A 144,179-nucleotide genomic window follows, 5' to 3' on the forward strand; every position below is an offset into this window, starting at 1 on the left:
AGAAAAAAAAAGTTCTGTATGCAAATGAAAATGGCTAAAACAGATGCAAAATGTGCGTAACTGATGCTTAAAATACAGGATTCTTTTTTTGTTCTAACGGATCAGAAGAATGGAAAAACTAAATGATAATGTGAACCCGGCCCAAGTATCATTTCCAACTCGGGTCCAGCCACACTGGAGTGGTGTTGGCAGAAAAGGTCCCCAGGTCACCTGTAATTGTGTACACTGGATGGCAAAGGTGTCAGCCTTAGGCCTCCTGCACACGAACGTGTGCTTCCCGTTGCCGTATTGCGGACTGCATTTGCGGATCCGCAATACATGGACGCCGTTCTGTGGCCATTCCGCATCACAGATGCCGACCCATTTACTTCAATGGGTCCGCAAATCCGGAGATGCAGAATGAAAGCGCAGAACGGAACCCTACAGAGTTCTTTCTGGGGTTTCATCCAGTACTTCCGTTCTGTAAAAAGACAGGACATGTTCTTTTTGCGGAACGGCCAGATCGCGGACCTATTCACTTTAATTCACTCCACGGACGGTGTTAGTGCATTGCAGGGCCGCAGCACGACCACAGGGCGCACATGTTCGTGTGCAGGAGGCCTTAGGGCTAATGCACACGACCGTATGCATTTTGCTATCCGCCAAGAAAAAAAATAAAAATAAAAATATCGGATCAGCAAAAAGATATGGATGGCATCCATGTGCATTCTGTATTTTGCAGAACGGAATAGCTGGCCACTAATAGAACAGTCCTATCCTTGTCCGTAATGCGGACAGTAATAGGACATGTTCTATTTTTTTGCGGAACTGGCATAAGGAAATAGGATGCACACAGAGTAACTTGAATTTTTTTTGCAGACCCATTTATAAAAGAATTTTTCCGCATACGGTCCACAAAAAAAATAAAAAAATAAATACACTAAAACGGGACGGACACGTAAAGAAAAGACAATTGTGTGCGTGAGCCCTTAGGGTGCCTTCAGACACTGCGGATTTTGTTGCAGAATTTTCCTCAACCCCCATTCAAGTGGATGGAGACGATTTTCAGTCGCAGAAAATTCTGCAACAAAATCTGCACTGTGTAACGGCACCCTTAAGGTGGATTTAAATAGGGCGATATTTGGGCAAATTGTCGGGAACAAACGTTAATGTGTACGCTCGTTCCCAACAATCTACCTGTCTAAAGCGGGTCACCCAACGAGTAAAACTGTCGTTAGTGTTTGCAAGTAAATGGTTTCTGGGCAGCAGATTGTGCCGTCTATACAATGATCTGCTGCCAAAAAACAATGCAGCTGTATCAGGACGAGCGATCACTATAGGGTTTACTCGTGTTTATACTGTGGAGGTGATCGCTGAATGTAAATACAGCGTTTCACCTCCACTTAACGAGCAGCCGGCTAATCGAGAAGTCCCCCTGTGTAAATCTACCTTTACTCTCTAAAATGTTGAGCAGTATATGAATTATTAGGGTGGAAGAAACACACAAGACAGACATGAGTGCACATTTCAGGTGTATATTTTATTTCAAAGGTTAATGCATATTTAAAATTATTTACAATCAATGACAATATTGTTTTATTAAACACTCATTTCAAAAAGGCAAAAAAATAAATCTGAATGTACTTTTTAAACACAATGCACACAGGAGGACAAGTTACCAATTTATGATGGAAACTCAACAGACCATAGAGATAGCACAAAAAAAATAACTTGTGATGACAGCACCAATAAATTCCAAATGCCGCCTACAACGATCCTGCCTATTCCTATCTGGGATCACCTTTAAGGTAACTTATGTGGTAGACATTGGTACAGATCATTGGATACGATACTAGTAAATGTGATTTCTACGTCTGTAAAAGTAGCATTCACTTCAACATTTCTCCTGGTTTGGGTATGATCTGTAAATCCCATCAGGGAGAAGTAAAAAAATAAAGCCACACCTTTGTCAATGATGGATATTCTTTTTGTAAAGATGTGCAAAATCTATGTAGACCACCAAACCATGTGAATGTAGGGAAAAAATAAAAAATAAATCCTAAATTTACTATCAGTTCTGCATATTACAGTGCTATATTCCGACTACACACTGCTCCAAACCATATTATGGCTACGCGATAACTAGATCCCTCTGTTGTACACACTGTGCCTGCGCTAGTTTTGGTGATGCAGTGTGTTAATACAGAGGAGGCAAAATGGTGTGGCTGGTCATGCTCCTCCATCAGATTATGGCCAGAAGATATGCCAGTCATAACAAGGGTGTAGGTACTCAACGAATGAAAAACGGTGCATTAGTTAACATTTTCCTAAAGTGACTAACCTCTAACCAACGATGTCCACCACACTGCAGACAAGCCACTTACGCACTATCGACATTACTGTTGTGACCTTAAAAGTCTCCTGAATAGAGTTAATCAATAGCAAACTGCCTCAAGAATATCCTATTGAAGAGTATTAACTCTTCATCCAAAAGTACTTAAAATACAAGGTTTCATGGAATAAATAAGGTGCAGAGGATGGGTATCTACAACTGCTGGTATTCTGGAATAATGGGTTACAAAGTCTGCTTTTGAGCATTTGATGAAGGACCCGACAATATATCTAAAGTTAAGGCATGGAATTATAAGGTCTGCGTATGGTAAAATCTATATGCAGCAAAGGTCAGCATAGAACCTAACCATTCCCCTGCAGCTCATCTACATCATCTCTGCCTGTTATACAAGATAGACCTACCTCGGCTTCACAGGGAAAACGCTCCAGAGGGGCGGTTATAACATTTGCAGAAGTAATGTACACTCTAACTACTGGCTTGTAATGTAACAAACTCATCTGATGGGCCCATATTCGTACTGAAGAAAAGCCTTGTACATTTAAGGCACAAAGAAAAGCAGCTTTTCTCGCACATTTTAATGAATTATCTGCGATTTATTTTGTAGGCTGGGGGCTAGAGCACAAATAGTTTCCAGTTCATCTAGATGAACTGGTATCCTCAAGGCTTTGTATTTAACCATTATCAAAGCTTCACATAAAGTAAGAATTGTATAACTATTAGTGAAATTTGCTTAACTAGCAAAAGTCAAAATACAACAGATGCTTCAATGTAGAATATATTGCAGCTCGTCCACTAATAACCGACAAATAATACAAGAAAGCAGCCACATGATATAAGAAGAGAGCAGTATATAAAACGGTCTTCGATGTTAACCATGATTATGCTCCTGCTTGTACCTCAAGAGAAAAGGCAAGCACAAAAAAAGAAAAAGATTTGATTTCCTGAACAGCATATCCTTTGACAATAAAGGCTACAAAGTCCATTTCACACTGACCATGGATAGCTTACTGGTTTGGACAGTTTATTGACTGGTACTGTTCAAAACATAATTGGAGAGAATTATATTTGGAATAGTACTACACCTTTGTCGCTGCATCTCTTAAAAACGAATCTAAAAGACTAACAGATTAATCTGAACGGGCTCATGCAGATCTCCAACAGTAGCTCTAGACAGTCTTCTTATCGCAGGCTTCGTGTGGTTTAACTCCAGACATCTTGGGAGTAACGGCCCTTGGTCATTAGCTTCTTGATGTAATCTACTGCCTGACTGTGATCCATCTTGCCATACTCTTCAACAATGTCATAGAAAGTGTTATGCACGTCACGAGCCATATTGCGGGCATCACTGTAAGGAGGAAATAAAACCAATGAATAAAAGGTGACCAATGACCTCACAGGACTGAAGGGTATTAATGACCGATTGCCGAGAATGTGCACAATGTCAGGGTGTAGATTGGGGCCTGAATGATACATACAGGCAGGGCCGTCTTTACCAAGGGGCAAAGGGGGCAGCTGCCCCGGGCCCAGTTGCTCCTGGGGGGCCCAAGGCAGCTGCCACTTGAGCCCTGCTAGCTACTGCCCCGGGTGTCAAGCTGTCTGTGTACTTTAACGTTGTGATCTAGGACCTTAATGACATCATCACCATGTGACCAGTAACCTAGCAATTACTGGTCACATGGCTAGGAGGTCATCACAGGTCCTACCAGGAGTGTTGCAGAAGTTAACCGTGGAGCTTTTTTGTGTGAAGATTACATCAGAAAAAGGTGACAGGGGCTGAATACTGTGTGGGGGGGCGCCTGTATAGTGTGGAGTGCTATACTGCTGTACTGTATACTGTGGGGGTCTGTATACTGTGGGTGCGGTATAGTGTGGAGTGCTGTACTGCTGTACTGTATAGTGTGGGGGGGCTGTATCGTGTATAGTTTGGGGTGCTGTATACAGTGAGGTGCTATACTGCTCTACTATATAGTGTGGGGTGCTATACTGCATACTGTGGGGTGCTGGGATGCACTGTAACACTAGGGTGAGCCGAGCCCTGGTCTCCTTCCTGCAGAGCGGTGCCCACTTCCAGCCTCAGCCCAGCTGCCCAGAACACTGATCCTGAGCCACTGGAGTCTTCAGAACTGGAAGTATTTACAGTCATTCACTGTACTCTACCAGGTGTGTGGATTTTTTTGTGTATGTTGTGGTGGAGGGCGTGATTGCCTGCTAAGGTGTGGGAAGGCGGGATCCAGGGGGCCCCAAGTAAATTTTTGCCCAGGGTCCAATCAATATTAAAGACGGCACTGCATACAGGAGTTGTAACCTCCCTTATTCTCATACAAATGTAAAGAGGAACGGAGGTTAAACAGATTGCACGGTTCAATGGTTTGGTTTAATTATAGGTTTAAAAACTGTGGAACATGGTTTCGCCCCAAATATGCCCCGTAAAAAAAATAAAACCTAATTATGTTTAGCCCAAAATTCTACTAATTCAGGAACAAAAAAGTTCTCTTGAAGCTACATCAACTCTAAAAAGAAGTTATGGCTCTAGGAATGTGGTGGTGAAAACATTTTTACTGTGAAAACGTAGTAAAATTACTACATACGGTACATTATATAGAACTATACATTTCTGGTACTGGTGTAAATGTAACAACCCGCAGAATAATGTTACAATGTTATTTATACTGCACGAATGGCATAAAAATTTTTTTATTCAATGGATGATTTATTATTTTATTGGTATTCCTTTCTTGCCTCCAAAAAATGAACAAAAGTGAATCAATTGTTTGGAATCACCAAAGATGGTACCATTGAAAAATCTAACTCTCTGTAGAAAAAAGTCCCCATGAACCGACCCAGACAACCATAATGAGATAAATGGGTTGTCCGCTTTATTTATATTGATGACACCTAAGCTGTCCCATTCCCTTCTACGGGACGGCTCCTTCCTATGAAGGAGCTATCCTTCAGAAGTGAATGGGACAGCTTCTTGTAGTTACACCTGCCCAGCACTGCGGTTGCAACGGTGACCAGGTAAAGAATGAGAAGAAGGCAGCGCTTGAATGGAGGACAGGCTCCTCTTCAAACAGCTGATCGATAGCCGAGGATAGGTCATCAATATAAATAAAGCGGACAACCCCCTGAAGGCTCTAGGAACAAAGTTTTTCCTATGAAAAAAGTTGTAACTGAGCAAAAGTAAAATGCTAACAAAACTACACATATCTGGTACTGCCATAGGCAACCTGTTAAAAATCCGTCCTTGGCTAAGCGTGCATGTGATCGCAGCAGGGAGAGAGCTGCTCCCAGAATCCTCTGCTTATACCTCCAAGAACAAAAGGATCAGACATGTGGAAACCCAACAGCCCAATTCTCAATTCCCTGACATCTCTGGCTAGGTAGGCTGTCTAGTGGCGCATTGAGCCCCAGGATGAACACCAATAGCCCTGCTTTGACTATGCAGACAACGTTCAATTACAATAATGTAATGATTAAATTATATAATATATATATATATATATATATATATATATATGAATCATCTCCTACCAAATGTAACCACACAGCACCAAAAAATGGACATGGAAGCAACAGTTCTTCTCTGACTTCCATACGGAATGAAGACGTAGGCATAAGAAACTTACCCGCACACATAGATGTGACCGTTTTCCTCATTTATCAGCTTCCAGATATTTTCCTTGTTTTTCTTCAGAAGATGCTGAACATAAACCTGTAAGAGGAGAAATGGATCTATCAAATCCTTTAATTATACAGGCTATACCTGGATTCACCAAATCATGACCTAATAATATAACAAAGTGAGATACAAATTTTTTAGATCAGCAATACTGAAAATTGATTGATGTCCAAATAAAGAGGCTCCCACATTCATTACTACTGATGTCATAGTCACTGAAATGACACCAAATGCGTTGTTCAGGATGGACAGATGGTGTGCTGGTTTTGGAAGAAAGCAGCCACGTTCTAATTCTGAGCAACTTCTTTATATGCGTCTTCCAAGAAGTCTCTGAAGTACCACCAGACTGGAAAATAATGACCTGTGTGAGCCCCTTCTCTCAGAAATTCTGCTATGGTCCCACCCTTCTCTACAGTTTTGTTTCCCACACTATGCGGCAGATTCATGATTGTTTTTATGCTACTTTATGGCATTAAAAAGTAGCAAATTATGGCGCACTCCTCTTTCCACACTTTTTTAAACTGGCAAGAGAAGTGAGTGGAGCTTAGCAGGAGGATGTTGCCGCCTCATGACCTGACTGATTTACTATACATTTAAGCCAAAACACTGTCATAAGTTATTGTTATATTCTATGGCCACTCATAGATGGCGTATATTTGATTTTCTGGTGCCAGAAAAAGGACATCTGTCTGCAAGTTTGTACCTATGACACTGGCTAACCTGTTACATGTGCACTTGGCAGCTGAAGGTATCTGTGTTGGTCCCATGTTCGTATGTGCCCGTATTGGTGAAAAAAAAAGGTGCTTTAATATATGCAAATGGACCTCTAGGAGCAATGGGGGGGGGCTATTACACCTAGAGGATCTGCTCTCTGCAACTGCGGCTCCCTTTGCACTTTGACTTGAGGAGGAGTCAATGCCAGGTGTGATGACTAGGGATGAGCGAATCGACTTCGAATGAAACATCCGAAGTCAATTCGCACAATACTGTACGGAGCAGGAGCTCCGTACAGTATTAGAATGTATTGGCTCCGATGAGCTGAAGTTATTGCTTTACAAAGTCTCGCGAGACTTTGGGTAATCACTTCATAAATTAATTTGTACTGTGAAAAAAACATTTCCCGAACTCAGGTTCCAAGTGGTACATTTCCACAAACTGAACAAAGTCCTTCAAGGGGACATTCGGTAAGATTACTTACCCTGGCATACTGCTCTAGGAATTGTCAATGTGTCTCCTATTGATAATAAATTATCTTCCAGGAATAGGAGGACAGTACATGATGTTCTGTGTCCAAATAAAGGTGCGACCACAACAGTTAATTATTACCTTTTCTTTCTGGTCCCGGGAGAAGGCAACATGCAGCTGGGTGAGGACGCCATCTTTATGAAATTTAGCAAGTTCTTCCTTGTACAGATAATCTTCATGTTCATGCCGGCAGCCGTAATACAGGACAGTTTCTCCAACCTCCTTACCTATAAAAGGTCACACAATCCCTTATGGTTCAAAAAATCGTAGGCCAACTACAGAGACCGTATAAAAGGTACATTTACGCTGAGCACTTTTCTACTGGAAATTTCTGCAAATGTTCAATTCATCTATATGGGGTTTGCAGAGGCCTGTGCACCTGCTGCAGAAATATCCTCATTCAGATGAAGGAAACAGATTTTTGGTTGCAGAAATGTCTAACAAATTAGCGGCATGCTTAACCCTTTCACTGCCAGGGCATTTACACTAGTCCTCGCATTAAGTTGCATCACAAACTGACAAATGTCCACGGGGTCAGTGAACGTGTAACTGCTTATTCTCTAAATTCTTTGGTAGAACTAAAAAGACTCCCCTTCCAAGTGTCACTGAGGGAACATATACTGCCAGACTGGTAAAGGGGATGAAAAGAAGCAGATAAGTTCCTGTATTCCACACCCCCGGGGTCACTGGAGGCTGCACAGAGGAAGTGTTTACAGGACCAGACGGTGATCTTTGTTCCTGATGTCATTAGAAGCTTCCGCCGAACACCCCTTACACACACACACAACCAGGGAGTAAAAGTTTTCATGCTGCTTCCTCACTTTAAATGAGTGCTACATCTTCAATATAGAATTCTAAGTTTCTGGGCTTTAATATAATACAAAAATCTAGTCCTAGAAGTCTTGCTGTGGGGAAATTTTAGAGTAATGCTCTTGGCAATGAAAGGGTTAAAAGGGTATTGTGTTAAATTAGTATTTAGGCTACTGGCTACTGTCAGTTTTACATGGACATTTTTCAACCATTTGTGCATCAATTTTCTGGCCTTCTGGCTCGGTTTTTCATACATAAAATAGAGGAATTTCATTGGCTTTTTTCTTATTTAAATCCCAACTCCTGCAGTACACATAATGTCCTCCAGCAGTAATAATGTCCCCCATAGTGGCCCCCAGCTGTAATAAGGTCATCTACAGTGGCCCCCAGCAGTGCTAATGTCCCCCACAATGATCCTCAGCTGCAATGTTTGATTCTAGCAGAAGACGCTCAGAGGCAGTCAATCCTCTCTAGATTCTTTTGAAGGACCTGCACTCGAGCGTGATGACATCACCATGCGCTCCCAGCATGATTGAGTGTTGACATCATCACACTAGAGCGCAGAATCAAGAGAGAAGAGACTACCTCTGTGTGTGCAAGTGCATGAGGTGAGGATAGCCATGTGAATAGCCCCATAGACTGTAATGGTTCTTAATAATGGGCATGTGTTGTCCGTCAAAAAAAAACGTCTGTCACAAGGCTGTCGTGTCAATGTAGCCTTAGGCCTCATTCACACATGTGGATTTTCGCAGACCACGGTCCGTGAAAACCCGTCCTGCCGAGTGCACGGCGTCATTGGTTGCTATGACGCCGCACAGTAATGCACTTGTATGATCTATACAAGTGTATTACTGTACAGCGGCGGCACGATGCGCACGGTATCATAGCAACCAATGACGCCGTGCGCTCAGCAGGATGGCAGGCCTAGTTTTCACGGACCGTGGTCTGTGAAAATCCAGGTATGTGTGAGTGAGGCCTTAATGGATGACAGAAAAGGAACTTTTGTTTCTGTACCAGTCAGACAACTGTCTTGTCATATTCATATAACCTATATACCTTAGATGAGGTCACAAATAAAAAAATTAATTAAATAAAAAAAAAAAAAAAAGTATAGCCGTGGCCCATGTTCTAAAAATAAAATACTATTGAACACTGCATCTAGATTGAGACCATCCCTCACCTTGCTGCTTCAGCCATTCTCGCTCTTGGATGAATCCCACAAATGGGGCAATACCAGTGCCAGGCCCAATCATGATAACTGGCGTGGTGGGTTTGAATGGAAGTCGGAACTGAGATTTGCGGACGTACATGGGCACAGATGATTTGTGCCCATTGTCAGTTGGCTGTTTGTTTCTGAGCCAGTTTGTGGTGACACCTTTGTTGAATCGTCCAGTCTTGGTTTCATATTCTACTACAACTGCGCAAATGTGTATGGAATTGGAATGGACCTATAACACAATGCAAAGGGGGAAAACATTGATCAATACAAAAAACAACAATACTACTAATACAATATTGATGCTCAACCAATAAGTCCTATAAATAAAGCCTCATATTTAAAACATTTATTAAAAACCTTTGATTAACATTTATGAACAAGTTCCATTTTTACCCACAGACGTTAAAGATTAAGTCTAATCTTACAACTGGCAGCCTAACCCCTTAACGCCGTATATATATGGCGTTATGCGCCCGCCCCCGTCATTTAACCCCTCAGGTGCTGCGGGGCTCCGATCCGTTGCCATGGCAGCCTAAACTCTTCTGAAGCGATCCAGGCCTGCCATTGCATTCTCCATGCTGAGCTATGCACAAGGCAGAGCTCAGAATAGAGGGAGTAGATCTCTATTAGGGTGAATAGGAGAGGGGAGCAAAAGATCCCATGTATGAGGCCCCTATGGGGGCTAATAGTGATAAAAATAAAAAAAGTGAAAAAAAAGGTTTTACAAAAAAGCAAAACTCCTCCAATATATTAAAAGTTTGAATGGCATAAAAAAAATGCATCTTGTCCCGCCAAAAATAAGCCCTCATATAGCTATGTGAACGGACAAATAAAGTTATGGCTTTTGGAACATGAGGAGGAAAAATCAAAAATGTAAAAAATGAAAATAGGCCCGGTCTTTAAGGTGTTTCCTGACATTAGCATATTGATGGCCTATCCTCAGGCTAGACCATCAATATCTAATATGTAAGGGTCTGGCTTCTGACACTGATCAGCTGTTTTCCGCAGCAGTTGTGCGAGCGGTGCAGCCTCTTCAAGGTTTACCTCAGTCCGTCTACCTGCACCAGTCTACTTAGCGGCGGTGCAGGGTATTGCACCTCGGTTTCACTCACAAAGTTGCAATACCCTGCACCGCCACTACTATATGAATGGTAGATGGACTTAGAAACCACGTTTAATTCACAGAGATGGACATGAATTGTATTCCTCTGTTTTCAACTCGGGTTTACTGATCTAGTGAGAGAACTGTAATATGCATAACAAATGTACTGAATACATGAAAAAAGGACTGAATACACCAAAATATTCCTAAACCTGGCCCGTATATGCCATAGGGCACCTTCTAACCAGCACTAGTCATTTCCATTGTTCTGCTCTGCTAGAGGAGCAAAACAATGAAAAAACAGAAGTACCAGATCCAACACGTAACTGACGTAAACAGACCCCACTGACTATATTAGGGTCCGTTCAGAAGGCTGCATACAGGACTTTTTCGTCTGCTCTTTTTAGCAGAATCCGAAACAGAGCCTCCGATCCAGATGTGAACAAGCCCTAATGAGAACCTAGAAAACTAGCTGCTAACAGCAGACATACTTTATGTTCATCCCTCTCTGGTGTTTACAGAAAAGGAATTATTTGGCGGATCCTTTGCCACTTCTAAATGTAAGACAGCTTCTTTTCTGTCTTACATTTAGACCATTTACTCCCCCCTAAAACACTTTATTAGACTTGTGTGAGGAGGGAGAAGTCGCAGGTTGCAGCGCAAAGGACCTTTGTGCCAAAATCTGTGCCAGAAATACGCCTAATTTAGGCGTATTTCTGTTTAATAAATGATGCCCACAGTGTTTTATGCTCTTCTCAGCTCTCTATCCACCAACCCTGGTGTGCTGCAGGGATGATAAAAGCAGGGACCAAGAAACCCAGGCCTTCATTTCAAAACGGCTAACACTTCTATTACTGTCCCTGAGCTGACAGCTTGTAATTGATTGCCCATCTAACTGCACTGACCCTACATGCTTCTAGGGTTGCACAGAGTACCGCATTATCGATACCGGGATTTGCCTTTTACCGATACCAAGCTGCATTACTGCGCAGCCTAGTATCACAGAACATGGCGCGTGCTGCTCTCAGCACGCGCCATGTTCTCCTCATCAGCACAGTGGAGGAGGAGAGTCTCCTCCTCCCATCTCTCTTCTCATTGGAGGCAGCAGTGGCACAGTGGGGAGGGAGAGGAGAGGGGCTGTGGCCACTGCAACACCAATGAAGATAACTAACCCATTAATTCAAATCTAGGCGGCAGAATCACATACCCGGCACCCACCCTCTTTGACAAGGCGCTGCGATCTGCGGCAATTAACCCCTCAGGTGCCGCATTGGCAGCTTCTGATCGGAGCCCCAGCAGTGAAATCACAGGACTCTGAGGGCGGGCTTAGGCACTAGCAGGAGGCGTGCCTGGGCTCCTTCCTGCAAGAATGACGCCCCTCTGGGCACCTTACTGGCTCATTTGCATACCAAATAAACACGATTTTCAGAAGATAGAAAACATCTATTGCTGGAACAAAGGCAAATCTGGAAATAAGGTACTAAGTGCTATTAGGCCATGGCTTTACTTAAAGGGTTTCTACCACTTGCTTTGCACCCATTTCGTTTTCAGACACTAGCGATCCGCTAGTGTCTGATGTACAATACAAGCTAAGTATTATCTTATTCTGTCCGGCCGTTTTGTTTAAAAAAGCACTTTTATATTTATGCAAATGAGCCTCTAGGTGCTATGTGGGCGTCTTTCCAGCACCTAGAGGCTCCGTCTACCTTCCTAAACTGCCGCCCAACTCATCGCTCCAGACCGCCCTTCTCCTAGCGAATTTGATCCTCCCCCTGCTCCTGGCGTCTGAAATCTCGCGCCTGCGCCGTCCGTCTCTGCATTCGGCTGCATTCGGCGCAGTGGAAATGTCTGAGCGCGCCCTGCTCAGACATTTCCACTGCGCCTGCGCCGAATGCAGAGACGGACGGCGCAGGCGCGAGATTTCAGACGCCAGGAGCAGGGGGAGGATCAAATTCGCTAGGAGAAGGGCGGTCTGGAGCGACGAGCTGGGCGGCAGTTTAGGAAGGTAGACGGAGCCTCTAGGTGCTGGAAAGACGCCCACATAGCACCTAGAGGCTCATTTGCATAAATATAAAAGTGCTTTTTTAAACAAAACGGCCGGACAGAATAAGATAATACTTAGCTTGTATTGTACATCAGACACTAGCGGATCGCTAGTGTCTGAAAACGAAATGGGTGCAAAGCAAGTGGTAGAAACCCTTTAAATAGTGATTATCCTGGTGACAGATTTCCTTTAAGTTTAAATCACCCCCAATTTTACATATAAAATATATAAACAATAAACATATTACATATCACCACGTCCGAAAAAGTCCAAACTATTAGAATATATCTCCTATGCGGTGAATGCCGTAACAGGAAAAAAAAAATATAATAATAAAAACTGCACGATTCGCCATTTTTTAGTCACCTTGTCCCCCCAAAAATTAGGATAGGACTGTTCTATTATGGGCAGGACGTTCCATAAAATGCAGAATGCACGCTGCTATTTTGCGGTTTTATTTTTTCACGTGGTATCGAGTATTGCAATACTTTTCTATGGTATCGAAATTGAATCAAAATTTTGGTATCGTGACAACCCTACATGCATCTACTGTCAATTTAATCAGAGGTCGATTAACCATTACTGAGTTGTATAGGTGCCGGTACTGATATTTCCTTCTATTGAATTACCACTCCCTCAGGCTCCTCTAGTCTACAGGTTACACATTATGATGATACGTCAGTGCGGTACTGGCTCAGATCCAGCGGATAGGCATGGACAGCCCACCATCATCATGCTGCTCGGACACACAGGGTGCTGCTTGCACGTCCATGACTTGTCTCCATTTCCACAAGTTAACCAATACAACTTCAGTGATCCCTACAAGGCTAGCCTGTATGGATCGTAGTAGAAGAAACTTCAGATGCCAGCTACTATCAATATTAGACCTGTGAGGCCAATGCTGATAGAGCTGGCAGTGCTGACAACAACAAACACTTAGTATGGTGCCCTTATCCTGATGCAGACTGAGTGATGTGCCGACTAGCGTTGACCCAAACGTCACCATCACAGATAATGACGTGGGTACATCCCACATACAGATGCGTTGCATCAATGCAGAGTATGTCGCTGTCAAAGGAAATTATATTGCGGCACTACAAGATTGAGCTCGCTGACTGGATATGATGAAACAGGACTCTGGCTCACAAGGAGCTGGGTACTATGACTCATTGTCCTGACAATCTTCTCCATTCAAGTGGAGTAACTGAAGTGATAAATAGAAGCTCTACATGATTGTCACATTCATTTAATGAAGCAATCATATAGGACTCAAAACAGGTCAATGTACTCGCAGATAAATAGGTTAGTGGATAATACATACGCCAGGTATAATCAGTATAGCAAAGGGCAAAAATGGACTAAAGGAAATTATAGGAAAGTAAAAAAAAAAAATTCACTACACGTGAATGCAGTGGGTAAACACCAACATGATGAAACAGTATGGGATCAGCAGGAAAGATCGGTGAGCACTCATAAGATCGTAACACCTTTGGGAAGTCAGTTTGTGAAGGCGTCTCTCTACTAAGCGGCAGCGGGGAGCAAGGATTATATTCTTGTGTCTGTCTTGAACACTTAAACAGTGCATACTATTCTAAATAGCATGATTCTGGATCAATAAAACTAAGACATCTGCAGTAATCATAGAGACAGGTGATCACGAAACTTACTTTTGAAGAGGAGGCAATTGAGTAGTAACGGGCCTGCAGACGTGGTAATAATTCACAAAGATGATCAAGTGGTGGACGCAATGAAGGCATATCTTCTAGAATTGCCAGAATATTTCTTCTTGCTTCCAAAACCCAATTCAGATACAAGGCCTGGAAAGAAGGACATACCATGTGTTGACATAGAATTGCATAGCCGTTTAAGCCAAAAATTCCACAACAGCAAATATTACTTCAATATACAAAGTTAACATTTATCTTATCTACAAAATGCCAGCAGAACGAGATATAGTTTACTTGGCAATTACAAATACTTTGTCAGCATTATGTCCTGGAGTATAACCGTGTACATTGCCCAGTCTGATCTCAATGCATTCGGAAAGTCTCACTTTTTTCAAGTTTTCCCACCATCAATCTGCACTCAATACCCCATAATGACAAAGTGAAGACAGAATCTTAAATGCTTTTGCTAATTTATTAAAAAGGAAAAATCAACATTTTGTATGGACATAAGTATTCAGACCTGGCCCTCCTATTTCTCTTGCTCATCTTTGAGATGTTTCTACACCTTGACACGAGTCCATCTGTGGTAAATTCAGCTGACTGGACAGGATTTGGAAAAACACACCTCTGTAAGGTCTTACAGCTGACAATGCACATCAGAGCAAAAATCACGCCATGAGGAGGAAATAACTTTCTTTAGAGCCCAGAGACAGGATTGTATGGAAGTACAGATCTGGAGTAGAGTATAAAATGTCTGCTGCACTAAGAGTTCCCAAGAGCAGTGGCCTCTATATTTCTTAAATGGAAGAAGTTTAGAACAACCAGGACCCTCCCTAGAGCTAGATGGCCCTCCAAATTAAGTAATTGGGGGAGAAGGGCCTTGGTAAGAGAACCGACCAAGAACCCAAATGTCACTTTGGCTGAGCTCCAAAGATCTTGTGGGCAGATGGGAGAAACTTCCAGAAGGTCAACCATCACTGGAGCACTCCACCAATATGGGCTTTATGGAAGAGTGACCAGAAAGAAGAATCTTCTCAGTAAAAAGGCACATAACAGTCCACCTGGAGTTTGCAAAAAGAACCTAAAAAGGACTCTCAGACTGTAAGAAACAAGATTCTTTAATCTGATGACACCAAGACTGATCTTGGCTTACATTCTAAAAGGTACTGCCCAATACCATCTCCACAATGAAGCGTGGTGGTGACAGCATCATGCTGTGGTAGTGTTTTTCAGCAACTGGGAGACAAACTAGTCAGGTTGAGGAAATGCTGAATGGAGCAAACGACAGATATTTTCTTAATGAAAATCCAGAGTGCTCTGGACCTCAAACTGGGCAGTTAACAGTGGACAGTCAACTTCCATCAAGACAACTCTGTGAATGGCCTTAAAGGGATTCTGTCATCAGATTTGTGCCCTATAAGCTAAACATATGGCCATGTCGGTGCTAATCACATGAATCCTAAACTGCCCTTATTAAACCTGCTTGTGGCTCTATTAGCCCAAAAAACTGTATAAGCTGTCACTCACCTACCTAAGGTGCCCAAGGGGTTTTGCGTTAATCCAGGATGCCCGCCTGCACCCCTCGCCGTCTGGTGCCCAGCGCCGCCTACCTCACCTCAGCGCCACCTCCTCAATCCACCCGTCCCTCTGCCAGATCCTGCGCTTGCGCACTAGGCTCAGCCTGATGCGCATGCGCACTTCGCTCAACGAAGCCACTGCCAGGAGTCCGCGGCGCATCAGGCTGAGCCTAGTGGGCAAGCGCAGGATCTGGCAGAGGGACGGGTGGATTGAGGAGGCGGCGCTGAGGTGAGGAAGGCGGCGCAGGGCACCAGACGGCAAGGGGTGCAGGCGGGCATCCTGGATTAACGCAAAACCCCTTGGGCACCTTAGGTAGGTGAGTGACAGCTTATAAAAACCTGTTTTTTGGGCTAATAGAGCCACAAGCAGGTTTAATAAGAGCAGTTTAGGATTCATGTGATTAGCACCGACATGGCCATATGTTTAGCTTATAGGGCACAAATCTGATGACAGAGTCCCTTTAAACGATTCAGCCGGAGCCCTGATTTGATCCCAATTAAACATCTCTGTAAAGACAGGAAAATGGTTGTCCACCAACGATCACCATCCCACCTGACAGAGCTTGAGAGGATCTGCAAAGGAGAATGGCAGGAAATCCCCAAATCCAGGTGTGCATCATACCCAAGAAGACTGGAGACTGTAATCACTGCCAAAGCTTCATCTAAGTACCAAGTAAAGACTCTGAATACTTATGTCAGTTAACTATTTTCCTTTTCAATAGATCATCAGATTTTGAACATTCTGTTTTCACTTTCTCATTATGGGGGACTGTGTGCAGAACGATTGGGAACAAAATAAAAAAATAGATTTTCGCACATAGCTGTAACAAAATGTGAAAAAAGTGAAAGGGTCTGAACACTTTTCCAAATGCCAACCATGGAGACACAAATCTATATAGATCCGCTTAGGAGCTGTAGATCCAAAATAGCAAAACATTTTTAATTAAGGGTACTTTCACACTTGCGTTGTTGGATTCCGGTGCCCGAACTGCATACCGGATCCGTCAATCGGATACCATTTGTAGACTGATCCGTCTCTCCAGTTGTCATCCTGAAAAACGGATCCGGTATTTATCTATTTCACAATTTTAAAAGGTCTGCGCATTCGCAGACCGCAAAACCAGATCCGTTTTTCCAGAACACTAATTAATGCATTTCAATAGAAAATAATGCTGGATCCGGCATTCTAGCAAGTGTTCCGGAATTTTGGACAGAGAAAATACCGCAGAATGCTGCGGTATTTTCTCCCTTCCAAAAACTGTACAGTGACCGAATTGCTTTCCATTCAGAATGCATTAGGATAAAACTGATTAGTTTTTTTCCGGTATCAGAAAAGTTTAACGCAAGTGTGAAAGTACCCCAAGACCTACCGTAAAGTTGCTTTATTTCTTATTGGAGACTGGGCAATAAAAGTACAGCATGACTGTAAACGTTTGCTGGGACCTGAATATAAGTGACAGATCAGAGATCTTTGTGTAACGTCTTACAGCCCAGAATCTTTTCAGCCACTTAAACAGTAGTAGTTATAGTAATATCTAATAAACTACATTGGATTTCTGAGATAAATTGATCCAGCTCTAAAACGGGAGGGAAAAATAAAACCTCAAAAAGAAGGTTTCTCCCCCAGGAACATTTATTAACTATTAGGGCTTCGAGTTTGGACACAGAGATAAAAAAAAGTGACCATAAGAGCAGAGGAGATGAATGAAGCTGGCACACATATGGAGTGCACTCTGGTCAAAACAGAAATGCTTGAGACTATAGTTGGGCATGTCCAACCTCTGCTCCATTCATCTTCCCTTTCCCTTGTGCCAAATGTAGAGTTTTCTTGTGACTAGTGGTTCCACCACATCCAAACTACTTTATATGTAAAAAATAAAAAATGTATGAATATGCCTTTAATTGATGGAAGGCATTTATGAACATTAAATATTTAGGGGGGGGGGGGCCTTTTATCACAGACAACCACTTTAATATGAGAGCCACAAGCAGCTCTGACTCCTGAAACTTCCAGAAGTCGGATTTTGCTAGAGGAGGATTCGGCCAGCTATACATTTCAGAAGTGTGAATGGAGTATAACATGGTGGTCAGTGGCCTTCCATGTCAATACATCAGGGATGCTCAACCTACGGCCCTCCAGCTGTTGTAAAACTACAACTCCCACCATGCCCTGCTGTAGGCTGATAGCTGTAGGCTGTCCAGGCATGCTGGGAGTTGCAGTTTTGCAATAGGTGGAGGGCCGCATGTTGAGCATCCCTGCAATACATGAATGCTCTAGCCTGCGCATACGGCAAGGTCCTCTTAATATCGATACATCCACCTATAAGTAAAATTATTTTAGGAACGCTGTGGCATATACATGCATAATACAAGCACACACAGTACAATACAACACTTCCAATTCTTTCCCAGGATCCTGGCTTACTTTGCCATCAGATGATGAAGAGGCCATTTTACGCAGATTCTCTTGCTCTTTAGGATCAGTGGCATACTGGGCAAGCTCATAAAGTACATTGGTACGAGGTGGATTGGTGATATCCAAGTAATAGGTAAGAGCTGTGCGATAAGAGGTAGGACAAGGGAATGGATGCTTCTTGTTCGATTCCTCTGCAAGAACAATAAAATGATGCCAGGATATTAGATCAATTTCAAAGCATTGACTGAAAATGAAGCTTGTTACCATGGTTTAGGAGATTCATCATCATTTCCAGGGAAAGCTGGGGCCATGCATTTGCGGAATGAACTCACACAACAGTGTCAGAATAAGGGCTCATTCACACGACTGTATGAATGAGTCCACATCAGTTTCACAATTTTGCAGAATGGGTGTGGACCAATTTATTTCATGGGGCTGCAAAAGATGCGGACATCACACCGTGTGCTGTCCGCATCCATAGTTCAGTTCTGTGGCCCCGCAAAAAAATATAAAGCATGTCCTATTCTTGTCCTATTGCATTTTCTATGATAGCACTGACCATGTGCGGTCTGCAAATTGCGGAACGCACACGGGCCGGTATCCGTGTTTTCCAGATCCACTACTTTTTTGCGGTGCGGACAGTCTGATTGCAGACCCCATTCAAGTTCTGCGATCCGCATGCGGCGGCCCCTCTGTCGGTGCCTGTGCATTGCAGACCGCAATTTGCGATCCGATACATAGGCCCGGCCAGCACACATTCATGCGTATGAGGCCTTACATGAACTTTTTTCCACTGCTCCACAAAGAGAGAGAAGCACAAAGTTACAAAGTACCAGCAGGTGGCACAAAGTCTGGGCAATCTATTCTTATCTCCGTTTCACAGAAAAGCATACACCATCCAGAACATCACGTGTAGCAATGTGTTCCCTGCCGGTGTGTTAAGCTATGAGGTCAGGGACAAAGTTTACCTTAAAACCGCATTGCTTAGAAAAACGTACCATCAAGATTGTTCAAAGATATCACAGTGTCAAGGTCTACTCCCAGAAGTTCTCCGAGTTTGTTAACTATTGAAGATTCATTAGCTGGATAAACAGCTACGTGATCTCCGGACTCGTACCTAAAAGGAAATGGACAGCCTTTAGGTAATCACATTTTGATTGCTTTTCAAATCAGAAATACGATAGCAAAAATACAATAGCAAAGCAAAGTTATAGAGGATTCATAATTCTTCAGGCTTCAGAGCTGCAATTCTTCAGCTAGATCAGTTGCTCAGGTTATTTACATTCTAAGTGTAGACGTTACATCATCAGATATAGGAAAAAACGAATTTATGGACTTAATACGGTTGAAAAAATACCTAACTATGTAACTATTCCACTATATTATACAGTCCAAGTCAATGGGACAAAGTTACAGTACCCAAGGTAGCCACTACTATATGTGTACAGCATTGCAGGCTATGGAGCAATGTAAACGACGACAGTCCACAGCACCACTGCCTCATCAAACGGATCATGCAATTTAAACATTAGAAGTAAAACATAACATTACCTGATTTTTGAGCCAGTGATATCAAGTTCCAGATGCATCAAATGCCTCTCTCCACCTTCGTTAAGTTTTCGGTTAGCAGTTACATTGGACAGGAATGGATTTTTTGCATCAAAAGGTCTGTTGGGAAAGGATAATATTCACTCAAAAAAAGTTAAAAGAAATACTGAATACTTAATAAAAATAAAAAAAGCCAATCATTCTCCTTTAAAAAGGAGTTTGTGCCAGATAACCACAGGATAGAAGTTAAATGATCTCTGGGGTCCTGCCTGCTAGAATCCCCACTGATCCCAAGAAACGGGGTCCCATGTCCCTGTCCTGATGCCCCATTCATTCTCACTGCTCAGATATTTACGGCTGTCACACAGACAATGAATGGAGCAGCAGAGCCAGGAAGGGGACATGGGACCCTGTTCTCAGGATGGGTGGTGGCACCAGTGGGCAGACCCCTGGGGGTAACAAAAATAAAAATAAAAATAAGAACACTGAAAAACACCTTGTTATAAATAATTAAAGGCATTTAGGAATTTACAATGGGTCCTTTTGCCTAGGAAGAATAAAAACTGCTGCTGTCAAATTCTTCAGGAATCCATCCTAATCTGTGCCAAAGTGCACAGCACAAAGGAGCCATATCTAAAGGCCCCTTCACACTGCCTTACATAAGCATTCCTTCCCAGCAATCGCCTGCTCGTCATCGCGCCTCCAGATACAGAATCATTGTTTGCTGGCAGTAGAGCGTGTTTAGACAGCACAATCTGCTGCCGGGAAACAATGATTTAGGTGTCCGCACCAACGATCCTATTACCCGATGAACGTTCATTGGGCAATCTGTGGTACCTTCACATCAGCCGATTATTGCCAACGAGTGTACGTACAAACCCTCGTTAGCGATAATCCCAAACGTCGGAAATCTGCAGGGACCTTGAGCCCTGCTCCCATCTCTGCCTGCGTCAGCACTGTGAAGGACTATATTATGTACAGATCACAGCTGAGATAAGAGCTCATCTATGGCCGTCTGCTTCGGAACAAGCTCACCCCGTACACACAAGCTGAAGGGACGAGACACACCGCTGTGGGCGAGGTGTGTCATTAGAAAACACTTCAGCTTGTGTGTAGGAGGTGAGCTCCAGGCACACAGACACAGAGGAGCACTCATCTCAGCTGTAATCTGTACACCGACAGGGAGAGAAAGGAGCAGGGCTCCAGCTCTGTGCTGTGCAATCTAACACAGGCTGTCCTGCTGTGTGATCAGGACAGATTCCATGTTAAGGAATCTGACAGCAGCTATTGTAATAGCTGCCCCCTAGACAAAACAAGCCATTATAGATGAAGGCATTTAGGAATTTATTTATAATAATTTTTTTCTGCAGTATTTTGCCTGGAGAACTCCTTTTAGGAATTGTAGCAGACATTTCTGCAACTGTCCCATCGATCTGAATGGGTCTTACAGGAATCTGACTCCATTCAGATAAATGGAACAGGTTTTCAGTTGCAGAGATTTCAATAACAAATCTGCCTACCCTTCTAAAACCTCTAAGCGCAGAAGTGATTTGTAGAGGACCAGAAAGCACAAAGAAAAGGCACCCCAATGTATATGCAGGGTACTGTTCCTCCAAGGATGCTGGCATGCGGCAGAGAGTGCAGGAGCAGATATAAACCCCATCAAAACGCATTTATAGACATCAGCTGAAATAGAGGGAAAAGAAACTTACGGTTTTTGTATCTCATAGCTCTTAAGACGGCCCATCTCTCCGGTGTACACCTTGTTCATATTCTCGTCTGTGAACACTACAAGTTCATACTGACGAATACTGGCAGAAAAAAAAGACAGAGATGGCATTTGATAACTTGGTGTACAACCACACATTCCTTCCTGATATAAGATTTCTACGCGTTTTTTTGTCACACACAAGTGCCAGTTAGTAAATTATTACTCACTAAGTGCCTATACAGTTTTTATTAGTATGCCTTTCTTCATCAAGAAAAGCAAAAATAGTATCAATCAAAGCCAAGAATCTGTACTTTGCTATTGCTACGCACCTAGACTACAAAGCCACAGGAGACCAGACAAGCAATTAGTGCTGCAACCTACCTGGATTCATCTCCTGTTGCTTCCACACCAAAATGTTCGCACACTGCAGGCCAAAACTGCTCACGCCAAGTGATGAAATCTTCTTCCAGGCTGCGAGATAAGAGAGCAGATAATTAGCAATACTGGTGAGGATTCATTTAACATCTTTCAAGAAAATCTAACTTAAAGTGGTATTCTAGTTATGAAAAGTTATCCCTTATCTACAGGACAGGGGATAACTATTAGATTGGTGGAGGTCCGGTACCCCCATTGATCAGGAGAGCAGTGACCCCGTACTTTGTAGAGCCTGCTGAAATTAACAGAGCAGCCGGTCAGACATGCTTGCAGCGGCTCCATTCATTTCTACGAGTGCTCTACTATGCTATTTTGGGAACTCCAATTGAAATGAATGGAACAGCCGCACCAATGCCCGACCGGCAGCTCTAAATAGACACTGCAACCGCTTCACTCTAAGGCCCCTTTCACACGAGCGAGTTTTCAGCGCGGATGCAATGCATGAGGTGAACACATAGCACCTGCACTGAATTCTGACCAATTCATTTCAATAGGTCTGTGTACATGAGCGTTGTTTTTTCATGCATCAGCATGTTCTATATTCTGCGTTTTTCACGCACCCCTGACCCCATAGAAGTGAAAGGGGCTTCAGTGAAAAACGCATTGCATCCGGAAGCAAGTGCGGCTGCGATGCTTTTTTTCACTGATGTTTGCTAAGAGATGTTGTTTGTAAACCTTCCGTTTTCTTTTATCACACACGTGAAAAACGCATCAAAACACATTACAAAACGTAATTGCAGACAAAACTGACTGAACTTGCTTGCAAAATGGTGCGAGTTTCACTGAACACACCCGGAGCCAATCCGTCACGCACGTGTGAAAGAGGCCTAAAGATCAGTGAGAGTCCCGGAGGTCAGACCACCATCAATTTTAAGGCGATGGCATAGCCTAGCGACGAGAATAACCCTTTAATAGTGCAATATTGAAATAATGGAAATCAGTACTTGCTCTGAAACAGTTCTGAGCTTCGCAGAGCATTGCAACTCTCGAGTCGACAACTGATGGGGGTTTAGCTTGCAATATGCACACACATTACAAACACTAGGAAAGAATGTAATCTATCAGTATGTACAAGGAACAGAAGTACAACATGGGGTACTTACTTGCCATCATCATCTCCCATTCCTAGTTCAAAGATTCTTTCTGCACCCAGCTCTTCTAGTCTTTTATCCAAGTATTTGCCCATGGCATTAAAGTGCTCATATGTCTTATTTCCAAGGCCAAATACCTAATACAAAGGAAGGAGAAACCATTGTGAGGTTCAGAGAGGAAAAAGGCAAAAAAGGATGAGATTTCTGGCACTTATTCCAGGCTTTACAGCCCTTTTTGCATGTAAATACTTCAAAACTCGAGTACCAGCCCTCCCCACCCCCATGTCACCCTCTATGTATACAGACCAGTATTTTTGTCGCCAGATTGCGCTCATTAGCACCTTTCACTATGAACAATCGCACTTACCGCAAACTTTAGCCCAGACAGATCAACGTCCGCTTCTTGCAACCAATCATAGAAGTCCTGAGCATTATCTGTAGGGTCCCCTTCACCATATGTAGCCATGCAGAATACAGCAAGAGAGTTTTCAATGTCCTTAAGACGACCAAGATCCACCTGCAGAAAAAAAAAATGCTATAATTTACTGGGCATGTAAAAAACACAATTTAAATATACTTTTTTGCATTCATTGGTTAGTGAGCAAAAATTGGGGAAATAAAAGAAATCTGGAAACCATTTAGCAGAAATGTTCAGAAAAAAAAAAAAGACCATGGCGTTCTGCCTTTTGACACAATTACATTATTCCTGGAATACTAAGACGGCCGCAATATTACAAATTGCCAGAATTTGACTGCCCGGCAATCAGAACTTTCGCGATTCCCACCGCACACTAATGAAGCATGCCGATTTGGCCCTAAATGTTACTAATTCAGCCCTGGTTAAAATTCAAGCGAGTGAAGAATGCCTGTGTCTAGCTTCCACTGTCTGGTCGCCCTTCTTTAACATGAGAATAGGTTGCTTTTGCAGCGTTTGGATGGTCTCTATAGAGAGGCTGTTTTTAATTACGTCTATTAGCTGCATGCACCGTCCATTGGAGGAGCGCTGTAATTGATTAAACATGCAGTCAGTGGCACAAGGAATCCAGGCAGCTCTGCACACAAGACTCAACAGCCGAACAATCCGGTCTCAAAACACAATTACCACATCACAGTCAAGTTACTGGCGGAGATTTAGCAAAATACTGTAAAGAAAGACTGGCTTGGTTGGTTGAAATGGGCAAATAAGCCAGTTTTCCTTTACACCAGCTTTGATACATTTGCTCCATTGTGTTACTTATGTAGAAAAAAGTTAAACATTAAATGCATTTAAAGTACAAATAATTCACTTAAAGTGCAACTGCCATTTCACTTCATGTGATGCTGAAGGGAAGATATTCATGAAGCTTTATTGTTCAGTTTTTTTTACCTTTCTGATGTCTGTATTCAGCCATTAGCAACCCCATTTCTCTGTGCCTCTATTTCAGCATCTTCCTAAGATGGCCTCTGCTGCTCTTCCTGTGATGATCTTTGCCATTCCTTGAGGCCATCCTGTATTTCCCTCACTTCCCATAAGCCCTTGCTCTCCTCACATGAACTAGCAGGACCAATCAGAACGCAGATAACTCCCCACAGTACCGAGAGCAGTGTGTATCCTCACATACAGCTAACCAGAGACAAGCCCTGCAATTAGGGGGGGGGGCTACTCTAGCTGCTTACATCTCTGATTTGGTATTAGCTAGAAATATGGATATTCCAAGCTTTCAGACAATACCAGAATTACATAAATCCATTTAGTACACGTGAAGATATCAATGATAGAAATCGGGATGCTGTGAATGAAGCTGAAAGTAAAAGCAGATTTTACCCGCGATTATTCCCGACTATTTCTAACAGTGATTTCTCCTCTGTTGCTTGGACTAGTTAAAATGTAAAAAAAAAAAAAAAAAGTGTTTTTCTACAAAAAGGTGTACATAGCCTTTAAAGAGAAACAGTCAACGTGGAAATCCAGTGCATTCTGCTGGCAGTACATTATAGAGCAGAAGAAGCAAATCAGTGGAATATACTTTTATGGGAAAAGATTAAGCAAAACATGAAATTTATTTAAATCTCTGCTCTTTCTGAACACCGTAGCCATGAGGGCGGTGTTACCAGGAATTAATTGATTCCCTGTAAAAGTGCATACAGATAGGGAAATTTTAATCACTGATAAGACAGCCTCTTGGCTAATGAGCTCAGAAAGAGCAGAGTTAAATAAATAAATTAAAATTTTGCGGAATCATTTCCCATAAAACTATCAATCTGCTCAGCTCCTCCTGCTCTAACATACTGCACCACATTTTCAAGGTGATGACAGGTTCTCTTAAAGATGGAATTTATCAAGAGGGTAGAGCTCCCAATAAATGACCAATAACAATAAGCTGGTAGTAGATGCTGGTGCCCACTGTATCAGGTGGCGGTAACAAACAGCGTCTGGTCAGGAGGAATTATAAAAGCCATCTTGCTACTGCATTACTAGAAACTATCTGTGGGAATGTTCACAGGATGCTCTGACCTCATGAAGAGGAAAGGGCTGCAGACCACTATAAGGATACTATACTAATACTATACTACTACTCATACTAAACTCACCATTTCAAATTCTTCAGGGTCAGCAGACATACCACGCATACCGTAGCGGTGAGCATCCTTAGCAAGACGATTAGCAAACTCTTCTCCAGTTCCTGTCTGAGATCCATAGAATACCACAATATTTTTGCCCTAAAAATAAAAAAATGTTTATTACCGTCAATAACGGACATTAAAAGAATGTCCATTACACACAAGTTTTCATTTTTAAATATGTACAGGTAATAAATGACATGTAACGCTTTTCAGAAGAAGTCTGCAGTCTTAGGGTCCATTCACACGTCCGTGTGCGTTTTGTGGATCCACAAAACACGGACATCGCCGGCACGTAACAAAAAATGCCTATTCTTGTCCGCAATTGCGGACAAGAATAGGACATGTTCTATTTTTTTTTCGGGATCGGAATTGCGGACACGGAAGTGAAGATCCGCAATCCCGGATCCGGGCAGCACATCGTGCTGCCCCATAGAAATGACTGGGCCTGAAATTTGTTGCGGAACGAAATTGTAGACGTGTGAATAGACCCTTATTGTGACTCCATTCCCTCAGGCTATCTTATCTCCACTTACCATTCTGTTGAATGTTGGGGCCTGGAGGAGGCTAGATGTGCTGGAAAGAAGCTGACTATAGTCTTTCTCAATGGGATTAGAGACTAGAAGAGTATCAGCCCCCATAATCACCAAATCTAACATATCTTGCTCCTGGCTTTACATTTAGTGTTCCTTCATGGTTATATGCATGTGGCGTACGTATCTATGCACACTCATGAAACTTAAGTGTCTAAATTATACTCATTACTACAATAAATGGTCTCCCACTTTCCAGGCTGAATCAGACTATTGACATCACCAGAACTTGAGAACCAGATGGGCTGCATATCCATAAGATTAAGGATCCATTCATACGTCCACAAAATGGGAACAGGTGCAGACCCATTCATTTTCAATGGAGCCGGAATGTGCTGTCCGCATCTGCACTTCCGGATCCACAAAAAAATAGAACATCTCCTATTCTTGTCTGCCATTGTGGACAAGAAAAGGCATTTTCTATGAAAGTGCTGGCGATGTACTGTTCGTAAAATGCGGAACGCACATTGCCAGTGTCCATGCTTTGCGGATCCGCAAAACACATACGGACTGTGAATGGACCCTAAAGGGGTTATCAGGAAGTAATACTGATGCCCTATCCTTTAAAAGGTCTGTTTACACAGACCGATATAACTGGAAATTCTAGGGAATAAACTAAACGTTGCCGATAATTTCCTGATCATCAGTGGAGGAGAGGACTGCATTTACATGCAGCAATCGCCTCTGTTGTGATCGACACAGTGACCGCTTGTCCCCATAAAGAATTATTGACAACACCATCTGCTACATAGGAACAATCATTTTTGGTGCCAGCCAAAAGAGATGATGCTCGTTCATCGGTTGATCGCCGGCCAATTATCTGGAATGAGCCAATAATCGACCTGATTATCCGTCCGCATATAAGGATCTTTAGTATTAGGCGACAAAATGGACAGTGTTATCATGATTAGACCACTTTCAACAACCGTTCGGCTTACCGTCTTCTTCATCTTTTCCACAAAGCTGCTTTCTCGGGAGCTGGAAGATGCTCTGCAAATAATAAAAGAGCAATGGTTATTGGAGAAGAAACTTTCTTTTGTACCAGTCAGGACTCAAAACGCTGCAGGCATTTGGTCCTCAAGAGCATTTGTGGCAATAATCACTGTCCTTATGGTAATAAAACTGGTGTGCAGTCAGCATCTATGCATCAAACACCCCATAATTCTTCATAACCCGAATAGGATTCAACGTGCAGTCAGATATTATGTGTTGTCAATAGGAAACTGTCTCGGCAGAGTTCACATCTGGGTTGGAAGAATGCGTCAAAAATGCAGGATAAAACAGCGCAGCATGAAGCACTATTTTGTCCGGTAAAATGGCAGACGCCTGATGGACCAGATTATAGTCAAATCAGATCAGTCATACGGATACTTGTTTTTCCTTTGCTTGCCTTCTCTTTTTCAGTTCTTATGATGGAGAGTTGAGCGAAGCCCAATTCAGTCACACAGAAATACTTTCTAGGTGAAATCACCAAAATGGGTCTCCTTCGAGGATTTTGTCTCCATTCACAGCATAACCTTCCAGGTAGCGAGGACAGTCAGACTGCTGCAGCAAAAAGCTGAATATTGGCTGCAATCTTTCACACTGTATTTATCCTTTGTAATAAGTGGCTGCATTCTAGGGAATTGTACTGAAGTGCACAAAGCTCCATACGAGGAAGGCATGGTTTTCAGAGACAGTCAGAAGTTCTGCAACCTTCTACCAAACTTTGTGTATTTTCCTGATCTCTGCTTTCCATCAGTGAAAGGAATAAAAGAAACAAAAATATCTAAAAAGCATAAACAAGGCCTAAAAGTGGTTTAATTGTGTGGTTGCAATCATAATTCTCAGTTTTATGCCTAAAATACATATTTGGTTTGATTGTGTGGTTGCAATCACAGTCCTGGTGTTTTTTTTTAGCTTTATTATATTACGACAAACCTTCTGTACAAACAATGTGGCAGACACAACAATCCGGATAAGTGATAAAAGCAATAATCTCTTTTGCAAAAAAAAAAAAAAAAAAAAGAAGAAGCAAAACATTACATAAAAGGGGAGTGCAGTGACTGGGCATGCCCGAGCTCAACTCCCAAAGAGAGGAAATATGAGCCTTCTGTTCTCACGAGCAACAAGTTCAAATGGAAACAAAACCAAGAAAACCTGCCCCGCTCCAACTTTCTCAGCTGTATCAATGCCTTCTCCCCACGTTCATACATTATACACTCACCCTACTACAATGACATCCTCCTGTGGGACGGAGCTTAAGCATCCCATCCTTAAAGAGTCCTTCTTGGTTTGCTACTCAAGTCAGGCTAGATGAAAGAGAAGACTCTCCCAGATGCCGGTAGACGGCAATGCAGATGTTGCTTCATTTTCAAGTGCTCAACTTAGTCCGGAAAGAATAAAAAAAAAAAAACATGAAGACTACACCGAGAAAGCAAATGTTGTTCCAACCATTTACTTGAGTTCTGAGTGCACCCCTCCAGAGAAAAGAGGTCTTGAAAATCACTCTGGCAGCACAAAAGAAACACTGGAGGGGGGGGAAAAAAAAGAAAAGCAAAAGAATCCTTCACATCTGGCAAGAATGAAAAAAGAATGGGAAGGGAGAATGAAAGATCCCAAGAACCACTGCTTCTCAGTTCCCTCTCTACCCCTCCTCCTTTCTTCCTCTTCTCGCTCTTTATCTGTGTGGAACAAGTAAGCCCACACTCCCCTTCCTTCCGCCACCATCTGGTTTCCCAGGAAACTGCTTTGTATCAAAGACGGGATCCTCTTCTTGCTTCAAACACAAATGCTACTTTCCAACCTGACTTCCGAACCTTAGGGCTGGCTGAAGCAGAGAGAGGTGCACCGAAGTAGACCTCCACAAAAGTTCTAGTGGAAAGCCTCCAAAGAAAACCTGACTGACGGAAGTTTAACGTGAAGGACTTGCTCAAAATAAGGGCTCATGCACACGACTGTATGTATTTTGCGGACCGCAAAAAATACAGATGACGTCTGTATGCATTCCGTGTGCATTAAGCTGGCCCTTAATAGAAAAGTACTATCCTTGTCCGTAATGCGGACAGTAATAGGACGTTTTATTTTTTTGTGAAACGGAAATACGGAAAACAGAATGCACACTGAGTAACTCCCGTTTTTGTTTTGCAAACCCATTGAAATTAATGGTTCCACATACGGTCTGCAAAAAAAAAAAAAAAAAAAAAAAAAAAAAAAAACACGGAACGGACGCTCAAAGAAAATAGGTTTGTGTGCATGACCGAGGGGCGTAACTACCATAGCGGCAGACCATGTGACTGCTATGGGGCCCAAGGCAAGAGGGGGCCCAGTTGGGATTATCTCCTCTTCTACTGGGGTCAAAACTTGGTCAGGACTCTACCTTCTAAAGGAACAACATTTTAGCAAATAAGGTAGTGGAATAAATGGCTCAAGGGTCATTCAAAAGGGTTTAGGCAGAAACCCTTCTGTCCCGTGTGGGGGGCCTGGTTTGATCCTTGCTATGGGGCCCTTAATTCTCTATGTACGCCACTACATGAGCCCTAAGGCAACTTTCACATTTGCGTTACAGCTCTCCAGTAGGCTGTTCTGGCAGAGAACAGTCTGCCCGAGTTCTACTGAGCCAGCATTGCCGGATGTTACTGGAATGCCCACTGGCCCCATTCACTATAATGGGGCACAGTGGAGATCCGGCTGCTACCTGGCAAGTATGTTGTTTTTTTTTTAAAGCTGACTGTATACATTAGATGTATGGTCAGCGAAACCTACCAATTTCAGCCAACCATTTGTGTGTGGGATGCTTTCAGACTCGATCGTGAAAGGGGAGAAGGGTCGGTTATGTTGGATAAACCGCTTTCTCCCCTCTTCCATTCACATCACAGGCAAGTTCATCCAAGCTTTCAAGTGCATGGTGGATCTGGAGGGATGGCTGTACCAGAGACTAAACTGAAAAAATTATACAGTACGCACATCTGTAACTATAGGTGAGGATTGCTGCTAGTCATTTGTTCAGCGGTAGCTAGTTTACTGGCTGCTTTTTAGCTCCACTCATTTAGGGCAGAGCTGTGGTCTATGACTACATTACCTACCTGAAGTAGTCTGAAACACGCTCCCTGTCATATCACATGCTCAACCGGCTCAGTATATTATCAGGAGACAGGCAGCTGTGTTCTGCCGATTAATTTGTAGGGAAACCTATAGGAGGAAGGCCCAATGCGGGGCCACAACATGCAAAGACTGATAATGAGACAAGTCCATTGATGCTTGAAACAGTCTTTACACAGGCCATTTAAAGCTGCATGGGGGTGAACGATCATTACTAGCATCATCTATCCAACATATACTTTACATTATGTCAGCAGCACAATCCCATGAGGTGATGCCGACCAGTGAGCAATTTTACTAAGATCCGATCAGCAGAAAAACAAGCTTGTTTATTGTCCGATTGGTGGGGTCTAAAAAAGATCGATCGAGCAGTCGCTACCAATCAGCATCAACTTGTGTAACGGGCCATTTAAAATGTAAAATTTAAATATAAGAAAATTGCTATTTATGAGAGGACTAAACTACAAGCATGGGTTCACACATTGCAGATCAGCTTTCCAACTGAATGCACATAAAAGCAGTTATAACATTTAGCGGAATAACCGTATGGCCAGTGTGAAAGCCGCGCTGATCCGATGTTGGCCCAGTTCTGGCACCATTATTGCTGCAGTGCATCTACAACATGTGAATCCAGAGCTTTACTTTCATTTTCATTCTTTATGTAACAAAATGGGCTATCTAGTTCTCAAAATTATCTTTTTAAATCAGTTTTTATTTTCTGAACAGCATTTACAGAGCATTAAAAGGGTTGTCCCAGGAAAAATATTCTACAGTTTTCAAACCAGCTCCAGGATCTGACTACTTTTGTAGTTGCATGTAATTAAACATTTTGCATAGCCACTGAGTTACTTAATAAAATGTATCTGTATAGCGCCGCCTGCTGTTTGTTCTTTTTCTTATTTCTTTGTCCAGCTCACTGAGAAGGCCGCACATGCTCAGTTTCAGCCTTCTGACCAGTAATAGGGAGAGAGCTACAGCAGATTGGACACGCCCCCTGAACGGCAGCAGAAAAGACCCTCCCCTTGAGCGGTTAGCTTGATATAAATCTAGCAGAACAATGAATTTGGAGATCTCTGAGGTACAGGGCTGATTCTAGCTTTATTAGAAAGATGGTTATGTACTATATGATGTTCGATTTAAAATTTGTTTACATTAATCATGGGATGACCACTTTAACCACCTCCCGTCCGCACGTTGACTATAAACGTCCGGGAAGTGGTTCTCTATTTCTGAATGGACGTTCCAGAAACTGCAGCTGCACGCTAATCGTGCAGCTGCTGATCGGGTTGCCCGCTGTCAGTGACAGCAGGGCAACCCAGAGAGAAAGCAGGGACAGTGCCCAGGTGTCCCTGCCTTCTGGATCGCTGCATACACAGCGCTCACAGCTATGCGCTTCCTGTTCCGGCCCGCCGGGACCGGAGAGTGCAGGAGCTGTGTGAGGTCTTTCAGAGACCTCGATCAGCCCTGCACTGAGGCTGTACAGCCTCTCTGGGGGGTGCATTTCTCCTATAACTGGGGCTACTATGTCAGCCCCAGTTACAGGAGAAATAAACAGTGGATTACTTCTTGGGAGTTTCTACTGTAAGGGTGCATCAGGGGGGCTTCAAATGGGACATGGCATCTAAAAACCATGTGGAGTTCCTTTTCTTCTGTGCCCTGCCGTGTGCCCATACAGCAGTTTATGACCACATGTGGGGTGTTTCTGTAAACAGCAGAATCAGGCTAATAAATATTGAGTTTTGTTTGGCTGCTAACCCTCAAGGTGTTAAAGAACAAAAATGGATTAAAATGGAAAATCTGGCAAAAAAGTGAAATTTAAAAATGTTATCTCAATTTTCCTTCAATTCTTATGGAACACCTAAAGGGTTAACAAAGTTTGTAAAATCGGTTTTAAGTAACTTGAGGGGTGTAGTTTCTACAATGGGGTCATTTATGGGGGTATCCACTATGTAAGCCCCACAAAGTGACTTCAGACCTGAACTGGTCCTTAAAAAGTGGGTTTTGGCAATTTTCTTAAAAATGTTAAGAATTGCTTCTAAAATTCTAAGCCTTCTAACGTCCTAAAAAAATAAAATGACATTTCCAAAATGATGCCAACATGAAGTAGACATATGGGGAATGTTGAGTAATGAATATTTTATGGAGGTATCACTTTGTTTTAAAAGCAGAGAAATAGAAATTTTCAAAAATGTGGGATTTTTTTCATAAATAAAAGGTGAAATCTATTGACTCAAATTTATGACCATCATGAAGTGTCACAAGAAAACAATCTCTGAATGCTTTGGATAAGTAAAAGCGTTCCAAAGTTATTACCACATAAAGTGAGATATGTCAGATTAGCAAAATTAGGCCTGTGAGGAAGGGGGCAAATGGCCCGGATGTGAAGTGGTTAAGGCCGAAATTTAGACCTTAAGGCCGAACACCCGTGTTTCCACGGCAATGTGCATTCGGCCTAAGGGTGATAGGCCTCAGACCCAATTCTAGTCCATTTTGCAGGAAGTCTAGTATCTTCTTAATCGGCGGAGAAGAAGTGTTCGGATGATCCTCTCCCAGCCAACTGCAAAATCTTTTCCAGACTTCAAGATAAATGGCTGATGTGATCTCTTCCTGCTTGCCTTAAGGGTAAGGATTACTCTGAGAGCATGTTTTCCCTAAAGGGTATTTTCCAAGGCTCCTCTAATGCCAACTGTCAGGATTGAGAACCAGCTTCTCTTTGGCCAGTGGACTAAGATTACTGTTGTTGTTTCCTTCTGTAATTTTTGTAGTAAGCGAGGAATCAGCGGAAAGGGTGGAAACGCATAGATTAGGTCCTACTCCCATCTAATTGATAGACCATGGGCAATAGATGCTCTGTCTCTTGGATTTATTGATCAGAAGTGGTTGCTGATTTGAATAGCGTATGGAATTTATGATATCTCCCCTGGGAGTTTTGTTCTTTAGGTGATTCTCTAACTCTGACAATCAGAAGTACATAGCTCTTGCCACAGATGTCGCCGCAATGCTGGTTTTTACACCAAACAGATGCCTCCTATGCTTTCCTTAATAAAGAATCTGCTTTGCACTCCATTGGATCGCTAAGCTGTGATGCATCCTCAAATGGTAAGGCTGTCTTTTTGACTACCTTTGCCACTTAAATATCAATTTGGGGTATCTCAAAGATTTTACATTCAGTCTGATCAAATAGTAATCTGTTCCTGAACTCTTTGGACACCCCTAGTCTTTTTTCAGGATCAATCCACTCATCCAATATCTTCCTTTTGATTTTCTCATTAATGGGGAATCCTGTACCGTACAAGGTTTGGGAGTATCCTCTATGCCCATGGTAGATCTAACTGCTTTCAGTAAATCTTCCATTTCATCCTAGGGAAAAAAAGTTCTTTTTTTATCACCCTCTGAGAAAAGTTCTTCCTAAAGTACTCGTCTAGAGGTAGAGGTATCCTCATCAATGTCCTCAGTATCAGAGGAGGATTGAATGGATAATCTCGTTTTTTTGGCAGGCGGGATAGGCGTATTAGTAGACAGAGATGCTAAGGAAGACTTGATCTCATCCTGGATAAACAACTTCATTTCCGACAGGATAGATGGTTGCTCCTCTTTTAAGATGTCAGAAATGCATTGCTTGCACAACTTATCAGGTAGTCTCTTGGCACAGGTAGCGCACTTTAGAGATCTTGACTTAGACTTAAGGTCATCTCTCATTGTGGCCATCATGGTGGATGGAATGGAAATAATAGATAAGATTTGACAATTACCTATTCTGAATGGTGGATTCTGTCTTATCTATACATGCAGGTCATATCTAGAGATGAACGAATTTCATATTTTGAAATTCGTTCACACTTCGTTTGGTAGTAAAAGGTAAATTGCGTTATGGATTCAGTTACCACGGAACATAACGCTATTCCATGACGGAATGCCTTTAGAGGCATTCAGTTATTCAATCTGTCATAATAGAAGTCTATGGGCTGCAAAACAGATCTGTCCCGTTTCAGTTATGCAGGCGAGTCCTCTCCTGCATAACGGGAACGGGACAGATCTGTTTTGCAGTCCATAGACTTCTATTATGAGGGAATGAATAACGGAATGCCTCTAAAGGCATTCAGTTATATAATTGCGTTATGGTCCGTGGTAACGGAATCCATAACTCAATTCACCTTTTACCACCAAACGAAATGTAAACAAATTTCATAAGCGGAAATTCACTCATCTCTAATGTTAAACATAAAAATGGGATTTAAATAATAGGTCATTTTCTGCTCACACATTCCCTTTAAAAACGCTTCCATTACAATAATACAACCGCATGCATCCGTCATGAACGGATCCGGTTGTATTATGTCTTCTATAGCCATGACAGATCAGTCATGGACACCATTGAAAGTCAATGGGGGACGGATCAGTTTTCTATTGTGTAAGAGAAAATGAATCGGTCCTCATTGACTTACATTGGATCCGTCTTGCTCCGCACCACATCACCGACAGAAAAACGCAGCTTGCAGCGTTATTCTGTCCGCGACGTGAGCGCAACCAAATGGAACGGAATGTATTTTGGTGCATTCAGTTTCGTTCAGTTCAGTTTTGTCCCCATTCACAACGAATGGGGACAAAACTAAAGCGTTTTTATCCGCTATTGAGATTCTATGACTGATCTCAATAGCAGAATTGAAAACGCTAGTGTGAAAGGGTGTCGTGTACAATAGGATATCTGATTTTCATTTTTTACATTATTCATGGGATAAACCTTTTAAAGACGTAATAATCTGGATTATACAGTGAATGGATGGGGTAAAGGAGAGTGACGCCTGCATTGGAAACTGCATGTGAAGGCTTTAGAAGCCAGCGTTCCCACATCCTGTAACATGAGCTGCCTTTTGTGAGCAGTTTCTCCCATTCGGCTCAGAAGTTCACATCTGAGCCTTCCCCGCTGGGCCTCCTCGCCCCGAAGGAATCCCTTACACAAACATTTAAAGCTGTGGTGCTCGGCAGGAAGGCCAACACATCTGATCTGTTGACAGGGCTCTGTAATACAAGTACCTTCACAGCTCAGAAACCTGATGAATGCAGGTGAACACAATGGCAGCCAGCAGAGATTAGCTATGGAGCCATTAATAAAAGAGCATAGGCATCAAATCAGCTGTCCTGCTTTGTTTTCAGCCTGGGTTACAGGGGCATTGAACAGAACTGCGCTAGCCTGGCACAGCAATTAGGGATGAGCAAATCGAGTTCGGATGCTTCATCCAAAGTCAATTCGCATAAAACTTTGTTGTAATACCGTACGGAGCAGTAACTCCATACAGTATTAGAATGTATTGGCTCTGATGAGATGGAGTTATTACTTGCGAGACCGTGTAATAACTTAGTAAATTACTGTAAAAAACTTTCATACCGAGTTTGGTATCAAGGTTTTTTACAGTAATAATTCACAAAGTTATTACACGAAGTAATAAACTTCGGCTCATCAGAGCCAATACATTCTAATACTCCGTACAATATTAGAAAGTTTTAGGTGAATCCCTAACAGCAATATTTCTACTGGAGACACTGTGTTGGGGCTGGACTGGCTACAAAGACCACTATACCAAGGAGCTTACTATGGAGGTTTATGTGATTTACGGTCGATCGTTTAGCTACAGGATCTGCTCCACTACAATGTACCCTAGAGCCACGTGTTTAAGGGGGTGTCACACACAGCTTCGTGTGGCAGTTTTTGGGGCCAAAGCCATAAATGGGTTAAAGGGGACTTGAGAAATATAAAGGAAGGATTTTTTATACTACTTTGCTGGATCCATTTCTTGGTTTGGCTAAAAAAAAAAAAAAGGCACAAATAAAACTGTGTGTGGTACCCCCCCCCCCCCCCCCCAATGTACTCCCATTCTATGAAGTAATGGGAATACCCAACTGCATGGAAAACCAGTGAGAGGGCAGCAGCGATCACTCAGCTCCACAGTTCCTTCATTCTCAGGATCAGCAGAGATCTCATCAGTCGGATACCCAACAATCATAAGGTGATGCCATAGTCCAGCACCAAGTTACCAATTTGCAAAATGGGAACAACCCTGTTACGCCTCATGCACACAACCATGTCCGTATCGCAGTCGACAAACTACAGATCCACAAAAACCGGACAGTTTCCGTGTGCAATGCGCATTTTGCTCACTCTCCTCACTAGAATAGGACATGTTCTATAATTTTCAGAACGGACATACAGATGAAGACAGCAAACGGATCACATCCATATGCTGTCTTTTTTTTTTCTTCTTGGAGCTATAGAAATAATTGGGTCCGTGTGCTATCTGAAAAAAAAATGCGGATTGGACATGGATGCAAAACAACCCTGTACATGAGACATATACACATTCAAATTTGAGAATTTCGTTATGAGGGAGCTTGAAGATGTACCAATAGGATGTGTCATATGCTGTGCCTTCTTCAGAACAAGTGTATTTCACATATATTACAGACTAAAAACTGGTTCTAAGCAAAAAAAAAAAAACACCAAAAAGAACATAACCTTTCAAGAGCCCCTCAGGATGCTAGACATTTCAGGAACTGTAACAATTTCTACTAATGAGCAGCTGTAAACATCTTCTGAGAGTCTCATTAGAAGTACCTACAGAAGTACCATGCCGGCAAACAATTACAGGAAGAGATGACCATCTTTGATCTACCTTTAAAGGGAATCTAACTTAACCACTTAAAGGGCTTCTGTCACCCCACTAAAGTGATATTTTTTTTTTGGGCTAGTGAAATTAGTTATATTGCGATATATGACAATATAATTGTGTTACTTACTTTGATCCAGCAGTTTCTGCAAAAAACGAAGTTTTATAATATGTAAATTCGGTCTCTAACAGCAAGTAGGGCGGCTACTTGCTGGTAGCTGCTGCAGAAATCCGCCCCCTCGTCGTGTTGATTGACAGGGCCAGCCGGGATGTCCTCCCCCGCCAGCCCTGTCGGCATTTCAAAAATCGCGCGCCTCTGTTGATTCGGCGCAGGCGCTCTGAGATGAGGAGGCTCGTCTCCTCAGAACTCCCTCAGTGCGCCTGCGCCGATGACATCACCGAAATAGAAGACGTCATCGGCGCAGGCGCACTGAGGGAGTGCTGAGGAGACGAGCCTCCTCATCTCAGAGCGCCTGCGCCGAATCAACAGAGGCGCGCGATTTTTGAAATGCCGACAGGGCTGGCCGTGGGGTGACAGAAGCCCTTTAAGGACCGGGCTCATTTTCACCTTAAGGACCAGGCCATGTTTTGCAAATCTGACCAGTGTCACTTTAAGTGTGAATAACTTTAAAACACTTTTACTTATCCAGGCCATTCGGAGATAGCTTTTTCGTCACATTTTGTACTTCATGACACTGGTAAAATAGAGTCAAAAAATTCATTTTTAAATTTATAAAAAAAAATTACCAAAAAATGTTGATAAATTTGCAAGTTTCAATTTCTCCACTTCTATAATACATAGTAATACCTTCAAAAATAGTTATTAATTTACATTCCCCATATGTCTACTTCACGTTTGGATCATTTTGAGAATGCCGTTTTATTTTTTGGGGACCTTACAAGGCTTAGAAGTTTAGAAGCAAATCTCGACATTTTTCAGAAGAAGTTTCCAAAAACCCACTTTTTAAGGACCAGTTCAGGTCTGAGGTCACTTTGTGAGGCTTACATAATAGAAATCACCCAAAAATGACCCCATTCTAGAAACTACACCCCTCAAGGTATTCAAAACTGATTTTACAAACTTTGTTAACCCTTTAGGTGTTCCACAAGAGTTATTGGCAAATGGAGATGAAATTTCAGAATTAAAATTTTTTGGCACATTTTCCATTTTAATCCATTTTTTCCGTTAACAAAGCAAGGGTTAACAGTCAAACAAAACTCTATATTTATTGCCCTGATTCTGTAGTTTATAGAAACACCCATATGTGGTCGTAAACTGCTGTACGGGCACACGGCAGGGTGCAGAAGGTAAGGAACACCATATGGTTTCTGGAAGGCAGATTTTGCTGGACTGGTTTATTTACACCATGTCCCATTTGAAGCCCCCCTGATGCACCCCTAGAGTAGAAACTCGCCAAAATGTACCCCATTTTGGAAACTACGGGATAAGGTGGCAGTTTTGTTGGGACTATTTTTAGGGTACATATGATTTTTGGTTGCTCTATATTACATTTTTGTGAGGAAAGGTTACAAAAAATTTAAATTCTGAAATTTCATCTCCATTTGCCAGTAAATCAGTTTTGAATACCTTGAGGGGTGTAGTTTCTTAGATGGGGTCACTTTTATAGAGTTTCTACTCTAGGTGTGCATCAGGGGGGCTTCAAATGGGACATGGTATCAAAATCAGTCCAGCAAAATCTGCCTTCCAAAAACCATATGGTGCTCCTTTCCTTGTGCGCCCTGCCGTTTGGCCATACAGCACTTTATGACCACATATGGGGTGTGTTTCTGCCAGTTATTTTCACTTGTTAGATTAGCGGATCTCCTTAGTGTCCACTCTTATCTTGGGTAATGCTTATCCGATCCTGGAAAGCCCCTTTTAGATCAAAAACTTTAGGCTGGAATAACATACAGTTTTGATGTTGGATCAGGGCAATAAATATAGAATTTTGTTTGACTGTTAACCCTTGCTTTGTTAACGGAAAAAATGGATTAAAATGGAAAATTTTGCAAAAATAGCTGTTTTGGCACAGTTTTTAATTAGATTTTTTGACTGTGTTCATTTGAGGGGTTAGGTCATGTGGTATTTTTATAGAGCAAAATCTTACAGATGCGGTAATACCTAATATGTCTACTTTAATTTATTTAGGTTTTACACTATAATATCCCTTTTTCAACAAAAAAAACACATTTTAGTATCTCCATAGTCTGAGAGTCACTTTTTTAAAAGTTTTTAGCCGATTGTCTTAGGTAGGGGCTCATTTTTTGTGGGATGAGAGGACGTTTTTATTGGCACTATTTTGGGGTGCATATGACTTTTTGACGCTTGCCATTACACTTTTTGTGATGTAAGGTGACCAAAAAATGGCTATTTTAACCCTTTTTTTTTTTTTTTTACTGTGTTTATCCGAGGGGTTAGGTCATGTGGTATTTTTATAGTTCAGGTTCTTACGGACGTGGTGATACCCAATATGTATACTTTAATTTTTTTTAGTTTTACAAAATAATATAATTTTTGTTTTAGTGTCTGCAAAGTCTGAGAGCCATATTTTTTATTTATTTTTTATGGGCGATTGTCTGTGGCCAAATAGAATTAAAATTGGGGAAGAGGATTATACATTTAGTACTCCATGGAAGTGTGGTACTCCCTGAAGCAACCGTCAATACAGAGGCCCGGATGATCGGGGCACGTGTCACACTGAGTGGTGGTGTCCTTCCGTATCCCCCTCCTGTGACACACTATGCACCTTTTTTGGGTCTGTCCCTTCTTTCCAGTATGGGGGACCACACCTGGAAAGTGTTGGCCAGGGACGATCCGGGCGCCTCCAGTTCCCGAGGTACTCCCGCCTGCTCTTTCCCAGTCAGAAAAGATCAGGGCCTTGAGGACTGCCTCATAGAACTGCAGGAATTTCCCTGTGTTGCCAGCGCTCCAGGACAGCACAAAGGAGTTGTACAAGGCAACCTGTACCGACTAGACCGCAACTTTTTTGTACCATGTCCGGGTTTTGTGCATGGCGTTATATGGCTTGAGGACTTGATCAGAGAGATCAACTCCTCCCATATACAGATTGTAGTCGACGATACAATTGGGCTTGAGGACCCCGTTGCCACGGTACCTCGCACAGGGACAGGGGTGATGCAGTTACGATGAATTGTGGAACAGGTTTCCACTGGTAAGGGCACGGGTCTCACCCCTGGGGATAGGTACCTGGAGGGGGTGGGTAGGGCTTCACGCCATACCTCGCCCGCTTAGAGGGAACATACTGGCGGAAAAGGAGTCTCCCTTTGAAAGCAATGAGAGACTCATCAACTACGACCTCCCTTCCAGGTACATAAGCCTCCAAAAATTTGTCCCTGAAGTGTTCGATGACCGGCCTGATTTTGTACAGGCGGTCATAGGCAGAATCACCTCGGGGGGGGGGGGGACATGCTGCATTATCTGCACAATGCAGGCATTTCCGAATGGACTCAAAACGGGAACGTGTCACATGGCCATACAGTAGAGTGGGGTCTGATAGAGGACGTCCCCGCTCCGAGACTTCCTGTGAACGCGCACGTTCACAGGAACTGAAGGTAAGCGAGTGGATCTCCAGCCTGCCAGCGGCGATCGCTCGCTGGCAGGCTGGAGATGTGATTTTTTTTTTAACCTCTTACAGGTATATTAGACGCTGTTTTGATAACAGCGTCTAATATACCTGCTACCTGGTCCTCTGGTGGTCCCTTTTGTTTGGATCGACCACCAGAGGACACAGGTAGCTGTGTAAAGTACCACAAAACACTACACCCCCCCCCCCCCGTCACTTATTAACCCCTTATGAACCCCTGATCACCCCATATAGACTCCCTGATCACCCCCCTGTCATTGATCACCCCCTGTAAGGCTCCATTCAGACGTCCGTATGATTTTTACAGATCCACGGATACAGGGATCGGATCCGCAAAACACATACGGACGTCTGAATGGAGCCTTACAGGAAGGTGATCAATGACAGGCGGGTGATCACCCATATAGATTCCCTGATCACCCCCTGTCATTGATCACTCCCCTGTAAGGCTCCATTCAGACGTCCGTATGATTTTTACGGATCCACGGATACATGGATCGGATCCGCAAAACGCATACGGACGTCTGAATGGAGCCTTACAGGGGGGTGATCAATGACAGGGGGGTGATCACCTCATATACACTCCCTGATCACCCCCTGTTATTGATCACCCCCCTGTAAGGCTCCATTCAGACATTTTTTTTTGGCCCAAGTTAGCGGAAATTGTCTCATATTCCACTAACTTGTGTCAAAAAATAAAATCTCACATGAACTCACCATACCCCTCACGGAATCCAAATGCGTAAATTTTTTTAGACTTTTATATTCCAGACTTCTTCTCACGCTTTAGGGCCCCTAAAATGCCAGGGCAGTATAAATACCCCACACGTGACCCCATTTCGGAAAGAAGACACCCCAAGGTATTCCGAGGGGCATATTGAGTCCATGAAAGATTTAAATTTTTGTCCCAAGTTAGCGGAAAGGGAGACTTTGTGAGAAAATACAAAAAAATAAAATAAATCAATTTCCGCTAACTTGTGACAAAAAATAAATAAAAAAATTCTATGAACTCGCCATGCCCCTCATTGAATACCTTAGGGCAGGCATGCTCAACCTGCGGCCCTCCAGCTGTTGCAAAACTACAACTCCCATAATTCCCTGACAGTCTACAGCTATCATCCTACAGAAGGGCATTGTGGGAGTTGTAGTTTTACAACAGCTGGAGGGCCGCAGGTTGAGCATCCCTGCCTTAGGGTGTCTTCTTTCCAAAATGGGGTCACATGTGGGGTATTTATACTGCCCTGACTTTTTATGGGCCCGAAAGCGTGAGAAGAAGTCTGGGATCCAAATGTCTAAAAATGCCCTCCTAAACAGGAATTTGGGCCGCTCTGCGCATCTAGGCTGCAAAAAAGTGTCACATCTGGTATCGCCGTACTCAGGAGAAGTTGGGCAATGTGTTTCGGGGTGTAATTTTACATATACCCATGCTGGGTGAGATAAATATCTTGGTCAAATGCCAACTTTTTTTTTTTTTTTTAATACAAAGGGAGAAGTTGTCTTTTGCCAAGATATTTCTCTCACCCAGCATGGGTATATGTAAAATGACACCCCAAAAGACATTCCCCAACTTCTCCTGAGTACGGCGATACCAGATGTGTGACACTTTTTTGCCGCCTAGGTGGGCAAAGGGGCACGCATTCCAAAGAGCACCTTTAGGATTTTACAGGTCATTTTTTACACATTTTGATTTCAAACTACTTACCACACATTAGTGCCCCTAGAATGCCAGGGCAGTATAACTACGCCACAAGTGACCCCATTTTGGAAAGAAGACACCCCAAGGTATTCCGTGAGGGGCATGGCGAGTTCCTAGAATTTTTTATTTTCTGTCACAAGTTAGCGGAAAATGATGATTTTTTATTTTTTTTTCCTTACAAAGTCTCATATTCCACTAACTTGTGACAAAAAATAAAAAATTCTAGGAACTCGCCATGCCCCTCACGGAATACCTTGGGGTGTCTTCTTTCCAAAATGGGGTCACTTGTGGCGTAGTTATACTGCCCTGGCATTCTAGGGGCCCTAATGTGTGAGAAGTAGTTTGCAATCAAAATGTGTAAAAAATGGCCTGCGAAATCCGAAAGGTGCACTTTGGAATATGTGCCCCTTTGCCCACCTTGGCTGCAAAAAAGTGTCACACATGTGGTATCGCCGTACTCAAGAGAAGTTGGGGAATGTGTTTTGGGGTGTCATTTTACATATACCCATGCTGGGTGAGAGAAATATCTTGGTCAAATGCCAACTTTATATAAAAAAATAAATAAAAAAAAAGGGAAAGTTGTCTTTTGCCAAGATATTTCTCTCACCCAGCATGGGTATATGTAAAATGACACCCCAAAACACATTCCCCAACTTTTCCTGAGTACGGCGATACCAGATGTGTTACACTTTTTTGCAGCCTAGGTGGGCAAAGGGACCCACATTCCAAAGTGCACCTTTCGGATTTTGATTGCAAACTACTTCTCACACATATGGGCCCCTAAATTGCCAGGGCAGTATAACTACGCCACAAGTGACCCCATTTTGGAAAGAAGACATCCCAAGGTATTTTGTGATGGGAATAGTGAGTTCATGGATTTTTTTTTTCATTTTTTGTCACAAGTTAGTGGAATATGAGACTTTGTAAGAAAAAAAAAATAATAAAAATCATTATTTTCCGCTAACTTGTGACAAAAAATAAAAAGTTCTATGAACGCGAATACCTTAGGGTGTCTACTTTCCGAAATGGGGTCATTTGTGGGGTTTTTCTACTGTCTGGGCATTGTAGAACCTCAGGAAACATGACAGGTGCTCAGAAAGTCAGAGCTGCTTCAAAAAGCGGAAATTCACATTTTTGTACCATAGTTTGTAAACGCTATAACTTTTACCCAAACAATTTTTTTTTTTTATCAAGGACATGTAGAACAATAAATTTAGCGGAAAATTTATATATGGATGTCGTTTTTTTGTGCAAAATTTTACAGCTGAAAGTGAAAAGTCATTTTTTGGTAAAAAAATCATTAAATTTTGATTAATAACAAAAAAGTAAAAATGTCAGCAGCAATGAAATACCACCAAATGAAAGCTCTATTAGTGAGAAGAAAAGGAGGTAAAATAAATTGGGGTTGTAAGTTGCATGACCGAGCAATAAACGGTGAAAGTAGTGTAGTGCAGAAGTGTAAAAAGTGGCCTGGTCATTAAGGGTGTTTCAGCTAGGGGGGTTGAAGTGGTTAAAAAGGACAAAAAAAAAAAAAAAAAAGCCATTTTTAATGATAAATAACAATCATATGCCACCAAAGAAGTGAAAGCTCAAGCTAATAATACTGAAAAAAACAGCATGTGGGAAGGAGACCCTTAAGCCTCCTGCACACGAAAGCGTGCGCCCCGGGGTCATGCTGCAGCCCGCAAAATGCACGAACACCGTCCGTGGGGCAGCCGCAGCGGATCGCGGACTGATTAACTTTAATGGGTCCACGGTCTGGCCGTTCCGCAAAAAGATAGGACATGTTTTATCTTTTTGCGGAACGGAAGTACAGGACGAAACCCCACGGAAGCACTCTGTAGTGCTTCCGTAGGGTTCCGTTCTGCACTATTCCGCATCTCCGGATTTGCGGACCCATTGAAGTGAATGGGTCCGCATCAGTAATGCAGAACGCACATGATACGGTGCCCGTGGGTCCGCAATACGGCCACAGAGCGCAGACTCATGGCAACCCTGTTGATCAGCTAATTGCAAGAACTCTGGCACTGGAACTACACAGCTCCATCCAACGTGTAGTGGCCATGCCACTGACCGTTACAACTAAAAGAGAGCAGTGCTGCTGTAACCAGCATGGCCACTACACAGTGGACGGAGGTGTTGAGTTTCAGTGTCTGGATCCGGAGCTCTTGCAAACAGTTGATCAGCGGGGCTCCAAAAGTCAGTCCCCTGTCGATTTGATATTGATGACACCTATCCCAAGGACAGCTCATTAATATGTATATTTCATGTTTTGTTTTTTGTGCGAGTAGATGTTTTAGTTAAGGAAATATGAATTAAACTACAAACAGTTTTATTCTGAAGTTTTGGTGGCTTTTTGGGTCAATAGCATATTTTTCCAAACATGTTCTAGCTATGGTGTTTTCACTGGAATTTATCTCCATAAACCTCTCTATAGGACTTAATAAAGTTACAGACAAAAAAAAAAAAAAACACACATGTAAAACCTGCAAGAAAAAGAATTTTAAATTCATGGCATTTTTTTCAAGCAAAAACAAAATAACACTGAAATAAAGGGTATGAATGAGGACAAAGGCTGGCTCTCTAGTGCAGTGTTTCCCAACCAGTGTGCCTCCAGCTCAAGGCTGTCCGGGCATGCTGGGAGTTGTAGTTTTACAACAGCTGGAGGCACACTGGTTGGGAAACACTGCTCTAGTGCCACCTTTTGGATGTCTGTCCCTTTAAAACAGGCCTTGAAACTTTAACCTGGGATATAAGCCAAAACCAAAATGGTTTCCAAAATATAAAGACATCCCCAGAGAGCTCTTTTGGGGGTTGTGCCCCCTCGTTTGCGCAGAAGATAGCGGTCTGGCAAGGGCAGAGGACGTTGACAAGGGTTTGGGGGAATGAAGTTTATCCTCGCAAAGACTGCCAAGTTGGCATAGCGAGTCTTATAGTCCAGGAAGTAGGACAGGCATTTCCCGCTACAGGCTCTGCTCTTTCTGGATTCAAACAATGTGTAGCAAAACGTTTTGCAACTGTCCCATTCATCTAAAAGAGGCATGCAGAAATCCAAGCATATTTTTCAGAAACAATCCATTCTGATGAAAAGAATGGATTTTTCAGTCATGTGAATGTCATGCTGCATGTGAATATGTTCTTATAGAGGGTTGCAAGTAACAGCAGGCACAATTCCTCTGAATGCTATGGAGACTGCTGAAAACAAGGGTCAAAGAACTGCGCATATACCATGCATGCAGTTTTTGTGCCAAAGCCAGGAGAGGATCCAGAAAGAAGAAAAGTATAAGGGCTCCTTCAAGCATGTGATGTCAACCTGGTCCATGTACTGGCCACAAAAACAGATGACATCCATGTGCTGTCCGTTTTAATCTCGCACCCATTTAGCTGAATGGGCGATTCCAGAATAAGAACCAGACCTAAATGGAGCGTGCTATGGAAAATCATTCATTTGAATTGGCCCATTGTCTACAGTATAACGGGTCACTGTTCAGTCCATGTGGTACCCGAGTCTAGCCAAGACAGCACAATGCTTGTTTGAATGAGCCCTTAAGGAAAATCGGATCCTGCTCCTCTTTTGTATCCATTCCAACATCAAAACTGTATGTGTTATTCCAGCCTAAAGGATTTAATCTTAAAGGGGCTTTCCAGGATCGGACAAACATTACCCAAGAGAAGAGGGGACACTAAGGAGATCCGCTAATCTAACAAGTGAAAATAACTGGCTGAAATATCCATAAAATCATAGTTTACACATGTTAAATAATGGACAGAGTCCAGCAACATAGGCAGAAGAGAAACACTTACACAGGGGTCTGAACTTTAAACTCAATCGTCTCTTCTTTCTTCTTGCGGAAGAAGAACCAATAGGTGAGTAGGCCAACGATGAGCGACAATAAGAACATGTCTGCCATGCTGAACATGGCCTCCTCAGCAACACTGCTCCCCTCCTCCGTATGGCACTCATCTTGGTTAACACAGGAATCAGCCATCTTTATACTGGACTCTAAGAGGGTGTGAAAAAAAAGAGAAGAGCAAGATTATAATAGAATACAAAAAGATGAAAATCTCATCAGTGCATTGCCATTTTCTGTATGTTGAAATTAAGGAATGGAAAATCTCCAGAAGATACCATATGAAGGGAGTAAGGCCTTCTCTTTACCCAGCTGATTGGCGGGGGTGCCAGACTCCTGCCGATCTGATATTGATGGGTGCCCACAGGGATGCAGGCATAGATTTTAGTTGAGGATAGAGAGGTAGGGACCCCACAGTGGGAAAGTTGATTCCGATAGTGATAGAATAAAACAGCAGGGTTGAGAGACCTGAGGAATGATCAGGTGTTCCATCTAGATACGGTTCATCTGAACATATGCTATAACAATATATAAAGACACAAATTCCCTCCTGTCTTCCCTGAGGAATTTTAAATCAGTTCTTAAGAGTTATGTGTTTTTAAGAGTAAACAATAAAGAATAATATGTTATATATTACTAGTCAGAGGGGATGCAAATGCTACGTTTAGGTCCTAGAGACGTCTGAACCTCACAATATATTAGATATAGCGTCGCAACCTCCTGAGGGACCTTTATGTTTGTTGGTTGAATCTATCCTGAGGAAGGCCACTGCGCCACAAATGATTATAGTACTGGGACGGGGGCGCACTGCGCCACCAATCAATATAATTAAGGTCTTATCACACAGCCGGCACCTGGCCTCAATGACAGGGGACGGCGATCCACTGAACCCCGTCCACTAACTCATCAGGTGCGGAACCTGAGGTGTTAATTGACACAGTTTGCGGAATCCCTGTAATTGAGGCTGCTTACATTAGTATTAACGGGTTAATTATATTCACTGGTGGTGCAGTGTTAACAGCTCGAACCACTCCTCTTCAGTGCCATCTTCTCACCGGTGGCAATGTCACAGTGGGGAGGGACTCCCTCCTTCTCCGCTGTGCTGGCTCAGGAGAACATGGTGCGCGCTGAGAGCAGCACGTGCCATGTTCTCTAACGCAATAGCACAGCCTAGTATCAGAAAATAGCTATTCCCAGTATCGGATCGATCCGGGTGTAAAAAGCATAGATTGGGTATCAAAAGTTTGATACCCGGTGCAACCCTATTAGGGACTATATATCAGAAATAAGAGATCTCAGACTACTATAAAGATGTATTAAGAAAAGAACCAACACAATGGTTAAAGCTGGATGGTCACTTTAACCTGATCGTACAAGTTAGATGGCAATCAGCTGAACAACTGTTGAGTTTGCAGCTCTGAATAGATTCCGCCATTAGATCCAGTGCACAATTATGGCTATTTTCACTATAGCGTTTCTATTTTCCGGTATTGAGATCCGTCATAGGGGCTCAATACCAGGAAAAAAATAACTCAGTTTTGTCCCTATTCATTGTCAATGGGAAAAAAAACTGAATTAAACAGAACGGAATTCTCCAAAATGTATTCCGTTCCGTTTGGTTGCATTCCCATACCGGAGAGCAAACTGCAGCAAGCTGGGGATGCGGAGCAAGAAGGATCCATCATGACCCACAATGCAAGTCAATGGGGTCGGATCCGTTTTCTCTGACACAATAGAAAACTGATCCGTCCCCTTTTCAATGGAGTTCATGACGGATCCGTCTTGGGTATGTTAAAGATAATACAACGGGATCCGTTCATAACAGATGCAGATGGTTGTATTATCAGTAACGGAAACGTTTTTGCTGAACCCTGCCGGATCCAGCTAGTGTGAAAGTAGCCTATGAACATTTTTTGTATCTACACAATGCTTATATCCCAGATATGCCAGTAATATGGTAGTATAGTGCCACCTGGTGCTACTAATCAACAGCCTGTTTAAGTCCACCATAGTAAGAGTGCTGTGGTGGTCACACTGCTCAGTCTTCATTCTTGATCTCTGTGGAGGAATCCCCGGGGTGGCGAGTCATCTGCTTCTCTACTCGTCAGAAGAGATGCTGAGCAAGTGATAAGAGAGTGCTATAACATTACTGTAACAGCAGATGTGGCTATTCTAACATTATTCCTGGAGTATCTGGAGATTGAAGCATTTTTTAAATTGTGCTGAATTTAGCTATAAACCATATTCTTTGTGAGATAACCAGTTTAGAACATTGCAGGGAGGTAAAAAGAAAAAAAATATCACAGAAAATAATGAACTAACACAATCGATGCAAACATTATATATGGACTAAACCCTTAAGCCTCATGCACACGTCTGTGGAACACGGACCGTGTGATACCAGCCTGGATTTCTTCTGAGTGCAGGAGCGCACGGCGTCATTGGTTGCTATGACGCTGTGCGCTTCCTGCTGCCGGTAATACACTGGTATATGGTGTATCACTGTACTGCAGCGGCAGCAGGAAGCACACAGCGCCATAGCAACCAATGATGCCGTGCGCTCCTGCACTCAGAAGAAATCCAGGCTGGTATCACACGGTCCGTGTTCCACAGATGTGTGCATGAGGCTTTACTCTGATATGATAAAATCGAAGACTCTCATCCAATATATTTAGATCAAAACACATCTGTGCCCACCTACCAGCACCAAGGTGGTCTCGTCAGGCAAGTCCTAATCTAAACCTACCTATGCCGTTGGACATCTACACTCAGGAGCGCAGGCCCTGCACATATAGTGTGCTGCTCCTAGTTACCTCTGTGCATCCAGCAACTGATGAGAGGAGGAGCCTGCGCAGCTATATGTACCACCTAATCAAGGTCACCTGTGGGATAGGTGGGGCAAAAGTACACAAAAATGCTACTCCCAGAATAGAAGAGCATTCACACCTGAAGGTGCCACATACATTTATCAAAAATCACAGAAAGATACAAAACATCCTGCACAATATGATAACTAAATATGTGGATGTACATGGCAACATTTTTAAGGAAAGGGAGGTAAGAAGTTAGTCAGAACCAAGGGCCAGTTTAAAATCCGACTTTAGTCGTGACATGTCAAATAGATATGACAAAGGTCAGAAGCAAGGTGGCCATGCATGTAATATACAGCTATGTACACTCTTTATACTCTTTAGGCCACATGCCTTCCGCACTTGTGCAGAATAGAACAGACGGCCCATTGTAGAAATGACTATTCTTGTCTGCAAAACAGACAAGAATAGGACAGGTAAAAAAAAAAAATAATTGTGGGGCTACGGTGTGCTGTCCGCATCTATTGGGGCCCCATAAAACAGAATGGATCCACATCCGAACTGCAAAAACTGCAGCTAGGATCCGGACCAAAATAACGGTCGTGTGCATGAGGCCTTATAATAACAACAACATACTAAAGGTTGGGGGGTAAATGCCCATCACAAAATATAAAAATACTGACAGTAGAACAAAATTAGAAACAAAACACAAACATAGCTGTAGATTGGAGGGCTACACAAGCATAAAGAGTCACACACTGGCTATTCAGTGGCAGATTGGGAAATGATCCTGAAAGGTACAGAGCAAGCAAATTGTGCTCAAGTTCAAGGCAGATCACGATTGAACCAAAGTACTAAGGTCAAGGTACAGTTCTAGAGAAAATAAAATAATCACAGTCAGCGGAGTACTGGCCACCGGAATCATCCGTACTTTACAGCCTGTATTATAGCACTTCGTAGGCATGGACCTTCTCAGAAAAGCATTAACTAGCCGATACAGGACATGAGGCCCATGCAACACATGTAACAAGCCAAAAAGAGGGCAGATCTGATAAACCACAACTACTGCATAAGGCTACATGCACACGAACGTTGCTTGTTTCCGTGTCCGTTCCGTTTGTTTTGCGGATAGGATGAGGACCCATTCATTACAAGGGGTCCACAAAAAACACAGACAGCACACCGTATGCTGTCCACATCAGTATGTCCGTTCCGTTGCCCCGCAAAAAAAATAGTGCATGTCCTACTTTTTTCCTAGTTTGCGGCAAGGATAGGCATTATTACAATGGATCCTCAAAAAAAAACGGATCCAATACGGAACATCATCAGTTTTTTTTGCGGATCCGCAATTTGCTGTGTGCATGTAGCCTTAGGCTATGGAAAGTAAAGACACACACCACAAGAGATCCACAATCTAGTGACTGCTGCCAGAGAAACGTTCAAGATCCCAGCATCCATACAGTAACATGAAGTCTTTATTTCATCCATTACAGGTACACTGTGAAGAAGGCTACTTTCACACTTGCGTTTGGTGCCGATCCGTCATGGATCTGCACAGACGGATCCATTCAGATAATACAACAGTCTGCATCTGTTCAGAACGGATCAGTTTATATTTAACATGGCCAAGACGAATCAGTCTTGAACACCATCGAAAGTCAATAGGGGACGGATCAGTTTTCTATTGTGCCAGATTGTGTCATAGAAAACTGATCCGTCCCCATTGACTTACATTGCGTGTCAGAACGGATCCGTTTGGCTCAGTTTCGTCAAGCAGCGTTTTGGTGTCCGCCTCCAAAGCGGAATGGAGCCAAACTGATACATTCTGAGCGGATCCTTTTCTATTCAGAATGCATTAGGGCAAAACTGATCCATTTTGGACCACTTGTGAGAGCCCTGAATGGATCTCACAAACGGAAAGCCAAAACGCCAGTGTGAAACTAGCCTAACATACGCGTTTCAGGTGCACTACTCGCCCTTCCTCATGGTTATAAATAACCCCATAATTACTATTATGCATGCGAGCCAATGAATTCATCTTGTCACCAAAATTACATCTATCAATTAACTTAACATATTAGCTTTTTCAATTGATATATATAATTTTAGTTTCAATCATTTTTACACACGTGTTCACATTCTACTGCTTGTTTGTGTGGAGTCTTTATACGGTTATTTTTCTCTAGAACTTCCTCGATATGTGACCCCACCACAAGATGAATTACTTGAAGCCCATGCTTATATGAAGTTGTAAGGTTTTCATTCACATGAGGAAGGGCAAGTAGTGCACCTGAAACGCGTAGGGCCTGCACAGTGTACCTGTAAGGGATGTTCTTTACTGGATTAAATAAATACTTCATTTTACTATATGGATGCTGGGATCTTCCACGTTTCTCAGTCTGGGCCCACAGCAGTGACCCCCACCAATATCATACCAGATCTGACAATGCAATCTTTGTTGCTACAACTTACAAAAATCATCAAATTTGGGTCAGTGATAAATACGGGAAAACAAATGGTTTGTTCACAGTTCTCACACAAAAGCCATGGCCTGCCAAGAAAACCCTGAAAATTGCCAGCTTGACAGCTCCCATTCACTGGTCGTCATCACTGTGACCTACCTCGCACAGTAGAGGAACCTAATGTACTGACACTGTATCAAGTGAAAACGAAATCCCACGATTTACCATGCCGCCCTCAAATGACATTGCAGAAGTACCGAATCATGCTGCATCTAGTAGAAAAATAGGGAAGGAATCCACATGACCACAGACCCAGCACGATTTTCTTGCTGGTGAGACAACCTTTAGAGAAGGATGTGATTTCTGGCTGCAAGCGTTACTCAGCAAAAGCGTAAAATCTCCGGCATTTACACTGATCGTGTCTGACTGCGCAAAAAATAAAATAAACTATGAAAATCCAACAGTACAGAACCAAAGAGGTTATCCCAGGACAAAGATTGGTCACTTGTCCACAGGATAGATGGTAAATGTATGATCACTGAGGGTTCAACTGCAGGGGGGGCTCCAAACCCCATGTTCGGCAAGCATTTGAACGGAGTGGAGGGGGGGGGGTCAAGAATACATCCTGATGCTCCATTCAATACCTATATGGACTGACAGAAACAAAAGATCAGCGACCACACACTTCTCACGTATCCTTATAGGAAAACCCCTTTTAGACTACCTGCATGCAGTGCGGATTTGTATTAAAACAGCATCAGAAAGGCAATAAAAACCAGAGATTAGGCTGTGTATTTATTGCAGTTTTTTGTTGCCGATTTTTCTTTCCATTTTAAAAAACTCCATTGAAGTCGATGGGAAACAACGCTCTACATAAAGGTGCAGAATCGCACAAACCGTTGACATGCTGTGGATTTTAAAATCCGCAGGTCAATTTCCATGCGTATAAAATACAGAGGGGGTAATTTATCAAACAGGTGCCCATAACAACCAATCAGATTCCACCTTTTCTAAAGGAGCTGTCCAAAACGAAAGGTGGAATCTGATTGGCTGCTATAGGCAACTAAGTCAGTTCTACTTTGCAGCAGTTTGATAAATGACCCCCATGAAATATACATAAGACCTGACATCTCATATAATACAGTATCAGCAGTGAATGAAGTATCTGTGGTTCTTCTGCAATGTGTGTAGGTAACCTAAAGCCAAGTCTACATGTGATGGAAAATACTGAGGACAATGCACTGCAGTTTCTGCAAAAACTAAAAAAAAAACTGTATGTATTACATGCAGTTTTGCCACAGAAAAGTTAGCAGACCTCACACTCTCTATTGCAAAGGATGAAGTCCACGGAGGAGAATCGCAGTACAAGTTGACATGCTGCAGATTTCAAATCCACACTCCAGGTCAATTTACGCTGCAGGTTTTGTACACAATGTGTGGATAAGACTTCTGAAAATGCCATCCACTTCACTGGTACTGTACGCAGAGGATTGGCATCAAGTCCACAGTCAAATCCATGGCTAATGAGTCACATGTGAACCCAGCCTGAGGTTGCTGCTACACAGGTGCATTCCCAAAATCAGGTGCGGATCATAAAAGAGAAAAAAGTATTAGGGCTCTTTCACACGAGCGATTGTGCCAGACATGATGATGTTTACACTGCCTGGCCCTGTCAATCCAAGTGGGCACAACCGATGCAGAGAGAGCAGAGCCTCTAGGTGTTACCGCAAACCCCCCGTTGCACCTAGAGCAGGGATGGCCAACCTGAGGCTCTCCAGCTGTTGCAAAACTACAACACCCAGCATGCTCAGACTGCCTACAGCCACCAGCAGGGCATGGCGGGAGTTGCAGTTTTACAACTGCTGGAAAGCCGCAGGTTGGCCATGCCTGCCCTAGAGGCTCATTTGCCCGTATTAAAACATTATTTTTCTCAGCAATGTGGGCACATATGAACATTAGACCAACACAGAAGCCTTCAGCTGGCAAAAGGTCAGCCAGTTTCATAGGTACAAATCTGCTGACAAATGCCCTTTAAGAAATGATACCACTTCACCTTTTTGGGTGGAAATCCGCTGTGTGAACATTTTCATTTACCGCTACGGGATTTTTTAACTTACACATTTAGCGCAGTGTGAACATAGGCATATGGCAGAATTTTCCAATATGGAATCCAGGCACACACCGGAAAATGTATCAATTCTGTCCTCCAGTATTCAGGCACACACCAGAGACCATCAATACTGTCCTCCAGTATTCAGGCACACACCGGAGACCATCAATACTGTCCTCCAGTATTCAGGCACACACCGGAGACCATCAATACTGTCCTCCAGTATTCAGGCACACACCAGAGACCATCAATACTGTCCTCCAGTATTCAGGCACACACCGGAGACCATCAATACTGTCCTCCAGTATTCAGGCACACACCGGAGACCATCAATACTGTCCTCCAGTATTCAGGCACACACCAGAGACCATCAATACTGTCCTCCAGTATTCAGGCACACACCAGAGACCATCAATACTGTCCTCCAGTATTCAGGCACACACCAGAGACCATCAATACTGTCCTCCAGTATTCAGGCACACACCGGAGACCATCAATACTGTCCTCCAGTATTCAGGCACACACCGGAGACCATCAATACTGTCCTCCAGTATTCAGGCACACACCGGAGACCATCAATACTGTCCTCCAGTATTCAGGCACACACCAGAGACCAGCAATACTGTCCTCCAGTATTCAGGCACACACCGGAGACCATCAATACTGTCCTCCAGTATTCAGGCACACACCAGAGACCATCAATACTGTCCTCCAGTATTCAGGCACACACCAGAGACCATCAATACTGTCCTCCAGTATTCAGGCACACACCGGAGACCATCAATACTGTCCTCCAGTATTCAGGCACACACCGGAGACCATCAATACTGTCCTCCAGTATTCAGGCACACACCGGAGACCATCAATACTGTCCTCCAGTATTCAGGCACACACCGGAGACCATCAATACTGTCCTCCAGTATTCAGGCACACACCAGAGACCATCAATACTGTCCTCCAGTATTCAGGCACACACCGGAGACCATCAATACTGTCCTCCAGTATTCAGGCACACACCGGAGACCATCAATACTGTCCTCCAGTATTCAGGCACACACCGGAGACCATCAATACTGTCCTCCAGTATTCAGGCACACACCGGAGACCATCAATACTGTCCTCCAGTATTCAGGCACACACCGGAGACCATCAATACTGTCCTCCAGTATTCAGGCACACACCGGAGACCATCAATACTGTCCTCCAGTATTCAGGCACACACCGGAGACCATCAATACTGTCCTCCAGTATTCAGGCACACACCGGAGACCATCAATACTGTCCTCCAGTATTCAGGCACACACCGGAGACCATCAATACTGTCCTCCAGTATTCAGGCACACACCGGAGACCATCAATACTGTCCTCCAGTATTCAGGCACACACCGGAGACCATCAATACTGTCCTCCAGTATTCAGGCACACACCGGAGACCATCAATACTGTCCTCCAGTATTCAGGCACACACCGGAGACCATCAATACTGTCCTCCAGTATTCAGGCACACACCGGAGACCATCAATACTGTCCTCCAGTATTCAGGCACACACCGGAGACCATCAATACTGTCCTCCAGTATTCAGGCACACACCGGAGACCATCAATACTGTCCTCCAGTATTCAGGCACACACCGGAGACCATCAATACTGTCCTCCAGTATTCAGGCACACACCGGAGACCATCAATACTGTCCTTTCACTTCTCTACAAAGTACACCACACAAAAGGAGGGCTCACACCAGGCCAATAAATTTTGGAAAACTGGTGCAAAGGAAAACACAAGAAAACGCAAAGGGGAAAATTAGTCAAAACTGGTTTAAAGGAAAACTGGCTTAGTTGCCCATAGCAAACCAGATGCCAACTTTAATTTTCCACAGGAGCGCAGAAAAATGAAAGGTGGGATCTGATTAGTTGCTATGGGTAACTGAGCCAGTTCTACTTTACACCAGTTTGATAAATCTCCCTCTCAGTGTTTGCTCTGCATGTGTCATCTGTGTTCCACGAACACTGTACAGCTTAGAGTCAATTTTCAGAATATCTCCTTTTAAAGAAGCACTCTCGCGCAAAAAAAATAAAATAAAAAATTCTCTGACCTGTTAGAAAGGTACATGATGTAAATTGTAGTGAAGGTACGCGACTGTATTTGTGAGTTATCCCCTCCCTTCTGCCCTTTAGCTGTCATGTGATCAGCCTGACTTTCCAAATAACACAGCATCTTATGTGTGGACAGGAAGTCAGTTTCTCTATGTATTTCTATAGAAGGCTCAATGTCCGTCTCATAGGAACAAATAGAGAAGAAGCTGCGGAATAGTGCCGTTATAGAAGTGCGTAAAAAAAATATATATATTTCCTCTCCTGTGTCAGTTGAAGAGCAGAGAGTTAGTCACATGAGAGCTAAAAATTAGAAGGGAGGGGATAGCTCACAAATACAGTCACTGATAAGATTACCTTCACTACAGATTACATCAGGTACCTTTCTAACAGGTCAGAGAATAAAACATTTTTTGTGGGAGTTCTAATTTAATGGTCCGTGAAACACGGATGGAATCCTTGTTTTTCACAGACCCCTAGACTACAATGGGCATGATGGATCCATAAACAGACAAAATAGGGCATGCTTCTATGCTAAAACCACAGATGCTTGAATACACACATTAAAATGAATGCATACGTGTGCATGGAAACTCGGATGTTCACTGATGTCTGAATGAGGCCTTACACTGCATGTATAGTCCATTCCAGGCTTTAAACCAAAAGGTCCAAACTCCTACATTAGGGCACCAAGCATTACCTCTATGCCTCATAAGATGTTCAGTGACCTCCAAGTCCATTCTGTCGATTTATGGCAAATAGATCTAGAATCCGGAAAGTCAAGGCTGATAGACACCAAGTCTCCTGCTCCACGGTCTGAGGGATGCACAGTTTCACTTCTACTTTTTCTCCCTCCCAAGATTTATACACAAACCCAACCTCCAAAAAGGAGTGACCAAGGATTACCATAGACTAAAAATACAGTACATGTGCTACTTGCCAGCCTCACACCCATGAAACTGATTTCTTAAGTACACTGTCATGATGCTTACTTGGGAGGTCATCTTCGGTTACCTTTGGTCTAGAAGAGCACACAGCCTAACAATCTGTTCTATGCAGCAGAGGTATTATGGAGAGGACTTGGCAACATTACTTGTCTAGGTGCAAAGGACAAGGCTTCTAAAGGCAGAGTAGAAGACCTCAGCGGGTAAATTTTTTTCTGGACATTTAGTAACTTTCACTTTTAAGTCAATGGCCTCAATTCAGGGCATCATGCACGCGACCGTATGCATTTTGCAACCCACGAAAATACGGATGACGTCCGTGTTGCATCCTTTCTTTGTGCGGACCCATTGACCTCAGTGGGTACGTGCTCTGCTTTTTGCAGCCAACAACAAGACATGGTCTATCTTTTATGGAATGGACATACAGATGCGGAAAGCAGATCCATGTGCTCTCTGTATCCTTATGTCCGTTCCATAAAAAGTCCCAATGTCACTCCAGTAAGGGTACTTTCACACTTGCGTTGCTGGATTCCAGCAGGCAGTTCCCTCACCGTTAATGCCTGCCGGATCCGACAATCTGTATGCAAACGGGTACCATTTGTAGACAAATCCTGATGCGGATCCGTCTCACAAATGCATTGGAATACCAGATCCATCTCTCCGGATCTGGTATTTATCTTTTTCACATTTTTAAAAGGTCTACGCAACCGCAGACCGCAAAACCGGATCCGTTTTTCAGGTACACTTGGGGCAGGATCCAGCATTATTGCATTTCAATGGAAAATAATGCCGGATCTGGCATTCCGGCAAGTGTTCCGGAATTTTGGACGGAGAGAATACAGCAGCATGCTGCGGTATTTTCTCAGTCCAAAAACCGTACAGCGACTGAACTGAAGACATCCTGATGCCTTCTGAACGAATAGCTCCCCATTCAGAATGCATTAGGATAAAACTCCCCGAGGACGAAACTCAATACCGGAAAAGTTCAACGCAAGTGTGAAAGTACCCTTACAAAGATAAAACATAAGGCAGCAGTAGTGGACATCCATATCTATAGGCTATGCCATAAATGTTTGATAAGGAGCCCCATGGCACAACCATTCACTACCAAGCAAGTTCAGAAAATAGCTTGCTCGGTTAGTTTGAGAACTCCCATATAAGCAGGTGACCACAAGGGACCCAGTAAACAATGGTACAACACTGGCTCTGCTTTTTTTTTCTTTTTACAAAAAGTTATCCCACTGGACAACCCCTTTAAATCTGTGCAGGTTTTGTCTGCTGCATGTGGGCATTTTCTTAAATCCAATTCATATGCATTTTACAGTAGCAATGTGCAACATGTGCACATTCCCCAAATGACTTCCTATGAAGACGATCCTAGTATCTGTGTTTGAACGCGACTGCGGTGTGCGGCGACCGCAGGGGAGAAGTATGGAGATCAGCAATGATGGAGATTTCAGGAACCAAACCTGCTAAGATATCGTAGTGACGATACAACCCATTTCAGAGAAATCTATATGACTATGCAGGGTTACTGCAGAGATCAGAGAAGAGTTCAGAGAAGAGCTACTAAACTGGTACATGGATTGCAGGATAAAACTTACCAGGAAAGGTTAAAAGACCTTAATATGTATAGCTTGGAAGAAAGACGAGACAGAGGGGATATGATAGAAACTTTTAAATACATAAAGGGAATCAACTCGGTAAAGGAGGAGAGCATATTTAAAAGAAGAAAAACTACCACAAGAGGACACAGTTTTAAATTAGAGGGGCAAAGGTTTAAAAGTAATATCAGGAAGTATTACTTTACTGAGAGAGTAGTGGATGCATGGAATAGCCTTCCTGCAGAAGTGGTAGCTGCAAATACAGTGGAGTTTAAGCATGCATGGGATAGGCATAAGGCCATCCTTCATATAAGATAGGGCCAGGGACTATTCATAGGATTCAGTATATTGGGCAGACTAGATGGGCCAAATAGTTCTTATCTGCCGACACATTCTATGTTTCTATCATCTCTGCACCTCATCCCTACACTGAGCATAGGGCAGATTAGAGAGAAGCTGAATGCACGATTACACAACAGCAACCTGGCACAGAATAAGATCTCTGCTGTATGTCACAATATCACTTGGCTTTAAATAAACTGTGTCCAGGCCCCATGAATCACTAAAATATGTAGATATCCAGATACGGCATTTATTTGAATGTACCTAGCCCTGCACAGTGAATAATCGGATTCGGTTTCACCACCTTTAGCAGCATGTGCTGCGGAGGAATTCTATAGATCTGCAGACATAGCCGGTTTTTGTGGATGGACGGCTCCGGAGCCATAGCTAGGGTCACTTCAGTGCCCTCCCAGCATCCCGCACCCAGAGCAGAACAAGTCCAGGCTGCCAGCACAGCTACACCCATGGACTGCGCATTTCAGGTCCTTCTACATCTTATCTACGGGGTTCATGTCAGGACTTTGATTAGGTCAGTGCACAACGTTCACGTGGTTGCTCCTCACATTCCAATGAACATTTGCTTTGTGGCCTGGATCACTGCCTTGCTATATAAGCCAAGTTTTAGTCTGCACACAAAAGACAGTTTCTACCATAGGACAGAATTCACCGTTTTATCAGTAATGGCAAACTGTGCAGGACCTGAATCTGGCGATACCCATAAGATAGCTGCTGGTCTAACTCTCTCTCCCACCCCCAATACACATGCATGCTCAGCTCAGAGTGTGCATGTGTCCTGACCGGTGGCAGATTCCTCTGGCAGTGGCTTATCTCCCTAAACACAAAAGGGTGGGGTAGCTGAAATCCTCATCTCTCCGATAACTGAGGCCTCTTTCACATGGGTGTGTGCACCCCGTTGCCGTATTGCGGATCCGCACTACACAGGTGCCGTTCTGTGGGCATTCCGCATCATGGATGCGGACCCATTCACGTCAATGGGTCCGCAAATCCGATGATGCAGAATGGTGCGGAACGGAAAGCACGGAACGGAACCCTACGGAAGCACTAAGGAGTGCTTCCATGGGGTTTCATCCCATACTTCCATTCCCACGGACTGTGCTCGTGCATTGCGGGCCAGACCACTGAGAGAGTCAGGAGACCCCATACACATTATATGGTCAGCCAATCTTGTGTATGGCCAGCGACCCCCACCAAACTACCACTATGATGTTACAACTGCCAGCTTAATGCTCACACAGAAGGCCATCTACTTAGTAGTGACTGTGAAATTCACTACTTTGGCCAAGGACATTAAATATGCAATTTTTTAATGGATAAAAAAGTCTTACACAGGCTCCCGCCTATTACAATCAAGTCCTGACATTAGCTGCAACAAAAGGGCACGTTCTAAAGTACCTTTGGAATGGTCCATAACTGTTCTAGGTCTGCTCATCCTGGAGATAATGGCTTTTAGTAGTGTTCCTAAAACATCACAGATGTCTTCGTAACCTCTTCCAGACTGACAATTTGACAAATTTTACTCATCTCTGTGTAACTACAGTAATTAGTATGAACGTATCCATAAGTGAGGCTTAAAAAAACAACCTCAGCTAGGCATGGAATGGAAAAATGCTCCTGAGGGACAGACATACAGTGGATATAAAAAGTCTACACACCCCTGTTAAAATGTCAGGTTTCTGTGATGTAAAAATAATAATAATGAGACAAAAATAAATCATTTCAGAACTTTTTCCACCTTTAATGTGACCTATAAACTGTAAATCTTTTAGGTGGAGGGAAGATAAAAGATAAAACTAAAATAATGTGGTTGCATAAGTGTGCACACCCTCATAACTGGGGATGTAGCTGTGTTCAGAATTAAGCAATCACATAAAAAATCATGTTAAAACAGGAGACAGCATACACCTGCCATCATTTAAAGTGCCTCTGACTAACCCCAAATAAAGTTCAGCTGCCCTATCCTGAAATTGTCTTAGTCGCATCCCACAGCAAAAGCCATGGTCCACAGAGATCTTCTAAAGAATCAGAGGGATCTCATTGTTAGGTCTCATGCACACAACAGTATTTTTTCACAGTCCGCAAAACAGGGTTCCGTTGTTCCGTGATCCATGTCCGTTTTTTCTTCCTTAATTTTTGGAGGATCACCAGACCAGAAAAGTGAAAAAAAATAAAATAAATCTAAGTCAAGTTTGCCTTGAAAATGATAGGAAAAAAAACGGACACAGATCACGGATGCGGATGACAATCTTGTGTGCCTCCGTGTTTTTTCATGGACCCATTGACTTGAATGGGTCCGCGAATCATTGTCCGTCAAAAAAATAGGACAGATCATAAGGACAGGAAACACTGATCATGGACACGGGTGACAAACGGTGCATTTTCAGAGTTTCCAACTGACCCATTGAAAGTCGGACACGGATGCACACAACGGTCGTGTGCATGAGGCCTTAAAATGTATCAGTCAGGAGAAAGGTACAAAAGAATGTCCAAGGCATTAGATATACCATGGAACACAGTGAAGACGGTCATCGTCAAGTGGAGAAAATATGGCACAACAGTGACATTACCAAGAACTGGAATGGACGTCCCTCCAAAATTGATGAAAAGACGAGACGAAAACTGGTCTGGGAGGCTACCAAGAGGCCTACAGCAACATTAAAGGAGCTGCAGGAATATCTGGCAAGTACTGGCTGTGTGGTACATGTGACAGCAACCTCCCGTATTCTTCATATGTCTGGGCTATGGGGGAGAGTGGCAAGACGAAAGCCTTTTCTTACGATGAAAAACATCCAAGCCAGGCTACATTTTGCAAAAACACATCTGAAGTCTCCCAAAAGCATGTGGGAAAAGGTGTTATGGTGTGATGAAACCAAGGTTGAACTTTTTGGCCATAATTCCAAAAGATATCTTTGGCTCAAAAACAACACTGCACATCACCAAAAGAATACCATACCCACAGTAAAGCATGGTGGTGGCAGCATCATGCCAAGGGGCTGTTTTTCTTCAGCTGGAACTGGGGCCTTAGTTAAGCTAGAGGGAATTATGAACAGTTCCAAATACCAGTCAATATTGGCACAAAACCTTCAGGCGTCTGATAGAAAGCTGAACATGAAAAGGAACTTCATCTTTCAGCATGACAACGACCCAGAGCATACATCCAAATCAACAAAGGAATGGCTTCACCAGAAGATAAAAGTTTTGGAATGGCCCAGCCAGAGTCCAGACCTGATCCGAAAATCTGTGGGGTGATCTGAAGAGGGCTGTGCACAGGAGGTGCCCTCACAATCTGACAGATTTGGAGTGTTTTTTGCAAAGAAGAGTGGGCAAATCTTGCCAAGTCAAAATGTGCCATACTGATAGACTCCTACCCTAAAAGACTAAGTGCTGTAATAAAATGAAAAGGTGCTTCAAGAAAGTATTAGTTTAAGGGTGTGCACACTTATGCAACCATATTATTTTATTTTTATATTCTTTCTTCCCTCCACCTAAAATATTTCAGTTTGTTTTTCAATTGAGTTGTACAGTTTATAGGTCACATTAAAGGTGGGAAAAGTTCTGAAATGATTTATCTTTGTCTCATTTTTGTCAATTTTCTTTTTATTGAAAAGAAGCAGACAACACTTACAAAAGTGACATTACATACTTAAGGCATAAGTGCACAGACGCAGCAAGTAGCAACGACAAGGAGGATAGGCACATCCCCATAGGTATATATAAGCAGTATGAACAGTAATTACAGTCAGACAGAGACATGAGGCGTGTATATTACACCATATCATACATAAATATAAGCACCTATGCTACCCTGCGAGGATATGCCTCGTACATATAGAAATGTGTGCGTGCAAATGTCACTTGTTCCGCGGGGACATTTTATCATAATGGTGAACAGCAAGGCTAACGGCCTCACCAAACAAACCGAACCATAAACTGGATCTCTAAGCACATCTTATGGAAATATGTGATAACCTTGCGTTGGGGGTAAAGTAGGGCATTACAAGTTGACAGGGTCGAATTACCTTTATTGAGCGGTCACTGAGGGGAGGAGTAGTAGTAGTTATATTCTTGTATATAGGAGCAGTATTATAGTAGTTATATTCTTTGCCAATTTTCTTTTTATTAAACATCAGCAAAATAGTACAAGAAGAAACAAATTGCTTCATCACAAGTCTTTGTCTCATTTTTGTTACAGCACAGAAACCTGACATTTTAACAGAGGTGTGTAGACTTTTTATATCCACTGCATCTATCATTAGCTTGGTGTTCTTCAAGTCTAATAATTAGGCTGCTCAAATGTAAAGCCACGCAAGAACTTAAGTATACAGGGTTTCATATCTATTGGGCGAGGGGCACCAAAGTGAATCTTAGAGATGGAGATAGACTTTCATCCAAACACATGGGACCAGGCACTCTACCAGATAAGATGAATCAGAGACTTACAAAACTCTTCTAATCCCTATTCAGGGGTTAACAATTGCTTGATTTAAAGGGGTTGTCCGGGTTCAGAGCTGAACCCGGACATACCCTTATTTTCACCCCGGCAGCCCTCCTGAGCCTGGCATCGGAGCATCTCATGCTCCGATGCGCTCCCGTGCCCTGCGCTAGATCGGGCAGGGCACAGGCTCTTGTGTTTTCAATAACACACTGCCGGGCGGTAACTTCCGCCCAGCAGTGTGTTCGGTGACGTCACCGGTTCTGAGGGGCGGGCTTTAGCTCTGCCCTAGCCGTTTTACTGGCTAGGGCAGAGCCAAATCCCGCCCATCAGTGCCGGTGACGTCACCGGGGTTCCTGTCAGCCCCATGGAGAGCCCGGTACGTCACCGGAACTCAGAAAAATGCCTTTGCCCTGCACGATTTAGCGCAGGGCAAAGGAGAGCATCGGAGCATGAACTGCTCCTATGCTCCTGTCAGGGGGGCTGCCGGGGTGAAAATGGAGGGATGTCCAGGTTCAGCTCTGAACCTGGACAACCCCTTTAATGTTGTATTGTGAATGTAATGAGGGGGTGTGGATAAAACCAACAAAGAAGTCTACCTGTAAAAGTAACGTTCTCTTAGGCAGGTCAACATTACGCCATCCTAACCCACAGAGATGATCATTTTCTGCGCACTTTAGGCTACTTTCACACTAGTGTTTTTGCTGTATCCATCAGGATTCAGCAAAAACGCTTCCGTTATTGATAATACAACCATCTGCATCCATTATGAACGGATCCTGTTGTATTATCTGTAACATAGCCAAGACGGATCCATCATTAACTCCATTGCTGTCCGGTATGAGAACGGAATGCATTTTGGAGCATTCCGTTCTGTTCAGTTTTGTCCCCATTGACAATGCATAGGGACAATACTGAAGCGTTTTTTCCGGTATTGAGACCCTATGACAGATCTCAATACCGGAAAACGTAAACGCTAGTGTGAAAGTAGCGTTAGGCAGCTCAGTAAATACCAAAAGACAAAACTAACAGGATTACATGGCACAAAAAATGTCCCTGGCGGTACATTCAACTCAGTGGGCCAGGGAGGAAAGGTTGAAGTCAGTCGAGATAACAGGATATCATAGGGAGTCAAAATGTCACGTTGGCAATAGATGTAAGAGATCAGTCCTCACCCCTCACAATCAATCAGTCCTCATACATGTTTCTTTACAGGGGTGAACAATAAGAGCGTTCCTTAAAAATCCGAACCAGTTTGTAGGAAGATGTCCATGTTATCACCCCTTGAGAAAGCGGACCACCAAATGTGCGTTTGGGCGTTGAGCTGGTGGTCAGGTTTTGTGTTCTGCCATGTGACAGGTTGGTATTCAGTTTGACATCACTTGGGAATTTTTATATATCTTTTCATTCCATTATAAAGTTGTGTACTTTTGAGATAACCAATGTAATCTATTGGATGGCTTTGGCTTTATATACCGGTACTTGCTATATTTTGTAACCTGTCTCTTTGCACTTTAACCACCACTTCTACCGAGCATGTTTTAATTGGGATTATGGTGTTTTTATTGTGATGGCCTCTTGCTCATACTGAATTTATCGCATTAATAAATATTATATGGTTATCCCGACCATGTAGTGTATTGTTATTTTAGATTTTGGATATTATACCGTGAATAGGTGAGCAGTTTATGGAAAGGCATTCCCAAAACTTGAAAGCCGGGCACACGTGCCAATAGTCATATGCAACAAATCTAATAGAGTGAAAGCACTAAGGTAATAAAACTTTGACTTGCACCCAATAAATGTTCTAACAGAACAAGTTGTTGTGGCACAGGTCAGGTCTGTTCATGATGGCAAAATAAAAAAACCTCAGGTAATAAATGACATATAATCTCTTACTCAGCTGCTCATGAACTCTGTCACCAGTCTATCATCAGGGTACACACAAAAATTGTTATGAACTCCACAAATGTAAAGTCTTACATAGCTTGTAAGGCTAAAAAAACAAAAACAAAAAAAAAACATCCGTCCATCCAGTTTAGCCTGTTATCCTGCAAGTTAATCCAGAGGAAGGCACAAAAAATAAATAAAAATAAAAACCGAGGTAGAAGCCAAATTTTCCCCCCAACTCCAATCAGGCAATCAGATAACTCCCTGGATCAACGACCCCTCTCTAGTAGCTATAGCCTGTAATATCATCACCACCTCCTCGGGCAGAGAGTTCCATAGTCTCACGGCTCTTACCGTAAAGAATCCTCTTCTATGTTTGTGTACAAACCTTCTTTCCTCCAGACGCAGAGGATGTCCCCTCGTCACCGTCCTGGGGATAAATAGATGATGGGATAGATCTCTGTACTGACCCCTGATATATTTATACATAGTAATTAGATCTCCTCTCAGTCGTCTTTTTTCTAAAGTAAATAACCCTAATGCTGATAATCTTTCTGGGTACTGTAGTCTTCTATGACAGAAACATACTTCCCACATATTTCTGGTTTTGGCTCACAATCTGGAAACCACAGACCAAACACTGAAGTGTGAACTAGGCATAAAGGCTCTAGACCTCAGCTACGTCCATACATCTAGAAAAGACCAAGCCTGTCTAGATAATGCCTGATCCTATCTAGGGTTGTTTCGATACCAAAATTTTGATTCGGTTTCGATAACATAAAAAAGTATTGCAATACTCAATACCATGTGAATAAAATAAACCACAATAAAAAAAAAAAAAAAAAGCGTGCGTTCCGCATTTTATGGAACGTCTGGCCCATAATAGAACAGTCCGATACTAAAAGGGCGAATCGCGTTCACAGCATAGGACTCTGACATCTCACGGACAGGACTCATCTCAGGTTAATTTGCATATGTATCAAATCGTTTTTTTTTCCACAATAAAAGCACACAGAGCTATGGGGATTGGGGATTGAGGATGAGCTAGCGGCCATCTAGCAACTCATGTTCTCAGCTCTATACCCAAAATCTCGGTGACAGGTTCCCTTTAATAGTTTGGACTTTTCAGACGTGGCGATATGTAATATGTTTATTTATTGTTTATATATTTTATATGTAAAATTGGTAAAGGGGGTGATTTATACTTAATATATTGATGTTTTTTCTTAACTTTTTACTTTTCATTTAATAACTATTTCCCCCCTTAGGGGCTAGAACCCGGGATATTTTAATCCCTTGTCCTATTCACCCTGATAGATCTCTATCAGGGTGAATAGGACCTCACATTCTCTCTGCTGCCCTGTGCATAATACACACAGCAGCAGGGAGCTTACCATGGAGGGCTTCAGTAGCGTCCTGGCTGCCATGGTAACAGATCGGAGCCCCAGGATTACACTGCTGGGGCTCAGATCAGAAGCTGCCACTGCCACCGAGGGGGAGGGGTGAGGACTCAGTGGCCACTGCCACTAATGATTTTAATACTGCGGAGGGTTGGGGAAGATGCACTGCGCCACCAATGATTTTAATATTGGGTAGGAGGTAGAAGGGCGCAGTGCGTCACCAATGATAATTGCTGCTAATGACGCTAATTGCTGCTCCCCGTCAGCACCCGCCTCCGGGATTTGTATTAAAGAGGACCTTTCATCTGGCCAAAAAATCTGAACTAAGTCCCAAAGCTGGGGCAGCACGGCATCAGGTGGTTACCAGCTGTCTCTGCTCCGCTGTAACTCCGCCCCCTCATCAATATTCACCTCCATTCATTCTAAAGCTCCTTGCCCGGTGACATCACTGGACTGGCGGGGCGCTATGTCGGCCAGCCTAGTTACCGCCTCTCCATCCACTCTGCATAAATTACTTATGCTGCTAGTGACGTCACCGGACTGGCGGGGCGCGATGTTGGCCAGCCTAGTTACCGCCTCTCCATCCACTCTGCATAAATTACTTATGCTGCCAGTGACGTCACCGGGCTCCCTGAGCAGCGGAAGAGGAAGCTTTGCTTGCCTGCCAGGAACTCGGTACGTCAATGAGAAGAAAGCGGGGCTACAGAAATCTGCGCCAAAGGTACTACATGCTTGTATGTAATGTGTATGCCACACTTGTACTATTAGAGCAATGTCCCCAATCTCGGACAACCCCTTTAAATATCTATATTTGGTTTCTTATAGATTATTACAATATATACTTTTGTCACACAGTATATGTTATTAATCATCCGTATTTATGACTTCTTTATATTCCATAAGTCCAGGCAATCCATAGTGAGGAGCTTCACAGCTCTTTGTGCCCACTATTCACATTCAGATTACGGGCATTCTTCCTTTGATAAAATATCCATCATTAACAAAGTTCATGTACTCACTGTTGGTGGCTAGTGGTATATCAATCGTGGCGTCCCACATGATATTACTGCTCGTTACTGCTTGCTCCGCACCACATTGCGGAGCGTTTTTCTGTCCGCGATGGGGACGCAACCAAACGGAACGGAATGCATTCTGGTGAACTCCGTTTCATTCAGTTCAGTTTTGTCCCCTTTGACAATGAATGGGGCCACAACTGAAGCGTTTTCTTCCGCTATTGAGATCCTATGACAGATCTCAATAGCGGAATTGAAAACACAAATGTGAAAGTCGCCTTAGGCCTCATGCACACGACTGTTTGGGTCCGCATCCAAGCTGCAGTTTTGGCGGCTTGGATGCGGACCCATTCACTTCAATGGGGCCGCAAAAGATGCAGACAGCACTCCGTGTGCTGTCCGCATCCGTGGCTCCGTTCCGCGGCCCCGCTTAAAAAATATAACATATCCTATTCTTGTCCGCGCTTTGCGGACAAGAATAGGCATTTATATTGCCGGCTTCCGTTCCGCAAATTGCGGAAGGCAACAAGGGTGCCTTCCGTTTTTTTTGCGGATCCGCGGTTTTTGCGGATCCGCGGTTTGCAGACTGCAAAAAACGGCACAGTCATGTGCCTGAGGCCTTAGATAAACGGGTCGGTCCATGAATGTAAGAAATTAAGCTAACGGCAAGAAATGTTGTGAAAAAAATAACCAGTACTCAGCTGATAAATCTACCACCCACGTTGGTGGTCCTCATTTAGTCTCCTGTCCTGCATAGGTGATGTGCTGCAGATCCTTATGACCTGTCTAAGCAGTGCCGCTAGCAAGTACGGCATGAAACCACTGAGACCAGCGATTGGCTGCAGTGGTCATATGGATGGACTGCACATCACTGCTGCAGGCCGGAGAGACCACCAGAAAGGCAGGGGTTTTAATAAGTCAGTTTTTATTTTTTTCCATTTGACAATATTTCTTGTTATTGGCGTCATTTCTTATATTCCTGGACTTCCCCTTTAAGAAGATTCACAGTGTATGGCCCCAGCGTTTTTCATGTAATATTGTGCCTGGGTGAGGAATACAGCAATGGTCATGTAATCACCATCATGCCCACCCAAATAAAAACAAAAAAAAATACAATATGGTTTTAGGCCAGGGGTGCTCAACCTGTGGCAAAACTACAACTCCCAGTATGCCCTAATAGCTGTAGGCTATCCAGGCATGCTGGGAGTTGTCATTTTGCAACATCTGGAGGGCCACAGGCTGGGGGCATCCTTGTTTTCATACGCGTCTTGATCAGTGAATGTGAGCCAATACCAGGAGTGGATCCTAGGTCTAATGGAAAGACCTGCACCTGTCCTGTGTGTCTGACCGTCACCTGGTTTCGGCTCACAATCGCTGACCATTTGGTGACTGTGTGACCGGTCTTACGCGGCTTGTGTCATGTTGTGCCCGTTCACACATAACCTCCATTGTATCTATAGAAACTGGAGCTCCGGTCCCTGAACAGTCCAGTCGTCCCCAGTTCTCTGCCTTAGTCACCCCAGAAGACATGGTCCCATCGTGAAGGCATGAGGTGGAGAAACCGCCTGGATGACAAGCTGAGGTCACAGCCAGGAACGGGCCTCCACTTTCCCACACCTGGTGCCTTATCCTACTGTTTGTATAGGTGCGGGCTAAGTGCAACAGATGACACTGACTGGTGATGCCCTTAGGCGACATGTCACACTGGTACAGATCTACTGCGCATGGATACTTAGGGCTGTGTCATGGAATAGGACAGCATGTAGGCAAGCAATGAGCTGTACCGGAGACTGCCTGTAGTGTGCTGGCTTCCAGGTAGGTCTATACAGCAACAAGGCCGCTAAGTACCCCCTCACATACGTATGCTATGCTTCTAGCATTACTACAGTACCTGGGGACTAAGCAGGAATGCTGATAAGTGTAATGAAAGTGTAAATCAAAGCAGCCCCAAGTCTGTGCTCCCCTAGGCATGTGCCTAGCTCGCCCACGACAGTGGATGATGTGGGTGTATGCATACATATAGGGTGCCTTCACCTGACAATCCCTGTTGCTATAATAGGTTCTAGCTGCACCCACGGGACTTGTCACACGTCTGCTCACCACCTGACAGCAGTCTCTTCAATCTCAGAGGAGTCGGTGCTAGGACCCTGCAAGGACAGAGGTCGTGTCTCCATGACAACGAGCACCGGTACCTCAAGTTACACAGTAAAATATCGCAGTGGAACTTACCGGTACCGGTCCTCTCAGCGGCGCCGTTTAGTAGAAAAGGAACAAGGAACGGAGCTCCCCGGCTTGACACCACAGGGACGTCAGGTGACTCCCGGCCGCTGCCAAGTACGTAAGGGAAGAGGCGTATGGGGGTGTCCGGGATTGGCTTAATACAAAATATTAAGCTTCGTATCGCATTGGAAGGAAAACTTAATTAGAAAAGCAGACTTTATATTAACAGAAGTCCATAACTGGTCAAACAAACTGACCTCCTGCTAGACACAGGAAGGACGGACGAAATGGTACCCACCCGTTAGAAGCTGTGGTACGGTCCTAAGGCAGCCCACTTCTGTGGCCAGACGTAGGGCGCCGAGAGCCTATAGGTGTGGAGGAGCTGGCGGAATGGGGGCGGTGCTTGGGAGTGACGTCATGCTGGGAGAAGTTGGGCAGAGGTGAGGGTTTTGTATAGAGTGAGAGGAGAAGACCTGCAATACCCTGCAACCGGGAGTGTGCCCCCATGGTGGTGATGGCACTGATTGCCTCAGCCTGTGCAGGGGATCCTGGCAGGAAGGACCTTACCATGTGTCTGGTTCCCTAGCCTTCTCATATTGCCATAGGGACACAGGATCTGTGCACCAAGCAGACACTCTCCTGCTATGTCACCAGTTCTTGTCCCCATGCCCAGTGAATAAACACCAGCACATGCCCGTACACTGTGTCCTGGCGGTGCCTCCTTGCAGCAGCTTGAATGGAAACCGCCCTACGGTAACCAGGCATGGCGGGACACAGTGTACCGTGCTTGGTATCAGCACTACTGCTTGTGAAAACAGCCTATCGGCGGGCGTGCCGGAATGTCGATTCGTATCCTAAAGATAATTTCCTGGGAGCGTGTTAAGTCCAGGAAACATTCTCTGACCTGAACTCACAGCATCATAAGGACTTGCTGTGCCATGTGTTTCTGCCCGACGGTAGGGCTATCCTACTGTACTCAGAGTATTACGGGAGTACAGTTAGCGCCGTAACTAGAAATTACTGGGCCCCACAGCAAATTTTTGAGCGGGGGCCCCCAACCCGAGCAAATTCTTCCCAACCCCCTCCTCCTGTGCAACCCCCACTCCTGTGGCTAGTCAAGATTGCACTCTCAGACGAGGCCGGCAGACTCTCCCTCCATTTCCTATAGGGTCACTGTATATAATGTCACTGTATAAGGCCGAATGCCCACGGCAGTGTTCCGCGGCCGAGAGCGGTCCGTGGTATGCCGGGCTGGATTCCTGTTCAGAGCAGTAGTGCACGGCGTCATTGCGTATTACTGTAGTGCAGCGGCGGCATGAAGCGCACGGCGTCATAGCAACCAATGACGCCGTGCACTCCTGCTGTGAACAGGAATCCAGCCCAGCATACCACGGACCGCTCTCGGCCGCGGAACACGGCCGTGTGCATTTGGCCTAATACTGTTGAGGGGCCCTGACAATAAAATCTTATAGTCCTCCTCCTGGGTGGGCCCCTTGTGAGTTTGGGCCCCAAAGCAGCTGCTTCCCCTATAGCTACACCTCTGAGTACAGTGTAGTAGACACGCAGGAACTCACAGCACTAGAAGTCATGAATTGATGATGCTGTGAGTTCAGGCAGAGGAGCAATGTTCCGTCCAGGAAATGTGCCTATCACATGGAGAGGATTTCCCAGACCAAACGTGAAGTTAGCCTTTGGATAGCTCCTCAATACCAAGTCATGGACTGATGGAAGACCCCTTTACCATTCCTACTTGACCAATAACACTTATAGTGCAGACAACAAGAAAGACCTTGGGGATTGGAGCATTCTGTACATTTTGTTCCTCGGCCTTTTGGCTATAGGTAAGGGTGTGTCCCCTGGCAGTCTTGGGGTATAAAAGAATCTAAATATGCCAGGCTCCCGACCCTGCCCTCATCATGTCCCCTTCCCAGGGGGAGGACTTTCTATGCCACTTAAATGTAGGCACAATGGCGTGTAAAAAGTGTCAAACCCAAGATTCGTGAGTTTTTTACGCAAGAAAACCGTCAGGCATTAGGCTGGGCTGAGTGAGCCTGGCATATTTGGGTGTTTCTCCTGAATATATATGGGTGTATGGGGTGGCCACCCAGTCTCTCACCCCTCCATCAACACTGACTCCTGGTGGACGCTGGTTTGGCCATAGGCTGTTAGTAAGCTTTGGCAAAGGGAGGCAATCCGTCAGTGGCCTTTGCCGAGCCTTCTGATCCAGAGAGTTGGGTAATAGGTATATGGGGCCCCCTCTCCTTTTAGGGGAAGGTTTGGCATAAACCACATCCCAGAGAGCACTTTATATGTGGTGTGCTGTGCTTATTTGGGTAGAGCACAACCTTGAGTTTTCATTTAAAAAAAAAAGAAATCTGAAAATGTTGGTGTCATTTTCTGAAGGGACAAGTCGTGTGCCTTTGTTTTGTGATGTTACTTTATTGGTTTGTCCTGTCCTCAAATCATCCATGTGACATTTGCCCTATTGCACACCAAAGGCTCTTTGCAGACCATTAGGCCATTCAGAAGCCTGTAATGTGGGTGCATTTGAGAGTCTGAGTTACAGTCGCAAATCCTGGTCCAACCTGGGGTCTAATGGCTCTGCTAAAAGGAACTGGCAGTTCAGGGGGTTTGTCCTATCACTGCAGCTCTCTCCTTATCACAGCTCAGGAGGCAATTGTAAGATGGAATTGAGCATGTGCGTCCACCTCAAGACAACGAACAGACGTCAGGTGGCGCAATGTAGATACATTTTATTGAATAACTAGTAATACAGTGGCTATGCTAAAAAAAATTATTACATGCAATTAGAAAAGTATTCAGATCCAGGTGCTGGTCTGAAAGCTGCAAAATACTTTTTATGGGACAACCCCTTTAAGACACAAGAAAACAAATCAATATTTGCTACCCGATGCTATTTGTCGTGTTCTAGTGCGGGTACAACTGACCCCTAGAACATCTCACAACGTCGAATACACCAAAGCAAGAATACACAGAGAAATAACAGAGTAGGAAACTGAATCAGCAGGTAAGGAACCAGTGGCAAGAAATACCACTGGACCAAATGCCCCGGTTTTACTTTGGGCCAAACCCAGAGGGCAAAAACCCAGTGAGCCCCGTTCTACACAGAACCCCAGATGGTAGGGATGAACTTAGCCGAAGCTCACTGGTTGCACCTCCAGGATGGTCCCGGTGCACTTGGCCACTTACCTGCAGAGACTGCTGGAGTAAGCACCAGCAGTCCACACAAACAACGAGTGGAACCCAGAAACATGTACTGGAACCTGAACACCGCACAGGACACAGTACCGACAACACACACTGGAACCACAGTAACTTCCTGGACCACCATGCGGAATGGATGCATGGCGGTCTCAGGCAGAGCAGCTCACAGACTCAAATGTCGTCCCTCTGGAGAACCCAGGAGCCCTCCCAGCGAAGGCACAGACTGGGGGATGTCTAGACTCCATGCAGGACGATACAAGGCAGTAACAGGCCAGACACGGAACAACAACTTAGACATGGCATATACAGTACATGAAAATGTACTGTCCATGCAAGACAGCTCATGGCAGTCACAGACCAAACACTAAACCGGAACAGAGAACCCAAACCGGACATAAGACCAGGAAACCTTGATGTCTTAATACGATAGGTGGCCACAAAGATGGGCAGAAGGAAAGCCAGGTAAGGGTACTTTCACACTAGCGTTTTTCTTTTCCGGCACGGAGTTCTGTCCTAGGGGCTCAATACCAGAAAAGAACTGATCAGGCATATCCCCATGTATTCTGAATGGAGAGTAATCCGTTCAGGATGTCTTCAGTTCAGTCATTTTGACTGATCAGGCAAAAGATAAAACCACAGCATGCTACGGTTTTATCTCCGGCCAAAAAAACGGAAGACTTGCCTGAATGCCGGATCCTGCATTTTTTTCCATAGGAATGTATTAGTGCCGAATCCGGCATTCGGAATGCGCAGACTGAAAAAAAGGTAAAAAAAAAAAAATGCCAAATCCGTTTTGTCAGATGACACCGGAAAGACGGATCTGGCATTTCAGTGCATTTTTCTTACTGATCAGTCTTACAAATGCCATCAGTTGGCATACGTTTTGCTGGATTCGGCAGGCAGTTCCGGCGACTCAACTGCTTGCCGGGTCACTCTGCCGCAAGTGTGAAAGTAGCCTAAGGCGCATAGTTCCAGCACCCGACCAGGCTGGAGAACAACTGACTCTCTAGCTAACAGCAACATGATTAAATAGCACCTGGAGACCAGACCAAGACCTAAACCCCACACACAGGCTACCAAAACTACACATCGCCCCTGGCAACCAGCATACACGGCATTAACTGCAGCCAGAGCACAAAAGTGAGCGACATTGAACCCATGCCACAGTGAACCACGCTGAGACGTAACACTATTAGAATTATCCCTAGGCCACTAAGCAACACTATTACAGAGATCTATACACCCAACTAATTTACCTGATAATCACTTCCTTTGAGTCAGTTTCTTTCCCCAACCTAAGGCTGGATTCACACGCCCGTGGAACACGGTCCGTGTGATACCGGCCTGGATTTTTTCTGAGTGCAGGAGCGCACGGCGTCATTGGTTGCTATGACGCCATGAACTTCCTGCTGCCGCCGCAGTACAGTGATACACTGGTATGATCTATACGAGTGTACTACTGTACTGCGGCGGCAGCAGGAAGTTCATGGCGTCATAGCAACCAATGACACCATGCGCTCCTGCACTAAGCAGGAATCCAGTCCGGTGTTCCATGGACGTGTGAATGCAGCCTAACTCAGTATGTCTACACAACTCACCCTTAGGCCCCATGCAGACGAACGTGTCCAGATTAGGTCCGGATGCGTAGCGGATGCGTTCAGTGAAAAATGCGCGATTTCACAAGCAAGTTCATTCAGTTTTGTATGCGATTGCGTTCAGTTCAGTTTTTATCGCAAGGGTGCAATGCAATTTAATGCGTTTTGCACGCGTGTGATAAAAAACTGAAGGTATACAAACAGCATCTCTTATCAACCATCCATGAAAAATGTATCGCATCCGCACTCCTATGGAGCCAGCATTGCGTGAAAATCGCTGAATATAGAACATGCGATTTTCAAGCAACGCACAAGTGATGTGTGAAAAATAACACTTATGTACACAGACACAGTAAAATGAATGGGTCCGGATTCAAAACGGGCGCAATGCGTTCGCATCATACATTCTACCCGCACGGAATACTCGCTTGTCTGCAAGGGGCCTTAGACCTATTTACAAAAGAATCCACCATCACAAATCTCCTCAATTTCCCTTCTATATCAAGACTACAAATTACTGACAAAACATGGGGGAACCACCTTCAAACCATCCTCCACCTCATCTGTTCTCACTAGGAAGAGTTCACGGTTGGCATAAATTCGGCTTCCAGTATCGGAACTGTGGTGAGAGCCACCAGTCACGGTATGCAGACTGAATACGTCACAGCTGGTTATCAACCCTAGATGCGAGCTAGCGCATGCGCAGTGTCGTCATAGTGTTCCTTCCCTGTGCTGACATCAGCCTCAGGGAACGAACTGCGCATGCGCTAGCTCGCGCATCACGAGATTACGGTGCTTTAGCTTTCTGATGTCGGGGAGCAAGGAGGAGATTCTGAGGATGCGGGGCGGTGCTGGGCTCCTTCACGCTAGACTCATCTCAGGGTAATTTGCATATGGATCAAATCCGTTTTTTTAACCCAATAAAAGCACACAGAGCTAAAGGGACTGGATATTGCAGATGTGCTAGTGGCCATCTAGCAACCCATGCCTTCAGCTCTATACCCAAAATCCTGGTGACAGGTTCCCTTTAAGTCAGACAACCCCTTTAACAGAAAAAAAGTATACTGTGGTGCACAATCAGTAGCTTGGTGATGAAATAGCCTTGAAATCATCCTTGAGCTTGAACTCTGTAGGAAAGGAGATACACACCTTAACCTGCCACTGCAAAGTCTCACATGACTAATGACACATATCTTCTATGGGCAGAGTTCATGTTTGCTCTTCATTCATATTCAGTAGTATATGTAATGTAGATTTAGCAATAAAGCATACAGAGGGATTTCAGTGAAGCATACATAGCGATATTTCATTTAACCTCTCCTCAGGATAGATTATCAATATCAGATCAGTGGGGGGGTCTGAAAAAACCCTATAAATGGGTTATCCACCTACACTGCTTTTTTTTTTTCAGACCCCCGCCCACCAACATGGCAGTCACGTGTCACCCACAGTGATGTGACACATTACCGCCGCAGGAAGTCATTGGTTGCAGCGGTGACATGACGTAGATGGTCACGTTACATGAAGGCACCAGCGATGCACGAGGGGGAGCAATGGAGCTGGAACGCAGCAGACAAGTATGCTCACCACATTCTTTCCACATAAGGTATACTCATTGCCCCTCACGCTGAAGAAACCGTCAGCCATGGCAAACAATATTCAAGGATATAGACTTCAGCAGTAAAATCAAAAAGGCTTTATTTCATATCACATTGAAAACAGGTACATGGTCTCCCATCTACACGTTTCTAAGTACACTTAGCCGTGAAACAGAAACTGTTTGTTTCGAAACGCGTAGACGGGAGACCATGTACCTGTTTTCAATGTGATATGAAATAAAGCCTTTTGGATTTTACTGCTGAAGTCTATATCCTTATGGGTGCATTCACACGAACGTATAAATGGATCCGTATCCGTTCCGCAAATTTGCAAAATGGGTGCGGATCCATTCATTTCAATGGGGCCGCAAAAGATGCGGACAGCACATCATGTGCTGTCCGCATCCGTTGTTCTGTTCCATGGCCCCGCAAAAAAGATAGAGCATGTCCTATTCTTGTCCGCAACCTTAGGCACTCTCTATACGGCGCTGACCATGTGCGGTCCGCTATCCGTGTTTTGCGGACCGCAAAACACTTACGGTCGTGTGAATGCACTCTAAGTATGCTCACCACCATAGGACAACCCCTTTAAAGCAATAACTGACTTTCAGGATGTGTGTCTTAGGGTATACAATAAGGGTATAGATATTTATTAATGCTTTCTCTCTCTGCTGTATAAATAGCGAGTTAAAAGGTTTTCCTGAATTTTTTAACTGATCGGGGAGGTCCTACACCCAGGACCCCTGCCGATCAGCTGTTTTGAGAAGGCAGCAGTTTTTTGCAGCTTACCAAGCACAGCGCCGTACATTGTATAGCAGCTGTGCTTGGTATGGCGCTCAGCTCCATTCACTTGAATGGGGTTGAACTGCTCCTAGGCCACATGACACATGAACACAGCGCTCACAGGAGCTGGGTGTCAGTCCCCCACCAATCTGATAATCTATTTTGAGAATATGTCATCGGTATAAAAAAAAAACAGAAATCCCTTTTGAAAGGATTACTGTCATATATATATATTTTTTTTTTGCTAAAGTGTAGGGCAAGTGATAGGTAACAATTTTGCAGTAGACTTTATTTAGCCAAAACGTTTATTTTTGGTAGAAAACTGGGGCTGAAATGGCCCTTAGCAGCACTCTTCAAAAGAGCGTTGCTAAGGGCCATCCGTCCATTAGAAAAGACGGGCTGTGCAGACGCTGTGCTTCTGACTCGTGCTTCCCTGGGAGACAGAAGGCTGGGCACAGGAGTCTTAGGAGTTAAAATTACATTTATATTCCCCCTTTCTATGCAATCTAATGCTCCGTAACATTCACTGACCTGCGATCCCTGTGATAATAATTCATGAATCAGCCGCCGGCTCACTGCGCACAGTGCTTCTACTTCCGGCGGCTGCTTCATGAATTATTATCACAGGGATCGCAGGTCAGTGAATGTTACGGAGCATTAGATCGTACAAAACAAGCACGTTTACCTTTTGTGTCACCCTTATCTCTTCTTAGATTAAAAGCTCTTGCGAGCAGGGTCCTCATTTCTCTTGTAATTATTCACTTGTTTGTAGCTATGTTATTTGTGACTGTGTGTACATGAACCCCTGAACTGTAAAGCGCTTCGGAATATGTTGGCGCTATATAAATAAAGATTATTATGTGCTCTCTAGTCTTCTTGCGCAGTTGCATAGTGTAAATACAGTTGAACAGGAAGACTCAGGAACACATACAATAAGAACCAGAGTGGAACAGCCCGCATACTGTCCCTGCAGTCACGTGAGCATCGCAGAGATGGTGGAATCAGCAGCACAACGGAGGTACGTACTGAACAGACTATCTTCCCTCCACAGATCAGCACACATGCAGATTTTCATTAAAGGCCAGAGAACCCTTTACTCTGGAGCTACAGACACAGTGTAGCTCCATAACATTTCTATGGGCTTATTTATTTTTGTAACCCTGGCCAAGTCTGTTCCTCACAAAAGGGAGACCATCCTAAATAAATGCTCATCCGACATCATTGTCCTTAGTATTGAATTCCTACAAAAATCAATACAGGAATCGAAGGAAAACCTTACAATCATTGAAGCACAACTACTGTCAACTACTTTAACCACTGACTGGGCGGAAATAAAGAAAAAAACGGATAAAATATTGGAAGAACATAAGAAATACTTGGAAAACACCAAATGTACAAAATTCATCCGCGATACCGAGGACTACCAATTAAACAGGGTTTATCGATGGCAGTGGCAGGACACAACCAGAGGATACAACTATACCTCTCACACCGGCTATGTATCCTCCTCAGGCAGCGAAAGATCAACAAGCCAACATCGACAACGTTTTTTTCCCAGGCGCAACTACAGACAACCAAGAAGAAGAAACTACACATACGCCGAGGGAGGGGCACCCACTGACCCAAGCACCACGGGCATGCAGACCTGATCGCAGACAAAATGACCCCACTTAGCCAGGCTCGTTATGTACCTTAAACAAAATTGGTCTACTCTCTACTCCCACGGACCCTCCTATTGTTCAACTGTACTCATACGGACACACTGGGGACGCATCCAGATACTCTTATAGCATACTTCAGGAATACCTAATCTGTATATCGCTCCCCTATATAGTATGCCTCTATGCAAAACTGACATGAGTTAACAATGTTAAAAAATTAGCTGCCACCTTATATGATACCATTTGACGCTGACGACTGCAATGTATGTACTTTTTTACCTTTTTGTAAATATACTTATATGCTCTTTGTATTCTATATTCATACCAGGCCGTGACCAAGGTCTAGTGTTGACCGAAACGTTGGCCAGTAAATTTGTATTCACCTTCTGGACGAATGCCATAATGCTCAACTAATAAAAAAAAAAGTATATTTGATACACCAGCAACTGAGTGCCGTGGTCTATCTTCTATTATTTGAACGTTAAAATTACCACTGAGCACCAACCGCACAAAAAGAAGAGGTGTGCCGTTCAACTTCTCTTCCTGTTCCTCACATACAGTGTGAAGATGGGAGTACCCCTTGAAAGTTGGCTGTCATAGAAAGGTGTCAGAACACATAGGGGGACATTTATTAAGACTGGAGTTTTAGACCCCAGTCTTAAAAAAGACCCATAGCTATCGGTGGTTCCGCCGAAGTTATGAAGGCCTCTCCATAACTTTGGAGCATCCTCTCCATAACTTTGGAGCGCCAGTTCTAAATGTAAGACAGCTTCCTAGCTGGTGTGGGCGGGGAGAAGTCGCAGATTAGTAAATGACCCCCATAGTGAATCACAGATTGCTGCGTATGAGACTAAGTAGACTAATGTTGACCCTTGTCTACCTCTAATAGGCACATGTTATGAGAACTGAACCATAGAACTAAAGAAGATCGCAGCCTGGTCTGATAAATCACATGTGGATGCCTGGGCGCATGTACGTTGCTTACTTGGGAAAATTGTATTAGGAGTGGCCTTGGCAGCACAAGGCAAACCTACATAATAGTAGGCAATGGTATGGCTGATCAGTGTGTCTGTGAACCTCCCCTAGATATAAGCTGATCCCCATCAGTCTGCTTGACATAACTGAGACAAGTTCTACCATAAAAAGTTCCTTCAGGTCATTAGTGCCAGACACCTGGGCCAACTTGACAGATGTTGGCAAATACCCATCAGTCCCTGGAAGTCATAAAGTGCCATATGATAACATTACCAATAACTTGTATTATTGCTATTTTGGGGCTTAGCTGTTCATTACTGCTGACCATATTCAATCATATCACTTGATCAATGACGTGGATGGCCTCACTTTTGAAGGGCAGTTTAGTTTAAGTCTGATAGCAAGAACCTCGTGTCAACTTTGCTTTCCACATGCAATGTACAAATGATGATTCATTCCACTCATTCACAGAGCCAAGAAACTCAAGTCACCTCGGAATTCAAACCCAGATGTCCTACAACTGGTGAAAGGCTGTTTACTACAGTCTAATGGTTTAATAGTATCAAACAGCAACCCTCAGGTGTTAATGAAGATGTAAGGCGCATTACATATTGTATTATATACAGTATAATAGTATCTTTATAAATGACAAAAGCAGTAGAAAAACCGCAAGCAATAAATCAGTGGTCTGCTATTCAAAAATAAATTTCCAATCATAATGGATTCTTTCTCAAGCAAATTCCACTCAATACACATTAGGCCTCATGCACACGACCGTGTTTTTTTAAGGTCCGCAAAAACGGGGTCCGTGATCCGTGACCGTTTTTTCATCCGTGGGTCTTCCTTGATTTTTGGAGGATCCACGGACATGAAAAATTAAAAAAAATCTAAGTCAAGTTTGCCATTGAAATGATAGGAAAAAACGGACATGATAGGAAGAATTCCAGCAAGGCAAAACACTAAAATGTATGTATACACGAGGTAATCATTCCAGCATTCAGCTCTGCTGCTGCGCAAGCGCCGATAAGAAGCTCTTACAGCTTCTCTGTTACTTAGTGACTCCCTCTGTGCAGGCATTGTATTCCACAGTCTCCCTGTCCCTAAGGCTGGGTTCACACCTGAGTATTTTACAGCACGTTCCTACACGCTGTAAAATGCTCAACAGGCAAGAACTAATGATTCCCTATGGGAATGGTTCACACCTGAGCGTTTTACAGCATGTACGATCGCGCTGTAAAACGCCCGACGCCCCAAGAAGTACATGAGCTTCTTTGGGGCGTCTTGTCGCGCGTTCCCGTACATAGACTTCAGCGGGAACGCGCGACAATGGGCGTTCGCTTGTCTCTGTATGCGCGATTGCAAACGCCCGTACAATCGCGAATACAGAGCGCTCCATCACGAACGCTCAGGTCTGAACCCAGCGTAAGAGTGGCCCTATCTCCATTACTGTCTGCGCTCAATGGGTCCCGGTTCATCACATAGGAACAGATCCCTGCTATTCTGCAGATATGCAATAAATGACCAGGTTGGAGACCTCCTTTAAAGGGAATGTGTCATCAGAAAATATTATATTATTTAAATCAGATTTTTCTGTTAAAGGGCTTCTGTCACCCCACTAAACCTTTTTTTTTCTTTTGGTTTACTTATAATCCCTATAGTGCGATTTCTGCATACATAAGCTAAATAATCATTTCGGTCCAGTAGAATTTGTTAAAAACGTAATTTTAAAATATGCAAATTACCTTGCTACCAGCAAGTAGGGCGGCTACTTGCTGGTAGCAGCCGCATCCTCCGATCCTAAAGATGCCCCCTCCGCATGTTGATTGACAGGGCCAGGGAATGGGATCGTCCTCTGCTGGCCCTGTTTGAATTCAAAATATCGCGCCTGCGCCGTACCTGTCTTCAATCGGCGCAGGCGCACTGAGAGGCGGACGCTTGCTCGGCCGCCCCATCCTCAATGCGCCTGCGCCGGGTGTAGATGTGACGTCATCGGCGCAGGCGCATTGAGGATGGAGTGGCCGAGCGAGCAGCCGCCTCTCAGTGCGCTTGTGCCGATTGAAGACAGGTACGGCGCAGGCGCGATATTTTGAATTCAAACAGGGCCAGCAGAGGACAATCCCGTTCCCTGGCCCTGTCAATCAACATGCGGAGGGGGCGTCTTTAGGATCGGAGGATGCGGCTGCTACCAGCAAGTAGCCGCCCTACTTGCTGGTAGCAAGGTAATTAGCATATTTTAAAATTATGTTTTTAACAAATTCTACTGGACCGAAATGATTATTTAGCTTATGTATGCAGAAATCGCACTATAGGGATTATAAGTAAACAAAAAAAAAAACGGTTTAGTGGGGTGACAGAAGCCCTTTAAAGAGTTTGTGCAGAATCCTAAAAAATGTAATCTAGTCTCCTATAGAGCATAATAGTGCACCTGTCAACCGTTCTTAAAGTGGTTGTCCGAGTTCAGAGCTGAACCAGGACACATCCCCTTCTTTCCCCACTCAGCCCCTCTGACATGAGCATCGAAGCGCTCTCTCTTGCCCTGCGCTGAATTGCGCAGGGCAAGGGCTTTTTCTGCATATGCGATGATGTGCTGGGTCTCTGCTAGGCAGAGGCTTCCACCTAGCAGTGAGCCCGTGACATAACCAGCACTAATGGGCAGGCTTTAGTGCTGCTCTAGCCTGTAAAACGGCTAAAGCCCACTCATTAGTGCCGGTGACATCACTAGGCTCCCTGCTAGGCGGAAGCCTCCACCTAGCAGTAAAAATGTAAACAGAAAGGCCCTTGCTTTGTGCGATACACCGCAGGGCAATGGAGAGCATCGGAGCATGAAATGCTATGATGCTCATCTCAGAAGGGTCAGAAGGGCTGTCTGGGTGAAGAAGGGGTTATGTCCAGGTTCAGCTCTGAACCCAGACAACCACTTCAAGTCTTCACTTCACATGCCCCCGCTGTGCTCCATTATTTACAACCCAAACTTCTGGGTTGTGAGCATAGATGAGCTGCAGTCACAGTGCTGTGTGCTGCAAATGTAAACGCCTACTACACCCTTCCTTGGGCTAGAAATTCTGCCCACTACATCCTCCATCATCCCTTTTCTGTCTCCTTCCATAAAGCTTGAATATGGACTCTGCCTACCCTGCTTGTGGATTGAGAGCATTGACCAGCCCATTCCAAGATTACATGGGTCTAACATCACGACCATTTGGATGGGGATTTAATGGACAGGAGGGGACCCACTGAGTTTTCAAGGCATGCACTGTGACCTGTGCAGAGGTCAGGAGGGAGCTGATAAGCTGTGACATCACCTATTGTGAATGGCGGATTCTATGTTATCTATATAGAGGTGTTACTTGTCATTGTAACTCTTTCTGTGATAATAATGATAATACCTACTGAAAAGTTACCTGTACAGAACAGGAAATATTGGCCGATTATTAGACCTAGTGGCCAGTGTGATGATATACATTTTTTTTTAAATTTTGAAACTTAAAAAAAAGTTACAGAAAATGCAATTTAAACAATAGGTAATTTTCTGATGACCACATACCCTTTAAAATTCTATTTACATTGGCTTCAGAAGCATATTCCATCAGAAATGACATGCCACTTTACAGCACCCCTTGTTATGGAGTACTTGAACTGCTGAGCAGTGAAGGAGGATCTGTGCACTGCATAATGGTGGGCACAGTGGGCTGGCGAGGTCATGTGTGTGGACAGCATAGCCTGTTGCTGCACAGGCTCCGTAGTATGGTAGAGCTAGACCAGTGATGGTGAACCTTTTAGAGACAGAGTGCCCAAACTGCAACCAAATACCCACTTATTTATCCCAAAGTGCCAACACGGCAATTTAACCTGAATACCAATATAGTATATCTTCCATGTACTTTATCATTTAGCTATAATAGCTTAATAGCCTACATCCAGTGCGCTGCCTGTGCTGTTCATAGTGTGCCTGCGCTGATGAATGGCAGGAAAAGTCTAAAGCATATTGGTACACCATAGACATTTTCCATGGCGCGGGTGCCCACAGAGAGGGCTCTGAGTGCCGTCTCTGGCACCTGTGCCATAGGTTCGCCATCACTGAGCTAGACTATAATGAAGTATTTGGGGCAGCTCAAGAAGAGTGTGTGTCAAGAGAGTACCAAGAGCCTGTCAGGTCAGAGAAAAGTGGCTGTCAGGACAGACATTGGCCATTGGCCATAGACCCTACAGGGAAATTTTCCGGCGGGCCAATGCAAAGGGGGCCAACAAGCCCTTTTGATAGCCACAGGCCAGGTACATAATGATCTGATGCTCAATGGCCACAAATGCCCTCCTAAACTCAACTCTGATACAGTTGAGTACTGTGGTTGCGGCGGCAGTACTTTGTGCTGCCTTGTCATATTTGGTTCTGCTGGGGCGGGATTCTGTGCTATACTACAGCATTGCAGGCCCTGCCTACTTCTGTTGTCCTGTCCTGTCAGTTTGGACCCACCTACAACATGGGGACACTTTTCGTTTTTTTTCCAGGGCCACTTTAAGTTTCCAATCTGTCCCTATCCAGCGGAGATATGTCAAGAACAAGTGGGTCCTGCCAGCGCTCATTGCCGAAAAGGCAGTGACCTTGAAAATCCTACTGAATCACTTTCTTAATCCTTCTGCCTCTTGATACCCTCCCCCCCCCCCCCCTCATGCTGCTGGCACTCTAACCACCTAATAATCCCATGACCCATCCCGCTAACAGTCACATAGTTACTCCTTTGTGTGAATAGATACGGTCCACCTTCTACATGCAGATCAGCAATAGAACTAGTGCCAAGCTTTGGCACAAGCCCTAGGTGCACTGTATGCCAGAACCAGTGGTTAAAGCTGCAGAGAAGGCAGGCGGGACCGCAGCATAGGCATAAATGTTTGGCTGGCTGTGCAAACTTTAAATGGAAAAAGTTGGTAAGCAACAGCCACTGATAGTTGAGAGGTCACTCTATGGAATGTCCTGCTTGTCGAGGAAGAGAACAGTGGGCAGAGGGGTTCAGCTATGGTGGTGGATCAGTGGAGGAAAGGTTTTGTGCGGTTTAGTTTTGTGCTTCCTGCCTTGCCAGTGCCATAACTTTTTTATTTTTCCATTCACATAGCCATATGAGGGCTTGTTTTTTGCGGGGCAAGTTGTACCTTCTAACGCCTCCATTTAATATTGCATATGATGTATTGAGAAGCCAGAATAAAATTCCAAATGGGGCGAAATTGGAAGAAAAAAAAAGCAATTCCGCCAGTTTTACAGATTTTTTATTTAAGACGTTCGATGTGCGATAAAACTGACCAGTTACTTTCATTCTACAGGTGAGTACGAATCCAGGAATACCTTATATGTTTAGTTTTTTTTTTACGATTTGATACTGATAAAATAATTTAAAAAAATCTGTTTTATTTTTTCATCACCATATTTTGATCACTATAACTATTTTGTAATTATGTGCACAGAGCTGTGTGAGGTCTCATTTTTTGGGAGCGATCTGTACTTTTCATTGATACCATTCTGGGGTGTGGTGTATGACTATGACCACGGCATCTGAAGTGTTAAATGTTAGCGACCACCATTTCCGCCGGTTGCGGACATTAGCCGCGGGTGTCTGCTGTATGAAACATCTTTACAGACCCGACCAGTGCCATACTAGGACAGCGCTGGTCAGAAAAAGGGTTCAAGTGGCCCTGGAAAACAAAAACAAAGAAAGGCCCCATGTTGTAGGTGGAGCCAAATTGACAAAAGGCAGAGCAACACAAGTACACAGGGACAGTAATATCTTAGAGCCACATAAAATACCCCCCCCCCAGCAGAACGAAATATCAGAGTGCAGTAAAACCTACTGCCTCCCCCGCCGCAGAATTTAACTGTATCACTGCCCTGTGGATGGCGATATGGTTGAAGTCAAAAGGGGACCTATGGCCGCCTGCCAGGTGTATAAGTACCTAATGCTTTTAGCCAGGGGCGTAGCTTAAGGCTCATGGGCCTTGGTGCAAGAGTTCAGCTTGGGCCCCCCTTCACTCAGTAGTTTTTGGTGGTCATGGGGAAGGGAAGCACATAGTCTTTGTGCTGCCTGAGGCAAACGGCACCCCCCCCCGCCAAATTATTGACCTAACCCCTCCAGCCAGAGGTGTAACTTGACCAGCATGCACTTTCTATAATACTGGTGTCTTCTTATGTGGCACAAGGATCTTTGGGCCACCTCAGGCTCTTGGGCCCGGTAGCAACTGCTACCTCTGCACCCCCTATAGCCACGCCCCTGCTTTTAGTAGTAATTAATGCTGAGAGCGTCAGATCGTTTTGTACCCAGCCGGCAGCTGTGAGGAGAGGCGATCCAACAGGAAATTTCCCTGCAGGGTCTGTCGCCAGTCTGCCCCTGCCATCTGCAAAGTATTTTTGATTAGTTGAAACACCCCTTTTATAATGATGAGCATAACGTCTTTAATGGGTTGCCACCAAATACCCTGGTTAATCAATATACTAATATTAAATGATTTTATACATGAGTAATATCATCCCAAGAGAATATTCACCTGCTGGTTTTATTGCAGAACTTTTGTACAAATCGCATCAAAGACGCATGGCAATGTAGTGGTCTTTCGAGTGGATTGCAATAGCACCAGTAATAACTCCATAGTAGAATGAATCTTACTTACCTGGATGTTGTCTCTGCAATCAGTGCTTTCAAACAACCAAATTTCGTTTGATTCCCTCAGTCTTTATGCTCATGCCACGTTACATCATGCTGAATGCTAACAGGATTAATGTTAATCTGCTGTCTGTTGTGCAATGCCTTTGCAGCCCTGCCTTGTACATGTCTGGAGGAAAGGCGTTGTAAGGCGGAGAAATGGATTCTAAAAGTCGTTCTGCAAGTAATTATAAAAGAGTAATGGCGGTGTGTATCGATATGCCACATAAACGTGTTCTGAATGCACTACAATGTCTTCTTTGCTATAAGGTGTGGAAGATTTAATTTGAATGTATATTAAAGGGCATCTGTCAGCAGCTTTGCACCTATGACACTGGCTGACCTGTTGCATGTGCACTTGGAAGGTGTTGGTCCCATGTTCATATGCGCCTGCATTGCTGATAAAAATGCTGTTTTAATATATTCAATTGAGCCTCTAGGAGAAATGGAGGCTTTGCCATTGCACCTAAAGGCTCTTAAATGGCCGCACGGGTCCCTTAAGGCCCCTTTCACATGAGCGAGTTTTCCGCACGGGTGCAATGCGTGACGTGAACGCATTGCACCCGCAATGCTGTGTACATGTGCTTTCACGCACTTCTGCTTTGCGTGAAAATAGCAGCATGTTCTATATTCTGCATTTTTCACGCTGCAACACAGGACACATAGAAGTGAATGGGGCTGCGAAAAAAAAATCCGGATGCACTGTGTTCAGTTCCTCAGTGGCTGGCTTCAGGCTGTGCAGTGAGAAACGTGTGCTTTGAGAGTCTCCTGCCCTTGCGGAACGAAATAAGCATGTCCAAAGGCTCAAAACCTATGGATGTTGAGAGGCTCATTTTCCTTGTGCAGGAGAGGCCCTGCATTTGGGATAACCGTTCGGGGAAATACCTGGACGGCTCTAAGAAGGACACCGCATGGGTGCTAGTAGCCCAGGAGGTCTTTGCAGCAATATGGGAGCAAAGTAAAGTCGACAGAGGTTGGGTAAGTGGCCAATCTAAACATGTGTGATCTACGCTGTCCTCCCTTGCCTAGCACATGGCATACGCTGTCCTCTGTAGTATAGTATTGTTTGGTAAATGTTCCTATCTTGTATTCTTTTCACAAAGTTGATGAAGTTAAGAAGCGCTGGCGGAGCTGCCTTGACCAATTCCAGAAGGAGCTAATTCAAGGCCGCAGTTAAGAAAAAGGCCCTATATGTATCGGGAACAGCTCCTGTTCCTGCGTCCGACCATCAATCAGCGTCCGTAGTTATTATTAAAACAATGACCACTACATGTTTATCTATACACACTGTATGTTGATTATGTTGATAATGTAATATTTTACATAGCGTAAATTAGAGATGTCATATTTGGCGATAGCAACAAAGCCGAATCCTCCTTTCTTTTTCAAAAGTAGGTGAACAACATTCCCAAGGGTAATGCGATAATTTGCTAAGGCCAGCTATGCCACTTCTAATTTCTCCAATGTTTCTACATGAGTTATTTAAACAGGACCTGTCACCTCTTCTGACATTCCCTTTTGAATAGCTTCATCCATTCCCTATTTCATAACAATTCTGGAGCATCTATTCTTATGAATATATGTAGTGTCGTCCCTTTATTATTCCTGCTAAAAGTTATAATTTAATTGATATTAGCCTTCAATAAGGGTACAGAGGGGTACTAAGAAGTTGTGGGTGTCTACCTGCATAAACATGGCAACTGTGATTTGATCTAATGAGTCTGTGCAGGTGGACACCCCCAACTGTTTACAACCCATCTGTCCCCTTTCATTGAAGGCTAATATCAATTAAATTATAACTTCTAGCAGGAATAATGAAGGGACGACATTACATAGATTCATAATAATAGATGCTCCAGAATTGTTATGAAATAGGGAATGCATGAAGCTATTAAAAAGGTCCTCTTTACTGTAGTTCTATGTGGTAAATGTATTTTAATGATAGTAGGATGTAACGTGACTTATTTTATTACAACAGTGTGTTCATATATTAATTATTTTATGGTGTTTTTTATTGTTAGAATGGAGGACCACCTTGAAGAGGAAGGTGATGAGTCTGCACCACACCATTCGAGCACCTGTGAGGAGGAAAGTGAAGACTACATCTGGCCCACCTGCAGAAAGTGCGGAGACATCCACAACATCAAAAGCCATGCGTTCCTCTACCTCTGGACAGGGTCGTCGTCCCCCACTTTGTCCATAAGCAGCTGGCCCAGAAGACGCCCCATGTAGGAGGACCATTTGGACCATTTTGCAAAAAGTCTGGAGCATCATTTGAGGAGTGTGCCACAACACCTTTTGCTGAGAACTGAGGCGGCTCTTGGCATTGTTGTGGATGCTGCCATTCCTCCTCATGATCCGTCAGACATATTTTTTGCCCTGGAAAATTGGAGATCATATGGGCACATGTCTGGCCCCCAGCCAATTTCCCAGGTTCCACAGGGGCCGCCACAATACTTATGATTACTATGGGCCACATAGTAGGCCATACAGGCAACCGTATGGCGATACTACATATAGCCATCCTGGCCCCTCCGCCTCCCAAGCTGTTACATCCCAGCACTCTATCCCTCCTTCCCAAAGCACCTACCATGGGTCGCATTTTCAGGCTGCACCAGGTTCACCCAGCCGTTATCTTAATTTTTAATTTGTGATGTCTATTTTTTGTTTATGTTATTTTTTTCAAAAAAGTTTCCTTAACCCCTTCCTGAAATGTGACGTACTATAACATCATTGAAGTCAGTGACTTCCCGCATTTTGATGTAATAGTACGTCATGGTGATCGGGCGGGCACCTGAGGAGTGCGTGCCCGATCACTGCAGGGGGTTCGGTAGTCCCTGGTAGCCGGGCCCCTGCTGTATCCGCCGACATCGCTGTCTAAAGAGATGCCGGCAGATTAACCCCCTTCTATGCCGCGGTCAGCACTGACCACGACATAGTAGTGGTTTGCGGCGGGTGAAGGAGCGCATCGAGTCCCCGTGCTGCTTTGGCGGGGACCCGATGCGTGACAAGGCAGCCTAATGCCGTGCAGAGGCTGCCCAGTGCCTTGCACGGCATCGGGACCTGCCTTCTACGGGTGCCCAGGAGATCCAGCCTCAGGCTGCATCTCCTAGGCAACCTGTTAGTGTATTATTCTGTGTCATACACTAACAGGCAATGCGTTACAATACAGATGTATTGTAATGCATTGCAGAGGGGATCAGACCCCCAAAAGTTGAAGTCCCAGAGTGGGACAGAAATAAAGTGTAGATAAAAAGTAAAAAAAAAGTGTTTTTAATAAAAAAAAATACGTTTCAAGTGAAAAAAAAGAAAAAAACGCCCCTTTCTCCAGATTGCATAAAAAAAAAAGGAAAACACACATATTAGGTATCGCCGCGTCCGTAACGACCGACTCTATAAATATATCACATGATCCACCCCATCCGATAAACACCATAAAAAAAAAAAACTGTGTCAAAAAAAGCTTTACATCACAAAAAGTTCAACACCAAGCGATCAAAAAGGCATATGTCGAACAAAATGGTACCAATAAAACCGACACCTTATTTATCCCGCAAAAAATGAGACCCTACATAAGAAAATCGCTCAAAAAATTAAAAAAATATAGCTCTCAGAACATGGAGACACTAAAGCCCCTTTCACACGGGCGAGTATTCCGTGCGGGTGCGATGCGTGCGGTGAGCGTATTGCACCCGCACTGAATCCTGACCCATTCATTTCTATGGGGCTGTGCACATGAGCGTTGATTTTCACGCATCACTTGTGCGTTGAGTGAAAATCGCAGCATGCTCTATATTGTGCGATTTTCACGCGACGCAGGCCCCATAGAAGTGAATGGGGTGCGTGAAAATCGCATAGCATCCGCAAGCAAGTGCGGATGCGGTGCGATTTTCACGCATGGTTGCTAGGAGACAGTCTTTTCACTGTATTATTTTCCCTTATAACTTGGTTATAAGGGAAAATAATAGCATTCTGAATACAGAATGCATAGTATAATAGTGCTGAAGGGGTTAAAAAAAAATAAAAAAAGTTAACTCACCTTCTCCTCTTGATCGCGTAGTTCCCGGTCTCTTTACTTCTTGAATGATGAGCTGTGGGCTAAATGACCTGTGGTGACGTCAGATCACATGCTCAAATCACATGGTCCATCACCGTGGTGATGGAGCATGTGATCTGACGTCACCACAGGTCATTTAGCCCACAGCTCATCATTCAAGAAGTAAAGAGACCGGGAACTACGCGATCAAGAGGAGAAGGTGAGTTAACTTTTTTTATTTTTTTTTAACCCCTTCAGCACTATTATACTATGCATTCTGTATTTAGAATGCTATTATTTTCCCTTATAACCATGTTATAAGGGAAAATAATACAATCTTCAGAATATCAATCTGAAGCCCGAACTTCTGTGAAGAAGTTCGGGTTTGGGTACCAAACATGCACGATTTTTCTCACGTGAGTGCAAAACGCATTACAATGTGGAAAAATCGCGCATTTTCCCGCAACGCACCCGCCTCTTATCCGGGCCAAAAATAAGACACCCGTGTGAAAGAGGCCTAAAACATCATTATTTTCTTTCAAATAAGCTAATATTGTGTTAAAGTGAAATAATATATTGACTCAAATTTATGACTATCATGAAGTACAATGTGTCACGAGAAAACAGTCTCAGAATGGCTTGGATAAGTAAAAGTGTTCCAAAGTTATTACCACATAAAGTGACACATGTCAGATTTGCAAAAAAATGACTTGGGCAGAAGGGCGAAAACTGGCCCCAGGTAGAAGGGGTTAAGTACTCTGTGCAAAAATAGAGTTTTATTTTCATTTATTTCCTTGTTTGCAGTCTTTCTTATACACATGAAATAATTAAATGTATTTAGCACAAACAGATAGAACACAATAATTCTAAATGTTTCCTATACATTTATAGAACCGAAATACACGTTACTATATAAAAATGATTTATAAATAATTTTGAATTAAAACTATATTAACCAATTGAATGACTTTATTCGACATTTGCCAATTTATTATACATATCTTCCAAACAAACATTTTAATGTCCATTATGCACACAATAGTCTAGACAATACAGATGTAGTTTAGTGGCATGACACATGTAATGATAGTTGTTAGTAATTGATGATGCCAACTACTACTTAATTATGATGGTGATACTGGCATACATTTAATAATAGTGCTTACATTTATCTTTACAGTAATGAGTACATATTTCACATACCGTGTTTAAAATTTAATTTATTCCTATAAAATTAAAGCCTATCACCCGACACACAAACCAACCACACAGCCAAAACTTGGCCACAAATCTACCTTTCCACTAATATAATGTATGCTGGGGGTTTTGATATATGTTGGCAGTAAAGGGGAATGTAGAGGATGGATACATTTTTTTTGCGCGCATGAAAAACACATGCAATCCGCATGTTAACCGCGCGGGAAAAATGCAATGACGTGACGCAATCGCATACAAAACTGACAGCACTGGCAAGCAAAATCGCACGATTTTCCCTGAACGCACCCGCAATGCATCCGAACCAAATCCGTGACGCCCGTGTGAAAGAGGCCTAACAGAGCCAGGCAGTGTAAATGTAATCACACGTGGCCCTGTCGATCAAAGTGGAGAGGGCGCGACAGCTGCAGAGAGAGCAGAGCCTCAAGGAGTTGAGGCATGGTAAATGTCGTAACAACGAAATCCAAAAAAAACAATGGCGGAATTACTGTTTGTTGTTCATTCTGATTCCCAAAAATAATTAAAAAGTAGTCAGTACCTGAAAGTAATACCAATGAAAATGGCAACTTAGCCTGCAAAAATGAACCCTCATACAGCTCTGTCAAGAATATAATAAACATATGGTTCTGAGAAAATGGCTGTACAGGTATCTCAGAGGCACTTTGAACACAGCATGGTACCCATAAATCAATCAATCTATCAAACTCCACACTGCAAAAGCCAAAAGGTGCTCTTTCCCTTCGGAATCCTGCAGCGAACCCAAACAGCCGTTCACATCCACATTTCTGTACCCAGTATAACCCACTTAACAATTTAAGTGCAAGTCTGTAATAGTGCAAGATATTGGGCATTGAAATATAGAAAACTTGCTCTTTTCCCTTTGCACGGTATGTTGCACATTATTTCTGCAAAGTACCTCTGCGGTCATAATGCTCACTCCACCCCTTAAGGAGTGTAGTTTCCAGAATGAGGTCACTTATAAGGGTTTCCATTGTACTAGGCTCAGCAAACGTAAAAATGTAACATGGCACCTTAAAACCATTCCAGTAAGATCCATACTCCAAAAGCCAAATGTCTCTCCTTCCTTTCAGAGCCCTGCTATGTGCCCATACAGCAATTTACATTCACATTTAAGGCATTTCGATACCCAGTAGAACCCACCAAACAAATTAAAGTGTGCAAGCAAAGTACATCATATCGGGCGCTGAAATGTCATATCTGTGGAGAAATTGCAATTATCATTTTGCACCATCGGCTGCGTATTTATTTCTAAAATCTATTTATGCACACTCTACCCTTAAATACCTTGAGAGTGCCTTTGCAATTGTTGGCACAAGCTGTGTAAATCACAACATTGGGCCGTAAATGTGCATGGTGCTCTGTTAAATGTAGAGTGTTTCTAAAACCAGGACGTACAGCATGATAAGAGGGCCTACTTTTCACACTGGCACAAGCTGGACATAACATAATGGGCATTGAAATTACATATCCGTGAACAAAATTAGCAATTTTTACTTTTCACCATCTACTGTGCATTGATTTTTTCCAAAACTCCTGTGTGGTCAAAATGTTCACTACAGCCACTGCCACATTTATAACATGAGGGCACGTGCCTAGTGTGTCAGGAAGGGGGTGGCACTTAAAGGAAACCTGTCACCAGGATTTTGCGCATAGAGCTGGGGACATGGGCTGCTAGATGGCCGCTAGCACATCTGCAGTACCCAGGTCCCCATAGCTCTGTGTGCATTTATTGTGTTAAAAAACTGTTTTGATTGATATGCAAATTACATGATATGAGTCCTGTAGCCGGAGATGAGTCCAGCGGAAAGGAGCCCAGCACCGCCCCGTGTCCTCCGAATCTCCTCCTTGCTGGCTGACGTCACAGAGCTGGAGCGCCGAAATCTCGCGATGCGCGAGCTAGCGCATGCGCAGTGTCGGCATCATGTTCATTCCCTGTACTGGCATCAGCACAGGGAACGAACTACGCATGCGCTAGCTCGCGCATCGTGAGATTTCGGCGCTCCAGCTCTGTGACGTCAGCCAGCAAGGAGGAGATTCGGAGGACGCGGGGCGGTGCTGGGCTCCTTTCCGCTGGACTCCGCTCCGGATACAGGACTCATATCAGGTCATTTGCATATCAATCAAAACAGTTTTTTTTAACACAATAAAAGCGCAGAGAGCTGGGACTAGCAGCATCTAGCAGCCCATGTCCCCAGCTCTATGGCCAAAATCCTGGTGACAGGTTTCCTTTAACAGAGAAAACTAATGATAACTATGTTGATTCTTTCACCTTAGTGTTCCTTCTCAGTGCATTAGCATGCCTCTTTATTGCTAATTTTGTTTATTGTAGCTACATTAGAAGATTTAACCCTCACACTGCTTACCCACAGCTAATGTAACAGTAATCTCCTCAAGAAGGCAGTTTAAGGGTTAAATCCCCTTTCTTGGTGCTGCAGTGTCAGGACAATGTGACTACCATCACACACAAACAGGGATAGTGCAACCCTAAAACTTGCCGGACAGGGGCGTAGCTACAGGGGAAGCGGCTGCTTTGGGGCCCTGACCCGGAAGGGGCCCATCCAGGAGGAGGAGGACTAAAAGACTGTGTCAGGGCCCCCTCAACAGTATTACACAATGAAATTATATACAGTGGCAGTATAGACAGTGTAGAAAACGGATGGAACAGCTGCCGGCCCTGGTCTGAGAGAGCGATCTTTAGTAGCCAGAGGAATGGGGGCGGCATGAAAGGAAGGGGTTACAAAAAAATTACTGGGGGAGTGGGGCCCCATTCCAAAATTTGCTGTGGGGCGCCACTGTTGCCGGACCAACTATCTGTACGTACTGCTCGGTCACCCAAGCAGTGACTCCACAACTGGACTACATCCCTATACTGTGATATGTGTAAGGGCGACACACAACATGTGAACAACAAACAAACACAAAGAGTAATCATAAGGTAAAGGGTCACATGCCAGTTGGACAATAAAGTACAAAAAATGTCAGAGGCACACTAGAAAACCAAACATGCAAAAAGGTCAGAACCAGGCGATTAATACAATATTAAATCGCCAGAAGTAAAAAAAAAAAATAGTCACAATACCAATCCAGAAAACCAAAGCCAAGGGAGTCTTCAGTACCACAAAGGAACAACAGGGGGAACCAGAGAACAATAAATTCACTGGCTCTTCCACATGCAGGTGTCAGCCTTTCATGCTGAGGAGAGAGCAGCTAACACCGACGTCCCTGCACGCTGGGGAAGGTGCTGGCAGCGCGTCCTGATGCTCTGGAACCCCAACATACCACTTCATTGGCCCAGGGCTCCAATGTCCAAACGGGCCGTCCAGCAGCCCTGGGTCCTCCAGCAACTGGACGTCCTTGACCGGACGACCATGACATGCAGTTGACAAAAGTAAGTGATAAGGAGACATCAGGGCACTCAGATGAGGAGATGGGTGAAGCCAGTATATGACCCATATGTACATTGCCAACTAGAAGAGAGAATTTTCCTGCCTGTCTCACAGCTGACATTCCATAACCCGCACACTGACACCAAAGCAGCAAAGTTCCTTAGTATAACTATATAGTAGTGGCCACACAGTAAGGGCTCATTCAGACAGCCGTATGTTTTGTTCTGCACCCGTTCCGCATTTCGCCCCCATCGCAGTTCCGGTGCATTGGACATAGAAGCTCCCATCAAACCAGAAGTAGTTGTGGTCTAGGCAATAATCCACACACCTCAAAATAAATGTACCTTGTGTGTCTGTCATTAATGGGTCTTTCAACAACTGGTTCTCTATAGCTTTCAGTCCTAAGTCCTTCGGTATCACAGTATATAATGATGTCACATCGACTGTCACCAGCCATACATCCTCTTGATCTAATTTTTGTATCAGATCTAATACACTACCCGTATCCTTCAAATATAAAGGAATTAGTGTGACATACTTTTGTAGATGAAATCTATATATTCTGTGATCCTGCTTGTGAGGGAGTTGATGCCCGAAACAATAGGCCTGCCGGGTGGTTTAGAGAAACACTTATGTATTTTTGGTAGGTGGTAAATCACCGGGGTTACTGGATATTTTACAGTTAGGTACTCAAATTCCTTTTTATTTAAGATGTCATCCCTTAGGCCAGGGGTGGCCAACCTGTGGCTCTTGAGCAACATGCGGCTCTTTGCTTCTTCAAGTGAGGCTCTAGCTGTGAAGCCAGGAAGCACTCTCCACCCCATGCTCAGATCTCTTTTCCTGATCAGGCACTGTTACTACTTTGCAGCTCCAGCTCACTCTACACTACGTCCTGATGCACACAGTGTGAGAACGTAGTACGTGGAGACACGCACTATGACCTGACATTGCGCTCATCAGGTCACAGTGGAGAGCATGTCAGACCTGCAGAGTAGCAGGTGCCCGACCGAGCAGAAGCCCAGTGCCTGATCAGGAAGGGAAGAGATTTTTTTAAATGATAGAACTGAGAATGTGGGTCTGATCTGGAAAATCGGGGGTCTGATCTGAGCATGGGGGGTCCAGATCTGAGCAATGGGGGTCTGATCTGAGCATGAGGTTTCAGATTTGAGCATGGCGGTCTTGTTTGAGCATGGGTTGGTCAGGTCTGAGCATGGGGGGGGTCAGATCTGAGAAGGGAGGAGATCTGAGCATGAGGGGAATGATCTGAGCATGTGGTGGAGATCTGAGCACTGAGGGTCTGACACTGGGAGTCTGATTTGTGTTGTCTGATCCAAGCATTGGGGGTCTGATTTTGGGGGTTTGATTTGGAAGTCTGATGAGGTTTGGGGATCTTATTGTAGGTCAGATAAGGATTGGGGATCTGATTTAGGAGTCTGATCTGAGGTTTGATGAAAAATATATTTTTTATTTTTTATCTGCTAATGAACAATAAGAAAAAATATTTTTAGCAGACCTCAGATCAGATGAAAAATATATTTTTTTAATCTTATTTTTCTTTGTTAAAACCTAGGTGTATCTTGTAGGGTGAAAAATACGGTAACTGTGTGTAAACGTATAGCCTGTGGCTCCTGGTAGTCATACTTTTTTTTTTAGGCTCTTTGTGTATGTAAGGTTGGCCACCCCTGGGATAGACCATCACTAGCTCTGGCGGAGAAGCTAAACGGCTCCATCCACTGTGTAGTGGTCGCAGCTGGTTACTGCAGTGCTACTCCCTTGTAAGAATACTAGATGGACAGTAGATGGAGATATGAGGACAGAGATACTGTATGTAGATGTTGAGCTGTACTAAAGCTGATGGTGCGGGGTGTTGGACCCCCGCTGAACAGATAGTGATGGCCTAATCTGAGGATAGGCTTGTAAAATGCTAGATGACCCCTTTAATCAATTCTCACTGCTCCTCTGCAGGTTACCAGAACATTTAACCTAATTCATCAGATAAGTTTGACCAATCTGCTGTACCCTACTGTAAAATATACTGGTGAGCTCTGAAGTGATCATCTCCATTTATTAGCTGCACAGTATGTGAAGAACACTGAACTAGACCTTCTCAGGTGATCATTTGGGTGTCGCTTCAGTAAACATGCAATAGTCTGAATGATAGCATATAACAGAGGACACCTCAGATGTCAGTAGTGTTGCCAATATTTCTCCAGACAAGTTTTGGAGCTGCCTGGGCTCCCTGGCACACCAGGTATATAAAAAGTCTCCATATGGAGCGTTGGGATTGTGAAGGCCTGGACTGGATTTTGCTACTACATACAGAGGGTGAGGTATTTGTAGATTGGCAATCTCTAATGTCATACTGTGCAGGGCCGGCGCTTCCATAGAGGCAAGGGGGGCAATTGCCCCTGGGCCCCCGAGTCCTTAAGGGCCCCCCCCTCGCCGGCCCACAACTAACTATAGGCAGGACAGTGACAGTCACACGGAGATGAGCGCTTTCTTTGTGGAAGTGCTTATCTCCAGTCATCTGTATCGCCGTCCTCAGGACAGCAATACAGATGGCTGTGCAGCAGGGGAGGGAGAGGTGTGTCCCTTCCCCTTCCTCTGATAGGCTGCTGGCCTAGTGCCTGCAGCCTATCAGAGGCAGGCGGAGCGATGATGAGCCCTGAGGCCACAAAGAACGGTTATTTTATATGGGGGCTCTGTATATGGGCATTTTATACTGGGACACATTATGGTGGGTACTATGGGGAAGAGGAGCACTATGGGGTAATCTATGGGGGCACTGAGAAGGGGTATTTTATACTTACAAATTATGGGGGACACTGAGGGCATCTACTGGGGCACTATATAAGGGGCATTTTATACTGGTACATTATGGGGGCCACTAGGAAGGGGGAGAGGAGCACTATGGGGGCATTTACTGGGGCACTATATAGGGGTATTTTATACTGCCACATTATGGGGTTACTATGGGGACATTAGCTCAACTGGGGGCATTACAAGGGGGTATTTTTTGCACTGTCACATTATAAGGAGAATTATTACTACTGGGGGGGGCATTATGGTGGGCTTTATTACTCCCCCATGGTATGAGCCCCCCAGTAGTAGCACCAGCCTCTCCCTGCTCTGCTATCCCTGTGCCCCTTCTCCAAATCCTTATTTTGAAAGCTTTCTCATTAGGATAAAACACATCAGCTCCTCCGAGCCCCCGGGCCAAAGTGTGGAAGTGGCGTCCGAAATCCCCAATGGTCAAGCCAAGTAATTGTAAGTTTCCATATAAAATATGCTTGTTATACTCATATAGCATACACCGTGCCCCACAATATACAGTTTCTTCTGTAAAAGTCATCAAGTGTCATGGGGGGCCCCTTATTCTTTTTCGCCCCAGGGCCCCATTTCACCTAGAACCGGCCCTGATACTGTGTATACATTAAAAGCAGACCATAGTGTTCATATTTTGGAGACAATGTTCACCAAATATCTTAGATTCAGGGGTCCAGCGACGTGATAAAGAACCATGCCTCTCTCTGGTGGGTATATTGTGACCAGAATACTTCCACCAGTGATCGTATGATCATAGACAAGATGGAGGTGGCTCAGGTGCAAACCAGGAGGTCGATGAACCTGGACATTCTTCAATACTAAGACTTCTCAATATATTCAAAATCAAATCACAGTCAAAGAAAATTTATCCAACTCAGGATGACCACAGGGTCTTCCTTCACCGCCCCAACTCACTTCTTGAAACCGTTAATGACACCTTCAAGGAACACTAACACAAGATCCTGTGGTTTGGGGGAGTTATAGCTCTGTTTTAAAACTTGAAGGATTCCTTTCAGATCTCCATAACTTAAGAGGGTTTCCACTGATAGCCTTCTATAGCATATTAAATATATTATCCATGTTTGCAGAGGCTGAACATCAAGACACAGACCTGGGTGGTGGCACTAGGACAGGTCCCGGACTTTTGGCCTAACGGTACAGTTTTTACCACACTCCAACTTGTAGACCACATGACTAAGCACAAAATTGTGACATGCCACTAATTTTGAAGACCAGAAGAGTCTTGAAACACTTTGTGTTGGGGATCAGAGTAAGGTACATTTAAGGGTTAATCAAGGGACATTGGTACTTTCTAAGGGGATAATCGACAAAAAGTATTGCATGATGTTAAAAACAAAACTGGTTCAGGACCCGACTAGAGGGACGGCCATACTGGACTTAGTATTAACCAATAGGCCGGACAGAACAACAGACGTGCAGGTTGGGGGACACCTGGGAAATAGTGACCACAAAGTAATAACCTTCCAATTATCATTCAAAAGAGCGTTTCTACAGGGAGGAACAAAAATACCAAACTTCAAAAAAGCTAAATTTAGCCAACTAAGAGAGGCCATAGGCCAAACTAACTGGGACAAAGTCCCCAAAAATAAAAATACAGCCACAAAATGGGATATCTTTAAAAACATCCTAAAATCTCATTGTGAGAGGTACATACCGTATGGTAATAAAAGGTTAAGGAACAAAAAGAAACCAATGTGGATAAATAGAACTGTAAAGAAAGCAATAAATGACAAAAAGAAAGCATATCATTCACTGAAACAGGAGGGGAGCACGGAAGCACTGAAAAACTATAAGGAAAAAAATAGAACATGTAAAAAACAAATAAAAGCGGCCAAACTAGAGACCGAGAGATTAATTGCCAAAGAGAGTAAAACTAACCCTAAAATGTTCTTCAATTATATAAATGTTAAAAAGTATAAATCTGAAGGTGTCGGCCCTTTAAAGAGTAATGAGGGGGAAGTCGCAGAGAGCGACGAGGAGAAAGCAAAGCTGTTAAATATTTTTTTCTCCAATGTATTCACTGAGGAAAATAAATTGTCAGATGACATGCAGAATGCAAAAATAAATTCCCCATTAAAAGTGTCCTGTCTGACCCAGGAAGAAGTACATCAGCGACTTAAAAAGATTAAAATAGACAAATCGCCAGGACCGGATGACATACACCCCCGTATCCTAAAGGAATTAAGTAATGTCATAGCCAGACCCTTATTTCTGATATTTGCAGACTCTATACTGACAGGGAATGTCCCACAGGATTGGCGCATGGCATATGTGGTGCCAATATTCAAAAAGGGGCCAAAAACAGAGCCTGGAAACTATATGCCGGTAAGTTTAACATCTGTTGTGGGTAAACTGTTTGAAGGTTTTCTGAGAGATGCTATATTAGAGCATCTCAACAGAAATAAGCAAATAACGCCATATCAGCATGGCTTCGTGAGGGATCGGTCATGTCAGACTAATTTAATCGGTTTCTATGAAGAGGTAAGTTCTAGACTTGACAGCTGCGAATCAATGGATGTCGTATATCTGGACTTCTCCAAAGCATTTGACACTGTACCACATAAAAGGTTAGTATATAAAATGAGAATGCTCGGACTGGGGGAAAACATCTGTATGTGGGTAAGTAACTGGCTCAGTGATAGAAAACAGAGGGTGGTTATTAACGGTACACACTCAGATTGGGTCACTGTCACTAGTGGGGTACCTCAGGGGTCAGTATTGGGCCCTATTCTCTTCAATATATTTATTCATGATCTTGTAGAAGGCTTGCATAGTAAAGTATCAATTTTCGCAGATGACACTAAACTGTGTAAAGTAATTTACACTGATGAGGACAGTATACTACTACAGAGGGATCTGGATAGATTGGAGGCTTGGGCAGATAAGTGGCAGATGGGGTTTAACACTGATAAATGTAAAGTTATGCACATGGGAAGGAAAAATGCAAGTCACCCGTACATACTAAATGGTAAAACACTCGGTAACACTGACATGGAAAAGGATCTAGGAATTTTAATAAACAGCAAACTAAGCTGCAAAAACCAGTGTCAGGCAGCTGCTGCCAAGGCCAACAAGATAATGGGTTGCATCAGAAAGGGCATAGATTCCCGTGATAAGAACATAGTCCTACCACTTTACAAATCGCTAGTCAGACCACACATGGAGTACTGTGTACAGTTCTGGGCTCCTGTAAACAAGGCAGACATAGCAGAGCTGGAGAAGGTCCAGAGGAGGGCATCTAAAGTAATAACTGGAATGGGGCAACTACAGTACCCTGAAAGATTATCAAAATTAGGGTTATTCACTTTAGAAAAAAGATGACTGAGGGGAGATCTAATTAATATGTATAAATATATCAGGGGTCAGTACAGAGATCTCTCCCATCAGCTATTTATCCCCAGGACTGTGACTGTGACGAGGGGACATCCTCTGTGTCTGGAGGAAAGAAGGTTTGTACACAAACATAGAAAAGGATTCTTTACGGTAAGAGCAGTGAGAATATGGAACTCTCTGCCTGAGGAGGTGGTGATGGTGAGTACAATAAAGGAATTCAAGAGGGGCCTGGACGTATTTCTGGAGCTTAATAATATTACAGGCTATAGCTACTAGAGAGGGGTCGTTGATCCAGGGAGTTATTCTGATTGCCTGATTGGAGTCGGGAAGGAAGTTTATATTCCCCTAAAGTGGAGAGGATTGGCTTCTACCTCACAGGGTTTTTTTTTGCCTTCCTCTGGATCAACTTGCGGGATGGCGGGCCGAACTGGATGGACAGATGTCTTTTTTCGGCCTTGTGTACTATGTTGCTATATAAGCAAGAGGGTGAGCTTACAGAAGTGTCTGATCCTCCAGTGGGCCCGGGCTTCTCCATTTCTGTAGCCAGAGCACAATAACATCCACAGCACCAACCCAACAATTCCTACATTGTAGACTGATCTGTGGTGATGCTGAGGGTGGAGGGAAATGTAGGGTCTGTGTAGTTGAGGGACAGGATCTCAGTCAGGATAGTCAATCCAACAAATGTCCTTTAGGGATAAAAGGTGAGGGGACAGTCTGAATTCTCCACCATGAGAGCTTGTCCTGCCCTTGGAAGCAGCAAAGATATGAATGGAGCCTCTTCTGATGCTGTGGACGCCACCGCACCTCTAACCATGAAGGACTTTTGGGTATATTTTCCCTCACGTGCCCCTCAGTATCCAGAATAATATTGAGAAATACACCAACCGCTATAATGATCAAAAGATAAAAACCTCAGTATATAATCAAAGAGACTCAAAATCACCTGGTCGGCGAGGGGTTAAAAAGACGTTTTTATTAAAAGCCTGTGGTTTTAGATGAATTTCTTCATAGCACATTAATAGTGTAATAATATGTAGGATATAACACTGATCAGATATTACGCCCCCTGGTGGAGATATGAGGAGTGATAGCAGCCGGTCACCATCTCCACAACTTCATGATATCACACATACAGGACCATGCACTGCAGTGAGATAACAGCGTCCTGTCCCTTTAAATTTCCTCTTCCAGATGTCACTGCTCAGCAGCCAATGGGATCGCTGGATTTGAATTTGAAAGGAAACCAACGGTCAGTGGTCCTCAGACCGTTACAGAACGACGAGAGGTGAAGATGGACGCCGGTGAGTTCTCACACCCCTCATGACAGAAGTGACGCTTATCTCATCTCCCATGATGCTTCACTCACAGGATTAGGGTTCTGCCGAGGGCTTTATCCTTCATCCTACTAGGGGGAGCTAGCTGTATATGTGTACTGCCCCAATATTAGCTGTATACATATGGGTGTAGTGAGCTCCCCCTAGTGACTGGTGCAGGAAACTGGATTTTTTTTCCAGTTACAGTGGAATGCGAAAGTTTGGGCAACCTTGTTAATCGTCATGATTTTCCTGTATAAATCGTTGGTTGTTACGATAAAAAATATCAGTAAAATATATCATATAGGAGACACACACAGTGATATTTGAGAAGTGAAATGAAGTTTATCGGATTTACAGAAAGTGTGCTATAATTGTTTAAACAAAATTAGGCAGGTGCATACATTTGGGCACTGTTGTCATTTTATTGATTCCAAAACCTTTAGAACTAATTATTGGAACTCAAATTGGCTTGGTAAGCTCAGTGACCCCTGACCTACATACACAGGTGAATCCAATTATGAGAAAGAGTATTTAAGGGGGTCAATTGTAAGTTTCCCTCCTCTTAATTTTCTCTGAAGAGTAGCAACATGGGGGTCTCAAAACAACTCCCAAATGACCTGAAGACAAAGATTGTTCACCATCATGGTTTAGGGAAAGGATACAGAAAGCTGTCTCAGAGATTTCAGCTGTCTGTTTCCACAGTTGGGAACATATTGAGGAAATGGAAGACCACAGGCTCAGTTCAAGTTAAGGCTCGAAGTGGCAGACCAAGGAAAATCTCGGATAGACAGAAGCGACGAATGGTGAGAACAGTCAGAGTCAACCCACAGACCAGCACCAAAGGCCTACAACATCATCTTACTGCAGATGGAGTCACTGTGCATCGTTCAACCATTCGGCGCACTTTACACAAGGAGATGCTGTATGCGAGAGCGATGCAGAGGAAGCCTTTTCTCCGCACACAGCACAAAAAGTGCCGCTTGAGGTGGGCTAACGCACCTCTGGACAAGCCAGCCTTATTTTGGAATAAGGTGCTATGGACTCATGAAACAAAAATTTAGTTATTTGGCCTGACAAGGGGCGTTATGCATGGAGGAAAAAGAAAACAGCATTCCAAGAAAAACACCTGCTACCTACAGTAAAATATGGTGGTGGTTCCATCATGCTGTGGGGCTGTGTGGCCAGTGCAGGGACTGGGAATCTTGTCAAAGTTGAGGGACGCATGGATTCCACTCAGTATCAGCAGATTCTGGAGACCAATGTCCAGGAATCAGTGACAAAGCTGAAGCTGCGCCGGGGCTGGATCTTTCAACAAGACAACGACCCTAAACACTGCTCAAAATCCACTAAGGCATTTATGCAGAGGAACAAGTACAACGTTCTGGAATGGCCATCTCAGTCCCCAGACCTGAATATAATTGAAAATCTGTGGTGTGACTTAAAGAGAGCTGTCCATGCTCGGAAGCCATCAAGCCTGAATGAACTAAAGATGTTTTGTAAAGAGGAATGGTCCAAAATACCTTCAACCAGAATACAGACTCTCATTGGAACCTACAGAAAGCGTTTAGAGGCTGTAATTTCTGCAAAAGGAGGATCTACTAAATATTGATTTAATTTCTTTTTTGTGGTGCCCAAATTTATGCACCTGCCTAATTTTGTTTAAACAATTATAGCACACTTTCTGTAAATCCAATAAACTTCATTTCACTTCTCAAATATCACTGTGTGTGTCTCCTATATGATATATTTAACTGACATTTATTATCGTAACAACCAACGATTTATACAGGAAAATCATGACGATTAACAAGGTTGTCCAAACTTTCGCATCCAACTGTAATTTAATGTTATGAAGGGAAATTCTGTGCTAGGTGTGTCTATATAGGCACTCTGCTGCCAGTAATGTATATTGAGGGCACCATACTGATATTATTATTATTGGGGTATGTTTATGGTGTTGTTGAGGCAATTTACCTCACATTTTGGAGTATTGATTTATTTATGGGCTAGAAAACAATCTTTCATGTCATACATCTTTATATGGCACCAGTACAACCCAGTCTGCATTATGGGGGAGATGTATCAGAACTGGTGCAAAGGAAAACTGGCTCAGTTGCCCATAGCAACCAGATTCTACCTTTCATTTTTCAGAGCTGCTTTGTAAAATGAAAGGAACGATCTGATTGGTTGCTATGGGTAACTGAGCCAGTTTTCCTTCATATCAGTTGAGATAAATCTCCCCTCTGTGTTATGTGCGGTATTACGTATATGGGCCCTTCTGCTATAAGGGACACTACAAATACCCAATAAAGACGGCACTATACATATATATATATATATATATATATATATATATATATACTGCATGATCATATGTGATTATTATCCTCTTATATGTAACGTGAATGTCCGACTTTTATCATCAGGACATTTTTTATTTAGATTTCATTTCTAGATATATTTTTATAGTGATCAGAGCTCTGTTTTACTGATACAAAGCTCCAAATCCTCAGGACTGATATAAATGGTAACATTAGATCTGCCTGCAGACACCACTAGAGGGAGCTCAGGACTGATGACTGCCTGTACAGTGCGCTCCTCTGCTCCCCCTAGTGGTGGCTGCAGGAAGCTACAATTTATCATTTTATTCTAAGGTTCTGCAGGGGATTTGGAGCTCTGTATAAGGAAAGCTGATCTCTGAATGACTGCTATAAAGATATATGAAGAAGTTATAAATGGTCCTCCAGGACTTCCATATTACCACCCCTAGGACCAGCCATCAGTGTGTGATCACAAGGGTCCTACACCTGGGAGAACATTCACTGCCTTTATCAGATCTGTGACTAAGTCTCTTTTATGGGTTAACAGATCGCGCTGTGATTTCTTCAATTCTGGACGAGTATAGGATTGGAGCAGGCCGCACTTCTCTGGAGGTAAGTGGCTTCATTGTGTACTGGCCCTTTGTCCTATCACCCATGAGGAGTGGTAAGTGGTCACTCACTGTATTCTCTTCTCTTTAGGACATCTACTGCCTCCAGCATTGCATCTATGGCCTGACACCCTTCTTAAGTAAGTATTTTTGGTAATAAGACTCAGCTATGAAAACTTGAGGTTTAGACTGATCTGAAGTAAACTCATGATCTGGTTGTCTTCTCTCTGCAGCTTATCCCCGCACTGTGGAGGAGAGAGACCAACAACGTCTCATTTACTCCATGAGATTCCTCCCATCTCCAATCTTCAAGATGGAGGTGAGTGATCCTACTGCCTGTCATATTGTCTTCCAGATTCCTCCATGTTCTGTATATAGATGTGAAGGATTTATAGGAACGTCTCATAGACCATTTACTGAATCTGATCTTAGCGCCTCATGCCATCAAACCGCGAAGCTCAAAGGAAATACCTGCCTTTTCCACTGGAGGAAGAAGATCCAGAGCCAGCATTGATGATGGCAAGCCGCCTGTGTGAAGACCTGACGGTGGAGAAGGCCAAGGGAGAGCGAGAGGAGGCAGACACAACCCGGGCGCAGCAGGATGAAACGACTGAGAAGACATCCGCCAAGGAGCAGAGGATGGTGAAACAGAAACTGGACGTGAAGAGCAAGAACCTGAGAAGAGTTCAGCATCAGCCTGGAAGAAGACAGAAGATCCGCCAGCCAACCACCTTCCAGTATGTGAACACCAACCTGAGAGGAAAGAAGAACATCCTCTGGACCATCCTCTTCAAACCATTCTGCCGGTGAAGGATGGTAAGGAGCTGTAAGACCACCAGCAGCAACCAAATCAAAAAAATATTATATATGTAGCATATTGTAATAAGTCAAAGGGTAGTACTATAGCAATAAATCTATAAAAGTAGTAAAAATAAATAACATAAATATAATTAGTAAACTTAGAAATAAGATCAGGGTGTTTGATCCAGGGTTCTAGGACTGATCGCCTTTTCCCGGGGTCAAGAAGGAATTTTTCCCCTGTGACACGAATTGGCTGAATGTGTCCAGGGGTTTTCGCCTTCTTCTGGATCAACAGGTTTAGGGATAGGGACCTAATTTAGGGATAGGGATTAGGGGGCTTGATCCAGGGTTCTAGGACTGATCGTCTTTTCCCGGGGTCGAGAAGGAATTTTTCCTCTGTAACACGAATTGGCTGAATGTGTCCAGGGGTTTTCGCCTTCTTCTGGATCAACTACGTTAGGGATAGGGATCTAATTTATAGTAAAATATCTACAGTAATATTAGTAACAAAAGTAATTGCAGTATTTTGATTAATTAAGTATAATAATAAATTATACCAGGATTTAGGCTGTTTGATCCAGGGTTCTAGGACTGATCGCCTTTTCCCGGGGGCGAGAAGGAATTTTTCCCCTGTGACACGAATTGGCCGAATGTGTCCAGGGGTTTTCGCCTTCTTCTGGATCAACTACTTTAGGGATAGGGATCTAGATTATAGTTATAGGAAAATGAAAATAGAAATATTAGTAATAATAAATGTCATATGTAGGTTAGTTAGCTATAGTAATAAATTAAAATAGAGATCAGGAGTTTTGATCCAGGGTTCTAGGACTGATCGCCTTTTTCCGGGGTCGAGAAGGAATTTTTCCCCTGTGACACGAATTGGCTGAATGTGTCCAGGGGTTTTCGCCTTCTTCTGGATCAACAGGTTTAGGGATAGGGACCTAATTTAGGGATAGGGATCAGGGGGCTTGATCCAGGGTTCTAGGACTGATCGCCTTTTCCCGGGGTCGAGAAGGAATTTTCCTCTGTGACATGAATTGGCTGAATGTGTCCAGGGGTTTTCGCCTTCTTCTGGATCAACTACGTTAGGGATAGGGATCTAGTGTATAGTAAAATATCTATAGTAATATTAGTAACAAAAGTAATTGCAGTATTTTGATTAATTAAGTATAATAATAAATTATAACAGGATTTAGGCTATTTGATCCAGGTTTCAAAGACTGATCGCCTTTTCCCGGGGTCGAGAAGGAATTTTTCCCCTGTGGCACGAATTGGCTGAATGTGTCCAGGGGTTTTCGCCTTCTTCTGGATCAACAGGTTTATGGATAGGGACCTAATTTAGGGATAGGGATCAGGGGGCTTGATCCAGGGTTCTAGGACTGATCGCCTTTTCCCGGGGTCGAGAAGGAATTTTTCCCCTGTGACACGAATTGGCTAAATGTGTCCAGAGGTTTTCACCTTCTTCTGGATCAACAGGTTTAGGGATAGGGAACTAATTTAGGGATAGGGATCAGGGGGTTTGATCCAGGGTTCTAGGACTGATCTTCTTTTCCAGGGGTCGAGAAGGAATTTTTCCCCTGTGACACGAATTGGCTGAATGTGTCCAGGGTTTTTTGCCTTCTTCTGGATCAACAGTTTTAGGGATAGGGATCTAGTTAAATACTATTAGATATATCAGTAGTAATATAATAGAAATAAGTCAGGAGAATACAGCAGGGATAGCAGTAGTATAATAAGGGGAATAATAGTAATAATTCTAATAGTATATAATAAATAATAGGATAGTCATTAGTGTTAGTGTAGGAACCCACTTGAAGGAGGTCGCCTTGACGTGGCAAGTGGGCTTATACATTTTGATAACAATGTATACTAAGAACCTCCTGTCCATGGTTATAGCTGCAGTAGATGGCGGTACGACATGTGGATGGGGACAGAAACAGAGGCCACTGAAAGCTTTCTTTAATAGAATGCTTTATATTTTGATTGGCCTGATGTGACTGAGCCCTGGACCTGCAGTGCCAGGCATCCCTACCCACCCCACCGAGGGGGTGGGGGGTGGGACGCAGGGTTCATTACACCCATCCGGAAAGGAGCCCAGCACCGCCCCGCGTCCTCTGAATCTCCTCCTTGCTGGCTGACGTCACAGAGCTGGAGCGCCGAAATCTCACGATGCGCGAGCTAGCGCATGCGCAGTGTCGGCATCATGTTCATTCCCTGTACTGGCATCAGCACAGGGAACGAACTACGCATGCGCTAGCTCGCGCATCGCGAGATTTCGGCGCTCCAGCTCTGTGACGTCAGCCAGCAAGGAGGAGATTCGGAGGACGCGGGGCGGTGCTGGGCTCCTTTCCGCTGGACTCCTCTCCGGATACAGGACTCATATCAGGTCATTTGCATATCAATCAAAACTGTTTTTTTAACACAATAAAAGCGCAGAGAGCTATGGGACCTGGGTACTGCAGATGTGCTAGCGGCCATCTAGCAGCCCATGTCCCCAGCTCTATGCGCAAAATCCTGGTGACAGGTTCCCTTTAACAGAGAAAACTAATGATTTATGTTGATTCTTTCCCCTTAGTGTTCCTTCTCAGTGCATTAGCATGCCTCTTTATTGCTAATTTTGTTTATTGTAGCTACATTAGAAGATTTAACCCTCACACTGCTTACCCACAGCTAATGTAACAGTAATCTCCTCAAGAAGGCAGTTTAAGGGTTAAATCCCCTTTCTTGGTGCTGCAGTGTCAGGACAATGTGACTACCATCACACACAAACAGGGATAGTGCAACCCTAAAACTTGCCGGACAGGGGCGTAGCTACAGGGGAAGCGGCTGCTTTGGGGCCCTGACCCGGAAGGGGCCCATCCAGGAGGAGGAGGACTAAAAGACTTTGTCAGGACCCCCTCAACAGTATTACACAATGAAATGATATACAGTGGCAGTATAGACAGTGTAGAAAACGGATGGAACAGCTGCCGGCCCTGGTCTGAGAGAGCGATCTTTAGTAGCCAGAGGAATGGGGGCGGCATGAAAGGAAGGGGTTACAAAAAAATTACTGGGGGAGGGGGGCCCCATTCCAAAATTTGCTGTGGGGCGCCACTGTTGCCGGACCAACTATCTGTACGTACTGCTCGGTCACCCAAGCAGTGACTCCACAACTGGACTACATCCCTATACTGTGATATGTGTAAGGGCGACACACAACATGTGAAAAACAAACAAACACAAAGAGTAATCATAAGGTAAAGGGTCACATGCCAGTTGGACAATAAAGTACAAAAAATGTCAGAGGCACACTAGAAAACCAAACATGCAAAAAGGTCAGAACCAGGAGATTAATACAATATTAAATCGCCAGAAGTAAAAAAAAATAAATAGTCACAATACCAATCCAGAAAATCAAAGCCAAGGGAGTCTTCAGTACCACAAAGGAACAACAGGGGGAACCAGAGAACAATAAATTCACTGGCACTTCCACATGCAGGTGTCAGCCTTTTATGCTGAGGAGAGAGCGGCTAACACCGACGTCCCTGCACGCTGGGGAAGGTGCTGGCAGAGCGTCCTGATGCTCTGGAACCCCGACATACCACTTCATTGGCCCAGGGCTCCAATGTCCGAACGGGCCGTCCAGCAGCCCTGGGTCCCCCAGCAACTGGATGACCATGACATGCAGTTGACAAAAGTAAGTGATAAGGAGACATCAGGGCATCAGATGGGTGAAGCCAGTATATGACCCATATGTACATTGCCAACTAGCAGAGAGAATTTTCCTGCCTGTCTCACAGCTGACATTCCATAACCCGCACACTGACACCAAAGCAGCAAAGTTCCTTAGTATAACTATATAGTAGTGGCCACACAGTAAGGGCTCATTCAGACAGCCGTATGTTTTGTTCTGCACCCGTTCCGCATTTCGCCCCCATCGCAGTTCCGGTGCATTGGACATAGAAGCTCCCATCAAACCAGAAGTAATTGTGGTCTAGGCAATAATCCACACACCTCAAAATAAATGTACCTTGTGTGTCTGTCATTAATGGGTCTTTCTACAACTGGTTCTCTATAGCTTTCAGTCCTAAGTCCTTCGGTATCACAGTATATAATGATGTCACATCGACTGTCACCAGCCATACATCCTCTTGATCTAATTTTTGTATCAGATCTAATACACTACCCGTATCCTTCAAATATAACGGAATTAGTGTGACATACTTTTGTAGATGAAATCTATATATTCTGTGATCCTGCTTGTGAGGGAGTTGATGCCCGAAACAATAGGCCTGCCGGGTGGTTTAGAGAAACACTTATGTATTTTTGGTAGGTGGTAAATCACCGGGGTTACTGGATATTTTACAGTTAGGTACTCAAATTCCTTTTTATTTAAGATGTCATCCCTTAGGCCAGGGGTGGCCAACCTGTGGCTCTTGAGCAACATGCAGCTCTTTGCTTCTTCAAGTGAGGCTCTAGCTGTGAAGCCAGGAAGCACTCTCCACCCCATGCTCAGATCTCTTTTCCTGATCAGGCACTGTTACTACTTTGCAGCTCCAGCTCACTCTACACTACGTCCTGATGCACACAGTGTAAGAACGTAGTACGTGGAGACACGCACTATGACCTGACATTGCGCTCATCAGGTCACAGTGGAGAGCATGTCAGACCTGCAGAGTAGCAGGTGCCCGACCGAGCAGAAGCCCAGTGCCTGATCAGGAAGGGAAGAGATTTTTTTAAATGATAGAACTGAGAATGTGGGTCTGATCTGGAAAATCGGGGGTCTGATCTGAGCATGGGGGGTCCAGATCTGAGCAATGGGGGTCTGATCTGAGCATGAGGTTTCAGATTTGAGCATGGGGGGCAGATCTGAGCATGGCGGTCTTGTTTGAGCATGGGTTGGTCAGGTCTGAGCATGGGGGGGTCAGATCTGAGAAGGGAGGAGATCTGAGCATGAGGGGAATGATCTGAGCATGTGGTGGAGATCTGAGCACTGAGGGTCTGACACTGGGAGTCTGATTTGTGTTGTCTGATCCAAGCATTGGGGGTCTGATTTTGGGGGTTTGATTTGGAAGTCTGATGAGGTTTGGGGATCTTATTGTAGGTCAGATAAGGATTGGGGATCTGATTTAGGAGTCTGATCTGAGGTTTGATGAAAAATATATTTTTTATTTTTTATCTGCTAATGAACAATAAGAAAAAATATTTTTAGCAGACCTCAGATCAGATGAAAAATATATTTTTTTAATCTTATTTTTCTTTGTTAAAACCTAGGTGTATCTTGTAGGGTGAAAAATACGGTAACTGTGTGTAAACGTATAGCCTGTGGCTCCTGGTAGTCATACTTTTTTTTTTAGGCTCTTTGTGTATGTAAGGTTGGCCACCCCTGGGATAGACCATCACTAGCTCTGGCGGAGAAGCTAAACGGCTCCATCCACTGTGTAGTGGTCGCAGCTGGTTACTGCAGTGCTACTCCCGTGTAAGAATACTAGATGGACAGTAGATGGAGATATGAGGACAGAGATACTGTATGTAGATGTTGAGCTGTACTAAAGCTGATGGTGCGGGGTGTTGGACCCCCGATGAACAGTGATGGCCTAATCTGAGGATAGGCTTGTAAAATGCTAGATGACCCCTTTAATCAATTCTCACTGCTCCTCTGCAGGTTACCAGAACATTTAACCTAATTCATCAGATAAGTTTGACCAATCTGCTGTACCCTACTGTAAAATATACTGGTGAGCTCTGAAGTGATCATCTCCATTTATTAGCTGCACAGTATGTGAAGAACACTGAACTAGACCTTCTCAGGTGATCATTTGGGTGTCGCTTCAGTAAACATGCAATAGTCTGAATGATAGCATATAACAGAGGACACCTCAGATGTCAGTAGTGTTGCCAATATTTCTCCAGACAAGTTTTGGAGCTGCCTGGGCTTCCTGGCACACCAGGTATATAAAAAGTCTCCATATGGAGCGTTGGGATTGTGAAGGCCTGGACTGGATTTTGCTACTACATACAGAGGGTGAGGTATTTGTAGATTGGCAATCTCTAATGTCATACTGTGCAGGGCCGGCGCTTCCATAGAGGCAAGGGGGGCAATTGCCCCTGGGCCCCCGAGTCCTTAAGGGCCCCCCCCTCGCCGGCCCACAACTAACTATAGGCAGGACAGTGACAGTCACACGGAGATGAGCGCTTTCTTTGTGGAAGCGCTTATCTCCAGTCATCTGTATCGCCGTCCTCAGGACAGCAATACAGATGGCTGTGCAGCAGGGGAGGGAGAGGTGTGTCCCTTCCCCTTCCTCTGATAGGCTGCTGGCCTAGTGCCTGCAGCCTATCAGAGGCAGGCGGAGCGATGATGAGCCCTGAGGCCACAAAGAACGGTTATTTTATATGGGGGTTCTGTATACGGGCATTTTATACTGGGACACATTATGGTGGGTACTATGGGGAAGAGGAGCACTATGGGGTAATCTATGGGGGCACTGAGAAGGGGTATTTTATACTTACAAATTATGGGGGACACTGAGGGCATCTACTGGGGCACTATATAAGGGGCATTTTATACTGGTACATTATGGGGGCCACTAGGAAGGGGGAGAGGAGCACTATGGGGGCATTTACTGGGGCACTATATAGGGGTATTTTATACTGCCACATTATGGGGTTACTATGGGGACATTAGCTCAACTGGGGGCATTACAAGGGGGTATTTTTTGCACTGTCACATTATAAGGAGAATTATTACTACTGGGGGGGGGCATTATGGTGGGCTTTATTACTCCCCCATGGTATGAGCCCCCCAGTAGTAGCACCAGCCTCTCCCTGCTCTGCTATCCCTGTGCCCCTTCTCCAAATCCTTATTTTGAAAGCTTTCTCATTAGGATAAAACACATCAGCTCCTCCGAGCCCCCGGGCCAAAGTGTGGAAGTGGCGTCCGAAATCCCCAATGGTCAAGCCAAGTAATTGTAAGTTTCCATATAAAATATGCTTGTTATACTCATATAGCATACACCGTGCCCCACAATATACAGTTTCTTCTGTAAAAGTCATCAAGTGTCATGGGGGGCCCCTTATTCTTTTTCGCCCCAGGGCCCCATTTCACCTAGAACCGGCCCTGATACTGTGTATACATTAAAAGCAGACCATAGTGTTCATATTTTGGAGACAATGTTCACCAAATATCTTAGATTCAGGGGTCCAGCGACGTGATAAAGAACCATGCCTTTCTCTGGTGGGTATATTGTGACCAGACTACTTCCACCAGTGATCGTATGATCATAGACAAGATGGAGGTGGCTCAGGTGCAAACCAGGAGGTCGATGAACCTGGACATTCTTCAATACTAAGACTTCTCAATATATTCAAAATCAAATCACAGTCAAAGAAAATTTATCCAACTCAGGATGACCACAGGGTCTTTCTTCACCGCCCCAACTCACTTCTTGAAACCGTTAATGACACCTTCAAGGAACACTAACACAAGATCCTGTGGTTTGGGGGAGTTATAGCTCTGTTTTAAAACTTGAAGGATTCCTTTCAGATCTCCATAACTTAAGAGGGTTTCCACTGATAGCCTTCTATAGCATATTAAATATATTATCCATGTTTGCAGAGGCTGAACATCAAGACACAGACCTGGGTGGTGGCACTAGGACAGGTCCCGGACTTTTGGCCTAACGGTCCAGGTCTGCTTTGAACTGTACAGTTTTTACCACACTCCAACTTGTAGACCACATGACTAAGCACAAAATTGTGACATGCCACTAATTTTGAAGACCAGAAGAGTCTTGAAACACTTTGTGTTGGGGATCAGAGTAAGGTACATTTAAGGGTTAATCAAGGGACATTGGTACTTTCTAAGGGGATAATCGACAAAAAGTATTGCATGATGTTAAAAACAAAACTGGTTCAGGACCCGACTAGAGGGACGGCCATACTGGACTTAGTATTAACCAATAGGCCGGACAGAACAACAGACGTGCAGGTTGGGGGACACCTGGGAAATAGTGACCACAAAGTAATAACCTTCCAATTATCATTCAAAAGAGCGTTTCTACAGGGAGGAACAAAAATACCAAACTTCAAAAAAGCTAAATTTAGCCAACTAAGAGAGGCCATAGGCCAAACTAACTGGGACAAAGTCCCCAAAAATAAAAATACAGCCACAAAATGGGATATCTTTAAAAACATCCTAAAATCTCATTGTGAGAGGTACATACCGTATGGTAATAAAAGGTTAAGGAACAAAAAGAAACCAATGTGGATAAATAGAACTGTAAAGAAAGCAATAAATGACAAAAAGAAAGCATATCATTCACTGAAACAGGAGGGGAGCACGGAAGCACTGAAAAACTATAAGGAAAAAAATAGAACATGTAAAAAACAAATAAAAGCGGCCAAACTAGAGACCGAGAGATTAATTGCCAAAGAGAGTAAAACTAACCCTAAAATGTTCTTCAATTATATAAATGTTAAAAAGTATAAATCTGAAGGTGTCGGCCCTTTAAAGAGTAATGAGGGGGAAGTCGCAGAGAGCGACGAGGAGAAAGCAAAGCTGTTAAATATTTTTTTCTCCAATGTATTCACTGAGGAAAATAAATTGTCAGATGACATGCAGAATGCAAAAATAAATTCCCCATTAAAAGTGTCCTGTCTGACCCAGGAAGAAGTACATCAGCGACTTAAAAAGATTAAAATAGACAAATCGCCAGGACCGGATGACATACACCCCCGTATCCTAAAGGAATTAAGTAATGTCATAGCCAGACCCTTATTTCTGATATTTGCAGACTCTATACTGACAGGGAATGTCCCACAGGATTGGCGCATGGCATATGTGGTGCCAATATTCAAAAAGGGGCCAAAAACAGAGCCTGGAAACTATAGGCCGGTAAGTTTAACATCTGTTGTGGGTAAACTGTTTGAAGGTTTTCTGAGAGATGCTATATTAGAGCATCTCAACAGAAATAAGCAAATAACGCCATATCAGCATGGCTTCGTGAGGGATCGGTCATGTCAGACTAATTTAATCAGTTTCTATGAGGAGGTAAGTTCTAGACTTGACAGCTGCGAATCAATGGATGTCGTATATCTGGACTTCTCCAAAGCATTTGACACTGTACCACATAAAAGGTTAGTATATAAAATGAGAATGCTCGGACTGGGAGAAAACGTCTGTAAGTGGGTAAGTAACTGGCTCAGTGATAGAAAACAGAGGGTGGTTATTAACGGTACACACTCAGATTGGGTCACTGTCACTAGTGGGGTACCTCAGGGGTCAGTATTGGTCCCTATTCTCTTCAATATATTTATTAATGATCTTGTAGAAGGCTTGCATAGTAAAGTATCAATTTTCGCAGATGACACTAAACTGTGTAAAGTAATTTACACTGATGAGGACAGTATACTACTACAGAGGGATCTGGATAGATTGGAGGCTTGGGCAGATAAGTGGCAGATGGGGTTTAACACTGATAAATGTAAAGTTATGCACATGGGAAGGAAAAATGCAAGTCACCCGTACATACTAAATGGTAAAACACTCGGTAACACTGACATGGAAAAGGATCTAGGAATTTTAATAAACAGCAAACTAAGCTGCAAAAACCAGTGTCAGGCAGCTGCTGCCAAGGCCAACAAGATAATGGGTTGCATCAGAAAGGGCATAGATTCCCGTGATAAGAACATAGTCCTACCACTTTACAAATCGCTAGTCAGACCACACATGGAGTACTGTGTACAGTTCTGGGCTCCTGTAAACAAGGCAGACATAGCAGAGCTGGAGAAGGTCCAGAGGAGGGCATCTAAAGTAATAACTGGAATGGGGCAACTACAGTACCCTGAAAGATTATCAAAATTAGGGTTATTCACTTTAGAAAAAAGATGACTGAGGGGAGATCTAATTAATATGTATAAATATATCAGGGGTCAGTACAGAGATCTCTCCCATCAGCTATTTATCCCCAGGACTGTGACTGTGACGAGGGGACATCCTCTGTGTCTGGAGGAAAGAAGGTTTGTACACAAACATAGAAAAGGATTCTTTACGGTAAGAGCAGTGAGAATATGGAACTCTCTGCCTGAGGAGGTGGTGATGGTGAGTACAATAAAGGAATTCAAGAGGGGCCTGGACGTATTTCTGGAGCTTAATAATATTACAGGCTATAGCTACTAGAGAGGGGTCGTTGATCCAGGGAGTTATTCTGATTGCCTGATTGGAGTCGGGAAGGAAGTTTATATTCCCCTAAAGTGGAGAGGATTGGCTTCTACCTCACAGGGTTTTTTTTTGCCTTCCTCTGGATCAACTTGCGGGATGGCGGGCCGAACTGGATGGACAGATGTCTTTTTTCGGCCTTGTGTACTATGTTGCTATATAAGCAAGAGGGTGAGCTTACAGAAGTGTCTGATCCTCCAGTGGGCCCGGGCTTCTCCATTTCTGTAGCCAGAGCACAATAACATCCACAGCACCAACCCAACAATTCCTACATTGTAGACTGATCTGTGGTGATGCTGAGGGTGGAGGGAAATGTAGGGTCTGTGTAGTTGAGGGACAGGATCTCAGTCAGGATAGTCAATCCAACAAATGTCCTTTAGGGATAAAAGGTGAGGGGACAGTCTGAATTCTCCACCATGAGAGCTTGTCCTGCCCTTGGAAGCAGCAAAGATATGAATGGAGCCTCTTCTGATGCTGTGGACGCCACCGCACCTGTAACCATGAAGGACTTTTGGGTATATTTTCCCTCACGTGCCCCTCAGTATCCAGAATAATATTGAGAAATACACCAACCGCTATAATGATCAAAAGATAAAAACCTCAGTATATAATCAAAGAGACTCAAAATCACCTGGTCGGCGAGGGGTTAAAAAGACGTTTTTATTAAAAGCCTGTGGTTTTAGATGAATTTCTTCATAGCACATTAATAGTGTAATAATATGTAGGATATAACACTGATCAGATATTACGCCCCCTGGTGGAGATATGAGGAGTGATAGCAGCCGGTCACCATCTCCACAACTTCATGATATCACACATACAGGACCATGCACTGCAGTGAGATAACAGCGTCCTGTCCCTTTAAATTTCCTCTTCCAGATGTCACTGCTCAGCAGCCAATGGGATCGCTGGATTTGAATTTGAAAGGAAACCAACGGTCAGTGGTCCTCAGACCGTTACAGAACGACGAGAGGTGAAGATGGACGCCGGTGAGTTCTCACACCCCTCATGACAGAAGTGACGCTTATCTCATCTCCCATGATGCTTCACTCACAGGATTAGGGTTCTGCCGAGGGCTTTATCCTTCATCCCACTAGGGGGAGCTAGCTGTATATGTGTACTGCCCCAATATTAGCTGTATACATATGGGTGTAGTGAGCTCCCCCTAGTGACTGGTGCAGGAAACTGGATTTTTTTTCCAGTTAATTTAATGTTATGAAGGGAAATTCTGTGCTAGGTGTGTCTATATAGGCACTCTGCTGCCAGTAATGTATATTGAGGGCACCATACTGATATTATTATTATTGGGGTATGTTTATGGTGTTGTTGAGGCAATTTACCTCACATTTTGGAGTATTGATTTATTTATGGGCTAGAAAACAATCTTTCATGTCATACATCTTTATATGGCACCAGTACAACCCAGTCTGCATTATGGGGGAGATGTATCAGAACTGGTGCAAAGGAAAACTGGCTCAGTTGCCCATAGCAACCAGATTCTACCTTTCATTTTTCAGAGCTGCTTTGTAAAATGAAAGGAACGATCTGATTGGTTGCTATGGGTAACTGAGCCAGTTTTCCTTCATATCAGTTGAGATAAATCTCCCCTCTGTGTTATGTGCGGTATTACGTATATGGGCCCTTCTGCTATAAGGGACACTACAAATACCCAATAAAGACGGCACTATACATATATACAGGGAGTGCAGAATTATTAGGCAAATGAGTATTTTGACCACATCATCCTCTTTATGCATGTTGTCTTACTCCAAGCTGTATAGGCTCGAAAGCCTACTACCAATTAAGCATATTAGGTGATGTGCATCTCTGTAATGAGAAGGGGTGTGGTCTAATGACATCAACACCCTATATCAGGTGTGCATAATTATTAGGCAACTTCCTTTCCTTTGGCAAAATGGGTCAAAAGAAGGACTTGACAGGCTCAGAAAAGTCAAAAATAGTGAGATATCTTGCAGAGGGATGCAGCACTCTTAAAATTGCAAAGCTTCTGAAGCGTGATCATCGAACAATCAAGCATTTCATTCAAAATAGTCAACAGGGTCGCAAGAAGCGTGTGGAAAAACCAAGGCGCAAAATAACTGCCCATGAACTGAGAAAAGTCAAGCGTGCAGCTGCCAAGATGCCACTTGCCACCAGTTTGGCCATATTTCAGAGCTGCAACATCACTGGAGTGCCCAAAAGCACAAGGTGTGCAATACTCAGAGACATGACCAAGGTAAGAAAGGCTGAAAGACGACCACCACTGAACAAGACACACAAGCTGAAACGTCAAGACTGGGCCAAGAAATATCTCAAGACTGATTTTTCTAAGGTTTTATGGACTGATGAAATGAGAGTGAGTCTTGATGGGCCAGATGGATGGGCCCGTGGCTGGATTGGTAAAGGGCAGAGAGCTCCAGTCCGACTCAGACGCCAGCAAGGTGGAGGTGGAGTACTGGTTTGGGCTGGTATCATCAAAGATGAGCTTGTGGAGCCTTTTCGGGTTGAGGATGGAGTCAAGCTCAACTCCCAGTCCTACTGCCAGTTTCTGGAAGACACCTTCTTCAAGCAGTGGTACAGGAAGAAGTCTGCATCCTTCAAGAAAAACATGATTTTTATGCAGGACAATGCTCCATCACACGCGTCCAAGTACTCCACAGCGTGGCTGGCAAGAAAGGGTATAAAAGAAGAAAATCTAATGACATGGCCTCCTTGTTCACCTGATCTGAACCCCATTGAGAACCTGTGGTCCATCATCAAATGTGAGATTTACAAGGAGGGAAAACAGTACACCTTTCTGAACAGTGTCTGGGAGGCTGTGGTTGCTGCTGCACGCAATGTTGATGGTGAACAGATCAAAACACTGACAGAATCCATGGATGGCAGGCTTTTGAGTTTCCTTGCAAAGAAAGGTGGCTATATTGGTCACTGATTTGTTTTTGTTTTGTTTTTGAATGTCAGAAATGTATATTTGTGAATGTTGAGATGTTATATTGGTTTCACTGGTAAAAATAAATAATTGAAATGGGTATATATTTGTTTTTTGTTAAGTTGCCTAATAATTATGCACAGTAATAGTCACCTGCACACACAGATATCCCCCTAAAATAGCTAAAACTAAAAACAAACTAAAAACTACTTCCAAAAATATTCAGCTTTGATATTAATGAGTTTTTTGGGTTCATTGAGAACATGGTTGTTGTTCAATAATAAAATTAATCCTCAAAAATACAACTTGCCTAATAATTCTGCACTCCCTGTATATATATATATATATATATACTGCATGATCATATGTGATTATTATCCTCTTATATGTAACGTGAATGTCTGACTTTTATCATCAGGACATTTTTTATTTAGATTTCATTTCTAGATATATTTTTATAGTGATCAGAGCTCTGTTTTACTGATACAAAGCTCCAAATCCTCAGGACTGATATAAATGGTAACATTAGATCTGCCTGTAGACACCACTAGAGGGAGCTCAGGACTGATGACTGCCTGTACAGTGCGCTCCTCTGCTCCCCCTAGTGGTGGCTGCAGGAAGCTACAATTTATCATTTTATTCTAAGGTTCTGCAGGGGATTTGGAGCTCTGTATAAGGAAAGCTGATCTCTGAATGACTGCTATAAAGATATATGAAGAAGTTATAAATGGTCCTCCAGGACTTCCATATTACCACCCCTAGGACCAGCCATCAGTGTGTGATCACAAGGGTCCTACACCTGGGAGAACATTCACTGCCTTTATCAGATCTGTGACTAAGTCTCTTTTATGGGTTAACAGATCGCGCTGTGATTTCTTCAATTCTGGACGAGTATAGGATTGGAGCAGGCCGCACTTCTCTGGAGGTAAGTGGCTTCATTGTGTACTGGCCCTTTGTCCTATCACCCATGAGGAGTGGTAAGTGGTCACTCACTGTATTCTCTTCTCTTTAGGACATCTACTGCCTCCAGCATTGCATCTATGGCCTGACACCCTTCTTAAGTAAGTATTTTTGGTAATAAGACTCAGCTATGAAAACTTGAGGTTTAGACTGATCTGAAGTAAACTCATGATCTGGTTGTCTTCTCTCTGCAGCTTATCCCCGCACTGTGGAGGAGAGAGACCAACAACGTCTCATTTACTCCATGAGATTCCTCCCATCTCCAATCTTCAAGATGGAGGTGAGTGATCCTACTGCCTGTCATATTGTCTTCCAGATTCCTCCATGTTCTGTATATAGATGTGAAGGATTTATAGGAACGTCTCATAGACCATTTACTGAATCTGATCTTAGCGCCTCATGCCAACAAACCGCGAAGCTCAAAGGAAATACCTGCCTTTTCCACTGGAGGAAGAAGATCCAGAGCCAGCATTGATGATGGCAAGCCGCCTGTGTGAAGACCTGACGGTGGAGAAGGCCAAGGGAGAGCGAGAGGAGGCAGACACAACCCGGGCGCAGCAGGATGAAACGACTGAGAAGACATCCGCCAAGGAGCAGAGGATGGTGAAACTGAAACTGGACGTGAAGAGCAAGAACCTGAGAAGAGTTCAGCATCAGCCTGGAAGAAGACAGAAGATCCGCCAGCCAACCACCTTCCAGTATGTGAACACCAACCTGAGAGGAAAGAAGAACATCCTCTGGACCATCCTCTTCAAACCATTCTGCCGGTGAAGGATGGTAAGGAGCTGTAAGACCACCAGCAGCAACCAAATCAAAAAAATATTATATATGTAGCATATTGTAATAAGTCAAAGGGTAGTAATATAGCAATAAATCTATAAAAGTAGTAAAAATAAATAACATAAATATAATTAGTAAACTTAGAAATAAGATTAGGGTGTTTGATCCAGGGTTCTAGGACTGATCGCCTTTTCCCGGGGTCAAGAAGGAATTTTTCCCCTGTGACACGAATTGGCTGAATGTGTCCAGGGGTTTTCGCCTTCTTCTGGATCAACAGGTTTAGGGATAGGGACCTAATTTAGGGATAGGGATCAGGGGGCTTGATCCAGGGTTCTAGGACTGATCGTCTTTTCCCGGGGTCGAGAAGGAATTTTTCCTCTGTGACACGAATTGGCTGAATGTGTCCAGGGGTTTTCGCCTTCTTCTGGATCAACTACGTTAGGGATAGGGATCTAATTTATAGTAAAATATCTACAGTAATATTAGTAACAAAAGTAATTGCAGTATTTTGATTAATTAAGTATAATAATAAATTATACCAGGATTTAGGCTGTTTGATCCAGGGTTCTAGGACTGATCGCCTTTTCCCGGGGGCGAGAAGGAATTTTTCCCCTGTGACACGAATTGGCCGAATGTGTCCAGGGGTTTTCGCCTTCTTCTGGATCAACTACTTTAGGGATAGGGATCTAGATTATAGTTATAGGAAAATGAAAATAGAAATATTAGTAATAATAAATGTCATATGTAGGTTAGTTAGCTATAGTAATAAATTAAAATAGAGATCAGGAGTTTTGATCCAGGGTTCTAGGACTGATCGCCTTTTCCCGGGGTCGAGAAGGAATTTTTCCCCTGTGACACGAATTGGCTGAATGTGTCCAGGGGTTTTCGCCTTCTTCTGGATCAACAGGTTTAGGGATAGGGACCTAATTTAGGGATAGGGATCAGGGGGCTTGATCCAGGGTTCTAGGACTGATCGTCTTTTCCCGGGGTCGAGAAGGAATTTTTCCTCTGTGACACGAATTGGCTGAATGTGTCCAGGGGTTTTCGCCTTCTTCTGGATCAACTACGTTAGGGATAGGGATCTAATTTATAGTAAAATATCTACAGTAATATTAGTAACAAAAGTAATTGCAGTATTTTGATTAATTAAGTATAATAATAAATTATACCAGGATTTAGGCTGTTTGATCCAGGGTTCTAGGACTGATCGCCTTTTCCCGGGGTCGAGAAGGATTTTTTCCCCTGTGACACGAATTGGCCGAATGTGTCCAGGGGTTTTCGCCTTCTTCTGGATCAACAGGTTTAGGGATAGGGACCTAATTTAGGGATAGGGATCAGGGGGCTTGATCCAGGGTTCTGCAAACTGGGCAATTGCCCAGGGCCCCCATCCTCTAAGGGGCCCCCTGCTTCAGTGCTGCTGTTCCTGAAAAGCTGCACTTTTTCAATGCAGTTGTGTAAGGCCCCCTCCCTGTACACATAACAGTCTGCAAACTGACAGCTCCGGGCACCAGCAGCGCCCTCTACTGGAGCTGTAGGACCTGCCATGATGTCATCTGCAGGAGGCGGAGCTCAGCATAGAAGAGGGGGATGAAGGACCTGCCATGACCTCACAATCATGTGACCAGAACAGGAGGCAGAGCTAAGCAGTGCAGTGAAGTAATGAAGAAGAAGACCAGTGATGCATGGGAAGAAGTGAAGGATTCTATGTAAGTGCTCAGAAAGTGCTGGGAGTTGTAGTCCTCTCCTCTTATACCTCCTGTTATGTAATAGAGTACATTACAAGAGGAGGTATGAGGAGAGGACTACAACTCCCAGCATGTCCAGCTTGTTATGTAATATCAGAGTATATTGCAAGAGGAGGTAAAACAGGAGATGACTATAACTCTCAGCATGTCCAGGCCAATATTATGTAATAACAGGGTACATTACAACACCCTGGATATGCTGCGAGTTGTAGTCCTCTCCTCTTATGCTTCCTTTTATAATGTACTCCGATATTACATAATAACGGCTTGGACATGCTGGGAAATGTAGTCCCATCCTCCTATATGTCCCCCTGTAAAATGTGCTCTGATATTAAATAATAATGGCTTGGACATGCTGGGAGTTGTGCAGTAAGCAGCCCTTCAGGGTATTGCGATGGTGAGGTCACGGTTACTTAGGCAAACGAGGGTTGCTCTGGGTTACTCACAGTTTCTTGGAAGACCCTGGGCAGGCGTACAGCAGTGATGGAGAGGCTGGCACAGGAGACCTCTGGGGGCACTCTCTGTGTATAGGGACCAGGCCAGATGGTAGATGAGGTGCCCTGGATGTTGCAGCAGTTTAATGTGCCGGGGCAAGGTCCCTTTAAGGTTCGTGACGCCAGTGCCTGTAACGGTGGCACACCGATTTGGATGATAGGAATAATTGAGGAACACGTTGTTGTGGTGAACCAAAACTTCCTTTACTGGAAACAGTTAATTTTGTACATTCTGGGTTCAGTTCCACATAGCAGTAGCAATAATAAGCAGGTTTTCATAAACGGCAGGCACAATGTTCTTGCAAGATACTCAGAGGGTAAAAACAACACTTACAGACCAGGCTGCACCTTTTCCTCAGAAATCCTGTGCACTTTTCCTCAGAAATCCTGTCTGTCTTAATCCCAAGGCCCGTATGCCCTAATGCTGGCTTTATCCTTGGTAGAAAACTTCCTCAGGTATATATCCTTGCTTTTCCAAATAATCCTTCTGCCCTTCAGCTCTCTTGTCTGGCTGGGATACTGGCTTTGCTCTGCTTTGTTATGGGAACTTGGTTTCTCAGGAGGCAAACCCTTCTCCTGGTGGAGCAACTTCTGAGCTTGCTTTACTCAGGACCCTCAGGCTGGCTAGTCTGCACTCACTAGCCTCCTGGATTACACTGCCCTGCCTTTTCCTGTCTGCACCTCACTATATATATTAGACCCCAGAGCTGTACTCACTATTCTGCTGATTGTCATGAAAACAGGAAGTCATTCCTTTATCAGATGACTGTGCCTGGGGTAATTATGACACCTCCCAGACTATAAGTCAACAAAACTCTTTGCAGATACTGAACAAGCAGGGTAAGTTTTACCTGAGGTCTAGAGAACTGTGAATATTTATTATTTTTACCTTTATTTCCTTCCATCCACATTCTAATGAGCAGTGCAGTCAGGAGGAGAATAAAAAAGACAAAGCCTAATGCTGTGATTGAAGTATCATGGGAGACGTTACGATGATAAGGTACATCTGTAAGGACATGCAGAACATTATGTAAAGCTTGTATTCTGCAGACGGCAGTCAGGAATATGAAGATATTCCATAAAACTAGGAAGATCCAATGTTCTCAGTGTAGGATCTGTCATTAAAGGCCAAGCTCTATGAGATGCCTGGAGCTCGGATATGGGGTGTTGTTTGGTGGAGGCCTCACAGACTGTATCTAGGGACCTTGTATCTGTCCATGACATGCAGAGAATATTCTCCACAAACTAGCGTCTCTATAGTCAAAAGAAGAAGTTTTCTCTTTCTGTAGATCTGCTCTTTTCATGGTCAGGAAGTGTAGAGCACCAGTGACCACATGGTTGCCACTATGTCCCACATTGATACAGGGACAGTCACAAGCAGCTTAAAAGGAGACATTCTTTTGGTCGGTTGGGGACATTACTTCCGTGTCCTGGTGATCTGGTATGTATGTATACCTATCTGTTGAGAAGCAGGATTTCACACTGATAGAGATGTTCTTCTGATCAGCTGGGTTCTGAACTATACACGTGACTTTCATGTCCTGGTGGTCTGGTGGTAGGGATATCTGGATGGAGCTTCCAGTACTATGTATATCCTTGTTCCCAAAGTCCTGGAGTCTGTATATCCAAGAATAGGATAAATCTGATGTATTTGATTGGACAGAACAACGGAGAGTCACATTACATTGTTTTTTTGTGTTTGGCATCAATTTAGTCCATATAGCTGGAGCGGGAACCGACTCTGAAATGAGAAAACCATGTTGGTTATGAAAACACCAGGTACTGACCACACGGTCTATCACAATTTTTTTAGGGACTCTTCTTGATTGGCATAGCCAATAGTCAAACCACATTCTCCATCAACATATCTGCTGAGTTTTCAAGAACTGAAAAAAATTTGGGATTGTCTATGCAGGAAAAATACTTAGAAAACAGCTCTTAAATAACAAAAGAAGACACAAGTCCCCTTACGAATCCTCTAACGCTTTCTGGTCCCCATCTGGTCTTTTCTCTTTTCTCCTGCTGGCTCTGAAATTCTCAAACGTTACCTTAGCAACTGTAGCATACTTACTTACAGGCAAGTAGGACTAGGGAGCAGGGTTCTAGGGCTGTCAACTTCTATGCTTGCAGATTTTTGAGCTCTCCAGAGGTTGGCTGTAGGACTGAAGATTTGCTCTTCCTGTAGGCTTGCCCCTCCACCTTCTACACAGGGCACAGTGACAAGTTAAGTGAGAAGTGGCTGGGCACACCTCCCTAGCAGCCCAGTCAGGGTTAGCATTGTGAGGGGGGCTTGTGGGATCCCATGGCTTTGGGGCCTAGCTAGTCCACTGCTTAGCAACAAGGTTCTTTGGTTCAATTGATATTTGTTAAGTGGCTTTATTTTTCTTTACTCAGATCTTTGACTACCGCACACTGGACATCTGATTACTGCCTTTCCTAATTTATTACTTTATTTCGATATAACAACCACTTCCCAGCCCTGACCCATTTTGTAAGACTACTCTTCTGCCTATAATTTCTGAGACCTGTCTTTGGAATTAATATCCACTTGCGAACATCTGTTGCTATTGGAGTCCACTCGACGGAAAAGACTTGAATTCCCTTTTATGAGAATGGACAATCCCTTAGACTCTAACCTTGAGTTTAGCCCTCAAGCGATGTGATGAGTCCACTATCTGTCCAAAAGCCCATCCATGACAATGGCGTCATTCATTACATGGTTATAATGAAATAAGGAACATGAATAGTGTACTCAGAGGCCACCAGAAGAAGAGCAGGGGTGCACTGGTGGTATTTGTTGATTGCCTCCACATTTTAGCTATTTTGGTCCATTCCTCCTACTGTTTATCTTATTAAAACAAGAATGGACCATAATGGGGAAAAGACGATAAAATATGGAATGGTTTTAGCAAATGAGGACATACCATAAACAATTATGTATTTCATGATTTCTGAAGGTTATTATGGCAGTGTAGACCCCGGTGTCTTCATCCTCAGGTCCTGGATATGTAACTTGGTCCCATTATTGGACAGCTCCAGACAGTCGGCAAACTGAGGACTGTAGATGGTTAGTTGGTCTTTATGATACTTGACCATTTGGGTTGTCTTATTTTGGGTTAAAAAATTGCCACATAACATCTAGAACAAGAACTGATAGATCCGGATTAGATAACTCTACTGAATGGTGGAGAATACCGTCTACTCGCTTAGCACCCTCTTCTTCTCCTGCAAAACAAAAATTGAGGCAGAATTAATGAAACCTGAAAGACCTACCTGCTGGGAATGTCACATATGGTGACCCTCTCCAAAGGACCACCTCCAGACAGATTTTCAGTTCTATTGTATACTCTATATCAGGCATCCTCAAACTGCGGCCCTCCAGCTGTTGTAAAACTACAAACCGGATTCCCAAAAAGTTGGGACACTATACAAATCGTGAATAAAAACTGAATGCAATGATGTGGAGGTGCCAACTTCTAATATTTTATTCAGAATAGAACATAAATCACGGAACAAAAGTTTAAACTGAGAAAATGTACAATTTTAAGGGAAAAATATGTTGAATCAGAATTTCATGGTGTCAACAAATCCCCAAAAAGTTGGGACAAGGCCATTTTCACCACTGTGTGGCATCTCCCCTTCTTCTTACAACACTCAACAGACATCTGGGGACCGAGGAGACCAGTTTCTCAAGTTTAGAAATAGGAATGCTCTCCCATTCTTGTCTAATACAGGCCTCTAACTGTTCAATCGTCTTGGGCCTTCTTTGTTGCACCTTCCTCTTTATGATGCGCCAAATGTTCTCTATAGGTGAAAGATCTGGACTGCAGACTGCCATTTCAGTACCCGGATCCTTCTCCTACGCAGCCATGATGTTGTGATTGATGCAGAATGTGGTCTGGCATTATCTTGTTGAAAAATGCAGGGTCTTCCCTGAAAGAGATGACGTCTGGATGGGAGCATATGTTGTTCTAGAACCTGAATATATTTTTCTGCATTGATGGTGCCTTTCCAGACATGCAAGCTGCCCATGCCACACGCACTCATGCAACCCCATACCATCAGAGATGCAGGCTTCTGAACTGAGCGTTGATAACAACTTGGGTTATCCTTGTCCTCTTTGGTCCGGATGACATGGCGTCCCAGATTTCCAAAAAGAACTTCGAATCGTGACTCGTCTGACCACAGAACAGTCTTCCATTTTGCCACACTCCATTTTAAATGATTTTAAATGATCCCTGGCCCAGTGAAAACGCCTGAGCTTGTGGATCTTGCTTAGAAATGGCTTCTTCTTTGCACTGTAGAGTTTTAGCTGGCAACGGCGGATGGCACGGTGGATTGTGTTCACTGACAATGGTTTCTGGAAGTATTCCTGAGCCCATTCTGTGATTTCCTTTACAGTAGCATTCCTGTTTGTGGTGCAGTGTCGTTTAAGGGCCCGGAGATCACGGGCATCCAGTATGGTTTTACGGCCTTGACCCTTACGCACAGAGATTGTTCCAGATTCTCGGAATCTTCGGATGATGTTATGCACAGTTGATGATGATAGATGCAAAGTCTTTGCAATTTTTCGCTGGGTAACACCTTTCTGATATTGCTCCACTATCTTTCTGCGCAACATTGTGGGAATTGGTGATCCTCTACCCATCTTGGCTTCTAAGAGACACTGCCACTCGGAGCTCTTTTTATACCCAATCATGTTGCCAATTGACCTAATTAGTGTTAATTGGTCTCCCAGCTCTTCGTTATGCTCAAATTTACTTTTTCCAGCTTCTTATTGCTACTTGTCCCAACTTTTTGGGGATTTGTTGACACAGTGAAAATTTGAATCAACGTATTTTTCCTTTAAAATGATACATTTACTCGGATTAAACGTTTGATCGGTCATCTACGTTCTATTACAAATAAAATATTGACATTTGCCATCTCCACATCATTGCATTCAGTTTTTATTCACAATTTGTTTAGGGTCCCAACTTTTTTGGAATCTGGTTTGTACAACTCCCACAATGCCCTGCTGTAGGCTGATACCTGTAGGCTGTTTGGGCATGTTGGGACTTGTAGTTTTGCAACAGCTGGAGGGCCGCAGTTTGAGGATGCCTGCTCTATATAGTGGTCATCTTCCTTGAGAGGATCACTTCTGTAGATCATTTTTCACAAAAATTCTGGGTGAAACATGGGTCGTCTCAAAGACCTGTTTTATCCTTCATTACAAAGGCAACCTATTACTTTGAATGGACACTGTGTAATGCTTCATTTCACCTGTGGTGGCACTGCTGGAAAAATTAACACTTACTGCCAGGTTTCGACGATCCCTGGGGAACACTGTATGATCATCTTAATGTTAAGGGGGTTACACACAGGGACTGGCAACCCCCAAAACAAACAATAGTACTCAGTGATACCCTGTTGCATGATACTAAAATAAATTTGAATATATTCATAGCAAAAAATCTAGCTTATAAAATACCTAAAAAATATGCAATAACTTAAAATATATAGAGCATTCCTGGCACAGGAAAACACTGTGGGGTGCTTGTGATTAAGAGTCGACGCTAGTCAAGAAAAGCACAATTATTTCTGGTTGGACTCTTTAACCTCAGGATAGACCAGGGGTGGCCAACCTGTGGCTCTTGAGCAACATGCGGCTCTTTGCTTCTTCAAGTGAGGCTCTAGCTGTGAAGCCAGGAAGCACTCTCCACCCAATGCTCAGATCTCTTTTCCTGATCAGGCACTGTTACTACTTTGCAGCTCCAGCTCACTCTACACTACGTCCTGATGCACACAGTGTAAGAACGTAGTACGTGGAGACACACACTATGATCTGACATTGCGCTCATCAGGTCACAGTGGAGAGCATGTCAGACCTGCAGAGTAGCAGGTGCCCGACCGAGATTTTTCCCGAAACTGAGTGTGAATTATCCCCTTTTCATTAGTTGTATCTTTTGCAGACGCACCCAATGGTACATTTGCTGCATTCTTCAAGGGGGAACTCTGATTGCTCACAAATCTATGTATACCAAGGAAAGTCTCAAATTTGTTTAACTGTTTAGTGGGCACAAATTTTAAACCCCTCCCTAATATTTGTTTTTCTTCCTCTGATAGGTTGTATGAACGCAAATTAAAAATGCCTCTTATTGTCCCCTGATTTTTTGGGGGTCCGGACTTATTTTTTTCTCTTTCCATTTCCTCTCCTACCTCTATGTGGTTTCTTTTTTGTGTGGGGTCATCGTTATGTTCCTTTCGGGCTCTTGCTTCCCCATCATATTCCTTTGTACTCCTTTTATTGCCTGATGTGGAAAATTTTGATTATTGGGTATGGTTTTTCTTTCCTGTGCCTCCATTTGCGGGGATTCATCCCTAACTCCATAATTCTGTGGTTTATATCTCTCTTCCGTATAATATATATTACGTCCGGAATACTGGTCAGAGTGGTAGTTATAGTGCCTACCAAATCCTCCCTCTCCCCTATAGTTTCCATTTCCTCTATAATTCCCATAGTTTGGGGGTCGTCTCCCTGGTGATTGATAATATCCTTCCTGTCTGTTCATATTCCACCAATTATTCGAATTTCCCTGTCTTCTGACATTTTCATTTTGGTAGTGATAGTCATTGGTGTACCCTCCGTATCTGTTTGCTCTATAATTTCCTCCTTGCTGGTAAGGTCCTTTATAATTATTTTTATTCCTCCCATAAGGTTCAAATGTGCCATTTTTCCTCTCTGTGCGATTGCCCTGATTTGTGAAACCCGGGTCGGGCTGTGCGAAAGACTATTGCTGTATTGATATGCTTAAAAATCATTTTATTTCTGTGAGTATAATAAAGCAGAATATTTTAACTGTACCGGAGGTACTCTCACTATTGTGCGGTTTATGACATCTTGCAGAGGAGCTTACGACGATCCAGCATAGACATGCTGAGCTTCAATCTGCGTAGTCGCGCGCAAATTACCTATTAGGTATAATTAGGTGAATGGCCTGCAGGTGAGATGACCCTGTAAAATATTTCAGGTGTGGGCCTGCAGGTGAGCTGACCCTGTAAAAGATTTTAGGTGCGGGCCTGCTGGTAAGCTGACCCTGTAAAAAATTATATGCGAGGGCCTGCTGGTGAGCTGACTCTGTAAAAGATTTTAGGTGCGGGCCTGCTGGTGAGCTGACCCTGTAAAACATTATATGCGAGGGCGTGCTGGTGAGTTGACCCTCTTAACAAATTATATGTGAGGGCCTGCTGGTGAGCTGACCTGTAAAACTTTATATGCGAGGGCCTGCTGTTGAGCTGACCCTGTAAATATCACGACCGGCGTGCCGATCACATACAGTACAGACCAAAAGTTTGGACACAACGTCTCGTTCAAAGAGTTTTCTTTATTTTCATAACTATGAAAATTGTAGATTCACACTGAAGGCATCAAAACTATGAATTAACACATGTGGAATTATATACATAACAAAAAAGTGTGAAACAACTGAAAATATGTCATATTCTAGGTTCTTCAAAGTAGCCACCTTTTGCTTTGATTACTGCTTTGCACACTCATGGCATTCTCTTGATGAGCTTCAAGAGGTAGTCATCTGAAATGGTTTTCACTTCACAGGTGTGTCCTGTCAGGTTTAATAAGTGGGATTTCTTGCCTTATAAATGGGGTTGGGACCATCAGTTGCGTTGTGTAGAAGTCAGGTGGATACACAGCTGATAATCCTACTCAATAGACTGTTAGAATTTGTATTATGGCAATAAAAAAGCAGCTAAGTAAAGAAAAACGAGTGGCCATCATTACTTTGGTCAGTCAGTCCGAAAAATTGAAAACGTTGAAAGTGTCCCCAAGTGCAGTCACAAAAACCATCAAGCGCTACAAAGAAACTGGCTCACATGCGGACCGCCCCAGGAAAGGAAGACCAAGAGTCACCTCTGCTGCGGAGGATAAGTTCATCCGAGTCACCAGCCTCAGAAATCGCAGGTTAACAGCAGCTCAGATTAGAGACCAGGTCAATGCCACACAGAGTTCTAGCAGCAGACACATCTCTAGAACAACTGTTAAGAGGAGACTGTGTGAATCAGGCCTTCATGGTAGAGTATCTGCTAGGAAACCACTGCTAAGGACAGGCAACAAGCAGAAGAGATTTGTTTGGGATAAAGAACACAAGGAATGGACATTAGACCAGTGGAAATCTATGCTTTGGTCTGATGAGTCCAAATTTGAGATCTTTGGTTCCAACCACCGTGTCTTTGTGCGATGCAGAAAAGGTGAACGGATGGACTCTACATGCCTGGTTCCCACCGTGAAGCATGGAGGAGGAGGTGTGATGGTGTGGGGGTGCTTGGCTGGTGACACTGTTGGGGATTTATTCAAAATTGAAGGCATACTGAACCAGCATGGCTACCACAACATCTTGCAGCGGCATGCTATTCCATCCGGTTTGCGTTTAGTTGGACCATCATTTTTTTTTCAACAGGACAATGACCCCAAACACACCTCCAGGCTGTGTAAGGGCTATTTGACCATGAAGGAGAGTGATGGGGTGCTGCGCCAGATGACCTGGCCTCCACAGTCACCGGACCTGAACCCAATCGAGATGGTTTGGGGTGAGCTGGACCGCAGAGTGAAGGCAAAAGGGCCAACAAGTGCTAAGCATCTCTGGGAACTCCTTCAAGACTGTTGGAAGACCATTTCAGGTGACTACCTCTTGAAGCTCATCAAGAGAATGCCAAGAGTGTGCAAAGCAGTAATCAAAGCAAAAGGTGGCTACTTTGAAGAACCTAGAATATGACATATTTTCAGTTGTTTCACACTTTTTTGTTATGTATATAATTCCACATGTGTTAATTCATAGTTTTGATGCCTTCAGTGTGAATCTACAATTTTCATAGTCATGAAAATAAAGAAAACTCTTTGAATGAGAAGGTGTGTCCAAACTTTTGGTCTGTACTGTACATGACGCAAAGGGAGGGAAAAGGAAGGCCCTGTCCAAGGGAGAGGGAAAGATGGTGACCCCTAACTTACCTAGAGGCTGGCACCTGACTGCCCTGACGTCCCTAGACGGGTTCCTCACGCGTACGCCGATCACGTTCCTAAAACCCTGGCTTTCCCTAAAATGAGCCCTATGTAGTGAATAGGGCGGTGGGAACACTAGTCCGCACCACTAACACTAAAGGGAAACACTAGGGAGGAGACAGACAATACTGACAAAACACATAATCCCAGGTGGGCGACAACAAACAACCAACAGGGATCCGGAGGGTAACGCTCTGGTACGACAACCAGGGATAACAGCAACTCAGCTCCAGTGGGTCAGTATAGAAGTCCAGGCAGGAAGCTCTATATCTGGCAACCAGAGAAGTGGGAGAGGGGAATATAAAGAGGTTGGGAGTGCTGGACAAGGAACAGCTGAGGAGAAGAAGCTACGGATCCCTGAGTGAGACAAAAAGGATTACAAGGCAAACCCAAAAAGCTACCATTAAGAAACAGCACCATTTTTAGACATAGAGCGTGCAGCCACCCGCTGCGACTTCCTGACCCCTGGTATAACAGAGTCACACATGGCTTTTGACACCCTCGTGACAGTACCCCCCATTCCACGAGGGGCCTCCGGACACTCAGGACTAGGTCTCTCAGGATGAGAGGCATGAAAAGCCAGAACTAACCTGTCGGCGTTTACCTCAGATGCTGGAACCCACATTCTTTCCTCGGGACCGTAACCCCTCCAATGCACCAGATATTGAAGAGAGCGGCGGACCCGTCGCGAATCAACAATTTTGGATATTTGAAACTCTAGATTACCATCCACAACAACAGGAGGGGGTGGCAGCGGTGACGGTTCTAGAGGTGGAACATACTTTTTGAGTAACGACTTATGGAAGACGTTATGGATTTTAAAAGTTTGAGGTAGCTCCAGGCGAAAAGCCACGGGGTTAATGATGGCTACTATTTTGTAAGGACCAATGAACCTAGGAACCAGTTTCCAAGAGGGAACCTTTAACTTAATATTCCTAGTAGATAACCACACATAGTCATTCACTCCTAAGTCCGGACCTGGCGACCGTTTCTTATCAGCCATGCATTTATATTTACCTCCCATATTTTTCAAGTTAACTTGCACTTTCTGCCATACAGATGAAAGAGATAACGAAAACCGTTCCTCCTCAGGAACCCCAGAAGACCCCCCTCTTTGAAAGTACAGAATTGGGGATGAAAACCATATGCACCAAGAAATGGTGACTTACCAGTGGATTCCTGACGGCGATTATTTATAGCAAACTCGGCTAACGGTAAATATGATGACCACACCTCTTGGTTTTCAGACACAAACACCTTAGATATGTCTCAAGGTTTTGGTTGGTACGCTCAGTCTGTCCATTCGACTGAGGATGGAAAGCTGAGGAAAAGGACAAGTGTAGTACCCCCAAACGGGAACAAAAAGCTTTCCAAAACTTAGAAATAAACTGGGTTCCCCGATCCGAAACAACATCGGAAGGGACCCCGTGAAGCTTCACGATTTCACTGATGAATACCGGAGCAAGAGTCTTCGCATTAGGTAGTGCAGGTAACGCAATGAAGTGTACCATTTTGCTAAACCTGTCTACTACTACCAAAATAACAGTTTTACCCGCAGACAAAGGTAAGTCAGTGATGAAATCCATTGACAGATGTGTCCATGGCCTATTGGGAATGACAAGTGGCAATAAAGACCCTGCTGGATGTGCATGAGAGACTTTAGCGCGTGCACAAGTAGAACAAGTAGACACAAAATCCATTACATCCGCAACCTTGGCCACCAAAAACGACGAGACAATAGCTCCAAGGTTGCTTTACTACCCGGGTGCCCAGCAAGTGCCGAATTATGATGTTCCTTTAATAATTCGAAACGCAGGTTCAACGGTACAAACAATTTCTCTGCGGGACAAGAGACCGGGGCGTCCCCCTGGGCCCCTAACGCCTTCCCCTCCAGAACAGAGTGTACAGCGGAGACAACCACTCCTCTTTGTAGAATGAGTACCAGATCACCCACATTACCCCCTCCAGGGAAACTACGAGATAATGCGTCTGCCTTGGTATTTTTTGCCCCAGGACGATAGGTGATGAAAAAGTTAAACCTGGTAAAAAATAGAGACCACCTAGCTTGTCTAGGGGTGAGACGCTTAGCTGATTCGAGGTACAGAAGGTTTTTGTGGTCCGTAATCAGTGACGGGGTGGATTGCCGCCTCTAAAAAGTGACGCCATTCTTCAAATGCTAGTTTAATAGCTAATAGTTCCCTATTGCCAATATCATAGTTCCTCTCCGCTTCAGATAGTTTTTTAGAAAAGAAAGCACAAGGATGCCATTTGCCAGGAGACGGACCCTGAGACAGTACAGCCCCCACTCCCACCTCTGACGCATCTACTTCAACAATAAAAGGCTGGGGGACATCAGGTTGGATTAGTACCGGTGCTGAGATAAACCTCTCTTTTAGAGAGGAAAATGCCATTTTGGCGGCGTCAGACCATATAGAAAAATCAGTCCCCTTCCTAGTCATGTCAGTAAGGGGTTTGACAATCACAGAATAGTTTTTAATGAATTTTCTATAGAAATTTGCGAAACCAAAAAACCGTTGCAGTGCTTTAAGGTTCTCAGGAAGATCCCAACCTAGAATTGCCTGGACTTTCATAGGATCCATACGGAAACCTGAATCAGATAAAAGATATCCCAGGAACTGTATCTCCTGAACGGCAAAAACACACTTCTCAATTTTCGCATATAATTTATTCGTCCGTAGGACCTGCAGTACCTGTCTGACATGTACCTCGTGTGTCTTCAGATCAGACGAGTAAATTAAAATATTATCTAGGTATATCACCACAAACCTGCCGATAACGAAATGTTGGAAGACAGCAGGAGCATTGGTCAGACCGAAAGGCATGACTAGATTTTCATAATGCCACTCTGGGGTGTTAAAGGCTGTCCTCCACTCATCCCCTTCCTTGATACGAATCAGATTGTAGGCCCCCCTAAGATCAAGTTTGGAGAACCACTTAGCACCTGCAATCTGATTAAACAGGTCAGGAATAAGAGGAAGAGGGTATGGGTCTCGGATGGTTATCCGGTTTAGTTCGCGGAAATCTAGGCAAGGACGCAGGCCCCCATCTTTCTTTTTAACATAGAAAAACCCTACAGCCACGGGTGATGAAGAGGGTCTGATGTGTCCCTTAGCCAGACTCTCGGAGATATAATCTTTCATGGCTTGTCTCTCGGGACCCGAAAGATTATATAACCTGGTCTTGGGTAATTTCGCACCGGGAATCAGGTTAACCGGGCAATCATAAGGACGGTGAGGTGGTAACTCCTGACACCCCTTTTCAGAGAACACGTCCTCAAAGTCTGAAACAAAAGTAGGCAGAGTAGCTATGGAGGCGACTAAGCAATTGCTATTTAAGCAATTTTCTCTGCAATGCTCACTCCACTCCAATATCTCCCTGGCCTGCCAATCCACCACCGGATTGTGCGCTACCAACCAGGGAAGACCCAATACCACAGGAGAGGGAAGGCCCTCCAGAACATAACATGATAGACACTCGTTATGGTGGTCCCCTACCCAAAGGTGTAAGTTATGAACAATGTGAGTAAGGTTTCTCTGAGACAGAGGAGCAGAATCAATAGCGAATATGGGAATAGGTCTCTGTAGCGTAGAGAGAGACAAACCCATAGTGCGGGCAAAATGGGAATCTATCAAATTTACCCCTGCTCCACTGTCTAGAAAGAAAGAAATAGTCTCCGTCTTAACACCAAAAACAACAACCGCTGGCAACACAAATTGAGATGTTCGTATGGAGGAAACGTATACCCCCCCGGCTGACATCCTCCACACAGCCTGGGGTTAGTAGTTTTCCGACGGTCTTTTTGTTTTTGAGTAAGGTAGGACAGACATTAATGAAATGACCCCTCCCCCCACAGAAAAAACAAACGTCACCCCTACGGCGAGACTCAGGAGGACGGACCTGATGAGTAGTTCCTCCTAGCTGCATAGGCTCTTCTAGGTCTGTACAGACTAACTGCTGCTTTGGAGGGGTTACCAATTGCTCAGGATCTTTCAATCTGTCACTAAGGGCTGTTTCACACGAGCCGATGCCGTGCGTGGCATCCGCTCCGTGAAAGAGTGCCAAGACCCGATGCAGACTGCAGAGGCACGGAGCATTAACATGACTGATAATGCTCCATGCCTCTCTGTGATCTCTTTACTACGAAATCACAGTGACATCCGCTCGTGTGAAACAGCCCTAAGACGTCTATCTATTCTGATGGAAAGGGACATAACCGCATCAAGGGAAAAGGGGGTCTCATACAGCGCAAGCGCATCCTTAACCCTTTCGGATAACCCAGAGCAAAACTGACTCCTGAGAGCCGGATCGTTCCTCTGGGTATCCGTAGCCCACCTACGAAACTCTGAGCAATACTCCTCTGCTGGCCGCTCTCCCTGTAGGAGTCTCCGTAATTTCGACTCAGCCAGGGCGACTCGGTCAGGGTCATCATATATGAAGACCCAAAGCCCCAAAAAATTCCTCCACAGACCGGAGAGCCGGAGAATCAGTGGGTAAAGAGAACGCCCAGGATTGCAGGTCCCCCTGAAGCAGGGAAATAACAATCCCCACCCGCTGTTCTTCATTACCAGAGGAGTAGGGGCGCAGCCTAAAATATAACTTACAGGCCTCACGGAACATTACAAATTTGTCCCTTCCCCCAGAAAATCTGTCAGGAAGAACAACCTTGGGTTCCGGAGCAACCTGGTTACCCATAGCAACTGCAGGACTTGTGGTCTGCTGCAATTGCTGCTGTTGCTGGAGGACCGACGCCTTCAATCCTGCCACCTCCAAAGACAGGCCTTGAAGTTGCCCTGTTAAAGCGGCAATAGGATCCATGCTAGATTCTAAATAGGTAGAAGAGAAAAAAAAATATAAGGGCCAGATATAATATCACGACCGGCGTGCCGATCACATACGTGACGCAAAGGGAGGGAAAAGGAAGGCCCTGTCCAAAGGAGAGGGAAAGATGGTGACCCCTAACTCACCTAGAGGCTGGCACCTCACTGCCCTGACAACCCTAGACAGGTTCCTCACCCGTACGCTGATCACGTTCCTAAAACCCTGGCTTTCCCTAAAATGAGCCCTACGTAGTGAATAGGGCGGTGGGAACACTAGTCCGCACCACTAACACTAAAGGGAAACACTAGGGAGAAGACAGACAATACTGACAAAACACATAATCCCATGTGGGCGACAACAAACAACCAACAGGGATCCGGAGGGTAACACTCTGGTACGACAACCAGGGATAACAGCAACTCAGCTCCAGTAGGTCAGTATAGAAGTCCAGGCAGGAAGCTATATATCTGGCAACCAGAGAAGTGGAAGAGGGGAATATAAGGAGGTTGGGAGTGCTGGACAAGGAACAGCTGAGGAGAAGAAGCTACGGATCCCTGAGTGAGACAAAAAGGATTACAAGGCAAACCCAAAAAGCTACCATTAAGAAACAGCACCATTTTTAGACATAGAGCGTGCAGCCACCCGCTGCGACTTCCTGACCCTGGGTATAACAGAGTCAGACGTGGCTCTTGACACCCTCGTGACAGTAAAACATTATATGCGAGAGCCTGCTGGTGAGCTGACCCTTTAAAAAATTATATGCGAGGGCCTGCTAGTGAGCTGACCCTTTAAAAAATTATATGCAAAGGGCATATATGCGAGGGCATTATATGTGACAAATAAGCATGTGTTGATATGATGGAAGAGGAGAAGGAGGATGAGAAAAGGAAGATTCAACCATATACCCTTGTTTGTGGTGGAAGGGGTGCATGGGAATACAGTGTATTCAGTACATTATAAACAACACATTTAAAGTGCCATTATGTTCATCAGCTTTCCTCTGGTGGAGTCAAGAAGTCATGGTCAATCCAGGTTCATTTTTATAAGAGTCAACCTGTCAACATTTTCAGTTGACAGGCGGATACGCTTATCTGTTATAATGCCACCAGCAACACTAAATACCCGCTCAGACAAAAAAGCTGGCGGCAGGGCAGGCCAACACCTCCAAGGCGTAGAGTGCCAGTTCCTGCCACATGTCCAGCTTGGACACCCAGTAGTTGTAAGGCACTGAGGGATCATTGAGGACGCTGACATGGTCTGCTATAGACTCCTTCACAATCTTCCAAAATGTTTCCCTCCTTGTGACACTAGGCCGCGCATCAGGGTGAGGGTGCTGGAGGGGTGTCATGAAACTGTCCCATGCTTTGGAGAGTATTATCCTGCCTCTGTTGGAATTGCTGTGTGTTCCCCTTTTCTCCCCCCCTCGGTTGGCCAAGGAACTACAGACTCTGCCGCCAGCGTTGTCAGATGGAAATTTTTGGAGCAATTTTTCAACAAGGATCTTCTGGTATTGCACCGTTTTGCTCGTCCTCTCCACCAGAGGAATGAGAGTTGAGAAGTTCTCTTTGTAGCGGGGGTCGTAGGGTGAACAACCAGTAATCAGTATTGTCTAAAATTCATATAACACGCGGGTCGCGGGAAAGGCAGCCTAACATGAAGTCAGCCATGTGTGCCAGAGTACCAACAGGCAAGACTTTGCTGTCGTCATCAGGAGGATCATTCTCAATCTCCTCATCCTCTTCCTCCTCTTCTGCCCATCCACGCTGAACAGATGGAATTAAACTGGCATTACAGTGACGGTAGTACTTACCTGCACGTTTATTGGCTGCGTAGCAGCCAAAAAAAACGTGCGGCGAGGAGACTCGAGCATTGCGCTCGAGAACATGCAGTATTTGGCCGAATTTGCTCAGTCAAGCATGCTCGATCAACACTACCATGGATCATTCTGTTTTCATGTATGGAAAAAAGTTCACGTAAGGCCTCATACACACCAATGTGTGCCTGCCGGGCCCATGCATCGGACTGCAAATTGCACGGGAACCAATAGTGAACATGCGGGGAGGAGACTCGAGAATGGCACTCGGGCACATGTGGTACTCAGCCAAGTACCACCATGTGTCGAGCATCGAGATGCTCGAGCCGAACAGGTGTTCGGCCGAGCATGCTCGGTCAACACTAGCAATAAGTCACAAAATTTTTGCACGAGAGCAAAAAGTTGCAAAGTTCCTATTTTGCGACTTTTGAAAGCCAGAATTCTGGAGTGAAGGTATGATAAATCTGTCCCCTTGTGTTGCGGGGTCCCCATCTTGCAAATGACGGTTCATAATTGCAGACATATAGTGATTTCAAATCAGGTCCATCTTTTTGAAACACCCTGATATTCCTTGTGTCATTGGGGAACATCCATATTTGAAACTTCAAACATCTTGGGAGCCACATGGGACCCAATGGATGGGAAAAAACTGTTTAGACACTAAGGGGGTCATTTGTTAAGACCTGTGTTTTAGACGCTGGTCTTAATCAAGCCCCTGCTCTGGCGGTGGATCCGCCGAAGTTATGTATTGGTGTCGGCCTCTACATAGCTTCGGCGCATACAGCGCTGCTTCTAAGTGTAAGCCAGGTGACTTACATTTAGACCATTTTCTACACCTAAAACAGAAAATGATGACTGAGACAAACCAGCTGGCCCATTCCCTTCCACGCCTACACCAAACCCACTTTTTTAGACCTGGTGTGAATGGGGAAAAGTCGCAGATTGTGGTGCAATCTGCACCTGAAATACACCTAATATAGGCGTATTTCAAGTTAACAAATGACCCCCTTAGGTTTCATGCACGCAGTTATATAACAAATCCTTGTAATATGGCACCTATAGAAATTTATGGGTCCACATCGTACTTCGGTATACCTCTTCTTTCATATAGGATTCACAATGAATCTGTAAAAAATGTGACATGTTTCATTACATGCCATATTACAGAGTTAGGGCTCATGCACGCGGGTCCGCACTTTGCGGGCAACGGCCGTGTGCACCGCATATCACGGATGCAAACCCATTCTTGAATGGGTCTGCAATCCGGAAGGTGTGGTGCGGAACGGAGGGACGGAAGCACTACGGAGTGTTTCCGTGGGGTTTCACTCCGTGCCTCCGCACCGCAAAAAAATTGAACATGTTCTATTTTTTTGCGGTGCGGATAGATCACGGGTAGGGATGAGCGAACTCGAACTGTATAGTTCGGGTTCGTACCGAATTTTGGGGTGTCCGTGACACGGACCCGAACCCGGACATTTTCGTAAAAGTCCGGGTTCGGGTTCGGTGTTCGTCGCTTTCTTGGCGCTTTTGTGACGCTTTCTTGGCGCTTTTTGAAAGGCTGCAAAGCAGCCAATCAACAAGCGTCATACTACTTGCCCCAAGAGGCCGTCACAGCCATGCCTACTATTGGCATGGCTGTGATTGGCCAGAGCACCATGTGACCCAGCCTCTATTTAAGCTGGAGTCACATAGCGCCGCCCGTCACTCTGCTCTGATTAGCGTAGGGAGAGGTTGCGGATGCGACAGTAGGGCGAGATTAGGCAGATTAACTTCTCCAAAGGACTTCACTTGATTAATCGATCGATCTGCAGCTGTGCATCATTGAGCTGCTGAAATTCAAATGCTCACTCACTGTTTTTAGGCTGCCCAGACCGTTTGTCAGTCACTTTTTTCTGGGGTGATCGGCGGCCATTTTGTGTCTTGTGCGGTGCTGCGACCAAGTGCATCCAAGCTGCGACCAAGTGCATTTAACCCTCAATGGTGTGGTTGTTTTTTGGCTAAAGCCTACATCAGGGTGAAGCTGTCACACCAAGTGCATTTAACCAGCAATAGTCTGTTCATTTTTTGGCCATATACTAAATCAGGGGCAAAAGCTGCGCCTGTCACCAAGTGCATTTAACCCTCAATGGTGTGGTTGTTTTTTGGCTAAAGCCTACATCAGGGTGAAGCTGTCACACCAAGTGCATTTAACCAGCAATAGTCTGTTCATTTTTTGGCCATATACTAAATCAGGGGCAAGCTGCGCCTGTCACCAAGTGCATTTAACCCTCAATGGTGTGGTTGTTTTTTGGCTAAAGCCTACATCAGGGTGAAGCTGTCACACCAAGTGCATTTAACCAGCAATAGTCTGTTTATTTTTTGGCCATATACTACATCAGGGGCAAGCTGCGCCCGTCACCAAGTGCATTTAACCCTCAGTAGTGTGGTTGGTCAAGCTGTGACACCAAGTGCATTTAACCAGCAATAGTCTGTTCATTTTTTGGCCATATACTACATCAGGGGCAAGCTGCGCCCGTCACCAAGTGCATTTAACCAGCAATAGTGTGGTTATTTTTTGGCCATATCCCAGTCTAATTCTGTCACTAAATCCATACCGGTCACCCAGCGCCTAAATACTAGGCCTCAAATTTATATCCCGCTAAATCTCTCGTTACCGCTGTCCTGTTGTGGCTGGGAAAGTTATTTAGTGTCCGTCAAAGCACATTTTTTGTTCTGGGTTGAAGTACAATTCCCAATTTAGCAATTTCATAATTTAGTGGTTCCTGCTATATCAGAGCTATTTGAAATCTATCCCTAAAAGGGTATATAATATTCAAGGTGCACATAGGGTCATTCAGAATAACTTCACACACACCCGCTACTGTGCATTTCCAAGTCTAATTCTGTCACTAAACCCATACCTGTCACCCAGCGCCTAAATACTAGGCCTCAAATTTATATCCCGCTAAATCTCTCGTTACCGCTGTCCTGTTGTGGCTGGGAAAGTTATTTAGTGTCCGTCAAAGCACATTTTTTGTTCTGGGTTGAAATACAATTCCCAATTTAGCAATTTCATAATTTAGTGGTTTCTGCTATATCAGAGCTATTTGAAATCTATCCCTAAAAGGGTATATAATATTCAAGGTGCACATTGGGTCATTCAGAATAACTTCACACACACCCGCTACTGTGTATTTCCAAGTCTAATTCTGTCACTAAACCCATACCTGTCACCCAGCGCCTAAATACTAGGCCTCAAATTTATATCCCGCTAAATCTCTCGTTACCGCTGTCCTGTTGTGGCTGGGAAAGTTATTTAGTGTCCGTCAAAGCACATTTTTTGTTCTGGGTTGAAATACAATTCCCAATTTAGCAATTTCATAATTTTGTGGTTTCTGCTATATCAGAGCTATTTGAAATCTATCCCTAAAAGGGTATATAATATTCAAGGTGCACATTGGGTCATTCAGAATAACTTCACACACACCCGCTACTGTGTATTTCCAAGTCTAATTCTGTCACTAAACCCATACCTGTCACCCAGCGCCTAAATACTAGGCCTCAAATTTATATCCTGCTAAATCTCTCGTTACCGCTGTCCTGTTGTGGCTGGGAAAGTTATTTAGTGTCCGTCAAAGCACATTTTTTGTTCTGGGTTGAAATACAATTCCCAATTTAGCAATTTCATAATTTAGTGGTTTCTGCTATATCAGAGCTATTTGAAATCTATCCCTAAAAGGGTATATAATATTCAAGGTGCACATTGGGTCATTCAGAATAACTTCACACACACCCGCTACTGTGTATTTCCAAGTCTAATTCTGTCACTAAACCCATACCTGTCACCCAGCGCCTAAATACTAGGCCTCAAATTTATATCCCGCTAAATCTCTCGTTACCGCTGTCCTGTTGTGGCTGGGAAAGTTATTTAGTGTCCGTCAAAGCACATTTTTTGTTCTGGGTTAAAATACAATTCCCAATTTAGCAATTTCATAATTTAGTGGTTTCTGCTATATCAGAGCTATTTGAAATCTATCCCTAAAAGGGTATATAATATTCAAGGTGCACATTGGGTCATTCAGAATAACTTCACACACACCCGCTACTGTGTATTTCCAAGTCTAATTCTGTCACTAAACCCATACCTGTCACCCAGCGCCTAAATACTAGGCCTCAAATTTATATCCCGCTAAATCTCTCGTTACCGCTGTCCTGTTGTGGCTGGGAAAGTTATTTAGTGTCCGTCAAAGCACATTTTTTGTTCTGGGTTGAAATACAATTCCCAATTTAGCAATTTCATAATTTAGTGGTTTCTGCTGTATCAGAGCTATTTGAAATCTATCCCTAAAAGGGTATATAATATTCAAGGTGCACATAGGGTCATTCAGAATAACTTCACACACACGCTACTGTGCATTTCCAAGTCTAATTCTGTTAGTAAATCCATACCGGTCACCCAGCGCCTAAATACTAGGCCTCAAATTTATATCCCGCTGAATTTGAATACAATACATTGGGCCAAATAATATTTTTGTTGTTGTGGTGAACCATAACAATGAGAAAAACATCTAGTAAGGGACGCGGACGTGGACATGGTCGTGGTGGTGTTAGTGGACCCTCTGGTGCTGGGAGAGGACGTGGCCGTTCTGCCACATCCACACGTCCTAGTGTACCAACTACCTCAGGTCCCAGTAGCCGCCAGAATTTACAGCGATATATGGTGGGGCCCAATGCCGTTCTAAGGATGGTAAGGCCTGAGCAGGTACAGGCATTAGTCAATTGGGTGGCCGACAGTGGATCCAGCACGTTCACATTATCTCCCACCCAGTCTTCTGCAGAAAGCGCACAGATGGCGCCTGAAAACCAACCCCATCAGTCTGTCACATCACCCCCATGCATACCAGGGAAACTGTCTCAGCCTCAAGTTATGCAGCAGTCTCTTATGCTGTTTGAAGACTCCGCTGGCAGGGTTTCCCAAGGGCATCCACCTAGCCCTTCCCCAGCGGTGAAAGATATAGAATGCACTGACGCACAACCACTTATGTTTCCTGATGATGAGGACATGGGAATACCACCTCAGCATGTCTCTGATGATGACGAAACACAGGTGCCAACTGCTGCGTCTTTCTGCAGTGTGCAGACTGAACAGGAGGTCAGGGATCAAGACTGGGTGGAAGACGATGCAGGGGATGATGAGGTCCTAGACCCCACATGGAATGAAGGTCGTGCCACTGACTTTCACAGTTCGGAGGAAGAGGCAGTGGTGAGACCGAGCCAACAGCGTAGCAAAAGAGGGAGCAGTGGGCAAAAGCAGAACACCCGCCGCCAAGAGACTCCGCCTGCTACTGCCCGCCGCCATCTGGGACCGAGCACCCCAAAGGCAGCTTCAAGGAGTTCCCTGGCATGGCACTTCTTCAAACAATGTGCTGACGACAAGACCCGAGTGGTTTGCACGCTGTGCCATCAGAGCCTTAAGCGAGGCATTAACGTTCTGAACCTGAGCACAACCTGCATGACCAGGCACCTGCATGCAAAGCATGAACTGCAGTGGAGTAAACACCTTAAAACCAAGGAAGTCACTCAGGCTCCCCCTGCTACCTCTTCTGCTGCTGCCGCCTCGGCCTCTTCTGCTGCTGCCGCCTCGGCCTCTTCCTCCGCCTCTGGAGGAACGTTGGCACCTGCCGCCCAG

General features: G+C 44.0%; 1 protein-coding gene and 1 long non-coding RNA gene across 6 annotated transcripts; one reads left to right on the plus strand and one right to left on the minus strand.

Moving 5' to 3' along the window:
* Positions 1-1,500: 1,500 nt before the first annotated feature.
* On the minus strand, positions 1,501-85,806 carry LOC122931983 (NADPH--cytochrome P450 reductase). 5 transcript variants are annotated; one of them, XM_044286115.1, is made up of 17 exons: positions 69,307-69,321; positions 69,112-69,224; positions 45,915-46,113; positions 27,006-27,057; positions 25,445-25,573; positions 23,244-23,393; positions 22,889-23,013; positions 21,732-21,821; positions 21,352-21,450; positions 19,643-19,759; positions 19,090-19,208; positions 18,101-18,282; positions 14,099-14,248; positions 9,247-9,514; positions 7,338-7,483; positions 5,959-6,044; positions 1,501-3,677 (listed from the first exon to the last, which is right to left on the minus strand). In XM_044286115.1, exons 3-17 carry the CDS (start codon positions 46,097-46,099, stop codon positions 3,533-3,535), a joined length of 2,043 nt encoding a protein of 680 aa, XP_044142050.1. In that variant the 5' UTR covers positions 46,100-46,113; positions 69,112-69,224; positions 69,307-69,321; the 3' UTR covers positions 1,501-3,532. The 5 variants fall into 5 exon arrangements, with proteins under 5 accessions (XP_044142050.1, XP_044142051.1, XP_044142052.1 ...); XM_044286116.1 differs by lacking the exons at positions 69,112-69,224; positions 69,307-69,321 and adding an exon at positions 85,786-85,806; XM_044286117.1 differs by lacking the exons at positions 69,112-69,224; positions 69,307-69,321 and adding an exon at positions 69,596-69,616.
* On the plus strand, positions 69,306-88,285 carry LOC122931985. Its single transcript, XR_006388262.1, has 3 exons — positions 69,306-69,411; positions 75,529-75,723; positions 87,839-88,285. It is a non-coding gene; the product is annotated as an uncharacterized LOC122931985 (long non-coding RNA).
* Positions 88,286-144,179: the final 55,894 nt, after the last annotated feature.

The sequence above is a fragment of the Bufo gargarizans genome, chromosome 3, assembly GCF_014858855.1.
Source record: "Bufo gargarizans isolate SCDJY-AF-19 chromosome 3, ASM1485885v1, whole genome shotgun sequence".
Taxonomy (NCBI): Eukaryota; Metazoa; Chordata; class Amphibia; order Anura; family Bufonidae; genus Bufo; species Bufo gargarizans.

What these genes read in the sequence shown, in the direction of transcription:
- LOC122931983 (XM_044286113.1), bottom strand. Translation starts at nt 56,174, where the DNA reads ATGGACTTGGAGGTCACTGAACATCTTATGAGGCATAGAG. An exon ending in TGGAAAAGATGAAGAAGACG is followed by an intron (nt 25,574 to 27,005) that starts GTAAGCCGAACG and finishes TTTTATTTTTAG; the next exon opens with GGCAAAAATATTGTGGTATT. An exon ending in GGTCACATCTATGTGTGCGG is followed by an intron (nt 3,678 to 5,958) that starts GTAAGTTTCTTA and finishes TCCTCCTTACAG; the next exon opens with TGATGCCCGCAATATGGCTC.